The following is a 144179-nucleotide window of genomic DNA, read 5'->3' on the forward strand; positions in this document are numbered from 1 at the left end:
GAGGCTTGTTATCTCTTTATTTAGGTGCTCATTGTTTCCATCCATTGTGGCTCTAAGATCTTTGAGCATTCTAATAACCATTATTTTAAACTCTGCATCTGGTAGTTTGGTTATTTCCATCTCCCTCAGTTCTTTTTCTGGGGATTTCTCTTGTTGATTCATTTGGATTGCATTTCTGTGTCTTCCCATTTTGTCTGTGTATACATTCCTAGTTTGGGTGTGTTGTTTGTGAAGCTAGCAAAGTCTAGGGTTAATATTGTCTGCCTCCAATTTTTAGTTGTGTTATTTCTAGTTCTTCCTGGGTTGGCATTAGCTGTTGTTTGTATTAGCTGTAGGCTACTTATCTGCTATCACTGCTCTTCTGGCTGTTTGTTTCTGAGTTTTCTATGTCTTAGCTGGGTCAGGTGTGAGAAGTCCTTCCTTAAGCTTCTATTCTAACAAGGGTTGTTAGGTCCTGAACTGGTGCATATCCGGTTGCTGACTGTGCCTGCCCTGGACTTCCCTGTTCGAAGTCAGGTGCAGATCATTGGGGGTCACTGTCTATGACTAGCTCTTATCAACTTTTTTGGAACTATAGATGATCCAGCTCTTGTGGCTGCCTCTGCTGGGCCCAGGTCCTAATGTAAATATTAGCTGCACTTTTAGGCTTGCTTTTATCTACTCTTGGCCTGGGGGTATTTCCTTTAAAAGTTCAAGTTCCCCTGAGATCCACTTTCTGTTGCCTCTTATTGCTGGCTACTTGTTGGGATTTGTACTGTAATTCAGTGATTAGGTACAGTATTGGATGTGGCCAGATCCTTAGCCTCAGGTGTCATTGTAGCCAGACTTTTTATTATTTATTTATTTATTTATTTATCTTCTTTTAAGCACTCAGTAGGGTGTAGTCACAGGGGTCCAGTGGGTGTGGCCTCTGTGCTCCCATTGTGTGGTCTGTCCACTGGCATGGCGCCACTGTTGCTGCCTGTCCCATTTGGGCTCAGGTGCTGTTAGCACCAACCAGCCTGCCTCTGGGGCTGCCATGGCTTCTGCTGCCCTGAGGGGGCTGTGTACGTCCACTTGGACTGCTTCCAAGGCCTCCCTAGCTTCTGCCACTGAGGGCGGGCCTGCACCATGGGCATGTTCGCGCATGAGCTTTGTCCTCTGCAGCATCTGCCACAGCTTCCACCTCCAAGGATGGGCCCGCACACGCCTACTCAGACCTCTTCCAGGGCTGCCTCAGCCTTCATTGCTGCCAAGGGCGGTCCACATCACCAGGGTGTTTGCATGTCAGCTCAGACCTCCTCAGCAGCCACTGCGGCTCTCGCATTTGCTGACGGACTCCCGTGCGCCAGCTCGGACCACCCCTGAGGTCACTCAGCTTCCGCTGCCGCTGATTGTTTGCGTGCCAGCCCCAATCTCTGCAGCGGCTGTGGCGGCTTCTGCCCTTGCTGGCAGGGCTGCACGAGCATGCGTGGACGGCCCCCCCCCCCACTGTTGCTTGGGCCTCTGCCCCCACCAAGAATAGGTCCATGCGTTAGGACTGTGAGTGAAGTTGGACCTCTGCTGCAGCCCGCTGTGGTTTTCGCCTCCACAGGCTGGCCTGTGCATGCTCACTCGAACCACCCTGGCCTCCACAGCCTCGCTCTGCTTTCTCTGGCCCCCTTGCCCCTGGCAAGCACTCAGCAGCGTGTGGGGGGGGGGTGTAGCTTAGATCTCTGCACTCACTATTTGTGTCCTTAATATGCTGCCTGCCTCTGAGTACCTCTTGGTTCTAACTGGGGCAGGAGAGCCTCTGATGGATGGGGTAATTTCTTCCCTTTGCTGGTGATGCTGTTTCCAGAAAAAATGTTCACTTTAGATTTGTGGAATGACTCAGCCCAGGGGTTAGGGTGTCCATCCCTCAAAGTGTCTCCCCCTGTGCCTCCGAGACCACACTCTCCCCTGTCAACTCCAGTCTTCCCAGTGCTCCATGCTCCTGGAGCACCAGGAAAGTGGCTGTGAGCGAGGCTCTCCGTGCAGTCTCTTTAATACGGAGCCTGGGTCCAAGAGTTCTGCTCTGTTCTCTCAAATAGTATCTAGGCTCTACTCTCAGCCAAATATAGTCCATAAGCTCCTTCCAGGATCCAGGGCTCTAGGCTGGGATGTTGGTATTGGGGCTGAAGACCCACATCTTGCGGGGCAACCCTCCCCATCACAAGAGTTCCTCCAGGCCGCCGCTCACTCCGGGAGCAGGGCAGCCCTTTTCCTGTCTCTGCCTTTCCTACCAGTCTCAGTGTGCCTTCTTTGGTTGTCCTTGGCTATATAATCCTCTTAGTTTAGACCAAAGTTGGTCTTTCAAGATGAGTGTTTTCAGAATTAAGTTAAAATCCACCTTGGTTCTGGGAAGTGGGAGTTGGAACGCCTGCCTACTCTGTGGCCATCTTGTCTCTCTTATGAGGCCCTTTAAAAAAGCAATAACAACAATAATTTATTGAATACTTATAGGCATGGTTCTAAGAACTTTTGGCTTTTCTAATTTAATTATAACATCTCAATGAAGTATAATCCCCATTTTACAATAGTGTACACATTATTTAGCACAGAGAAATTAAATGTTTTGCCTAAGGTAATGTAACTAGCAAATGTTTCTGTAAAGGTGTACTCCATTTATTCAGGTAATATATTCATTTTTTTTTCATGGGAAAATCATGCAATTTTAGATCATTGCACTCTTTTGGTAGAGAACCCAAGTAACTCATTGCCTTCAGACAGCTGTAGTTATTCCCTTTCTTTCCTGTATGTTCTCAGTGACAACTTCCTTTCCTCTTCAATGTAGAGGTAGCAAAAGATTCCTCTGGATCTTCCCCACCCACCTCTGGGACTTCTAAAAGTGAAGGTGGGTTATGATTTGAGCAGCACAGCTGAGATTTTTTTGTTTTGCTTTTTTCCTTGATAACCACTTTTTTTTTTATGTTTGCAATACTGAGTGGTATGTTATTCTAATCTTTTCTGTTTTCTTTGTTTATTTCTTTAGATATCTTGGATACAGGGTTCTGATAAGACTTTACACTGCCATCATCAAATGAAAGATATTTGTTTCCCAAGGGAAAAACTAAAGCAAGTTTAAATACTGATGAATATGCTTTGTTACATAGCAGGAGATGAAGTCACAACTTCAGGGATACTTGTCTACAATAATAATAACAAATTATACATTTTTTCCCTATAATTGTAATAAGCAACAGGATTTTTTGGTGTTTGGTTACATAGTTAGCTTATCTTGGCGAAAACAGAAACTATCAGTGAGGGAATATTCTGGAGGTGCTGATAAAGTGGCTTATATATAAATGGCTTAATGTTTTAGGGAAAAGACAAAAAAGGGAAAACAATCAGGGTTGGTGACTAAATACACGTGCAGTAATGGCAACACCTTTGCTTAAACTATCCCATGTGAAAAATGGAAGGGAAACTATGTGATTATTGGGACCCCTTTTTCCCCACTTTCCAATTTTTTTGTCATTTTTACAGATTGACTGATGGAACCAAAGAGCCACATCCAGATGAAGGCCAGGACTGTGCATTAACTAGAAACCCTTGTCTTAGGGTTGGAGGTATTAACTGGACCATTGACTCACTGGGAAGGAAGTGTTTCCTTCATTTAGAAGAATGAAAGGGATAGACAATTGTTAATGAGAGGAGTGGATTGAGGCAGCAATATTGCTGTTTAGCAGACTGATTTTATTTTCTTCCTAGTTTCACAGCCAAACCATATTTTCATCTCTTTTCTAGTTAGATTTGGGCCATGTGACTGAGCATTAACCACCAGAACCTAAATGAAAATTGCATTATGAGTTCTAGACCTTACCATATAAGTCTCCCACATGTAATTAGCCACTTCCCACCTCTGCTAACTTCAATGAATTGTGACATAAATAGACAAAAACTTTTAGTGTGTTGAGTCATTGAGATTTCAGAATTTCTTTATGTTACATGGTTCCTATAATTAATAAATATGATCATCTAAAAATTGCCTGAACCAAGACCTAGCTCTTCATAAGTCACAAACTTATTACTTATTTCATTTAAAGTACTTTAAAATTTCTAAGATTAAAGTAGCAACAATGACATTAAAAGTTAATGCACATAAAGAGGATGGAAATTAGTTATTGGGTGTTGCCAGAAACAGAATAGTTTTTCTAACTGTTTTTAAAAAGGTGGTGTGGAATAAATGCAGAACATTTTTATTTTTGTAGAAGTCAAAGTTTAAAGCAATGGGTAAAAATCACAGGGAGCTGTGCTCTAATTTAACTAAGAAGAGGCTGGCGAAGATTATACGGGGTTTTCTCCAGGGTGATAGCCAGCTGAATCTAAATAGTTACATTCTGCTATAGACATGCATTTCCCAATCCTTGAAAATTATTTATGCAAATTATTAAAAAATTAAATAAGTGCTACATGCTTGTATAAGTATATGTTACAAATTTTTCTACAAATGAAATATTTTACATAAGGAAATAATAAGTTCTCAAAAGTTAGTGTGAAGAAATATGTTCCAATAAACATTAAGACAAAAAGCTACCAAACGTATGAATATTTAAGTGTATTTCAAAAGATAAAACTTGAACCACCTTTTAATAAATTTATATTTGATAAAAGAGTAAATTATAAGTAATTTTTTTTATTATTATTAAGTGAGAAGAAGGAAGACAGAGACAGACTCCCACATACTCCCTGACTGGGATCCACCTGGCAACCCTCATCTGAGGTCAATGCTCTGCCCATCTGGGGCCATGCTTTCAACCAAGCTATTGTTAATGCCTAAGGTAGAGGCTGTGGAAGGGGAAGTCAGAGAAAGAGAGAGAAGGGGGATTGGAAGGGATAGAGAAGCAGATGGTCACTTCTCCTGTGTGCCCTGACTGGGATTTGAACCTGGGACATCTACCCTCTGGGCCGATGCTTTAGCACTGAACCAATAGGCCAGGGCTTAATTTTTTTTTAAAGGAACATCAATGGTCATTATTAAAAATGTCAAAATTAAAACCTACCCTCAGAAACTAAAACTCAGATCTAGCAATATTATCTGATAATGGAATTAGAGTGCTTTGTCTTCAGGACTTCTGATCACTATAGGAAGTACCATAATCTACTATTATCCCAGCAAAATCAGTTTACTGCAACAGAAAGTTCTCATTCAAACGTTACTCTTTTCAATTTAATTTTGTCTTTGTATCTCCTTAAATGACTGAAGTACTTTGTGATTCAAATTTTAAAAGATGCACAAATTTAGAAGTTTCCTAAGTATAAAAATGCTCCAAAGCATACTTTTTTGATCATTGCCTGGCAAGATTCTCTAAATATGCTCTGTTCAACGTTATGAGCACTAATCACACATATTTTGAAACACATATTCTTACATTCATAAATAAATCTTGGTGATGTACTATTTAAGAGAATTAATCCTGTATTGACAACGTAATTTACATAATTTTGAGTCACCTTTAGAACTTCCCAAATTCACCATATTCCCCAGTGATCATTACTTTCATACAGGGAAATGTACTATCCTTTGAATTAAATTTGTCCACAAACAAAGGAAGGGACTGAAAAAAGGTTCCTAACTAAATATATGAGCACATAAAAATATGTTTTCACCTCTTAAGGAGAAAAGTCACCAAAAAAAAAAGGCCAGTACATGGGCACTTCAACACAGATGTAAATTTCCCCTAAAATTATTCCCAATACAGTCTTAGAAACAGAAATATGATAATGAAATAATTTTCTTGGTATATCAGATATATCTGTATTTTATAATCTTTAAAATGTAGGGCATATATAAATTATATATGTAAGATTGAACTTGGCATTTGTTACCATTTTCAGCTTTAAAAATTGAAATGGAAGGAAAATAATTTAAAATATTCCAAAGAGAAACAATGACATGGAACACAGTGATAACTACCCAAGTTATAAACAACTAATCTCTGATTACTAAGAAACAAAAAGCAACTTAAGAAAATATTAATAAATTGAAGAAAATTAATGCAAGTGGCAAAAGGGACAATTTGTTCTATAGGCTTTTGCAGAACATTTATAAAAACCCTCTGCAGCTTTAGCTAACATTATTCCATTGTATTGAATATTGATTATTCTAAGGAAAAATACTAGCTGAGAGTTATGGATGTAATATTCTGAGATAAAAATAAGGCTATATATTATTGAGCAATCTGTTTATATCAATGATTTAATGACCTCCTTCATTATTTATCCTTTTCTGCTGACTCTTCTGAACCTTGAGCTGTGCGTGTTCTCTGTAAAGTTGAATATTATATCAATATTTGCGTTTGATTGTGAAAAATAAATCCAAATCTTACCTACACTATATAGACCATGAGGAACAAAAACAAAAAGTTCTTCATTTTTTACACTCTTATTTTTTGTCTATTTTTTCCAGAACTGAATACTGGAGGAAAAAATAAATTATTACAATAAGACACCCAGAGACAACACAGGCAATTTTAGTATGTTTCTATTGTGTATGGATCACCAAGAAGTGATTTAATTTAGACAAGTCCACGCTAATTAAAACACATGTTATGAATCTAAGTTTATTCAGTAAATTAAATTTTTGACTGAAGTTATTTAATATTTGTATAATTCAAGAAATTAAAAATTATGAGGACTATAAAATATTCAGTAAGTGAATGTTTAAATGATTAATAAACAAAAATTAATGGATATTCCATAAAGAAAAGTGTTTGGGGAAATATAATGAGAAAAATGTTATATTTATAATAGCAGAAAACAGCTCAACTGATAAGAAATAAATTCATAAAGAAAGATAATAGAGTACATAAAAAAGATTGTGAGATGAAGGTGTTATTTAAATTAGTGGAGAAAAGCTATATTGCTCAATAAATATTACAACAACTGATAGAACTCTTCATTTTGGGCAAACCTCTACCTGCTTTTTTTAAACATCAATATCAATTAACAGGTAGAACGAAAGCTGATGTTAAATATAATGAACAATATAGAACTAGATGAAAATAATAGGTGAATTTTTAAAGTAGTAGTAAGGCAGCGAAGACCATTTTAAGTAAACTACCTTTATAAAACATAAAATTACAATTAATAAATTTGATCACTGCCTGACCAGGTGGTGCGCAGTGGATAGAGCATCAGTCTGGAAGGCGAGGATCCAGTTTTGTAACCATGAGGTTGCTGGTTTGAGCATGATCTCATCCGGCTTGAGCACGGGGCTCATCAGCTTGAGCCCAGGATCAGTTCATAGACGTGACCCCATAATCACTGACTGGAGCCCTAAGGTCACTGGCTTGAGCAAGGGGTCGCTGGCTCTGCTGGAGCCCCCCAGTCAAGACACATATGAGTAAGCAATCACTGAACGACTAAGGAACTGCAAAGAAGAATTGATGCTTCTCATTTCTCTCCCTTCCTGTCTGTCTGTCTCTGTCTGACCCTCTCTTTGACTCTCTCCCTGTATGTGTCAAAAAAATAAAAATAAATAAAAACAATTCAATCACTAAGTATTTTTCCAACAAGGGAGAATGTCACAAACAAGGCCTAGAACTGAATAGCAAATGTGAAAAAATGTATTTACATAATATTACAGTGAATTGACCTCTTTATTTTGTAAAGAATTATAATATTCAGTAAGATAGGAATCTATAGCTCAATACAAAAATGGACAAAGAACATACAGAAGTTTGCAGCTATTAATTTATTATTATTTCTTTCCAATAAGTAATATTACTAGGGATTAAAATCTAATGATACACAATAATAAATACTTATAAATGTATTACTATCCTTGGGCTCATGTTTACACCATACCCCACCTCCTGTTGGATACAACTTTTCTCAGTCTTTAAAATGTATTTGTTCACATAAAATGCAAGTATATAGCTTTATTTCCTTCCATCTTACACAAAATATAACATAAAATATTCAGTTTCCTGGACCATACTTTCTCTCTTTTTTTTGATGTAAAAATCAAATGTGGAGTTTTTAAAAAAAAATTTATATAGAAATTATCTCATTCTTAGAGAGCTGTACATATTCCACTATATGGACACGATACAGTTTACTCAACATCTCCTGTAGACATATGTTCAATATTTTGCTATTATAAACAAAAATGCTATGAAAAATTATGCATATAGATCATTTTTTATATTTATTTGTAAGATATATTTTCCAAAGTGAAAATCCTGAGTCCAGGAATAAGTGTAATTGCAATTGTGAAAGATACCGTCAAATTTCCCCTCATTAAAGGTTGAACTGTTTCACGGTCCTGCCAGCAATGCTTGAAAGTACCACTTTTTTAAAGCCCCGCAAATAGAGTGTTGTCAAATGATTAGCTTTCCAACAGTGGATAAATTATATATATCTTGGTACAATTCCTCTTAATATGCATGAGATTGAATATATTTCACATGTTTCAGTATCAATTTTTTTGGGGGGTGTATATAAATAGTTTTGTATTTGTTGAGAAATTTGTTTTGCTTTTGTTTTTCTTTGACTTATAGACCATTTCAATTTCTGTGAAGTTAAAGATTCAAACTTTTCTTCTGTGGTTCCAGGAAATGTTTTAGTAGCTCCCAAGGCATGGTTAGAAGGTTCTTTCTAAGTCAAAAGCAAAAAAAAAAAAAAAAATCCCCTTTCTCTCTACCCCCCTCCCATCATTTTCTTTGACTTCTTTAAAGTTTTATTATTTTTTAAAACATTTCAATTATTGACAATTTTGTGATTTATATCTATGGTTTGGTATGAGATATGGGTCTGATTTTAATCCTCTTCTAAATGAATACCCATTGGTCTATTGAGTAACAAGTTCATATTTTTCATATTTGCCCTTGCTGATTCATAGTACAAAGAACTTTCAAATAGCAATCTTAATAATACTTTTTAAAAGCATGTTAAAATAACAATAAAGTATTTTTATTTAAAATTTTGGTAATAGACTGACCTGTGGTGGTGCAATGGATAAAGCCTCAACCTGAAATGCTGAGATCGCCAGTTCAAGGCCCTGGGCTTGCCTGGTCAAGGCACATACAAGAAGCAACTACTATAAGTTGGTGTTTCTTGCTCCTTCACTCCTCCCCCTCTTCTCTCTTTTTCTCCCCTCTCTCAAAAAAAATTTTTTTGATAATAGACTGTAATAGCTAATTATCACTCTGGGACAATAGATACTTTTATACATAGTTGATGGAGGATGAAATGATGCCACTTATTGGAGAGAAATTTGGTTATCTATTAAATGATTTATTTTTTATACATTTTAATACAGAAATTTTACTTGAATCAATATAGTCACACATATGCATAACCAATATACTTTACCATTAACAAAAGAGTCATTAAATCTGTTAAGATACATTCATTCAATGCTATGCCACTACATGAATGAAATGGATCCATATGAGTCAGCATAAATAAATATTCAATAGTGTATATTTAAAATGCTGGAATTTTTGTAAACAGAAACATGTTTATAAATGCTATTAAACATATAATGTGTATAATGTTATCAATATAAATATAATTAACCATGCATCTATTTATACTTAATGCATATATAACACATTGTACTTATTGCCATATATATTTTTAGATATATTCTATATGAAGTATTATATTATATATACTGCCATACACAGGAAGGTTATGAAAGGCAACAAAGAATCTGCTTCTTATCTCTGAGAAGAGAATTGCAGAGCTGGGCCCTGCATAGGACTGGCATATACCTTTTATAAAATTAACTTTTTATTTTTAAAAATGCTTTAAATTTACTGAAAAACTGCAAAGAGAATACAGAGAACTTCTACACATCCCACAATCATTATTTTTATTATTAACATTTTTCATTAATCTAATGTATTTTTCAAAATTAATGAACTAATATTAATTCATTATTATTAAGTAGAGCCTGTGTTTTATGCAAAGTTCTTCTGTTTTGTCCTAATGCTCTTTTTTCTGTTCCAAGCTCCCATTCAGGATAACACAACACATTTAGTTGTCATGCCTCTTTAGGCTCCTCTTGACTACAGCAATTTCTCAGACTTTCCTTGACCTTGAAAATTTATGAGAAATAGTGTTCTTGTATATTGTGGGATAACCTTCCATTGGAGCTTATCTGATGGCTTTTCTGTGACTGGACCGGGATTTGGGTTTTCAAGATAGACATATATTTCCATGCCATCACACTCTGTCGCATGAAGGGTACGTGCTATAAACATGACTATCACTGTTGTATTAACCTTGATCACTTGGCACAATTAGTGTTTGTCATGTTTCTTCACTGTAAATTTATTATATCCTTCACCCTTTATACTGAGGTTTTTGGAAATAAGTCACTATGTTCAGTCTATTTATAAATAATGGAGAGTTAATAGTCCACATTATTGAGAGTAGAGTAAATATAAATATTAGTTGGAATACCTGTGTACAGGAGATTTGCCTAATCTCTCCCAGTTATTTCATTCACTACTTATTTACATCTGTATGGACTTACTATATTTACTTTGTACTTTGGATTCTAATTTAATACCTTTTAATATTTTTACTTCTCAAATTTTTATTTCAGCTTTGGCCACTGGGAACTCTTTCAGTTGGTTCTTGTGGCACGTCAACATACAGTAGTCAAAGTGGTTTAATTTTTGTTTTTGGGTTTTTATATTTTTGTGTTCTTGCTTACTTTTTGTCTCTATAAGATGCTGTAGGTTCATCTTGTGTATTTTCTACTCCAGTGTTAAAATCAGTTATTTCTCCAAGGACTCTTGATTCCTTCTAATTGAGAATAGTGTTAAAAACTAGTACCTGAATAATTAATCCTTACCACAAGGGTGGTTTTGCTTCTAGGATAATTTAGCAGACAGAACTAAGAATATATATGCGTATACTAATCTGTATATGTATACATAACCTATAAATAGTTCCATGTGTAAGCATTTGATTCTGTATTAAGCTAAATATAAATTATTATGGATATCTCCAACTTTAATTCATTATAACACAGTAGCATTTTTTTTGCTTATCTGTAACGTTTCACTCCAACAATGAGAAATCTTATTTTAATTCTCCACTAGTCATTTTCTTAACTATTCAATACAAATATATATATATGGCAGTGTCAGTATTAATTCACAACCTTATGGCAAACAACTTTATCAACTAGAATTCAGTTATCATGCACAGTTCTTTTTTGCCTTTATCGTAGACTCAACTAATATCCAGACTAAGTAAGTGAGCACTTTCCCTTCCCCCATCCTTTTAGTATTATGTTGGCTACTATAACTTTTGAAGTTTCACACAAAATCTAGAGTTAGCTAGTTGATGTCCACAAAATATCTTGCTAGCATTTTGATCAGAAATGTATTGTTACTTGTATATAGTTTTGCAATTTCCTATTTTATATTTTACTTGAGAATATATTTCTTTAAGTCAATTAACAACATCAACCAAAAAACACTAGTTCAAGGAGATTATGCCTTAGTACCATTCTCACTTTTACAAAATTGTACTATATGGTATTTAATTAGCTAAAAGTTCCCCTCAACATAAAAGAGATACCTTAGAGATAAAAAGCAAAAATAACGTCTATTAAATAATAATGATATAATAACCTATATTTAATTGAAATTCTAAATTTATATTTGATCATTTGTGTATTGTGTCTTTGTCATAGGTTTAGTAATAGAGAAGAATAAAATCCATTACCCTGTAAAATTATAATCTAGAGAAGGAATTATAAATATACAGTCCATGACAACCCAAACTTAATGAGAACAGGGATCTCACCTATATTGTTCATCTTTTAATTCTCAGGACTTACCTTTTTCCAAAATATATGATTTCTGAATGGCATATAATGTCAAAATTTCCAGGTCTTCTCTAAGATATTCCTTCTAACATGGCACAGCTTTGTATTTTATTTTCTATTATTTTAAGAGAATAAAATTCAAGATAATTTTTAAAATATATGCAGTCATTTCATAAATTTTAATGGCTATTTTCCATACCAGTTATGTAAATGCATGATTAATTTTTATCTCCTAGTGTGACATAAACAATATTGAAACAAAAGACCTCATATTGAAAAGGGTCTTCAAGAGGACTGCGAAAGCTATTGACTAAAAAAGGAGGTGGTTCCTCACACCTGTTCGATTAGCTGTTGCTAGCAAGTCAGGTAATAGCAAATGTTGGAGAGGCTGTGGAGAAAAAGGAACCCTCATACACTGTTGGTGGGAATGTAAAGTAGTACAACCATTATGGAAGAAAGTATGGTGGTTCCTCAAAAAACTGAAAATAGAACTACCTTATGACCCAGCAATCCCTCTACTGGGTATATATCCCCAAAACTCAGAAACATTGATACGTAAAGACACATCCAGCCCCATGTTTATTGCAGCATTGTTCACAGTGGCCAGGACATGGAAACAACCAAAAAGCCCATCAATAGATGACTGGATAAAGAAGATGTGGCACATATACACTATGGAATACTACTCAGCCATAAGAAATGATGACATCAGATCATTTACAGCAAAATGGTGGGATCTTGATAACATGATACGAAGCGAAATAAGTAAATCAGAAAAAAACAGGAACTGTATTATTCCATATGTAGGTGGGACATAATAGTGAAACTAAGAGACATTGATAAGAGTGTGGTGGTTACAGGGGGGAGGGGGGAATGGGAGATGGATAGGGGGTGGGGAGGGGCACAAAGAAAACAAGATAGAAGGTGACAGAGGACAATCTGACTTTGGGTGGTGGGTATGCAACATAATTGAACGACAAGATAACCTGGACTTGTTATCTTTGAATATATGTATCCTGATTTATTGATGTCACCCCATTAAAAAAAAAAAAAAAAAAAAAAAAAGGAGGTGGTTGTTGATATGTGGGATAAATTAGGAAATTCATGGTTTGGACATCAGAAAGGAGGTCTTAGTATATAAAGTATGGCAACCTGTGGAAAATCCAATAGGTATGTGAAAAGAAAAGTGAGTTTAATAGTACTATGTGGAAAATTGTTACTTTTTTAGTTTTGCACTCAAACAGAATTCTGAATTTAAGGACATGCTTTATTGTGAAAGATATGGTCAGGATTAGTAACAGTAAATAATAATAAAAAGAATAATTATAACAATATACTGTAATAAAATTTATGTAAATGTGGTAATTTCCTCTCTCTCTCTCTCTTCATTAATTTTTTTTAGTTCAAAACTATTGCTGGATCTGTGTAGCCATCCCTTACTTGCAGTACATGGCTTTGTATACTTGTTTCAGGGGGTCCCATGCTGATATCTTCTTACTGGCTCAATGCTTTCTGGCACTGCATGTTGCCATCAATCAGCATGTTTTTTTGTTCTTACCATACCCACAAATGTACTGTCTTTTCTATCTTAGCTAACACTGTGGCCTAAATTTTGCACTTTGAGGTGCAATAGCAAAACTAGCACAATTTTTTTTTCTTCACAATTTCATGAAAAGATCTTATTAAACTCAGCATAGATTTTTCTTCCCTTAAGTTGATAACTTTCATCTTTTTACTTAAGGAAGCAGTTTATGGCTTTTCTTTGGCATATGCGAGTTGATAGCATCACTATTCTTGCACTTTGGGGCCATTATTAAGTAAAAAAAAAGGTTACTCATGCCTGACCTGTGGTGGCACAGTGGATAAAGCATCGACCTGGAAATGCTGAGGTCGCCGGTTTGAAACCCTGGGCTTGCCTGGTCAAGGCACATATGGGAGTTGATGCTTCCAGCTCCTCCCCCCTCCTCTCTTTCTCCCTCTCTATCTCTCTCTCTCCCTCTCTCTCTCCTCTCTAAAAATGAATAAATAAAATAAAATTAAAAATTAAAAAAAAAAAAAAGGTTACTCTTGAACACAAGCATTGGGATAGTGCAAGTCAATCTGATAAACAAGACACTACCAAGTGAGTAATGGATGGGACAGGTGGGATTTACAGCCTGGACATGCTGGACAAAGAGACAATTCATGTCTTCGATGGGGAGGGCGGAGCAAGAAGGTGAGAGATTTCATCATGTTAATTGGAATATCATGCCATTTAAAAATTATGAATTTTCTATTTCTGGAATTTTCCATTTACTATATTTTGGACTGCAGTTAACAAAGGGTAATAAGCCACAGAAAGCAAAACCTTGGAGAAAGTGTCTACTGTATTGCTTTTCTTATTTCCCTCCTTTTTTTGTCTACATTTTCTGGAGATGGCTGTATCTCTTTTCTGCCACATGAATGATAGAACAAGATTAGATGCTGAATGGAGAAATGATGGGTAGCAAAGGGAGGAAAAGAACCTCTTAGTGGTGGTGTGGCCAAACTGGCGATTGGGTGAACGGAAAATATTTAATTAGAGATGCCTCCTAGTATATAGGACACTTAGATAAATTACAGAAAAAAAATCACCCCATCAAGAGGATATTTTCAAGAGGGTAGCTCTCTCAGGTGGTATGGTACTAACAGGCTCTTTTATTGTTCTAGACTGTTGCAGTCTCTCACCAGGACTTGGCTTGGTGAGTGGAACATGACCTACATTGTCTTTTGTGTTCTGCATGCTTACACAGCTACATCCCACTGCTTCGTGTCTAGTTGGGGTTTAATTAAATTGATTACTCTGTGGCATAAAATTTATGCCTTCTTCCCCTATATGAAATATATAACAAACACTATATTGTTCAAAAACATAATTATCTATGAGTCAATTATTTTTCCTTTGGAAGGAGCTCAAAGAGGACAATGAGGTAACAGCTAACATTTGGATTAAGTAATATTTAATTATATAAAACATTATATGAACAGCTAGGTAACCAGGATATGGAAAACAAATTTTCTTAGTGATGAATATGAACTGAAGCCTAAAGCTGTGGCTAACACTGACATTGGAAGCAGAGTTGCTGGATACTTTTCTGTATGATTCTTGTATAGACTGGGTCTGATAACATCACTGATCTTAAAGCTGTGACCAAAGAGGTGGTTTCACTTGGTATAACAAGGCCATGCAGAGTTACCTCTTTAGTAGGACCTGGAGGTGAGGCAGGGTCTAGGAGCAGAAAGGTAATCATAATAACCTCTATTCCATTTTTAAAGTAAAATTCCTGATAATCTTATTGTCTTTCCTTTTTTCTTGGTCCCTATCTCTGTTCTTTCTTTCATGAATTCTTCAAGTTACCTAAATTTAGAGCCTCATAGTGTCAGTGCTTTAGAGCAGTGGTCCCCAACCCCAGGGCTAAGGACCAGTACTGGTCATGGGCCATTTGGTACCGTTCCGCAGAAAAAGAATAAATAACTAACATTATTTTCGTTTTATTTATATTTAAGTCTGAACAATATTTTATTTTTTAAAAAATGACCAGATTCCCTCTGTTACATCCGTCTAAGATTCACTCTTGATGCTTGTCTCAGTCACATGATACATTTATCCATCCCACCCTAAAGGCCGGTCCGTGAAAATATTTTCTGACATTAAACTGGTCCGTGGCCCCAAAAAAGGCTGGGGACCACTGCTTTAGAGCACCTCTTATTCCTTCCTCATTCAGATTTAATTTCTTGCAAATATATATGGAATATCTTATGGTACATAGTTGACATTTTCCCCTTTTTTCTTTCTGGAAGTGCCCAAGTTCTAACTTGCTTTTCAGATTCAATACTGTCACATGTAAACTGAGCTTAATTTTCATATTTCTAGTCCATTTTAAATCTTTGATTAAATATAATTTTGTTTATATCAATGACATAGATTCTAAGGATGAGCCCAGACTTACCTAGTTTGATTCTCAGAAGCTGGTGTGTTTCACACAAGCTCTCTAGGTGAGTCTGATTCAGCAGCACGTGTGCTGTGATTATGCAATACTGCTGCACTGAATGAACCCCATAAATGATTCTCAGATAAATCATTCTAAATCCCATCATCCTAAATTCCAGATTCTGGACTAACCAGTATTTAGTGCATTTCTTTATGAGATAATGAAGTTCAAGTTTTAAGGCACTCCATAATCTAGTCCCAGCTCATAGATAAGGAATAATAACATTGTACTTACCCTGTGCCTCTTTCAAACAGGAATACTTGCAGCATTCAAATAATCTCCGGGAAATTCCATCTATTTTCTTTTGTATTCTCTTTTATATTTCTTATCTAAGAAAATAAATACCACCTATTTAAGCTATACTCTTAGGTGTCAATTTCTGAACTAATTCTATCCAGTAAGCCTCAATCAAAAATAAAACCATGATATAGCTTATCACTAACTTTGTAGAATGCGTATAGGTAAAGAAATTAGTATGAGAGTAAAGCTAAAAGCTGCATTTTAACTTTAGCTTGTCACTTAATGTTGAACAAGTTATTTAATTTCTTATACTTTATTTCTCTAGTCCATAAAAGGAGAAGTAACATGTACTTTGTTTACTTAAATAGAACAATCGAAGCTTTTTTTTTTTTTTTTTTTTTATGCCAAGAATCCAAAAGCTTAGATTCTAATTCCAGGTTAGTCACCTACAAGGTCTTATTTTGTAGATATTATTTAACTTTCTTAAGTTTCAACTTTTTATCTATAAAATGTGGATGATAATAACTCTTACATTGAAAAATTATACTAAACATTAGATGAGCTGATACCGGAAAAGCATATAGAACAGTGTTTGGCACTTAGCAAATGCTTGATACATTATAGTATTGTAATCCATTTTGGCATCTGACACAGTAAATACAGACTGAATAAATGTTTTCTTAAAGAAACACTGTTGAATATATATGTGAATGATTAGATAACTAATTTACTTATGATTTGTGGATGAGTAAGTATAGGAGGTCCTTGGGTAATGACAGAATTTCATTGCTATGACAGTGACGTAACCCAAATTTTGGTGTATGTTATAAAACACCCTAGCCTAACAAAAATGGAACACGTGCACTTTTTTTTTTTTTTGTATTTTTCATAAGTTGGGAACCGGGAGGCAGTCAGACAGACTCCTGCATGCGCCCGACCAGGATCCACCCGGCATGCCCACCAGGGGGTGATGTTCTGCCCATCTGGGGCGTCGCTCTGCCACAATGAGAGTCATTCTAGCGCCTGAGGCAGAGGCCATGGAGCCATCCACAGTGCCCAGGCCAACTTTGCTCCAATGGAGCCTTGGCTGTGGGAGGGGAAGAGAAAGACAGAGAGGAAGGAGAGGGGAGGAGTGGAGAAGCATATGGGCGCTTCTCCTGTGTGCCCTGGCCGGGAATCAAACCTGGTACTCCCGCACGCCAGGCTGACGCTCTACCACTGAGCCAACCGGCCAGGGCCAACACGTGCACTTTTAACAATCCAAAATGGCATAGGTAAGTCCTGGGAGATGCCAACTCCCCCATTCATATGCTGAATTACTGCATGTTCTTCCACCATGTGTACCCAAACTAGTTCGCCCACATAGTCTGCAAGTTCACTGCTAATGTCATAAGCCAAAACACTTGTGTCTTAATTTTTTAAGTTTTGATGGGAGTGAATGTCCTAAACTCGAAATGTCATATGTAGAAACTGTAGTAACCTGAGGACCCCTTGTATTTGGGCTGAATTGGAGGAAAAATAAGATTGGAAAGAGAAAGAAAGTCCAGATATGCAAAATTCTGAAAATAACACAGAGTTTGAATTTGATACAGTACACAATTAGATATCATCATGATTATTTGAGTAAGGAAGCAAGACAAATATATAAATGATACAAATATATATATATATTTAAAGATTTTATTCATTATAGAGAGGGGAGAGAGAGAGAGAGAGAGAAGGGGGGAGAAGCAGAAAGCATCAACTCCCATATGTGTCTTGACAAGGCAAGCCCAGGGTTTTGAACCAGCAACCTCAGCATTTCCAGGTTGATGCTTTATCCACTGCACCACCACAGGTCAGGCCCAAAAATATATTTTTGCAACAGAAAATTCTATGTATTATAAACAGGAAAGCATGCATATAGGAAACAAACTTTCATAGTTAATATTGACAATTTGCATATATGTCTCACAAAAAAACTTATTAAGTTCATTATCAGAAGTTACATATAATTATAATTAAGCTAATTTCTATCTTGCACTATCTTGATGAGTTGTGTTAAAAAAGAATATTTTGATGAACAGATATATTTTTTAAAAAGAAATACAAATTCCATGTTAAAGATTTATATAATATCTGAAACTATAAATTGCATAGAAGAAAACATAGGTACTAAACTCATTGACCTTATTCATAGAGAACAATTTATGAATTCAATCCCAAAGGCAAGGGAAGTAAAGGAAAAAATAATTAATGGGACTATATCAAACTAAAATGCTTCTGCGAAGCAAAAGAAACTGACAGCAAAACAAATAGGCAGCCCACTAAATGGGAGATGATATTTGCAAACAACAGCTCTGATAAGAGGTTAATATCCAAAATATACAAAGAACTCACAAAGGTCAGCAACAAACAATCAAACAATCCAATTTAAAAAAGGGGAGAGGACCTGAACAGACATTTCTCCCAAGAGGACATACAAATAGCCAACAGATATATGAAAAGACACTCATCTTCACTAGCTATTCTAGAAATGCAAATCAAAACTGCAACAAGATACCACCTCACACCTGTTAGATTGGCTATTATCAACAAGACAGATACGAACAAGTATTGGAGAGTCTGTGGAGAAAAAGGAACCCTCATTCATTTCTGATGGGAATGCAAGTTAGTACAACCATTATGGAAGAAAGTATGGTGTTTCCTCAAAAAATTAAGAATAGAACTACCATATGACCAGCAACCCCTTGACAGGATATCTACCCCCCAAACCCCAAAACATTGATACATAAAGTCACATGCACCCCCATGTTCATCGTAGCATTATTCACAGAGGCCAAGTCATGGAAACAACCAAAGTGTCTCTTAATAGAAGATAAAGAAGATATGGCACATATACACAATGGAATACTACTCAGCCATAAGAAATGATGACATAGTGCTATTTACGACAGACAACATGGATGGAACTGGAGAACATTATGCTAAGTGAAATAAATAAATCAGAAAAAGCTAAGAACTGTATGATTTCACACATAGGTGGGGTATAAAACTGAGACTCATGGACATAGATAAAAGAGAAGTGGTTACTAGGGGAAAGGGATGGGGAGGGTGGGGAAAGGGTATAAAGAAAGACAAATATAAGGTGATGGAAAATGGTTTGACTATGGGTGATGTGTATACAACATAATCAACAGTTCAAATGCAATAGAAATGTTTACCTGAAACCCATGTACTCTTATTGATCAATGTCACCCTGTTAAATTAAATTTTCTGATTAAATTATTTTTAAATTTGTATAAGATTTATATATTTTATATGCTTTAATATAGTTCTTTCTTGCTGGATCATCATAAAAGTTATAGTGTAATATATTAAAATGCCTTCTTAGTACATCTCAATAATTAGAAAATATTGATCAGTAGGTTATTTTTGAGTACAATAAAAAGAATTGCTTTATAACAAAATTATCAGAATGCTACTCTATGATATTATAAGAAAATGTAAGGAGCAAAAGGATTGTTTCACCAATGGTGGATTTATGTCACCAATATATTTTAAAGAGTTTACAATATGTATTTGATTAAGTTATTTGAGCTCATTAATTATCCTTTATTCTAATGTAATAAACTGAGTGGCACCATTACTCCCAGAGAAATTGATGTACTTTTTAAATTAAAATTTACAATTTCAGAATCACGTATTGATGAGAGAATTGTGTGCCTTCACCAGGGACAAAGTGGTAAGCTGTTTTCCACAAATCAGTTTCATAGATTCTGACACTCACACGTCCTAAAGGAAGTCTTTTCAGGTCATCAAATACTGATATGGACCAACATTTTAACTTCAAAGTAATCATTTCATTGATACTGTTAAGTCTGCAAAATAATTGTTTCACAGACATAGCTAATGTAATTTCCACAATTTTTTAGCTCTCTATTTAGACTTATGGGTATAATTTTGTCTTTATTCATGTTTTTTCCTATTTCCCTCTGTCTCTGTCTTCCCCCCCAACACACTCTATACAAATATTTCTACATAATTTGTATGATAATGCTGAAACTTTTAAATATTATTTTTAAACCACTTTTAAAATAATTTGAGTCAAATTTTTTGGAATACACTATTGCTATCCATTTAAAGTAATATTATGATCACAGATGAGATGAATAAATAATTGGTAAAAAGTTACTAATCACAGGAAGGCCTTTGTCCTTGATTATATCTTTAAGCTTCCTGTAATTTCTCTAGTATTTTGTTTGCCTCAGGAAATTTTATTTAAGATCTGGTCAGACTTCCTATTCTGCATATGTGCCTTACTTAGCTATTGAATAGAAAAGAGTTGGGAAACCTGCAATAAAATGCTAATTATTAAAATGGCTTAACCATGTCTTCCCTCTCACCCTTGGCCTATGTCTTTGCACAGAACTCCCTTGGGTTTTCTATTGGTGCACTCTATTCCAGCAGGTCCTCTATTTTGAAGTGCAATGACTCATAGAGAATATATGGATGGGTCTGAACCCTTTTAAATTGTATGTAAAATGTTGTCTTTATGCTATATTAATGGAAGGGCCTTCTTCTTAAAAAAAAATCTTTGTCATCCAAAAAAAAGTAAAGAAACAATTTGATGGAGCAGAAAACTGAGGGACACAGCCCTCCATACACCTAAATATGCTTGAAAATGTCTATTTTTTTCCTTAGAATTCATGCATATTTTTGCCTTCTATTTTATAATATTTCTGTGTTTATTTAACATAATAAATGTTTTTAACTGTAGCCTGAAAATGCTTGGGTGAGTCTTTGTTATTTATCTAAATTAAGCTGAATAATTTCTATTTCCTTCTGAGTTCTTTTAAAGAAGGTCCTGATGTTGGACCGTTTCTGGCCCGTTAGTTCCCTGCTGAGCTGTGAGAGCACACACACTTTCACCTTGTACTCCTGGGCTCCTCGATGTATGAAACAAGGTTTGCACCTTATTAATTCAGAGTTCTTGGCTTCCTTAATGTCTATTTTTGTGAACACATTACTTCCTATTATTTCTTTATCCCCACTCTCAATTAATGTGATTAAAAAATATCCAGCTAGTTCAATTATAGAAATAAAAATAAAATAATTATTTAAAAATCCAGAGTCATCATCTTTGACAAACTCACCCCTTGAAGAATAGTTAACAAATTATAGGCATGCCATGGGGAAAATAATAATTTGTATGCCATTCAGATCACTTCCAAATAATTTTACGTCAGCTTCTTATGTCACATAGTGACCACAGATACGGAAACCCAAAGTTGGATAAGACAGCTTATCACTTGAATAAACAGACTCTTTAGAAAGAGAAACAAGCATGGAACCAACTAATGATGTTACTGTGACATAGCTAGTGAACTATTCTTTTTTTTTTTAAGTCATATATTTTGAATTTATTTATTTTTTAAATTAATTTTTTGGTGACATCGATTAATAAAATTCTGTTGGCTTCAAGTATACAATTCTGCAATACATATTCTGTATATTGAATTGTGTGCTCCCCACTCCACGTCCAATCTCCCCTTCCATGGTGTAATAGTGAGCAAACTGGATACTAATGGTTCATTCTTAGTTTTTTCTGATTCTTACTTTTGCCTTAGTGGTAGTTTTGTTTTGTTTTATTTCATTTTGTTTTGTTTTGTCTAGTCAGAGTGACTCCCTTTTTTTGAAGGAGTTTTTCTCTCCTCTGTATCAACAGTGGAAAGACCCAGCCAGAAAATAAATAAATTGGAATATGTGATCTCTTCTTTCTACCCATATCGATTTGGACAAAGGTTGTACAGCTAACCCAAGCTGAATCAAAATTTTTTCTCTTGCAAGTTGTTAGAATGGTAAATTCAGAAATGGCTGTGAGTAGCTACTTATGACTGAAATAGTTCACATAAACTAGGAAGCAGTAAGTCATATACTTTTGGTTGATTGACTAGAAAAAGTCAGACACGGAGAGAGACTAGAGTATATAGACAACAAAGAAGAGCAGAGAAAGAAAGTTCTGATGGATTTTTTTTTATCACCACTGTTTATTTTCACTCTACAAAATATAGTATGACCCTAGCACCAGACCACCAGCCTTTCCATCATGTAACTCTACCTCTGTCTTTGTGACCACAGGAAGGAAACTTAAATTTTTGTGCCTCAGTTTCCTCATCTATAAAAAGGAAATGATGGTAATAGTATATTACTTCACAGTAGCAATTATACTATAATAATTATAGTACATTACTTCATTAGTAATACTATGAGGCTTTTGCAAAGGTTAAATGAGATAGTATTTGTAATGTGCTTAGAATAGATTTTGGCACCTAATAAGCATTTGATAAACTTGAGCCGATATTATTGCTCATGTCATTGAATTTCATGAGATAACTTTCAGTAATTAAAATAAGTCTATCTCTTATTTCCTTGAGTTGGTTTCTGTTACAAAAATCTCTAAAACTGTTCCTCTTTATAAAGGTTTGCCTTTATCTGGTGTTTTTACTTTAATAGGTAGCATGGGAGACAGTCCAGGTTAACGGAAAAAATTAACTTTGACAAACTACTTTGCTGAGCTTCACTTGCCTCTGTAAATGCAGGGGTTCATAACTACGGTGTAAGGGTGTTTTAAACGTTTTACAGTGTCTGTCACATGGCATATTGTGAATAAGTATCTATTATTATAATGTTATTTTTATTTATTTATTTTCATTTTTAATGCCTTTATTATTAGCTTGTTAACTTACAGATACCTAATTTGCCTGAATTTTAAGTTTTTCACTTGGAAATTGAGGCAGAGTTTGTGGCGGTTTGTGTTTGATGTTCTTTAGCTAGTGATTTTAAGACTTATAATTAAGGACTGAATAAAAGAATTAAGTAATTTTATTCTTAATGGGTATTAAATATTTATTTTCTTCCCATTTTTCAAAATGATAGTTAAAGTAGAATTTAATATTAAGTATTTAATTATTTCTTTGAAGTTCCTAATCTTAATACAGTACATTAATAATATTTGATTTGATAAGTCAATAATTGTTCTTCAAAATATACAATTTCATATTTCTTTCAGAAGAAAATTAAGATACTGTAATAATCAAATAAACATTTAAAGGGTAGTTTGTATCTTCTCTACATTTCTTATCTTCTTTTCATTCAATTTGTCACACCAGAATTCCTTCTGGTTGCATATAGTTTACATTCAGGATTATCATACATTATTTTATTAGATACTAAATCATCACCTGAATCAAAATACAGTAAAATAATTTTTCAGCAATTAATAACATGATTTATGAAGTTATTATATAAAATAAATCAAAATGATCCAATTTTATAGAGGCCCTGTAGCCACAAGTAGAAATCAGTGCTCCCAAGAACTTCTGCATAAAGTCCAAAAAGGAGATAGGTTGTAATGTTAACCATAAAATGACAACAAACAAGAGTTCCTTGAATATTAAGAAATAGAATATTAAGAAATATTAACTAATAGAATACACCTGTATAAATGAGGCATTTAAAACCAAATGACAAATCATCACACATTTAGTAAAATAAAGAATACTCCATAAGAAAACCTTTGGACTGTTTGGACTGCAATTTAAACTGCACTTAAAGAAAAATATATAACTTAAATGTGTCTATTATTTCACAACAAAGACAAGACTCAATTATTTTATTAATAAATTAGACAATCTATAATAAAATAAATTAAGAAGGAAGAAAAAATAAGCTTAAAATGAATTGATTTTAAAGAGAACACAGTAAAATGGATTTAAAACCATAATGCCTAGTCTGACCAGGTGGTGGTACAGTGGATAGAGCATTGACCTGGGACACTAACAACCCAGGTTTAAAACCCTGAGGTCACCAGCTTGAGCATAGGCTCACCTGGCTTGAGTGCAAGTCCACCAGCTTGAGTGGGGAATCATAGACATGACCCCATGGTCGCTTGAGCCCAAAGTCACTGGCTTGAAGCCCAAAGTCGCTGGCTTGAGCCCAAGGTTATTGGCTTTAGCAAGGGGTCATTGGTTTAGCTGGAACCCCTTGGTCAAGGCACATATGAGAAAGCAATCAATGAACAACTAAGGTGCCACAACTATGAGTTGATGCTTCTTATCACTCTCCCTTCCTGTCTGTCTGTTCCTGTCTATCCCTCTCTTTCTCTCCCTCTCTCTAAAAAAAAAGAAATATAAGTGCAGCTCAGTATAGTAACATAATTTATTATATCTAAACTCTTAGCTAGAAAGCATTGTATGATCTGGTCTCTCCTTGTGATCCTACACATGTGTTTAACCATATCTCTCATTCACTATTATCAAATCACATTGAGGATCTTTTAGTTCATTAAATTTGTTAAACATGTATAGGATCTTCTTCCTACCTCGAAGTCTTTGCATTAAAAACTTTGCCTTCTATAAACTCATTGGCCATGAAGTTCACAAAACAGTCATTCACCATTTGCATTGCAGTAATGAACACATTATATTATATCTTTTTTAGTTACATATACTATATGTAATATGTATACACATGTGTGTATATATATACATGTGTATATACATATCTATCTATTTAATCACATATTATTTTATATATTCCCTATGCTTATGTATTTGGATATTTTCACTTCACTGGATATTTTTAGCCCTAGAGTCTAGAAAACTGTCTGGAGTATTATAAAATCACAATAAATATTTATTGATGAAATGAAAAATTACATCAAGATTTTAATGGAAAAAAAGAATCTAAATAAACAAGTGATCAAAAAATTTTTGATGCAATTTAACAGCTATTACTCATAAAATGCACTAAGTAAAATAGAAGAAAATTGTATAAAGAATATAAAGACTATTAATACTCAAGAGTAAATATTTTAAGGTTGAAATTCAAGTAATGACCAAAAAATAGAAGTTCCAGTTAACCACATTGTCAACCTTACTATTATTATTTTTAAGGATTTCAGGTAGTCAAGAATACAAAATTCTCCTTCAGTTAAAGATGACATAATTGCATTACTAGAAAATGAAAGATGATTTATTAAAACATTAAAATGAATATGACTATTTGGGAAATTGGCTGTATACCAGATTAATATAAAAATCAGTAGCTTTCTCCATATTTAATAATCAGAAATGGAAAAGAAAAAATAATATCCCACTGAAAATAGTGACAAAGATCATAACATTATATAAAAAGCTATTTGACTATAAAACATTATGAAGAACATTTTAAAATGTCAATTAATAAGGAGATATACTCTGTTACTGAATAGGAAGATTTGATTGCATAAAATACTTTAATAAACTTTATTCAGGTATAATTTATATACAATAAAATATATATATTTCAAGATATAAAACATCATCACATGTAGGGAATTCTAATGTCAGAAAATCATTGATCTGATTGCTATCAGTATAAGATTTGCCATTTTATAACTTCCCATAAATGAAACAATACAACATGTAGTCTTTTATTTGGCTTCTTTCACTCAATGTAAATTCTTCTAAATTGATCCAAATTATTACATCAACAGGTGTATCAGTCATTCATTTCTTAATTTGCATATCTCATCATAAGAATATATAAAAGTTTGCTCCTCCATTACCTACTTATAAACATTTTGGTAACTACTAGTGTGTAGACCTTTTTAAAATGGCTATTCTGATTTTATGCTTTAATATATAATTTTTTATGGGCATATTTTATCTTTTTTCTTAAGTAACCTCCTAGGATCAAATTATTAATTTATATAGCAATGCATTTTAAAATACTTTCATCTGCTTTATTAAGAAATAAATTTACATATACAATTTGCACATTTAAAGTAGAATCCTCTCTAAGTATTCATGCAGGATTGATTTCAGGACTCCTCCCATAACCAAAATCTAAGGATACTCAAATAGGTTATATAAAATGGCATAGTATTTGCATATAATTGCACATATCCTCTCCTGTACTTCATTTTTATTTTTTAATTGAATTTATTGGGGTGACACTAGTTAACAAAATTATACAGTTTACAGGTGTTCAATTCTACAACATATCTCTGTAAACTGAATTATGTGTTCATCCCCACAGTCAAGTGATTCATCCATCACCATTTATCTCCCCTACACCCTCCTACACCTTCTCTTCCCTGCAATGGCTACACTGTTTTTTATGAATGTGATTTTTTTTTTTTTGGCTTGCTCAATCCGTCCACCCTCCTCACCCAGCCCATCACCCCACAGCTGTTAGCCTGCTCTCTATCTATAAATCTGTCTCTATTTCGCCTGTTAGTTCACTTTGTTCTACAAATGAGTGAAATCATATGGCACTTGCCTTTCTCTGACTGGCTTATTTCACTTACCATAATGCTTTCCAGATCCATTCACGCAGTCACAAAGGGTAAGATTTCCTTCTTTTTATGGCCATATAGTATTCCATTGTTTAAATGTACCACAGTTTATTTGATCTACTCATCTACTGATGGACATTTGGGCTGCTTTCAAATCTTAGCTATTGTAAATAATGCTGCAATAACCATAGGAGTGCATATATGCTTTTGAATTAGTGTTTTGTATTTCTTTGGATAAGTTCCCAGAAGTGGAATCAGGGTCATAAGGCAATTCCATTTTAGTAATCAAAGCAGCATGGTACTGGCATAAAAACAGACATACAGATCAATGAAGCAGAATTGAGAGCCCAGAAATCAACCCATGTCTATATGGTCAATTAATATTTGACAAAGGAGACAAGAATGCACAATGAAATAAAAACAGTCTATTTAATAAATAGTGTTGGGAAAATTGGACATATACATGCAAAAGAAAGAAAGAAAGAAAGAAAGAAAGAAAGAAAGAAAGAAAGAAAGAAAGAAAGAAAGAAAGAAAGAAAGAAAGAAAGAAAGAAGAAAGAAAGAAGAAAGAAAGAAAGAAAGAAAGAAAGAAAGAAAGAAAGAAAGAAAGAAAGAAAGAGAAAGAAAGAAAGGAAGAAAGGAGGGAGGGAGGGAGGGAAAGAGGGAGGGAGGAAGGAAGGAAGGAAGGAAGGAAGGAAGGAAGGAAGGAAGGAAGGAAGGAAGGAAGGAAGGAAGGAAGGAAGGAAGACAGACCAGACAATCTCTTACACCTTATAAAAGAATAAACTCAAAATGGATTAAAGATTTAATTAGACTTGAAACCATAAAAATACTAGAAGAAAATATGAGCAATAATATCTCAGACATTTCTCTTAGCAATGTTTTTTTCTGATATATCTCCTCAGTCAAGGAAACAAAATAAACAAATCGGATTACTTAAAATTAGTAAATAAGTTTTTGCACAGCATAGGGAATCTACCAATAAAATGGAAGGACCACCCACTAAATGGAAGAACATATTTGCCCATACATCTGATAAGAAATTAATATCCTCTTTTATATTTTAAATCATCTCTAGGTTACTTATAATACCTAATACAAGGTAAATACTATGTAAATAGTTGTTATACTGTATTCTTTAGGGAATAATAAGAACTATATTTTGTACATGTTCACTATCGACACAACTACATATACACATCAGCAGCAAGATAATATTTTTTTAAATGATTTCCAACTGTGGTTGGTAGAATCCACAAATGCGGAACCTCAGATACAATGCAGTCATTGTTAAGATATTTATAGGTATCTGCACTGTCACCACAGTCAATTATAGAACATTTTTATCATCTTAGAAAGAAGCCATGTATACCTTAGCTGTCATTCCATATCTCCTCATACTCCTCATCATAAGAAATCACTAGCCTCCTTTGACTCTATAGGTTTCTGTATTCTGGAGTTTCATACACATGGATTTAGGGTGCAGGAATTTTTTTTTGTGATTGCCTTCTTTCACTTAATGTAATGTTTATAAAGTTTATTTATGTTCTAGCATGCATTAGTACTTTATTTCTTTTATGAATAAACAATATTTAGTTGTATGGATTTTGGGGGCACACACTTTCAGCCTATAACAAGTGATAACATCTACAACTATGATTGTGAAGTTATTTATTATTTCTTTTTGCCTTTAAATTTCTTTCATGAAATTTGAAACTCTTATTTAGTGTACCCATGTATTAGATTGATGTGTTCCATGAATAGTTCTTTTATCACTAAAAAATTGCTTTCTTTATCTTTTGTCTTGAAATGTACTTTCTTTAATCTCAATCTAGCCATACAAGCTTTCTTTTTCCTTTGTTTCATAGGTAAATATTTTTAATCCTTTCATTCCTAATATATTTATGATGTTATTTATAAAGTGTTTCTCTGGTACACATCATGTAGTTGTTTTCAAATAATTATTTCTGCCTTTTAATTTTTACCTTTCTGCTTTTTCTCTAAAAATGCTTTATTTTACTCTCATTGTATAGGGCATTTTCATCGTACATAGAACTTTATAGACTTTATTCTTTTTGAATATGTCATTGCTTTGTGATGTGGCCTCTCTTATTTTTAATGAGAAAGCACAGTAATTTTTATCATTGTTCACTCTATTGTGAATATTGTTTCATTATAATTTCTTTTACTTTTCTATGTTTAACTATGTTGTGATAGCCATAGGTATTGTCCACTTTGAATTTATCTTGTTTGCAGTTTGCTGACCTTTGTGAATTGGAAAGTTAATATTTTTATGAAGTTTTTTTATAAGGTTGGCCTTTGTTTCTTTCACATATTTTTTCTGCTTTATTTTCACTCTATTTCTGGGATATCTGTTAATATATGTATTAGACCTGAGAAGACATTTTCAACTAACAGAGGAAGAAAATATATGTGTGTGTACCAATTTGTGTATATGCTCAGAGCTATAGTTATTCTTATATGTAATCATCTGCATATTATTGTGATGTGCAGATATTGCATTTTCATTAACATTGAGGTAAAACCCAACATCAGCAAAAATATTACGATTCACTGAAGGCTCAGGTAATAGTTAGCATTTCTTAGCAATAAAGTATTTTTAATTAAGGTATGTGCATTGCTTTTATAGACATAGTATTATTGCACATTTAATAAACTACAGTATAGTGCAAATATAGCTTTTATATGCAGTGGAATGCCAAAATAAATAGCTTTATTGTGATATTTGCTTAATTGAAGTGTTCTGGAAATTAACCCACAATATCTCCAATGTATGCCTATGTATAACAAAATTAGTTTATTAATTTATCTACTGGTGGATATTTGGGCTGTTTTTACATTTTAAAAAATGGAAGTATGATGCTGATTCTCTAACAGTTAAAAATCTCACTGGAGAGACTTATATCTGTTTTCCTGGTCTGGTCTTTTTCCCTCCTCTATCTGATAATATACAGTATATAAGCCAGATTGCTACCTAAGAGCCAAACATAATAAATTAGTGATTTTTAGGCCCTAGCCAGTTGGCTCAGTGGGAGAGCATTGGCCTGGCATGCAGGAGTCCCAGGTTCGATTCCTGGCCAGGGCACACAGGAGAAGCGCCCATCTGCTTCTCCACCCCTCCCCCTCTCCTTCCTCTCTGTCTCTCTCTTCCCTTCCCGCAGCCAAGGCTCCACTGGAGCAAAGTTGGCCCGGGTGCTGAGGATGGCTCTGTAGCCTCTGCCTCAGGCACTAGAATGGCGCTGGTTGCAACAGAGCAATGCCCCAGATGGGCAGAGCATCACCCCCTGGTGGGCATGCCGGGTGGATCCCGGTAGGGTGCATGCGGGAGTCTGTCTGACTGCTTCCCCGTTTCCAACTTCAGAAAAAAACAAAAAATAAATAAATTAAATAAATAAATAAATTAGTGATTTTTAATGGTAGTTTTATGATTACTCCATTTTAGAACTTATTCTATTAAAAAAGATGAGCATTTAAAAAAACTGACCATATTCTCCAATGACCCTATGCATACACCATTTTCATTCTTATATGTCATCAAACTATGTTTCCTTTCATCACGCCTTCAGTTGCCTTAGGTAACAGTAATTCTTGATCGGATTGAGTCCCTCATTTGTGTAGGGTATTAAAAAGAAGCTTGAGAATTGCTATTAAACCTGTAATTTTATAATCCATCTTTGAAAATGTAGGAATCTTTTACTTTTGCAGAAATAAATATATTGATTTATCTACTCAGAATTTAGTGGTGATTCAAAAAGCATTTTAACTTGAGTGAGATGAGAACATAGCATCAATAGTTTGTTGTCACTATATCAGCTTGAAGCCAGTATAAAACCACTATCACCTTTTGATATGTATTTATTGTTCAGAACACTGGATGGGAATAAAATTAAAGAGAGAGAGAGAAATGTTGTAAAAGTGGCGAAGAAGTGGTAGTTTTTTATTAGATTCTGAGTATAATAGTTGGGGAAGCCGTCTGAACTGTTTGTTTATTATCCCTAGTACACTTTGAGCTTGTGATGATAACACTAACATGAACACTGTTCAATAAAACTTAACAGATTTTTGAATTCTATTCCCACCACCAAATTTTTCAAATTTTACAATAGCAAAGTATACTTTTAAAATGTTTTTGTCAAAAAATTTGCTTTTACTCTTTTTTGTCTTTTTTTATTATTCATTGGGAGGAGGGGAGGCACAGAGACAAACTCCTGTATGCGCCCCGACCAGGATCCAGACGGCAAACCCGGAGCTCCAGTCATGCAATAGGTTAGCACGCAGTACTTATACAGACGGCAAGCCCCCTACTGGGTTTTGCTCTGCCCATCTGGGGCATTGCTCTGTTGCTCAGCAACCGAGCTCTTCTTAGAGCCTGAAGCAGAAGCCATGGAGTCATCCTCAGTGCCTGGGACCAACTTGCTCCAATCAAGTTATGGCTGCAGAAGGGGAAGAGAGAGAAAGAAAGGGAGAAGTGAGGATTGAGGGGTGGAGCAGATGGATACTTCTGTGTGCTCTGACTGGGAATCAAACCTAGGACATCCACACACTGGGCCCATGCTCTACCACTGAGCCAACCAGCCAGGGCCTCTTTTCTTCTTTTTGAATGCAAAATTTTCTTCTAAATATTTTGAAGATATGGCATCCAAGTAAATGATTTTGAACTCTCTGATGTAGTTTATATAGTCCTTGCCATTTACAAAATGCAGTATTTTTCTAAAAGGCATACTTTTAGCAATTAAGTTAAAATGCTTTTGTATAATTATTTATTGTACCAAACACATTTGAAGTTAGTTGAAATAGTGTCCTAGTCAAATGGAAAGGAATATATTTGATGAAAGGCAAAGTTTCTCATTCTAAATGTACCATTGTTTTCAATTCAAATTTTATAAGATATTTAAGAGTCTTTGGCATCTTACTATTTTTTTCTGTAATTCTTAGTATCATTTGTACACAAATAAATATGTAAAGAGATGCTCATTTATTCATTTTATTTCTATTAATTTAATAATCCTAGTAAAAAATATATCAACAATTGCCTTCAATTGCTTCCTGCTTGTGTTGGTTCCTTCCACTAACCAATCAGATTTTTCTAGGCTAAACTGACAAGCCTTTATGGCTGCCATTCTGGGTTCTACTACACATGTCTTAAAGTAGAAGTACAGAGCCTAGCCCTTGGTAGGTACTCAAGATACAGTCCCTACATGACAAATAAATGAATGATATATAGTATTATACCAAGGAGAATAAAAATTCTGATAATGAAAAGTAATCTTTATTACATCTATTAACTTGAAAAAAAATCAATTAAAGTTAAAAACACCAAGTTTAAAAGTGTGAGGTATCACTAGTCGATTTTGTTAAGACTTAAGTCTAAAACAATAGTAACATTTAAGTGTAATGTGTTATAGAAATGATACATGATGAAGACAAAGTTGGGAAACTTCAAAGAAAGACAGTGAAAATGATTACTAGGTTTAAGGAATTGATTCATGTGGGAAGAATAATAATGACCAGCTAAATATTGAATTTAAAATACCATTCTGCAATGATTTGGGCAGTGCTTGTTTTTTATTGTGTTATAATCCTCCTTCTCACTATTTTAATTGTGAAAATTTAATATTTTTTATTAAATTAGGTTACCCTTTTCCAAATAAAGTAATTATAAATTAAAAGCATGGCTCAGAGGTAGATTGAAAGAAATATAATAACCATCTATAATTATTGAAAGCATACAAGCACCAATTGAGGGCAGAGAGTGTTAGATAGAAGGATTAATTCCAGTATTAATAGAATAAAATTAGGCTTGGGAAATTTTCAATCAAGCACAAAATTCCTTTCCAAAATATTGGTTTTATTAAATTAAGTAAATGCTCATAGAATCAATTCTCCAGCAATTTAATGAAATGGTAGTACTGAAGTGATGTTATAGATGAAGCCTAAAACTCAGAAAATAAATAAAATAAAAATATTGGAAGTATAGTGCTGCTCATACTCTTTTACTTTTAAGTATGAGGTTTTTTTTTTTAAAGTATGAGTTTTTTTATTATTTTAACCTTCTGGTCATAAAAGAATCTTCACTGTATTTTAGTTAAGTTTGAAACCATCATTTTAATTTTTCACATATGAAAGCTAATGACAAAAATAAAGTTTACTCATTTTCTTAGAACATAAAAAAAATCTGTTCATTAGGAGAGATTTGTGATCTTGAGTGTGGGCATAAATGTTTCAATCTTATTTTAACATTTTATATAGGAATTTTACATTTATCAATATTTAAATATTCTTAACTCTGTCTTCACGTTCTTTTTCTCCATTAGGTTCAATTCAAAGTCTTATTGTTTTCTCTGTATGATGATACAAATAGAATCACTTTGAGACAAATAGATGAGCAAATATGCTATGGAAAGAAATGAATGTCTTTGTTCCCATTTGGGACACAGATTATCTATATTTTTCACACTTGTAGCTTAAGTGTTGTCATGTGACAAAGTCCATGACGTTTTTTTATTTCCACCTCACATTTTAAGAGGAAATCCAGAGCTCTTTTTTTTCCATGAACCAGAATGAGTGACTCACATGGCCTTAGAAGTACTCTGTGAACATAGCAGAGCTGCCCTACTGGACCCTGAGCCACCACATGAATCAGAGCTGCCCACTGACATTGAATACTTCCTTCCAAATGTTCTGTGACTGAGGAATACCCTTGGCATTTTGATGAAGCAGTTAAACATTTTACCTTAATTAATACATATGTAAGTAAAATAGAATAAAAATGTTTGAAATCTTATTAATTTGATATCAATAGTTATTATTCAAAATAACCCCAAAATACCCAAAAAGTATAATTGTATTTGGGCTTGAGTTGAGTACCAGCAGCTTGTGGAATATTTATGAGACTTCTGGAGTGATCTCTGTTTTGCTGACATTTCCAAACTTCACACTGGTATGGTGTGTTTCTTTGTTTTGTTTGTTTGTTTGTTTGTTGGAATTAATAATTGAAAAAGAAATAAAGATGTCCTTGAAATTTGATGTTTCTGCTTTGAGCTGGGCTCTTGGGGCAAGTATCTGCAGATTGCCTGAGAATGACACCAGATGGATTTTGTGATAAGAACTCTCTAATCTTGTGTCAATATGTATTAATTCTCCTGCAACAGCCCTGCGATTAAGATTGGTAATAGGACAATTTTGTGAGCGAACATACTAAAATAGTGTGTTATAAGTGCATGTCATTTAGGGTATTAAATTTGCTGACTTTAGTAGTTTCATCAGAGGTTTACTGTATCCATTCAACTCTCATTTTACCTTGAAGGAGAGAAAGAGATGTTAAATGTTCTTTTGTCTGTGTTGAATGCTTCCTTGTGCCATTTTGTGGTATTTGCAGGCCTCTCTGACATTATCAAATAGATTGACATTTTAAATATTTGCAGTGCTCAGTGGGTACTAATTCAGCAAAGGTGAACCACAAGCTTCTTTCACTGTGGCACAGCAAGTGATGTGTGTCTGTTTAATCACAGCAGCTGCAATGAGATCAAAAGGCACCAGGTTGTTAAAGTCCTAAATCAGCTGTCACAGCAGAAACACCTGGAGGGTCCTTGAAGGCAATAAGCTAAGTAGTGAAGAACCTACTTAGGCCACTGGCTTATCTGAACCCATTAACCTAGCTCAGCAGGAAAGTCTTTCCTAGCATATAGTGTTTCCATATTTCTAGCAAATTCTTTATCAATGCCACTCAATCGTTTGTGGGCCTTTCAGCAATTCTTGACTTTTTTTTATACTCTAAGTTTTACCTTCTATGTTTTTTCAGAATTGAGAATCCATATTCTAAAATAATAAAAAATATAAACCAGTTTACATTTTCAGCGTCACAGATTTTTGGGACTTGATCCAAAAAGCATTTTAGAGAGTAGGAAATACTACTAACTTTTTGGCTGCTGAATTTTCATACCTTATGTATTATTTACAGATCCTACACTGACCAATGTTAAAATGTCAGTGAATGGAATGAGTCTTTAAAATTTTATCTTAAGCCTTTTTTTTCTATAATGCATAAAGTTAATATATAATCCCCAGTGTTTGTATTTAGTCCCTTAAATAAGCATTTGTATTTTAGGTTAACTTGAACGTCTTTAGCACTCAGATCCTGCAAGCAAGAAAATGTTTGTGTTAAAATTTGTATACATATTCTTCTGGCTTACCTCAGTTCCATATATACCTCCAGAAACTAAGCATTATAACTTTCCATCCTAGTCTGCCAGAGGAAGTTTAGGGTATTGCATCAAATCAATGCAAGTGCATCAAATGTATTGGTACAGAAAATACTAAGAGCCAAGTTTCTATACTTTAACTTGCTGTATGTTTAGGCTATATGTGAGATATTCATAGGACATAAAGCTTAAAAATGTATTTAAATATAAATTGAGAAAGCCAATATGCATTTACAGTTTAGGTTTATGATAGTGGGGAGTCATTGGATAATTTAGAAGACAATTCAATAAATTTTCATATTTATATATATTCAATATATATATCCATGTTTAAATTACAGAATACAATAGTTCTTTACTGAAAAAAATATGTATATGTTGACCATTCAAATAGTTTATAATCTACTGTATTCTTACCTAGTAGTCAGACATGTCCCTTTGAGTACTCCAGAAAAGGGTAATTCTGCATCTCCTGAACCAAAACATCTTTAGATCCAAGGTTTGAATATACATTATGTTAACATCAAAAACTGTAATCTCAGATTCTACATCCTTCCTTTTATATTTTCAAAGTACCTAGCATATATTGAATTTAACACATCTGTTGAACAAATAATTTTTAAATGACTACTGTTTAAAAGAAAGTTTGTTGAATGCTATATTTATATTTTGCTTCTACATTAAGAAGTCTAAATAAAGTAAATATATAAAAATAATATGAAATAGATTAAAATCTCTAAATATTGATACAAATACTAAGGAAACTCTGAGTTTAATAATTGCACATGGTGAAGTGAACCATTCTCCACCTGAGCAAAGGCAAAGCCACTTGCAGCATAATGCAAAGCGTGTCTGCTGTCCCTCAGAGAGGACGCAGCACTTGGTTTAGTGTTTCATGTGATATAACCACTCACAAAGCTTTTCCTTCATGTAAGTAATCATTTGCAGCACAGGAAGAATGTCTTATGTAGGTAAAGAAAGAGGAAAATAAGTAAAAACACACACTAGAGAAAAATAGGAACCCCTTCTTTCAACCACTTATCAGACTTGAGAAATGTATTAATACCAACCAAAAATCAATAAAATAAAATACCTGTTTGAGGAGTAAAGATTATAAGAAAAAATGTTTTATTTGCTTATTCTAAAATATTTCTCTAAGATGACCATTTCCTCCTGCTATACTGTGTTTAAATTATACAATACAATAAGTCTTTAGTGAAAATGATAAAAAGGGTTTTTTTTAAATGTTTTCAGGCAGTGTAGATTTTTCCTGTGTACTGAAAGCCCCATCATTTATACATTCAGAAATGTAACAGAAAAAATGATGTTATGACTATATTCCATGCCAAAGAGAAAGTAATTTGACAACATTATTTTCCTTAAATTTGTACTTCCTCTGATTTATGTCAGGTTCAGAAATGACATAGTATCAAGGTTAAGAAGTCTACATAAGTGAAATTTCCCTGTGGACCATAGAAAAATGAAACTACATCTTTTCAATGCTTGTAATTCTCCAGAACTTGATGTTAACTTGAAGCTGACTATAACATCTGAAATTTGATGGTGCTCCAATTTTGTAAAATGGTAAAAGAAGAAAAAAAAAATAGTGATATTTGTCAAATTGTGTTCATTTTTCTGTACCTTTTATATCTAATGAAAATCTTTACAGGTATCATATATCCTCTCACAGTTTCTCATATTGTACAGATGACAAGACAAGATAGCTATGGAACATTAGAGGAATATTTTATATTGGAAATAATCTACTTGGAATTGTGCTGTGGGTTATAAGTTAGGTATCTTTCTGATCTGAAATTGTCAACTGTGGTTCATTCTGTTCTCCACTCCTTAGCTAGCAATTGCTGCTCTTATCCTTAAGTCTCACATCAAATATACACATTATACTAAACATACCGGCTTGAGATACTGACAGCATATTCCCTCTCTTTCCACTGTGAATTTACCATAACCTTTCAAACTACAGACACAGGCGTGGCCAACAGTTTTTGACCCCGGGGCCAGATTAGAAAGAAAACTTTTTTCACGGGCCGGACGAAATATTAAAATTAAAAAATGTTAAATACAAAAATGATTTGTTTAAGTAAACAAAATTTTATTATGTAATTTGTTTATGAATAAATAAGTAATTTAGTACAACAAATTAACAAAAAACTAATGTGACGTGTTGAGGCGCTTTGCATCACCTATTATTTTTTAATATCTGGCTCTATACTTATAGTAGCTATTCTTAACACAGCCTCCAAATGTAAGTCATTCAATCTTGATCTTGTTGTACTTTTATTTAGATTCATTAATAGAAAAAGTTTGTTCACAAATATAAGTTGAGCTGAAAATTACTGAAGATATCGTAGTTTATGAATAACAATTTAAAAGTACCACTTATTTCATTTCCACAGTGCGTCATGCAGAGAATATTAAAAATTTAATTGCGGGCCGGATCCGGCCTGCAGGCCGTATGTTGGCCATGCCTGGACTAGGACATGCCTACAGGAAGTTTGTTTTTAATTTCTTAAGATGAGATTTGTGCTTTTCTGGGCTGTAATAAGTAAAAAGTTATCATTTTTGTAGTTTTAAAATGTTTCAGTGTCTTGGCTTATAATAGTAACTTATCTTTTTCATTGCTTCCTCAAAGTTTTTAGAGTTATCAGTGATATTATAATTCAGGTAAAAATGAAAAAATCATGTTTAGTTTTCTTGCTCATACAGATGTTTATTCCTTAAGAACTTCTCAACTGCCTTTTGGTGATGACTCAGAAATTCTCCGAGGTCATGTTTTCTCTAATGGAGAAACTGAACATCATTTTCTCATATTTGAAGCTACCTTTTCTCAGAACGCTATGCAGAATTTTTCTTTTCTTTGGTATATCTGGGAAAGATATACCAAAAACGTTTTCTATCTCCTGACTAACTGCCTATAATAGTTTCAGAGAAATGGTCCTGGACTTTTACTTTTTTTTAGAGGTTTTAATGATTGTTTCAGTTTTTTCTATCAAACTAAGTAAAATAAGTCAGATAGGAAAAGTTAAGAACCATATAGTTTCATTCATATGTGAGATATAAAACTGAATGCAACAAAAGAACAAAACAAACCAAAAAAAAAAAACCCCAAAACTCATAGACACAAAAGGTAAGCTTTCTTTCTTTTTATGTCTATGTAGTATTCTAATGTGTAAATGAACCCTTGCTTTTTTATTCACTCATCTATTGATGGGCACTTAGGCTGTTTCTAGATGTTGGGTATTGTAAATAATGCTGCAATGTACATGGGGGTGCATATATTCTTTTGAATTAGTGCTCTGGATTCTTAGAATCTATTCCCAGCAGTGTGATCACTATGTCAAAAGGCAGTTTCATTTTTAATATTTTAGGTAACTCCATACTGCTTTCCACAGTGGCTGCATCAATCTGCAGTACACAACAGTACACAAAGGTTCCCTTTCACCACACTTTTACCAACATTGTTTGTTGATTTATTGTTGACAACCATTCTTAGAAGTGTGGGGTGATACTTCTTTTTTATTAAGTGGGAGGTGGGGAGACAGACAGACAGACTCCCACATGCACTCCAACCAGGATCCACCCAGCAAGCTCTCTATGGGGTGATGCTCTGCTCATTTCAGGTGTTGCTCCATTTCTTGGCAGCTGAGTTATTTTAGTGCCTGAGAAGAGGCTATGAAGTCATCCTGAGCACCGGGGCCAACTTGCTCAAACCATCTGAGCATACTGCAGGAGAGGAAGAGAGAGAATGAGAGAAAAAACGAGAGGTGGAGAAACGGATGGTTGCTTCTCTTGTGTTCCCTGAACAGAAATTGAACCTGAGACTTCCACATGCCGGGCTGATGCTCTACCACTGAGCCAACCAGCCAGGACAGGTGATATCTCATTGTAGTTTTAATTTGCATTTCTCTGATGATTAGTAACAATGAGCACCTTTTCATGTTTTTTTGGCCATCTGTGTGTCTTCTTTAGAATAATGTCTATTCAGGTCCTTTGGAAATCTACCTTTTACTACAGCATGAATGGATTTGAAAAGTATTAGGTTAAGTGAAATAAGCCAGTCAGAGAAAGACAAGTACATATGATATCACTTATATGTGGACTCCAGTGAACAAAAATGAACTAACAGGCAAAATAGGGACAGACTCATATATAGAGAGAAGGCTTACAGCTCTCATGGGGTGGGACTGGGTGAAGAAAGTGGAGGCATAGAGGAAAAAGGACAAAAAAAGAAAAAGAAAAACTTAAGGACATGGACAACAGTGTGGTGGTTGCAACGGAATAGGAGTATGGGGGGAGGTGGAGGAGAATATGGGGGATAAATGGTGATGAATGAAGACTTGACTTGGCGGTTGAACACTGTATGATATACAGAGATGTGTTGTGGAGTTGTACATGTAAAACCTCTATAATTATATTAACCAATGTCGCCACAATAAATTCAATTAAAAAGTATCCAGAAAAGGCAAATCCATAGAGATAGAAAGTAAACTAGTGGTTACCAGGTTGTAGAGGTAAGAAGGAATAGTTATGGGTTTTCTTTTCAGTGTAATGAAAATGTTCTGGAATTAAATAGTGATGATAATTGCACAATATACTAAATGGTTGTAAATATACTAAAATTACTAAATTGTATATGTTGAACTTTATATAAAGCACATCTCAATAAAGTCATTTTTATTAAAGCAAATTCATAGACACAGACAACAGTATGGTGGTTACCAAAGGGAAGGGGATATAGGTTAGCAAAGAATAAAGAGGGTCAACTATGTAATGACAAAAAAAGATTTGACCTTGGGTGGTAGACACACAAGGCACTATACAGATGATGTATCATAAAATTGCACACATAAAGCATAGATAATCTTAATGACCATCGTCAATCCAATAAATTTAATTAAAATAAAATAAAAAGATCTCAAAAAGAAAAAAATATATAAAATCATAAAAAATTTCTACTCAGAGACTAAATTATAAAGGAAATGGGATAGGATTGCACTGAACAACAACAACAACAAAAACTGGCAAGTTAAAAGAACTCATTTTAGCTTTACTTATTCAAATTACTTATGGAGATTTAAATAAAACTATACTTTTTTTTACTGATTCTTGCTTCCACTGTTATTGTAGGACATATAGGCCCCTATAATGTGTTTTTAATAATTTCTGGATGTCCAAAGAATTGTAACTCCTTTACTCACATCCGAAACCTGTTATTTTACTAATAAATTTATAATTATTTTTTTACTTTTTGATTTCCTATGTAGTTTTACAATTGGATTTGCTGCATGGGGTTTCCTCAAAAAATTAAAAATGGAACTGCTTTTTGACCCAGCTATCCCACTTTTAGGAATATATCCTAAGAATACCAAATCACTGATTCAAAAGAAGATATGGACCCCCATGTTTATTCAGCATTGTTTACAATAGCCAAGATCTGGAAACAGCCCAAGTGTCCGTCAGTGGACGAGTGGATTAAAACACAGTGGTACATATACACAATGGAATACTACCAGGCCTTAAAAAAGAAGGAAATCTTACCTTTTGTGACAGCATAAATGGACCTGGAGACTATTATGCTAAGTGAAGTAAGCCAGGCAGAGAAATAAAAATATCATATGATCTCACTTATATGTGGAAACTAATGAACAAAATGAACTGAGGAACAGAACAGAGGCAGAGGCAGGGTCACAGAGACCAGAGGGACAGCAGTCAGAGGGAAGGAGGGTGAGAGAATGGGATCAAAGAAGGTAAAGGGATTAGTGAAATTGTATATATAGTTTTATAACTTTTTTAATAACAAGTGCCAAACAAATGCTACTGCTTAGTTCTAATATAGCACACATTTTATTTAAAGGTGTTTCTTTTTTTTTTTTTATTTCCTATCGCAGACCTCATAGTCCTTTGTAGACTCAGACAGAAGTGCATGGTGAGGTGGGCCTGGAGATGATTTTGATGCTATTCTGTGCCTAGAATCATTTTGTTTTTCATCAAACTGCTGCTTATCTGAATCTGGCTTTCCTTAGAGAGGACAATCTCCAAAGGAGTCCCTGTCACTTACATATAAGCCTGCAGGAGGGAGCACTTCACCTGTTCATGGATGTGCTCCAGCATTGTGAACTATAGCAAAGGATGATAACCAGAGAAGAAACTCAATAATAAATCTTGACTACTATTACATGCAATATAAACATTGTGCTTGATGTCTTGAATCTGAACTAATCTCATCCTTCACTATGTAATAACACTGCTTACCTTAAATAAACTAAGGCTTAGAATAGTCTTGTTCAAAGTCTCAGAAAATTAGTTGTGGAAGAACAATTAAAGCCAAAATTTATATTTTTCCAAAGCTTATGTCCTTCAGTCATAAGAAATTGCTTGCTGATACTTATATCTTAGAATTACAGGTTTCTACTGACTTATGTTCAAACCAGTCAAATTTTACAAACTGGACTGCTTTAGGCAAACAGAAATGTAAGTAATTTGTCTTTAGTTTGTTTTGTTTTGCTTTTCACAGAACTAGAGCAACTAGATCTCTGCGCTGACATACGATGGCAGGACTCGCTCAGGGAACAGGTGTGCTGCTGTGCGTAGCAGCCTCTCTCTGTTGTGATAAACTGAGTGAGTTAAGTTTGTTAATTTACTGCAATGAATTGATTAAGATATGAACAGTAAAAAAATAGAAAATTTGTTTCTGTTCATTTTCCATATTTATTTTGGAATTTTTCTAGATTTATTGCACTGAATCAACACAGGTGGGGTTGGAGGGGCGTGGATATACAAGTTCTTATTTTCTAAGATTACCTGTAATTATGCACTGAAAAATCTTTCTCCCCACCCCTAAGAACATTTCAGTAAGAGCCATACTTCTTAATCACTTTCAGATAAAAACAAGGTACCCGGTTCTGTTCAGTTCTAGTCTCGTTTCCTGTTTTGGCCCCATGGCTCCTCTCCCCTCCACATCATCTTCAGCCTGGCTCTGAGATCTGTCCTGGGAAGGTGGCAATGTCTGACTCTGCTTTCCATGTTTCATAATAATTCCATGTTCCCTCATAATTCTGGTTTGTCCTGCTGTTTCTTTATTAAAAGTTTTCAGTTTGCTGAAAGGAATGACCTCTCCATAAGTACTTGTTATATGGTAAGCTTGTTTTTACCCAATTAAATAAAGTAGTTTGGCTTCTCAAAGAGAGTGTGCATAAATTATTGATAAACAGTGTTGTTACCACTGGCAAAGAGAGAAGAACAGAATAATCAGATCTTTCAAAAAAAAAATGCCTCTCATATTAATAGAGCTCTCTTTACTTCAGGAGAAAGTTAAGTATGTGTTCTTATACATCTAGATAGTTACACACAGTCTTTTATCTACTTTCCAATAAAAATATTTCTATTTTTTTTTGTAGTTTTCTGAAGTTAGAAGCGAGGAGGCAGTCAGATTTCCACATGCTCCCAACCAGGATCCACTCGGCATGCCCACTAGGGGGCAATGCTCTGCCCACCTGGGGCATTGCTCCATTGTGGCCAGAACCATTCTAGCACCTGAGGTGGAGGCCATGGAGCCGTCCTCAGTGCCCAGGCCAACTTTGCTTTAGTGGAGCCTTGGCTGTGGGAGCAGCCAAGAAAGGAAGGAGAAGGGGAAGGGTAGGGAAGCAGATGGGTGCTTCTCTTGTGTTCTCTGACCGGAAATTGAACGCAGGACTTCCACATGCTGGGCTGACATTCTACTGCTAAGCCAACCGGCCAGGGCCTCTATTTTTTAAAATATAAGATTTTCTTAGAAAGTTCTGAATATCAGGAAAAGTCAAAGCATACTTTCCTTTCCTCTGATTCCAACTGTTGTTTTGCAGGCCCTTTCTCTACCAAATTCTAAAATAATTTCCACTAATGTTTTGGCTTTTAATAGTATAAAATTAGGCCCTGGCCGGGTGGCTCAGTGGTAGAGTGTTGGCCTGGCGTGCAGGAGTCCCGGGTTCGATTCCCGGCCAGGGCACACAGAAGAAGCGCCCATCTGATTCTCCACCCCTCCCCCTCTCCTTCCTCTCTGTCTCTCTCTTCCCCTCTCCTCTCCTGCAGCCTAGCCTCCATTGGAGCAAAGATGGCCCGGGCTCTGAGGATGGCTCTGTGGCCTCTGCCTCAGGCGCTAGGATGGCTCTGGATGCAACAGAGTGACGCCCCAGATGGGCAGAGCATTGCCCCCTGGTGGGCATGCCAGGTGGATCCCGGTCAGTTTTATAATATTCTCTAATATGAGCAAATAAAGTCCCAAGTGTCTCTGTTATAGACGTACACTTTGCAAATGTGCTAAGATACCAAAGAAAGTGGTTTTTTATCCAGTTTTAATGGAATTGAGTTGCATGTATCAGGCCAGATTCTTTATCTCCACAGGGGAGCATAGTAATTTCATTACTCTGGTCTCATGTTCACTATTTTCCTAAATCTCAAAGCACGCAAGAATGGGTCAACAAGTAAAACCCACTAAATACAGTAGCACCCAAGAGCTAATAAGACAGGCAGTAAGGACAAACCTGTTTACTCTACATCTAAAGTTTAGTAAAGGAGATAAGAGACATGAAAGTCAAATTGTGTTAATTCCTCCCACCTTTTATGTAACACTCCCCCTCTACTTTGATCCATCTTTCACCACACATTCTAATGGAGTATTAGAGTTACAATACTAGACATTGACTCCATTCAACTAGTACTTAATATCTATTACACAGACATCATTAGAAGTAAAAAAAAAAAAAAAAGCCTGACCTGTGGTGGCGCAGTGGGATAAAGCGTCGATCTGGAACACTGAGGTTGCCAGTTCGAAACCCTGGGCTTGCCTGGTCAAGGCACATATGGGAGTTGATGCTTCCTGCTCCTCCCCCTTCTCTCTCTTTCTCTCTCACTCCTCTCTCTCTAAAAATCAATTAAAAAAATCATCATGTAAGGCAGTTTAAAGGAGGAGAATGAGTTTCCATCATGTAAGGCGGTTTAAAGGAGAAGAATGAGTTTCCATGTAAGGCGGTTTAAAGGAGGAGAATGAGTTTCACAAGTCAAACACAATTGTGGAATCATAATGCTATTCTTTACTCCTAAAGGAAACACTGAATCAGAGGATTTATGTTTGCCAAAGTATTATATCTTAAGACAACATAAGTCTTTATATATCAATTATTTTTATTTAGATAAAATACTTAAAGATAGAGAAAATTATCAGTGATCAATACTGTCTATCAATAAACCAAAAGTAATAAAAGAAGTCACAGATATGTCTGAAAGATAGTGACAGAGTAGGTAGATGTTTCAACTCCTACCTCCCAGGACCAAATTGAATTAAAACTTAATTTAAGAAAAATCATCTTGAAAAACCAACTTTGGACTAAACTTAGAGGAATCTATAACCAAGGATCACAGAAGAAGCCACACTGAGACTGGTAGGAAGGGCGGAAACAGGAAAAGGGTTTCCCTGCTCCCAGGAGCGAGCGGTGGACCAGAGGCACTCTCACTGAGTGGTGGGTTACCCTGAGAGATGTGGGTCCTCAGCCCCAGGCTCAGAGCCCCAGCGGCTAGAAGAGGCACCCAAACAGCATTTAGCTGTGAAAAGAGCTGGGTTTCTGTCCATGAGAAAGAGACACACCTCTATTATGCAGACTCCATTTTAAAGAACCCATGCACAAAAAACCTTGTTCACAGCCAGTTACCCAGGCCTCTGGCCAGGGAGAACTGAAAGGACTAAAGTGGCATGAGGAAAGTATAGAGTTAGAGGTCCAGAGAGAGACACTGTGAGGGACAGCCACCAGAACCCCTGTGCTGAATCATTCTCCAGTACCACAGTCACCATCTTTTATAGGTAGCACAATCCCCTCTGAGAAACATTAGCCTGGGGAAAACAGTTGCCCACCCTCTGGAGTCTCTTCTACCCCAGGGATAGTGACAGGTTGTTCTGAGAGGCCAGGAAGTAGGGGGTGTATCAGTGACTCAGTGTTCTGGAGTTGAGACCAGAGCACCCCCACACACACACTCTCTCAAGTCTATGACTGGTGCTTCCACCTCAAAAGAGACACAGTTGAAACTGTCTGGAGAGGAGGCAGACCACACCTCTTGGTCTCAGTGGCCAAACCCTACATTTGTAACAAAAGTCAGGACAGACTGACACATGGGGCCAAGAGGCAGAGCTACACCCACCACACTTCCTAATCGCTGAAGTGCCACAGGCTCTGGACTCTAGAAGAGTTTTTTTTGCAGCAGTGGGGCCCAACAAGCAGCCAGAAGACTGTAGGCTCCTACTATAGTAGGAGGAGAGACTCAGGGAAACTTGGCCATTTGAGTGGACTTTCTTCCAGGCCCAGAGTGGTTAAAAGCCAGCCTAGTTATGCAGCTGGTATTTCCATGTATACCTGGGTCCAAAAAAGGCATCCATAAACTCTGAATTGCTTGTAGCTCCATGAAGGTTGCTGAGGGCCAGTCATGGGCAGTGTCTTTCACTGGTCTGCACTGGGTTCCTCCTAGGAAGGCCAGCACTGGCACGTCCAGGGGCCAGCTGCGGAAAGCATGGGTTCAGGACCTAACAACCCTTGCTAGAGTGGTATCCTAAGAAAAAGCTCCTCAACTGGGCCCAGCTGAGGCGAATTCCACTCTCTGTGATCAGCACCAGCACAGAGGCTCATGTGCATTGGACAGGGTGGAGCTTCACAGTCAACCAGCCTGGGTGCTGGATATTCTGTCCTGCTAGGCTAGATTCCACAGGGGGAAGGAAGAGAGGCTTGGAGCATGGACATTTAAAGTATAGGACCCTGTGAGTCTATTTTTGGATTTGGTTGAGGGGCTTAGCCACCTTTGGGAGTGGCCAAGTTAGCCCTAAGAGAGAATTCTCTCAATCTTCCTCCCTGAGACCTGGGTCTCAACAGCTGAAAGAACTTCTGCAGAGGGGACTGTCGACCATACTCAGTCTGAACCTACTGCTCACCTTTTGGGGGAGAAATAAAATTTGAGTATCCAGCAGTGGCTGAGGCATCAAGCTCTGGAGTAGGGGACATATTTCCTGTATTGAGCTCCTGACCAAAAGACTCCTGAACTGAGGGTCCCACAAATATTGTCTTCACAACCTCAGCTGCCCTAATCCACCATGTGTGCAACCTGTAGAGGGGTTGGTGGGTGATGCTAATCTGAGCACAAACTACATTCTTACACTCTTACTGTGAAGACCAGGCAGCTGCAAAAGGAGTATGAGAAGCTGAAAAATGGAGACAAATCTTACAAAGGTTGGTGCTTTTATGGAACTGGTGTCATCTCTAAGCAGGAGGAAACTGAACCTTATACAAAAGTTGACACCTCCCACAGTATTCTGACACAGAAAATGCAGCCACAAAATTTATTAGCTGCAGACTGGTAGCCCATGGTGGGTTATAAACAACAGTGGACACCAACCTAAGAAAAACTAGAGCCAACACTACTGGTAGTGATTGGCAGATAGCACCAACCCTAGACTCAACTACCTACACAAGCAGCACACCCAAAGGTGGAGTGCAGGCACCAGACACTGTGGAGAATAAATACACCCAACAAAACAGACATCGTACAGAGTGTAATACACATAATCAAGGTTTACCCTTAAAGCCAGCCAGCCTAAAGGGATAAATGTACTCACAAAAAGACCAATTGCATCTAATACATACAACAAGAGGGAAAATAGTACCCACAAGAAGAATTCCTAGAACAAGAAAACAAGTGGCCCTGGAGGACAATATCACTGATCCCATCTTCTTCATAAAGACCACAGAAAAATTTCAAATTCAGACAGTGCTACCTAATACATAGACAAAATGAGCAGACAGAGAAATGTTGCCAAAATGAATCAACAAGAGAAATTTCCAGAAAAAGAACTTAATGAGATGGAAGAATTCAAAATATCAGATGCATAGTTTAAAATAATGACTTTTAAAGTGCTCAAAGATCTTAGAAAAATGATCGATGGAGATAATGAGCATCTAAATAAAGAGATAGCAAGCATCAAAAAGGACATTGAAATCATAAAATGAACCAGCCAAAAATGACAAATACAATATCAGAAATGAAGACTGCACTAGAAGGAATTAATGGCAGGCTGGATGAAGCAGAGGATCAAATCAGTAATTCAAAGGACAAGATAAATGAAAGCATGGGAGCAGAGCAGCACAAAGAAAAGAGGCCCAAAAAGTCTGAGGAAACTCAAAGAGAGTTCTGTGACAACATGAAGAGAAACACCATTTGCATCATAGGGGTTCCTGAAGGAGAAGAGAATGAACAAGGAAAAGAGAATCTGTTTGAAGAAATCATAGCTGAAAATTTCCCTAAATTGATGAAGGGAAAAATCACACAAGCTCAAGAAGGATTAGAAGAGTTCCATTAAAAAGGAACCCAAGGAGGCCTACAGCAAGATACATCATAAGTAAAGTGTCTAAGTTAAGAGACAAAGAAAGAATACTAAAAGCTACAAGAGAAAAGCAGTTAATCGCCTACAAAGGAGCTGCCATTAGGATGAAATCTTGAGGCCCAAAGGAATTGGTAAGAAGTATTCAAAGGGATGCACAGCAAGAAACTACAAACAAAACTTCTTTATCCAGCAAAGTTATCTTTCAAAATTGAAGGAGAAATAAAAAGTTTCCCACACAAAAAAGTCTATAGTCCTTACTATAGCCTTTGTTTTGAGGTCTATTTTGTCAGATACAAGTCTATTACCTCATCTTTTTTTATTTGCATTTGCATGAAAAACTTTTTTTCACCCCTTCACTTTTAGTCTATGTGTATCTGTGTTCTGAAGTGTGTCTCTTGTAGATATAGAGGCTAAAAAAACAATACAGAAGATCAGTGAAACCAAGAACTGCTTTTTTTGAAAAGGTAAATGACATTGATGAACCTTTAACCAGACTCATCAAGAAAAAAAAAGAACTCAAATAAATAAAATTAAAAATAAAACTAGAGAAGTAAAAACTGACACTATAGAAATACAACGGACTGTAAGAAAATATTATGAAGATCTGTATGCCAAAAACTTGGACAACCCAGGCAAAATGAATAAATTTCTGTAAATATAATTTTTCAAAACTTAATCTGGAAGAATCAGAAAATTTAAACAGACCGATTACAACAAATAAAATTGTAACAGTTATTAAAAAAACTCCCAGAAAACAAAACTACTAGACCAGATGGTTTCACAGGTGAATTTTACCAAATATTCAAAGAAGAACTAACACCTATCCTTCTCAAGCTATTTCAAAAACTTCAAGAGGAGGAAAGACTTCCAAGCTCCTCTTATGAGGTAAGCATTATCCTCATTCCAAAACCAGGTAAAGACACTATAAAAGAAAGAAAACTATAGGTCAATATCCCTGATGAACTTAGATGCTAAAATTCTCAACAAAATATTAGCAAACAGGATCCAGCAATACATGAAAAAAATCATACATCATGATCAAGTGTGATTTATTCTAGGGAGGCAAGGCTGGTACAATATTTGCAAATCAATAAATGTGATTCATCACATAAAAAAAGGAAGGATAAAAATTACACAAAAATATCAATAGATGCAGAAAAAACATTTGATAAAATCCAGCACCCATTTATGATCAAAACTCTCAGCAAAGTGGGAATACATGGAACATACCTCAACATAATAAAGGCCATCTATGACAAAGGGCCAGCCTCATACTCAATGGGCAAAAATTAAAAGCAATCCTCTTAAAATTAGGAGCAATGCAGGGGTTGCCCCTTTCACCACTCCTAGTCAATATAGTTCTTGAATTCCTAGCCATATCAATCAGAAATAAAAGACATCCAAATTAGAAAAGAAGAAGTAAAACTACAATTATCTGCTAATGACAATACTGTACATAGAAAACCCTGAAGTCTCAGTAAAAAAACTTCTGGACCAAATAAATGAATTTGGCAAGGTGCCAGAATATAAATTAATATTTAGAAATTAGTGGCATTTGTATACACCAAAAATAAACTGTCTGAAAGAGAAAAAAAGGAAACAATCCCCTTCATTATTGCAACAACAACAAAAAGATAAAGTTCCTAGGAGTTAATTTCTTTTCTTTTTTTCTTAACCACTTAAATGTTTTTAATTTTTTCAACCACACAAGTAATTCATGAACACTTTTCTTAATTAATTAATTTATTTTAATTTATTGTGTTCACAAGTGTCCCACCGAGTACATCCCCCAACCCCCATGTTCCCCTCAACCTCCCCCTTATCCCCCTCCTCTCCACACCTTCCCCCCTTCTCTCCAAGATTTGATTTTCTGCTCTCTATAACGCTGTGTTATGTATATATAATTTAACCAATCTCTTTCCCTTCTCTGATACCATTCTCTCATCTTCTTTCCCTGTGTCCCCTTTCCCTTTGGTCCCTTTGATCCCACCTCTGTCTCTACTCCACTCCTCAGTTCACATTGTTCATTGGATTCCTCAAATGAGTGAGGTCATATGATATTTTTCTTTCTCTGCCTGGCTTATTTCACTTTGCATAATAGTTTCCAGGTTCATCCATGTTGTCACAAAAGGTATGATTTCCTTCTTTTTCACAGCCACATAGTATTCCATTGTGTATATGTTCCACTGCTTTTTAATCCACTTGGCCACTGTTTCCAGATCATGGCTATTGTAAACAATGCTGCAATAAACATGGGGGTGCATTTCTTCTTGGAATCAGTGATTTGGTATTCTTAGGATATATTTCTAAAAGTGGGATGGCTGGGTCAAAAGGCAGTTCCATTTTTATTTTTTTTTAATTTGTTTAATTTATTTATTTTAGAGAGGAGAGAGAGGAGAGACAGAGAAAGAGAAGGGGAGGAGGAGCTGGAAGCATCAACTCCCATATGTGCCTTGACCAGGCAAGCCCAGGGTTTCGAACCGGCGACCTCAGCATTTTCAGGTCGACGCTTTATCCACTGCGCCACCACAGGTCAGGCCCGTTTTTAATTTTTTGAGGAATCTCCATAGTGTTTTCCACAATGGCTGCACCAGTCTGCATTCCCACCAGTAGTGAAGGAGTGTTTTCTTTTCTCCACAACCTCGCCAACATTTATTATGTGTTGTTTTGTTAATTAGCACCATTCTGACTGGTGTGAGGTGGTATCTCATTGTTTTATTTTGCATTTCTCTAATGATTAGTATGTTGTACATTTTTTTATCTGTCTACTGGCTATCTGTACATCCTCTTTTGAGAAGTGTCTATTCATATCTTCTGCCCATTTTTTGATTGAATTGTTTATCTTACTGGTGTTGAGTTTTACAAGTTCTTTATCAATTTTGGTTATTAGCCCCTTATTGGATGTATTATTGAATAACTTCTCCCATTGTGTGGTTTGTCTTTTTATTCAGTTCATATTGTCTTTAGCTGTGCAAAAGCTTTTTAGTTTGATATAGTTCCATTTGTTCATCCTGTCTTTTATTTCACTTGCCCATGGAGATAATTTTTCTTTTCTTTTTTTTTTTTATTAATTTTTAGAGAGGAGAGGGGAGGGAAGGAGGAGCAGGAAGCATCAACTCCCATATGGGCCTTGACCAGGAAAGCCCAGGGTTTTGAACCGGCGACCTCAGCGTTCCATGTCGACGCTTTATCCACTGCATCACCACAGGTCAGGCCCTAAAAGCCCATGGAGATAAATCAGCAAATATATTGCTGCAAGAGATGTTGGAGAGCTTACTGCCTATGTTTTCTTCTAAGATGCTTATGGTTTCACGACTTACATTTAAGTCTTTTATCCATTTTGAGTTTATTTTTGTAAATGGTGTAAGTTGGTGGTCTAGTTCCATTTTTTTCAGGTAGCTGTTCAATTTTCCCAACACTATTTGTTGAAGAAGCTGTCTTTACTCCGTTGTATGCTCTTACCTCCTTTGTCAAATATCAGTTGTCCATAAAGGTGTGGGTTTATTTCTGGGTTCTCTGTTCTGTTCCATTGATCTATATTTCTGTTCTTATGCCAGTATCAAGTTGTTTTGAGTACAATGGCCTTGTAGTATAACTTGATATCAGAAAGTGTGATATCACCCACTTTATTCTTCTTTTTCAAGATTGCTGATGCTAGCGTCGGCCTAGCGTGCGAAGGACCCAGGTTCGATTCCCGGCCAGGGCACACAGAAGAAGCGCCCATTTGCTTCTCCACCCCTCCGCCGCGCTTTCCTCTCTGTCTCTCTCTTCCCCTCCCGCAGCCAAGGCTCCATTGGAGCAAAGATGGCCCGGGCACTGGGGATGGCTCTGTGGCCTCTGCCTCAGGCGCTAGAGTGGCTCTGGTCGCAACATGGCGACGCCCAGGATGGGCAGATTATCGCCCCCTGGTGGGCAGAGTATCGCCCCATGGTGGGCAGAGCGTCGCCCCTGGTGGGCGTGCTGGGTGGATCCCGGTCAGGCGCATGCGGGAGTCTGTCTGACTGTCTCCCCGTTTCCAGCTTCAGAAAAATGAAAAAAAAAAAAAAAAAAAAAAAAAAAAAAGATTGCTGATGCTATTTGTGTTCTTTTTTTTTGGTTTCATATAAATTTTTGGAATATTTGTTTTATATCTTTTAAGTATGTCATTGGTATTTTAATAGTAATTTCACTGAATTTATAGATTGTTTTGGGTAATATAGACATTTTAATGAAGTTTATTTTTCCCATCCATGAACAGGGTATATGCTTCCACTTCTTTGTGTCTTTCTTGAGTTCTTTTATCAATGTTTTATAATTTTCTGAGTACAAGTCTTTAACCTCCTTGGTTAAATTTACTCCTAAGTATGTTTTTTTGTTGTTGTTGGAATAGTGAAGGAGATTTTTTCCTTAATTTCTCTTTCAGACAGTTCATTGTTGGTGTATATAAATGCCACTGATTTTAAATGTTGATTTTATAACCTGCCACCTTGCTGAATTTATTTATCATTTCCAGTAGTTTTTGACTGAGACTTTAGAATTTTCTATGTACATTATCAAGTCATCAGCAATTAATGAAAGTTTTATCTTTTTTCCAATTTGTATGCCTTTGATTTCTTCTTCTTGTTTGATTGTTATAGCTAGGACTAATATTAGTGGTGAAAGGGGACACCCCTGCCTTGTTCCTGATCTTAAGGGGATTGCTTTTAATTTTTGCCCATTTGAGTATGATGTTGGCTGTGGGTTTGTCATAGATGGCCTTTATCATGTTAAATTATGTTCCCTGTATTCCAACTTTGCTGAGAGTTTTGATCATAAATGGGTGCTAGATTTTATCAAATGCTTTTTCTGCATCTATTGATATTTTTGTGTGATTTTTATCCTTCCTTTTTCTTACATGATGAAGCACAGTGGTTAATTTGTGACTATTGTATCAGCCTTGCCTCCCCAGAATGAATCCCACTTGATCATGATGCATGATTTTTTACATGTATTGCTGGATTCTGTTTGATAATATTTTGTTGAGAATTTTGGCATCTAATTTCATCAGGGATATTGGTGTATAGTTTTCTTTCTTTGTATTGTATTTACCTGGTTTCAGAATAAGGATTATGCTCACCTCATAAAAGAATTTTGGAAGTTTTTCCTCCTCTTGAAGTTTTTGAAATAGCTTGAGAAGGACAGGGGTTAGTTCTTTGAATATTTGGTAGAATTCACCTGTGAATCCATCTGGCCCAGGGTTTTTGTTTGTTGGGAGTGTTTTGATAACTGTTTTGATCTCATTTGTTGTAATCAGTCTGTTCATGTTTTCTGTTTCTTCCAGATCAATTTTTGAAAGATTATATGTTTCAGGGAATTTGTCCATTTTCCCTACGTTGTCTAATATTTTGGCATACAGTTCTTTATAGTAGTGTCTTAAAGTCCTTTGAGCTTCTGCTGTGTCAGTAGCTACTTCTTCACTCTCATTTCTAATTTTATTTATTTGAATCCTTTTTCTTTTTTTCTGGGTGAGTCTGGTTAAAGGTTCATCAATCTTGTTTACCTTTTCAAAGAATCAGCTCTTGGATTCATTGATCTTCTGTAATTTTTTTTTAGCTTGTCATTTATTTCCACTTTGATCTTTATTATTTCCTTCCTTTTACTTCCTTTGGGCTTTACTTGTTCTTTTTCTAGTTCTTTTAAATGCAGGTTTAAGGTGTTTATTTGAGCTTTTTCTTGCTTCTTAAATTATGCCTGTAATGCTATGAACTTGCTTTTCTGGACTGATTTTGCTGTGTCTCAAATATTGAGTTGTTGTATGTTTATTTTAATTTATTTCATGAAAATTTTTTATTTCTTTCTTGATATTATTTTTAACCTATTTGTTATTAATAATATGCTATTTAGCCTCCAAGTGTTTGAATGTTTTTTAATTTTCTATTGTTGATTTCTAGTTTTATGCCATTTTGAACAGAGAAGATACTTGATATGATTTCAATCTTCTTAAATTTATTGAGACCCGTTTTATGCCCTAACATGTGGTTTATCCTAGAGAATGTACCATGAGCACTTGAAAAGAATGTATATTCTGCTGCTTTAGGGTGAACGATTCTGAAGATATCTATTAAATTCAGTTGATCTAGTGTGCCCTTTAAGGCTGCTGTTTCTTTGTTAATTTTCTTTCTTGCGGACCTATTCATTGATGTTATTGGGGTATAGAAATTCCATAATATTATAGTATTGCTGTTGATCTCGCCATTTATGTCCATCAAAACCTGCTTTATATATTTAGGTGCTCCTGTATTACACTCATATATATTTATAATGGTTATATTTTTCTGTGTGATTGCTTCCTTTATCATTATGTAGTGACCTTCTTTGTCCCTTACTATAACCTTTGTTTTAAAGTCTGTTTTGTCAGATATAAGTATTGCTACCCCAGCTTTTTTTTTTCATTTCCATTTGCATGAAATAGTTTCTTCTATCCTTTTACTTTCAGTCTATGTGTATCTTTTGTTTTGAGGTGGGTCTCTCATAGACAGCATAGGTACTGGTCCTGATTTCTTATCCATGCAGCTACCCTATGTCTTTTGATTGGAGCATTTAACCCATTTACATTTAAGGTTATTATTGATATGTAGTTGTTTATTGCCATTTTATTCTTTAATCTAAATTTCTTTTTTTTTTTAGATCCCCCCCCCCCCTTCTTCTGTTTACAACAAGCCCCTTAACATTTCTTGCAGCATTGGTTTGGTTGTAATGAATTCTTTTATTTTTTTTTTTTTTTGGTCCGGGAAGCTTTTTATTTTTCCTTCATTTTTAAATCATAGCCTTGCTGGATAAAGAAGTCTTGGTTGTAGGCTCTTGTTTTGCATTACTTTGAATATTTCTTGCTATTATCTTCTGGCCTGAAGTGTTTCTATTGAAAAGTCAGATGTCATCCTTATGGATGCTCCTTTGCATGTGATTAATTGCTTTTCTCTTGCAGCTTTTAGTATTATTTCTTTATCTCTCTGCTTTGATATTTTAATTATGATGTGTCTTGGTATAGGTCTCTTTGCTTTCCTCCTTAATGTGAGTCTGTGCTTCTTGAACTTGTTTGACTTTTTTCTTTACCTTTTTAGAAAATTTTTCAGCTATGATTTCTTCAATCAGGTTCTTTATCCCTTGTTTTTTTTTTCTTTTTCTTCAGGAACCCCTATGATACAAATGTTGTTTCTCTTCATGTTGTCACAGAGCTCTCTTAGAGTTTCCTCAGACTTGTTGATCCTCTTTCTTTTTTTTTTTTTTTTTTTTTTTTTTTTTGGTTTTTTGGTTCCATGCTTTCACTTATCTTGTTCTCTAAATCACTGATTTGTTCCTCTGCTTCATCCAGCTGGTTTTATTTCCTTATAGTGTAGTCTTCATTTCTAATATTGTGTTTGTCATTTCTGTGTGATTCTTTTTTATGATTCAATGTCCTTTTTTATTATTACTGTCTCTTTGTTTAGGTGCCCCTTATCTTCATCTATTGTTGCTCTAAAATATTTGAGCACCCCAACAATCATTATTCTAAACATTTCATTCTGTTTCTTGGCTATTCCTATCTCATTCAGTTCTTTTTCTGTGTATTTCTCTTGCTGATTCTTTTGAATTTCATTTCTCTGTCTTCCCATTTTATCTTTGTATAGACTGCTCCTTTGGATGTGTTGTTTTTGTAGCTAGCTGAGTGTAGGGTTGGTGTTGTCTGCATCTAGCTTTCAGTTGTGTTTTTTCTAGATCTTTTTGAGTTGTCCTCAGCTGTTATTTGTAATCTGTAGTGGGCTACTTATCTGCTGCTACAGCTCTTTTTTCTATTTGTGTCAGCATTTTTATATCTTAGCTGGGTCAGGTCTGAGGAGCCTTTCCTTAAGATACCACTCTAACTAGGGTTTTTAGGTCCTGAGCCTATGCTCTCCATATCTGGCCACTGGATGTACAGCCCTGGACCTCCCTGGCCAAAACCTGGTGCAGACTAGTAGGGGTCACTACTTATGACTGGCCCTTAGCAATGTTCTTGGAGGTATAGGTGATCCAGTGTTTGTGGCTGCCTCTGCTGGGCCGTGATGCCATTTTAAATATTAGCTGCACTTATAGGCTGACTTTTATCTACTCTTGGCCAGTGTGTGTGGCCTCTCTATTCTTGAGGTTTGTTCTTTTCACCAGACCTCCATTGCCCCTGCTTCCTCAGGCATTAGGACACTGACACTGCTGGGTGTGCAGGCTCATGGGCCACAGCTTGGGTTGTCTGGTGGGGCTGCACCATGAGCTCGAGGGACTTCTCGCCTCACAGGGTTCAGCCCCATACGCATGCAAGGGTGCTTCTCTGAGCCCCTCCCCTTGTCCTTGCCATGTGGGCCACAGGTCTCTGCATCCCATGGGTGTGTAAGATGGCTCACCCCACCAAGTTCTACCTCCTGTGGGCATGGGTGTGCAAGAGGCCTCTCCAGGCTACACCCCTTGCCTCCACCACATGGGCTTCCGAGATCTGCCTCCGGCAAGAGTGGGCACACAGGATGCCTCCCTGGGCTCTGCCCCTCACCAACATGAGGGGGCCACTGGGCTCCACCTCCTGCCACCACCACACAGGCTTAGCATCATGGCATCCACCACAGCCTGGCCCTCCCACACTTTGAAGGGTACTCAGCAGTTTGAGGGGGATGGTGTTTGCCAGACCTCAGGTCTCAAAACCTATGTCCCTCATGTGCCCCTTACTTCTAAGCATCTCTTTGTACTGACTAGAGCAGGAGAGCCTCTGGTGGGTGGGTTAATTGCTTATCTTTGATTGCATTGGTTCTCCCAGGAAAAATTGCCACTTTAGGTTTGGGAAGTGAGCCAGTACAGGGGTCAGGGTGGCTGTTCCCTATAGTCTCTTCCTGTGCCACCGAGACTACACTCTCCTCTCATAACTCCAGTCCTCTTGATGCTCCCTGCTCCTAGAGCCCTGGGTAAGTGGCTGTGAATGAGGTTTTCTGTGCAGGCCCTTTAAGATGAAACCTGGGTCTGAGAGTTCTGTCTCCCTCTTGCAAGCAGTAACTCAGCTCTTTTTTCAGCTAAATACTGTCCATATGCTTTCTCTAGTCTCTGGGGCTCCAGGTTGGGGTTCTGGTCTAGTCCTGAGACTGAGGACCCACAACTCTCTGGGCAACCTACGCCACTGTGAGAAACCCTCCAAGCCACCTCTCACCCCTGGGAGCTGGGCAGCCCCTTCCATGTCTGTGCCCTTCCTACCAGTCTTGATGTGGCTTCTTCAGTGATACTTGGTTATAGATTCCTCTTAGTTTAGTCTAAAGTTGGTTTTTTAAGATGATTGTTGCTAAATTGAGTTGTAATCCACTTTGGTTTGGGATGTGGGAGTTGTAATGTCTGCTTACATCATCGCCATTTTTCCCTAGGAGTAAATTTAACCAAGGAGGCAAAGGACTTGTACTCGGAAAATTATAAAACATTTATAAAAGAAATCAAGAAAGATTCAAACAAGAGGAAGCATATAACATATTTATGGATAGGAAGAATAAACATCATTAAAATGTCTATATTACCCAAAGCAATCTACAAATTCAATGCAATTTCTATTAAAATGCCAATGGCATACTTCAAAAATAAAGAACAAATATTACAAAAATTTATATAGAACCAAAAAAGAACAAGAATAGCCTCAGCAATCTTGAAAAAGAAGAATAAAGTGGGAGGTATCATACTTCCTGATGTCAAGTTATACTACAATGCCATTGTACTCAAAACAGCTTAATACTGGCATAAGAACAGGCATACAGATCAATGGAACAGAACAGAGAACCCAGAAATTATCCCATGCCTCTATGGTCAATTAATATTTGACAAAGGAAGTAAGAGCATACAATGGAGTAAAGACAGTCTCTTTAATAAATGGTGTTGGGAAAAGGGGACAGGTACATGTAAAAAAATAAAACTAGACCACCAACTTGCACCATTCACAAAAATAAACACAAAATGGATAAAAGACTTAAATGTAAGTCGTGAAACATAAACATCCTGGAAAAAAACCTAGGCAGTAAACTCTCCAATATCTCTTGTAGCAATATATTTGCTGATTTATCTCCACAGGCAAGTGAAATAAAGGACAGGATGAACAAATGGGACTATATCAAACTAAAAAGATTTTGCACAGCAAAAACACCATGAGCAAAATAAAAAGACAACGAACACAATTGGAGAACATACTCGTCAATATATCTGATAAGCGGTTAGTAACCAAAATATTTAAAGAACTTTTAAAACTCAACAGCAGGAAGGTAAATAATCCAATTAAAAAATAGGCAAAAGAACTGAATAGACATTTCTCCAAAGAGGACATACAGATGGCCAATAGGTATATGAAAAAATGTTCAACATCACTAATCATCAGAGAAATGCAAATTAAAACCACAATGAGATATCACCTCATACCTGTCAGAATAGCGCTCATTAATAAAACAACACAATAAATCCTGGCGAGGTTGTGAAGAAAAGGAAACTCCTGCACTGCTGGTGGTAATGCAAACTTGTGCAGCCATATAAAATGGGACTGCCTTTTGACCCAGCTATCCCACTTTTAGGAATATATTCTAAGAATACTAAATCACTGATTCAACAGAAGATATGCTCCTCCATGTTTATTGCAGCATTGTTTACAATAGCCAAGATCTGGAAACAGCCCTAGTGTCTGTCAGTGGATGAGTGGATTAAAAAGCAGTGGTGTGTGTGTGTGTGTGTGTGTGTGTATGTATATATATATATATATATATATATATATATATATATATATATATATATATATAATGAAATACTACTTCGCTGTGAAAAAGAAGACAATCTTACCTTTTGGGACAGCATGAATGAACCAGGAGATTATTATGATAAGTGAAATAAGCCAGGCAGAGAAAGAAAAATATTGTATGTGTCACATATATGTGGAATCTAATGAACAAAGTGAACTGAGGAATGGAATAGAGGCAGAGGCGGGGTCACAGGGACCAGAGGGACAGCAGTCAGAGGGAAGGAGCATGAGGGGATGGGATCAGAGAATGTAAAAGGGATTAGTGAATCTATATATACTTAACACAGAGATATAGATAACAGGACAGCGAATTCTAGAGGGAAGGGGGGATGGAGTTAGGGGAAAGCAAAAGGTATAAAAACAGACATGAGTGGGAGTGAGGGAGTTATATTAAACGGGATATTTGAATCCATGTAAACACAATAAATAAAAAGAGGCCAAGGAGCCATCCCCAGTGCCCGGGCCATCTTTGCTCCAATGGAGCCTTGGCTGCGGGAGGGGAAGAGAGAGACAGAGAGGAAGGAGAGGGGGGTGGAGAAGCAAATGGGCACTTCTCCTATGTGCCCTGGCCGGGAATCGAACCTGGGTCCCCCGCACGCCAGGCCAACGCTCTACCGCTGAGCCAACCGGCCAGGGCCGCAGTCAATAATTTTTATGAAATTTGTATGTTTGGGAAAAAATTCAGTGCTTTTTATTTCTACATTTGTAAATAGTGATTTTTAAAAATGTTTTACATAAAGCTAATTTTTGGGAATGTGGTTTAAATTCAAGATAAACAATACCTATTTAAAAACATCTTTTTTGAAATTCTTTAGCTCTGTGAAAAATTTTTATTCTGCAAATAGTTCTTTATCTCCTTAACCTTTCAACTTTTCTTAAAACAACATGTTTATAATTCAGCAACTGTTTTTTTTTTAAAAAAAAAAAAACACTGGTTTATACATTTCTTCAATCTCTAATTCCTTTCCATAAAAAAAATAGAGAGAGAGAGAGAAAAAGAGAAATACAGATGTTGCAATAACACAGTAATGTAAACTGCTTTTTCTTTTCCTTAGTATATTATTGCTTTTCTTTTTATAAATGTGTGAGTACTATTACAAAACTGTGGGCATTCTATTTCTGCAGCCATGTGAACCCCTGATAATCACCTGCACGGCTCATGGCTTTAGCACAGCCATATTGTAATGGAACATTTCAACCAGACAAACAAAGAAAAAGAAATTTTAAGAAAATGGGAGAAAGCCTTCCTAACAACACCAATATTTACCCATGTGCATAAATGATAGACAGAGTCGGTCTGGCACTTTGACAATTCAGACACTGCAGTTTTGCCTTTCTGTCTGCTTCTTTCTCAAGTCCATATATAAAACAAGAATTAAACTCATTCAGGTGGTAAATTACTCTTCCTGGAAAGAAGGCTTCAGTTTGATCAGTATATAAATGAGGTTTGAGGATAGAAATGCAGAATTTTTTTTGTTGAAAGTTTTTTTCTATGTTTAATTGACAGAGACTGACTCCTGTGGCTGTAGGGGGTATTTATTTTCTACATCTTGCAGCTCAGGAATTCTCTCTATTCTCTTAGCTTAGTAGAAACTTCCAATGGAAGTTAATGAATTTTACACAGACAGTTTTCATGTTGACTTTATAAAACTTAACAATTTTAATTTTTTTTCTGCAGAGACTGCTGAGGTCTCTCTATATAGTTTGTATAGGGAAGAGAGCCATAAAACATAACTAATGAGTAGACCCTAAGCCAGTTACCAACAATACAGTTTATCCTGACACAAACATGTATAGTTATAGAACTTAATAATTATAAACATTAGCACATAAGTTTAAAACTTGAAAATATTTGGGGAAACATTTTAAATTATATAATTTTACTTTGTAATAATGATTACTAGATCCTCTTTTTTTGTAATTATGTACACATAATCATACACATATATTATATATAGATGTATTATTATTAATACTCCTCTCATAAAACTGAATTCATATCAAACTCATTAAAGTTATGTTTTAATGTAATGACTTTTTTGTTATTAAATCTATAATAACATATAAAATTATTTTAATGTACAGTTAAAAATATTAATTTTTTAATAAGTATTGGTGACATAGTCAAATATATTTTGGATAAAGTCCTTAACCTTATCTATAAAAGAAAATACTTTAAAAGAAAATGAAATATTTGGTAATGTCCAAGAAAGTTGCTCCAGATTAGTTAAAGAAGCAAGGAAGACTTTATTCAACATATTGTAATAGGGGTGAAGATGGTTGTAATAGAGATGAGATACTGAACTCAACTTCGATGAGACAAAAGGCAGAATTTTTAAGCTCTAGTGTGAGCTAGTGTGCAGAGACTGGCGGGTGTTAGAAAAGGTATAGAAAATATGATTAGTCCATCTGTGTTTACTAATTTCTGCTTATCTTATTGAAAATAGACTATTACCTTCACACAGATATGGTAAATAGGGACACTATTTTTCTTAATAATTGCCTTTCAAAGAGTTGGTTCTCAGAAGCTTGAGAAAGATGTTCTTATATTTTAAAACTGCCAGAGGCTGGGAGAATATTTATGTCAAATGAGGCAGGCAGAGAAAGAGTTTACAATTCCAAATTTTCTAGAGTAAATGCTCTAAGATAAGGGAAGCTAGGGATCTATAGCCAGGAGAAAACCTGCCTAAGTTTAGTCAAGCTGAGGGAAATATTAAGGTCATCTTAGTTGCTAAATATACCTCTTATGTATATTTGTATAATTCATGTGTTAAACTGGTAGTATATGCATCTTTGGGGTGAATGTAGACATGCATGATGTCAAGAAGAAAAGATGCAGTCAAAGCCAATACAGCTCAAATCCAATCAATTATCAGAAAGTACTCACATTTCTACACAGAGAAAATATGTACAGTACTTTATAACATGTAAAACAAGTTAAACAGACATTCCTCCAAACATAATTTCAAAAAGACAACAGAATAGTGCTACAAGATGTTTGCTGGTTTATTGAACTTCTTTAAAGACTATTTAAAGAGAAGAAATCCACAAACACATTTATCTTTATGGGAAAGAATATTCCCATATAAGTAACCAAAACTTAACAGGAAACAAAGGGATTATGTGAATGAGGTCATAAATAAACCTTACAATTTTTATAATTCATTTAAAAGGTAGTATCTCAAATGAAGAGAATCTTGATGACATTTGAAAATTGTAAGTTAGTAAAAATGTGCAATTGTTTTCAATTCACTTTCCCTTCTTGTAAGAAACTCGATAAGACAACATCTATCATCCATATTTCTACTTCTTGTTGGTTCTAAATTGATTAATCAAAACAAATCACATTATGGATAAAATAAATCCTAAATAACATTTCCTCTGGGTCTAATTCTTTATCCAAATATTTCTCATCTCATAATTGAATTTCACTGCCTCTTGTTTTCTTAAATGGGTTGTGAAGACTCTAAGATGTGTTGAACTTGAGAATTTTAAGTTTAGATTACTTTCTTAAAAATTAGTCTTAATATCTCTCTTCCATCCCAGGCTCTGTTAATATCCTAGAAAATATATGTGTGTGTGTATATATATATATATATATATATATATATATATATATACATACACATGTTTGTGTGTGTGGTGTGTGTGTGTGTTTGTGTACAGTCATGTGCAGCTTAAGGATGGGGAAATGTTCTACGAAATGTTTTGTTATTGATTTTGACTTTTAACAACCATAATAAAGTATACTTATACAAATCTAGATGGTAGCTATATGGTATAGTCTATTGATCCTAAGGTACAAACTTGTATAGCATGTTACTTCACAAAACAACACAGGATTAAATCAAACACAGCAGAAAATAAGGCAATCAAGAGACATGGTAAACACAATATAATATATATGAGGCTACTGCCAGCATAACAAGGCCTACTGTTTTACAACAAGAGTTGTTTTTTTATCAGTAGAAAGAGTACACTCTAAAATAATGATACAATTATAGTATAGTAAATATATAAACTAGTGACACAATCATCTATTATTATTATTAAGTATTATGTATTGTACATAATTGTATGTGCTATACTTGTAAATGACTGGGAACACAGTAGGTTTGTTTGCTCTGCATCACACATAATTGCAAATCACTGGGCAATGGAAATTTATCAGCTCCATTATAATTTTATGGGACCGTTGTTTTATATATATGTAGCCCATTTTTGAGAATAGGTTGTTATGCAGCATAACGGTCATTATGACCATGTATATATATAAATATACACAAAAAATCTATATCTGTATACACACTAAAGCTATTACATAAAAATAACCATTTATTTCATGTTTTAATTCTAGCTCCCCTTTTCTTTCTGATGACAACAGAAGTAACTTCCACATACTAAAGAAAAGGTCTGTAACCTATAGGTGAGATTTGCCTATTCCTGAATTAGAGGAAGAGCAATAAAGGATAAAATGTTTCTAAGGACATAAAGGATTTTTTATTTTAAACTGTCTTAACAGTTTAAATAAAAAATTTGTGATGCCAGAAACATAATGATAGAGCCATAATCATTTTAAAATTGTTTTCATATTTTCTTCAACTGAGGATTGAAATTTCAGGTAGTCATGGAAATTAGTGTTAACCATAAGCCTAGAAGGGCACACTAGAAAAAGTTACACTGAGAACTATTAAATGTGCTAATAAATTTCATATCTAATTTCCTTAAACAAATCATCTTTTCCTGGTATTCTATACTTGCTTACTTGAGTATTCATATAACACATTAAGTATGAAAAGAATTTAGAGAAATTTATCTATTTAGTACTGTGAAAGAAACTGGTAAAGATATTAAAATGTATTGGTAAAGATATTATAATGGTAAAGATATTATAGTGCATACATATGTTCTCATTCACTGTTCCCTATAATCCATCTCTTTATACATTTTTTAAATATTGTTTAAATTTTGTTTAATACATATATATATGTATTAAATATAATACAATATAAATAATATAATATAAATAATATTAAATATAATATATAATTTAAATATTGTTTAAATACATATAAAATAACGTCTCAGCATGCTCTGGGAGAAAATACAGCTGTACCTCTGTGTAGACCCTCGAATAGCTTCTTAGACCTACTTCCGATTTTCCTCCCAAGCTTTATATCAGCATTTACTTGGAAAGACAAGCCTGGTTATTCAACTACAGTAATTAAAACTCTCCACAAGCCTCCCATAGCTTTAGAGTGAGATCAATGCTTCTTAACACAACCTGTGAGACTAGAGGCTTCTCGACCCTGATATGGTCTTCAGCTACATTTCACACCACAAACCCTATTTCTCATAATCTATGTTTTCCACATTCCAGATTTATTGAACTTTCAGTTACTCAGAGATGCCTGTTCTTTCTTTCCTTCTAGACCAGGGGTCTCAAACTCGGGCCCGCGGGCCACATGCGGCCCGCCCACCAATTTTGGCGGCCCGCAGACTAATCCACGAAGTTTGATTAGTCCGCGGGCCGCACAAAATTGGTGGGCGGGCCGCGAGTTTGAGACCCTTGTTTGTGTCTAAATCAGACCAGTGGAGACTGAACAAGATTCATAAGGCTGTAGGTGTGATGGTTTAGAAAGTGGGGGCAAGAGCCAGAATGTCAGAGTCTGTGACCTATGTATGCCTATAAATGTTGTATAAACAAGCTATCTCTCCTTCTGTAGCTGCACCTTTCATATGTGTAAAATGCACAAAATAATAGTATTCTCCCTTGCAGGTCTAGTGTTATGAGAAAGTGCATGTAGAGAAATGAGAATAGTGGTTGGTACACAGCAAGCATTCAATAATTGCTAGCTAATATTATCATTAAAATATGTCTTGTAAAAATGAAAAATGGGTGGTTTCTATTTTTACTTATTTGAGGTAGAAAGTAGTCTGTTAGTGTCTAATATAGCACTGATAGAATAAGCACAATTTTATGATATCATGGGAAAAGGGTCTTCTTTCTGAAATGCTTGAGGAAGACAAGATGGCGCTGGAGTAGGCGGATGTACCATTATCTACCTCCCAGAACCAAAGTGGATTACAAACTAATTTTAAGAACTATCATCTGGAAAAACTAACTTTGGACTAAACTAAGAGGACTCTTCAACCGAGGAACACTGAAGAAGCCACACCGAGACTGGTAGGAAAAGCGGAAATGCTGAAATGCTGAAGTTTCTCTTGTGGTTAATTTACTGATAGGAATTTAAGAAGAAACTAAGATGGTTCTAACTCTAAGCTTCATCAACATGAACATTTGGAATAAATTGTAATATCAATGTTCTATACTTTATAGGAGAAGACCAGTTTAAGACCAGCCTAGGGGTGATCAGCTCTTCTCAAACAGAGAAAATTAAAAGGTCAATGGTACTTTGACACTTCCCAGTGTTCTTTTTTTTTTCTTCTTTTTTTTTTTTGGTTAAACATGCAAATCCACAGTGCTGTCTATAGTATATATAATTTTCACAAGTGCTAGACATTTAATAAAATACCTACTTTTACCTTTCTAACACACACATTATTCCAAGCTCCCATTTAAGTCTTCCTTCATGGAAAAGAGCTAAACTCATTTTCTCATACCTGTCACTGAATCATGTTAAATATCTCTTTAATAAAAATTAACTCACTGCTAAATTTCTTTTGGCTTTTTAGGTACAAAAGGGAATGACTTTATTCACTCAAATAGTGTCTTCTAGAATAGATTATTTTTATATTCTGCAGAAGAGTATACATATTATTTTGACATAACCATCAAATCAGTTTCAATATAATATTTACAATATTTAACTTACTTGTGTCCAAGGTAACATAATGTAGACTTTGTAAATATGGTCTCATCTCAGGAATTTTTTCAAACTTTTTATTATCTCCGTCCTTATATAACTAAATATTTTAAAATTTTAAATTTTCTATCACTGTCTCTTTTTCTCTCTTTTTCCCTTTCTCTCTCTCTCTCTCTCAAAGAAAGGCAACAGACAAGCTAACTTCAATATCCTGAGTTGCATGTGAGCTCCTTGATTAATGTACTTGTGAATTCTTAATAAGGGATGCATGCATATTCATAGTGGTGTTTATTAATTCATAAGGCAGCTGCTAAAAGGCAGCTCATTAAGAGAGACATCGTGTCCTCCCATAGACGCCTCTTGGCAGTGATCCGGCCTTTTCCCTGCCTGGTTGTAGATTGTGGCCCCAGCCTCCTAAACCCATGGGCCCTTGATCTGCCCTGGGAAAGGGAGCCCTTTTGCCAGCAGGTGGCCAGAGACATAGGAGGTTGAGATTGAAATCCCCCAATGTGTGGAGGATGAAATATAAAACTTAATGAGACTAGTAGAGTCCACAGCTCATTTCAATTATTTTTAATTGTTTTCAGATGCTGCCCAGCATGCTTCATTTAGTTCCACAATAAACAGAGCATGCAGTATGTTAGTGGATCTCACTGGAGACCGTGCAGAAACATCCCAGAGGAAATGATGAAAAATAATAAGAGAGTTACAATGTATTGGGTCACCTTATCAGAAAGATGAGACGGAAAGCAGAGAGGTGGGAAGAACCAATGACTGCGCCTGGAAATCTCACTTTTAAATTCTTACCATCACTCTTGATATTAAAAACACCTTTAAAACCCCCCAAACAAACAAACAAACAAACAGAAACAGTAAGGCTCACAGTGACTCCTACTCAAGTTGACAGAGACTTACCCATTAGTAGGCTCCTCTTTCCTGAATTATTTTCTTCCTACACTCTTGGGGAAAATGCTGACGACAGTGTAGAGGATTTAGAGATGTCTATATACACAGAGTTGCAGAATCTGAGTTAATAATCTAAGAGGTTTTATCATACCACAAGTATTTCCTAACACCTTGACCTAAAATGTGAGTAGATATTTATAAGTTGCTTAAAAATGTAATTGAATTGAAAATTCTCAAAAGTTTATTGCACATTATTAAACAGCATGTCATTCATAGAAATTAAAATGTTTGATTTTAATGACTATAAAATTCTAGCATTTAGATTAGACAATTGTATAGCTAAATTGAATATGTCACCTTGGCTAGATTTTGGTTAAACATCAGTCTAGATGTTGCAGTGAGGATATTTTTTTTTATTTGATTGACATTCAAATCAAGTTCTGAGGAAAGCAGATCACCTAACAATATGGGGAAGCCACATCTAATCTTTTAAGGCTTCTTACGGAAAGACAGAGTTCTCCTGGGAGAAGGGATTCTGCCTCCAGAATGCCTTGACTTCAGACAGCAGCATCTACTCTTCCTTAAGTTTCCAGTCTACTGGCCTGGTCTTCAAGGTTTGAGTTTGCAAGCCCTCACAGTAACATGATTCAGTTTTAAAAAAAATACATCTCTCTTTCCTACTATAAACACATTCTATTAATTCTGCTTCTCTGAAGAACCTTGCTACAAAGACCAAGACAAAATCTTTGAAGCTCAGTTGAATAACGTATTTTTACATAGAGCTTATTGAAGATAATATTGAAGTTTATGGCTGTAAGTGAAAATCCTCCTTTTAGTCCATGCTCAATGATTCTTGATGGTAAGTATGAGTAAGCAACAGTAAAGACATTGAAGCATGAACAAGCCCAATCCTCACTTCCAGGCCTACTGGGATGTTTGTGGATTAGGCTAGGATATATTCTTTCTTAAAAATTTTCTAGATAATTCTTATGTTTTACCATATTTGACATCCTCTGACTCATGGATGGGGGATTAAAACATGTACAAATGTTCTACCCCCACACACACACAACAAAGCACTATACATATGTGAGAATGTATGTGAGTGTGTATGTGTAAGTTGAAACTATATGAGAGTTAGAAATAATAAATTAAGGACAGAAAAAATAACAAATTGATTATGAGCTCCACTCTCCCAAGGTACTGCTGTTCTGATGGCCATACAAACATGATGGCAACTGTAAATGACCAGTCTACGTAGCTGATTCAGAGAGGCAGCTGAAAGGCAGAAACCACTGGCCGAACCGAAAACACGAGGCTAGTGTGTTCAAAGAACAAAATTTATTTTATTTTATTTTTTTAAAGAGTTTTTTTTTAAGACTTTATTCATTATAGAGAGGAGAGAGAGAGAGAGAGAGAGAGAGAGAGAATGAGAAAGGGGGGGAGGAGCAGGAAGCATCAACTCCCATATGTGCCTTGACCAGGCAAGCCCAGTGTTTTGAACTGGCAACCTCAGTGTTTCCAGGTTGACGCTTTATCCACTGCGCCACCACAGGTCAGGCCGCAAAATTTATTTTAAAAGCAATGGGCACAAGCAGGCTGGGACCAACAAAGGGTGTCAGCCTGAGAGAAACATAGAGCATGGGTTATTTAGAATAATCAAAGAGCCTGGGGCAAAAGTGGCTGACCTTGCTGTAACTGCTGCTAAGACAGATTCCTCTGTTTGTGGATTGGAGTGGTGTCACAACTCCGCAGAATCTGTTTATGCCCTGACTCAGCCATCCCCTACCAGCACCTGGCTGCAAGGGGGGGGGGGGGGCGGGGGGGGGTTACTGAGTAAGCCAGTCCTTTCTCTTCTGGACCTGAATTGTCCTGGCAATGGTAGCTGAGGAGCCATTTTATCTATCAGCAACAGAGAGCCATCCCAGGATTTAATTGTTGAATTTTGTTTAAATATCATTTTTTTTTAAAAATAGTCTAGACATTTATTTAAAAATAGCTTAGAGGAAGATCATTGTTGGTCAAATAAGTTTGTAAACATGATATATATGCTTGCTCGCTTGTGACTTATAATGGGTGTGGGGGACAGGCTATAAGCAGGCCAGGTTGTTGTAGCCTGAGGTTTGGTTTTGGGACTAAGCTTTTCCCCACACCCTTGACTGATTGTATGATCTGGGTGGTGCACTCTCATGAGAAATCCAATTATGCCTTGGATAAGTGGCTTTGTATCAGAGACTTCCTTGTTTGTATATTGGATTAAGGGGTTTTGGTTTTCTACACTATAAAGTGGGACAGACCAGGAGCTTGGACACACAGTTCCTGCTATCACAATTGCAGGGGCTCCCCTGATCCCTTGCCCTTCATGGGAAGAGCTGGTTTTCTGCTTTTCCCTTGTCTTCTTTTGTGGTTTGCCTGTCTTGGTGAGACACCAATAAATAGGATGGCCCCCCATCCTCTGACTCCGCCATTTCTTTATCGTCTGCCCGAATCCAATGGGAACCTGCATGTGAATGGCCATGATGGCAGCTCCTGGCCTTACAATCATCCTCTATTTTTTCCTTTTTTTTTTCTTTTTTTTTCCGTATTTTTCTGAAGCCGGAAATGGGGAGAGACAGTCAGACAGACTCCCACATGCGCCCGACCGGGATCCACCCGGCACGCCCACCAGGGGGCGACGCTCTGCCCACCAAGGGGTGATACTCTGCCCCACCAGGGCCACTCTAGCGCCTGGGGCAGAGGCCTAGGAGCCATCCCCAGCGCCCGGGCCATCTTTGCTCCAGTGGAGCCTCGGCTGCGGGAGGGGAAGAGAAAGACAGAGAGGAAGGAGAGGGGGAGGGGTGGAGAAGCAGATGGGTGCCTCTCCTGTGTGCCCTGGCTGGGAATTGAACCCGGGACTTCTGCACGCCAGGCCGACGCTCTACCACTGAGCCAACCGGCCAGGGCCTATTTTTTCCTTTTTTAAATAAAATTTTCTCAATTTTCTTTAAAATTCAAGTATACTTTTAGTTTTCTGTAACATTTTATGTTAATTTTGCCTCTTTCTACCACTGTGTTTTTGAATCTTTTATTTTTAAAGCCCTTCTAAGAAACAGCCATTTAATACGAGATTTATTTAAATTCATTGCCATCTCATATACTTGAATTCAGTTATTATGTTACAGGCAAATTTTTAGTTTGCTGTTATTTGTTTAGCTTCCTCGCTAACTATTCTATTTTCTTATTTGCTAGACTTTATTCTATAACTTATTATAATAGTAAAATAACAAATAAAATAATAAATACTATATTTCACCCTGAAGGATAAAAAGTTTACTCAGTAAAGTTTTCAGGCTTTAATTTCATCTACTGTTATATACTTAATTTATTAGTACATAATTATTAATTTAATGATCTGATTCTCTTTTTGAAAAATAAATTTTGGATTATTTATCAATGAGCATAATATCAGTACCCTGACAGATATATGCAGATCCTGCAAGAACAAGCAATTTGTAAAAATAAATTGATATTAATTGTTTAAAAATGTCAGTTTCACAATTACAAATTTTATGTTTAATAATAGTGTATCAATGTTGTCTAGTAATTAAAAATTTGTGCTTTTAAATGAAAGGAATCATCTTCCAAAGAGAAAAGGGGTAATTCATTTTTACATATATTCTCATGTATTCTGCTATGAGAGTTAGTATTAAAAGCCTTTACAATATTCCTTTAGTGTGACCCAGAAATTTTACTTCCTGGAATTTCTCCAGTAAAAATAATGGTATCCATATTTAGAAACATACCAAATATAGTTACAAAATAGTCACAGGGATATAACTACAGCATAGGAAATATAGTAATATTGTGATAATTATGTATGGTTCCAGGTGGATACAAGAAATATCAGGGAACACTTTGTAAAGTATATGATTGTGTCACCACTATGCTGTCCACCTGAAACCAATACAAAACAATATTGAATGTAAACTCTAATTGAAAAAGAAGAAACATGCCAAATGAATCAAACATTATTTATAATAATAAAGAGTAGAATATATAAAAATCTAACAATAATAATATGTCATTTATCGAGGACTAACTATATGGTAAACATATAATTTTACAGGTATTACTTTCACAACAATGCAAGAAGGAATACCAATATTCCTGTTTGTAAAATTTGGAAACTGGGTCATAAAGGTAGAAATAGTTTCTGCCCAATTTGATCCCCATTTGTCTAGTGTCAGAATCCAGGCTTTAACCAATGTTACAACAGATGCTTGTCAACAAGGGAAAATATAATTTAATTTTGTTAGTCTCAGCAGTATGACATTAATTACCTAATCCATGCCTATACAATGGTATAATGTGCTTTTATTCTTGATTTCCTGAATTTGATTAGTTTACAATGTTTTTTTAAAGATTTTGTTTATTCATTTTAAAGAGGAGAGAGAGAGAGAGAGAGAGAGGAGGGGAGAAGTAGGAATTACCAACTCCCATATGTGCCTTGACCAGGTAAACCCAAGGTTTCGAACCAGTGACCTCAGCATTCCAGGTGGATGCTTTATCCACTGTGTCACCACAAGTCAGGTGATTAGCTTACAATGTTTAATCTTTGAGTATACCCTCAAAAAATATGCACAAGAGTTTTATATGTTCTGGGTCATACCTTCAAACTTTTATACATATCAAAAAAACCTGATTTGATATAAAATTCATGGGTTACATTTTCTTCTCAGTAGACGTTCCATTGTCTTCTAGAGCACTTAAAGTGGTGTTAAAAACTTGTGGACATTTTTGGATAAAAAACTTAAGTACACTTATTTTGTTTATATTCTTAAATTATTTTCAAGGATGTGTTTCTTTTTTCATCAGATGTTTTCTTGTATACTTTAATATCTCTCAAGGCTCCGATCTTGTTATCTATCTAGCTTTGTTTTTAGCCTTGAATTAAAAAGAGGTTTTGTAGAGCTCGTGTTTGCTACATATTGGAGAGGTAAAATAACCTTATTCCTTTTCAATGTCTTTTCTTAATATTTTTTCATTTTGCAATATAAAAAAGGTCAGATTAATAAGTACAGTTTCATTGCAGTGCCTAAGCATCAATGATCTATTTCAAGGCTATTGTATAAAGAGTCTTCTCTGAAGTGTAAGATAGGTTGAGTACTGATGTTTTTGGAGATCTTCAGTGCATGAAAAATTATACTCCCTACTGCATTGTTCTCAGACACTTTATGTCTCCTTCCTTGCTTTCAATTTCTCTCCTAACTAAATATCTTGGTGTTAGTATGACTTTACTTCTTTCTCCTTCTCTTTTATCTGTATTATATACTGGAAGGTTAGTTCTAGGAAGAAGAGGAAGTAGATTTTTTTTTCTAGTTCATAAAATGTCCTCAACATAGTAAGAAGCAAACATAACTTTTTTGTTCAGTGTGTTAATGTGGACTGAGGTAGTGAGAAAGAGTAGGGAATTTTCATTAAGAATACCTGCCTTACTGTGTTACAGAGGATGAAACTCAAAGACATAGCCTAGGGGAGTGCTTCACAGTTCACATTAGCTACAATGGATGCAGAATAAAGATTCCAATAATAGTTGGTGTCATTTTTTTTACTTCTGAGTGCAAATGCCAGGTTTTTGGTAATTTTTTTGAAAAATTACAGGGGTACCAGGATTATTTTGCAGCCATGTTAGCTTAAATAGACTTCCTGCGCCCTTTTTATAAGATGCCAAAAATATCAAACAAAACAAGCAATGACAGATACTTTATATCCTTTCACATGTAATCTACATATCTACTCTTTTTTTTATTTAAGCAAGAGAGAGAGAGAGAGAGAGAGAGAGAGGCAGACAGAAAGGCAGGGACAGACCAACAGGAAAGGAAAGAGATGAGAAGCATCAATTCATTGTAGCACCCTAGTTGTTTATAATTGTTTTCCCATATGTGCCTTGATTGGGAGGCTGAAGCCAAGCCAGTGACCCCCATGCTCAAGCCAACAACCTTGGACTCAAGCCAGCAACCTTGAGCTTCATGTCAGTGACCTTTGGGCTCAAGTCAGAGACCATGGGGTCATGTCTATAATCCTACACTCAAGCCGGTGACCCCACACTCAAGCTGATAAGCCTGCACTCAAGCCAATGACCTCAGTGTTTCAAACCTGGGTCCTCAGTGTTTCAGGCTGACACTCTATCCACTGCACCATCACTGGGTCAAGCTACATATCTACTCTTTCCTCATCATCTTCTTTATAATTTCCCAAGCTTTCTTGACTTCCACAAAAATATTTGTGAAAAATGCTGACAGTACATTAGGAACATATGAGAGACAGGTAGCAAGACAATTGGGCTTTCATCATTCAGTTACTTCATCAAAACCCCTCACTGAGTAGTCCTAAAACCCAGTATCTCATCTTTGCCCTTTCACAAAGCCTTCAGATTTACTGCAGTTACTTATGTTGATCTCTGATGCCAGAGAGGAGATTCAGATCTACCCAGCTTCTAAACCCAAACATGATAATAGCACTTCAAATCAAATGTTTCAAATAGAAGTCTTTTAGTTGGGGACTGAAGAGAGAGGAATCTAGGAGTTGTTGCTTGTTCAGTGGATGTAGAGTTTCAGCCATGTAAGCTAGAGACATTCTGGGGACCTGTTACACAACAATGTGCATGTGATTAACATTATTGTACTGTGCTTTTGGAAATTGTTGTGACACTGAATTTTACATTTTTTTTTTGCCACTATTAAAAAAGACTACCCAGTAAATACTTTATATTAGCCCATTGATTAATTATATCTTGTTATTCAAAATATATCCTTAAAATATAATTCTTACCCAATAATGTTAATCAAAACAATCCTTCCAAACATATAAACATTGTCTCAGGGAGATAATCTGGTGGATAAAATTGACTGCACCTTTTTACAGGTGTGGTAATTATGAATATAGCTGTATTTACTGTTTTCAGTACTGGCCAGTTCTGCCTTTACTTCAAACTCAGGTCAGTTCTTATTTCTAAAATCTTTCCAGTCCTCAAAAAGTCATAATTTTCTTTTGTTTTTACACACTTAGAATATTATTGTTTATATCAGTTGTTTAACAGTTAAGTGCCTGAGGCTTTATGATAATTTTATATTGTTACTTAAGTTGAAAGAGATCAGCAATTTAATCTTTTTTATATTTTTGCCTTAATCTGACTTTTGAAATATTCTATTAAAATATTATTTAACTTGATTACTTAATATTTTGACATTCTCTTAAATTATTTCCCCAAGACAACTGCTTTGCTTCTCTCATCCTGAGCCCAGCCTTAAGAGTTCAGTAAACACATGTCATTAACAAATCAAGATTTTGACTAATTGTGCCCTTGGCTCTCTACCCAACTGAAAAACTGAGTCTCAGATCTGATCCTGAGCCTTCAACTGATCATTTATTCTAAGATCACAGGATTGTCATCTCACTTCCTCTGGAAGTAGGTCTGTGCCTGGAGATGAGTCTCCGTGCTGCCTGACTCTCTGATGCTGAGAGTGGATCCCTGACCTGAGTTGCAACCATCTGCCTGCTCCTTGAGCACCATTTGCCATGCTGATTTTCCTATTGATGGACAGCTCCAATCATGTCCATGTGACAACTCTCTCACTGCTTAACATTCTCTCCACTGTGCACGAGCCCTCCTGGTTTTAGATCTATGTGTCCACAAAGCCTGCACCTACCTCACTGGTCATCTCTACGCTTTATTTCAAAACTCTGATTTGGGCCCATTAATTCTTAAGTGAGCATATTCTGCCAAATCTTGTTTTCACCAATAGAATGTGGGGGATTTCATGAAAATCAAAAGAAGAAAAATTTCCAAGGAGAAAGTTATGTTCAACAGTACCAAATGTTACACTAAAGTTGAAATGAGAGAAAATTCCATTAGGAGCATTATTTGATTATTTTGTGATCCCCTTAGATTTCATAGACAAAAGAATGCTATTTCATTCTATTCAGCACATATTTTTTAAAGGCTAATGTGTTAAACCCTGCTTATTTTTATTAACATAATTACAAAGTTTAAAGCAGATAGATGCTCATAAAATAAATACCATCATAGCTTTCAGCTTTCACCTATGATCTTTAACACAATTTTACTGGAGTTATTAGAAAGACCTTGATAACCTTCAAGAAAATGTTTTCCATAAAATGGTTAAGGAAGAAACTAAATTGCAAAGTGAAGAGTGAATGGTGATAAAGTGGCTTGACTGATAGATTAGTTTTTAAGAAATGTGGTCATAAGAGGAAAAAAAGCCATTGCTTTAGGAGAAAAAGTTTTACTGCTTTTAGTTTGTGCAGGGTTAGTATAGCTAAGAAAGGGATACAGCTGATAGGAGGAGCCTGGAGGATATAAGAGATAAGAAAAAAGAATTAATCAAAGTCTTAGAAGAGGGTGAACAACATATATTGTTTCTGTATAAAAGTATTCACTTCAACAAAGGTTTGGCCCATTCTTCTTCCAGGGAAGGAACAACTAAGCATGCAGAAAAGTATTTTTGTTTGTGTGTGTGTTTGTTTGAGCTTTAAGAAGGAATTGAAATGTTTATTAAAAGTCTTGAATTTTTTATAGTCACATACCATGAGTGATTTGATTTCCAAATGGTGAAAGTTTGTGGGGAGGGGCTGGGGGGGAGGCAGTAGGACTCAAAGCTCTAAACAAACAGAAATTTTGCAGCAATCTTCAGGGAATATGATAGGAAAGAGATGCATAAAATATTTGGCATGGAAAATGGAGAGCTTATTAATTCCAGGTAGCATAAAATTGTAGTAGATCCATCACTGATTTTGCTTATCAACCATAGCAGTGACATATTAGAAATAGAACAATTTGTTGAATACATTATTAGCATCTTATTATTTCATGTTTAATAACTTTTTCCTCAAACAAAATATGTTTTTTGAGTGCAGAAGTTATATTATCATATTTATTGCTTTCAAATTTTCTATGACACTTATTTCGTAGATGCATATCGTATCCACACAAATAATTCATTGATAGTGACTTCTCATAAAATTCAAACATGATGTTTTTTATCCCGAATCTTATCATGTTAGTCATCATGTAGAGATATGTGTTTAAATCTCTGGCACTATTGCATAATTTCTAATGATATTTCCATAAATTTGACAATCATTCTCAAGAATAATGTAGTAGTATTTTGAAGTGATATACTCTGAGTTAGTAAGAAGAGTTTTATATCTGAAAATAGTTAACAGATATGTAGGAGAAAGTAGCACTGCCTAAAAAGTTTACAAATTATTCATGTGGTATTTACAGCAAAAAGCCATTATAACACACCAGGAAGCACTCCAAGTTACTTTTAAAAATTATGCATTATATTGTAAAATTTTTATTAAATAATTACAGAGCTTTGGTGTCTGTGTGCAACTTTCTATGATTTGAAATAGTTACAATTGCCCCTACCTCACTTTCAGGATATCTACATCAATTTGTACAGTTGCATATTTTGGTTATTAAATATTCACTAAAAATAAGTATGTTATTTATTATATAATAAAAAATATTTATACTCCAATAAACCCCTTTAAATTGGTAATATTTTAAATGGCTTCTGACGTACATAAAGAGTAAGTAGCATTAGAATTCATTTTTATTTTTAAAATAATTTATAAAAGTTACAATTTACAGAAATTATAAGGCATTAAAGTACAAAGATTTTTGAAATTATTTTTTTTTTGTATTTTTTTTTTCTGAAGCTAGAAACGAGGAGAGACAGTCAGACAGACTCCCGCATGCGCCGGACCCCCTGCATGCCACCAGGGGGCGATGCTCTGCCCACCAGGGGGCGATGCTCTACCCCTCCGGGGCGTCGCTCTGCCGTGACCAGAGCCACTCTAGCGCCTGGGGCAGAGGCCAAGGAGCCATCCCCAACGCCCAGGCCATCTTTGCTCCAATGGAGCCTTGGCTGCGGGAGGGGAAGAGAGAGACAGAGAGGAAGGAGAGGGGGAGGGGTGGAGAAGCAGATGGGCGCTTCTCCTGTGTGCCCTGGCTGGGAATCAAACCCGGGACTCCTGCACGCCAGGCCGACGCTCTACCACTGAGCCAACCGGCCAGGGCGATTTTTGAAATTCTTAAGTTTCTATCCCACCCTCAGTGTTTCCCGGGAACCATTTTTGAAAGTTTATGTAGACATTCCTCCAGTAATCAGGTAAGAGGAGAACCACTCTGGTGGAGGGATGAGCTCAGGCTGGAGCCCCACCACTCAGGTCCACCCCAGCAGCTCCCCAGCCAGAGGAGCCCTGCAGCAGATATCCTGAAACCCCTCATGCTCCTTGGAAATACAGCAGGTTCTCCAATCATGCCCTTTTGTTCAATGTCATTACAACATTAATCAGATGTCTAGGAACTTAACTGTTGTTTATATCAATTACCCTATGGTAAAAGTGGTTTTGTTATACAATGTTGAGCTTAAAGTCACAGAACAACTGTTAAGTGAGGCCTTACTGTAAATCTAGAATTCTCCGTTTTGGAGGATGTGCAATTTGTGAATTCTTGTAGCAAAGATTTTGTGGCCTTGCTAGAGAGAACCCTATCAAGAAAACACTGTTTCTGAAATATGAAGATACTGTTATCAAATATTGGCTTATTTTTAAGGATTATACAAAGGTTCCTTTGTAAGATGATCAATAGTATTAAGGTAATAAAATTTGCTGCCATCACTTCAAGATCCCATCTACCTTGACCATGAATTGGAAACAGAATTCTTTTTTCAAGCTCTAGGTGATTAACCTTGAAAGGACTCTTCAACAAAGAATCAATGTTTCTAATCTACAACTCTGAATTTCCTCATCTTTAGCAATCCAGCAGCCTTTGCCACTTTCCCAAGCTGTGTATCACACTGAGGTCCTTAACGGGTCTCATTTTGGTTTATTGATGAGAAGTTGCTAAGAGCAATGCATTTGCTTATCATCAAGAAGTTCTTATTTCACTAGTCTTATAATGCCTGTGGCCTGGAGGTTGAAGTCCCTAAACTGTTAATAATAGAAGGTAAAATTGAACCAAATGTGTTGAGAGCTATAGTGATAGCAATTACTTTAATTATTTTTATTTTGAAGAAACATCATGCAAATTGGCTAAATTAGTCTGGATGTGACCAACTATATTTAAATTATCATCATTACATGTGTCCCACTTAACAATAACAAAAAATAATGTTTTAGCTATAATTAAACTATAATAATTTTTCTATTCATTACATTGAAAGCTGAATAATTGTGAATAAACTATTATGCAACCTATCAAATGTTAATATTTTTTTATTCTAAGTTTGATATTCAATAAATTCATAGACACAGAGAAAGTTGAAATAATATTTTGGAAATTAATAACAAAGCCTGTTCAGTGATATCTCTAGCTACTGGGAAGAAAAAAACTGATAAGATAAATTCAAATAAATTAAGTGTTTGGGGAAAAAATCACATATAAATGTGAGATTTTCTAGCCACAGCAGCTTTGAGAGCTTTAATTTTAAGTGTAGCTTTGTTGGAGAGGAATAAAAGATGGCCTTGAAGAAGAAATCCAGCTCGAGGAGCATTAACAATATTGAGGCAGCAATGAGCACAAGTGCTCTGACATGTAATAAGCCCTTAATAGATCTTTGTTCATTAAGTCATTCATTAAAGAGGTGATAACAACTTGCATCAATTTTACAGGCTGATTAGGCCTCTGTTAAGTAAAGAGGTGTTGAGGGAGCAGAAGGGAGGGAAATGGCAGGAGAGGGCCTTCCTTCCATGCAGTGAGCCGTATAAGCAAAGGCTCAGCGAATGAGAGAAGTTGGCACTCTGGGGCAGTTCGAACCCTTCAGTACAACTGCTGAACAAGTTTTCTAGGAGGAAATGATGAGAAATGGCAGGCTTTTCTTGTCATGCTGGGTTTTTAGGTTGTATCCTGAAGGCAATACAAAGTTATTGAGAGATTATAAGCAGGAAAGTCACATCTCAGTTTTTATTTCAGGAAAATCATTATGTTAAAAAGAATTAACAAGAAAGCAGAGACAGAGGTAAAGAGTTGTAGTGTAGTTGTTCTTGCAGGAAATTATCATGATGCAATGCAGATGTGAATACCAATTAGTGTTTGTTAGGGAAGCTAGAATGGAAAGATGTTGGATGGCAAAATTTGAAGATTCTGTGTTCTAATTAGATAGAAAATGCAAAAGAGCTAAAAAGGTCTAAAGTTATTTTTATAATTTTTTGCTTGGCAAATTCTAATACTTATTATTTAGATAGTGCTTACTCTGTGTCAGTCATCATCTCAAGGGATTCCATGAATTAATTTATTCATAGAATATTCCCCAAAATATTATAAAACAGATATTTTTATTATCATCATTTTATAAAAAAGAATACTGAGTCAATGAGAGGTTAAATGACTTTGCCATAGATAATAAAGTGGCAGACATTTTGGAGGGACCCATTCAATTCAAGTCCAAAGCCTACTTTTATAGTATACTGCAAATCATGATAAGATGAGTGTGCTGTATATACCATTACAAAATAAAAAAAGGGCTATCTCAAGGTAAAGGAATAAATTCATATTAAAATTTAGTTGTTGGTAAGCATTCTAATAGAAGTTAGGATGTATAGGTCTGAAACTCATGGGTAGTCTAGAAATAAAAGAGATAGATACAAAGTTATAATTTATTTTATTTTATATTTTTTATAGCCACCTTCTTCAATGTATCTATTCTTACATTATTACTCACCTTTCAAGCATTTAATGAGTGAACATTAAAGGTCTGCCATATGCACTGTCCTTGGTTCTGAGGATATAGTGGTAAAAATTACTCTTTTTAGAAAATTTAAATTCTAGTTGAGGGGAACAAAAAAATGTAAAAAATCATTTCCTATAGTTCTCAGTTCCATGAGAAAATGAAACAAACAGGCATGATTGTGACAGTGAGGCATGATAAAGACTTGATATTAATTGGTAAAAGAAGGCCTGAAAGAGAATATAATATCTGAGATATTACATGAGGGGCAAGGGAAAACCAGCCATGGAAAGACTCTAGAAAAAAAAAGCATCTTTAGAAGAAAGAAAGTGAGGGGAAGAGTGGGTTTGTGACATCTTGAAGGCAAGGCTGATATTTCACCAGTAAGGATTGCTTCAGCATTGCACATTATGACCAGTGTATCTTCTGACTGGTGAAAGCTCATTCCACACTAATTGTTTTATATTTATTTCAAATCCCTCTGCACAGAGTTAATAAGCAAAAATTTTTATATCAGTTCACCAAGAAACTACTGAAGATTTCCTGAGCAGCATTTTTAAATGTATAGTCACAAAGATCTGTCTGATTAGTGTTTGATTAATTAGATTGCATGGATGCACAAATTAGAGAAATCAGGTGCCAGTTGCAGTAGTATTAAGTAGGAGATTAATAGGGGCTTAGCAAGAGTCATAGCAACACAGATAAAAGTATGTGGATAGAATTTTAAGAAATTCTGGAACTGTCAAGTCTACTCTACTTGCTGATGGTCTGGATATGGTGTAATAAGAAGGGACAAATAAAAGATGATTATTTTTCTTGAGAGGGTAGACATTCTCATTTCCTAAAATATGGTGATAGACAAAGACTTAAATTGCCAAGGTAAACATACAAAATGGTATATAAAGATGTATTATAGAATTGGGCACCTAAAACTTGTATAATTATATTATGTAGTGTCACCCAATAAATTCAAGTTAAAAAAAAGTCTAAAAAAAAAGAACAGCATTAGAAAAAAATCAGTATCTTTGCTTTGACCATATAAAGTTTCAGATACTAATTATACAAAAAAAACCAAACAACAACAAAAACTAGAGATATAAAAGAGGCATTTGGATAGAGGAGTTTGGAATTCTGTTCAGAATTTGAAATCAGGGCTAGAAAAATACATTTAGAATTATCTTAAGTTGGGTTCCCCAGAAACAGGCTCTGCAATAAGAATTTATATGCCATAGCTCATTAGAGAGGAGGAGCTCCTAGAAAAAAAAAAATCAGTAGGAAGGTGAGAAAAGAAACAGGACATATAATTCCACTGGGATTCCAGAAGAAAACTTCTACTGTCATTCTAAAGAGTTTTTTGGGTTTTTTTTTCATTCTTAGCTAGTGCCCCTGCCTGTATGCTTAAGATCTCCTTTCTTATCACCACATTAGAGAGATTTTTTTCTTTCTCTGTTTGTAGCCTGTCTTTATTTGCTGATCCCTTCCTACTATCATTTTAAAGTACTAAGGTTACTTCCAGTTTAGGAACAAAAAAAATTTACTAAAGTAAAAAACAACAACAAATCTCTCAAACTTATCAAAAGCAAATTTTTCTTCTAGCTACTGCCCTACTTCATTTCTTTCACAGCAAATTACTTTTAGTATTGTCTAAACTTTAGTAATGTACTTTAACTCTCACTCAGCAGATCAATCACTATCCTTTGGCCCTAATGACATTATTGTCAGTAAACTATTCTTGCCAAAGTCACCAATGATATCTTTGTCTTTTAGTCAAATGGATGCTTCTTGGATGCAACCCTAGTTTACCTCTGGGTAGAATTTCAAATTTTAACCATTTCTTTCAAAAATTTATTTTTCTTATTTTCTTGGCTTTTGTGGCATTCAACATGATAGGTTTTGAGAATTCATACTCTATAATTTCTTTGTAACACAAATATGTCTCTTATCCCCTCTAGTTTGTATTGCACACTTCCCTTCCTTTGAATGTCAGCAAAGATAGAGCAAGCCTACCATAACCTATCTCCTCCATCAGTTACAACTGTATACTCTGGACAAGATAAGAAAATAAACTAACTGAAGGCATTCAAACTAAGCAAAAACAGGAAAGTTAGGGAGGTATGTCAAAACTTGAAAGAAAATTAAATCATTGGTGAGTTTCCTCAGTTTTCTTTTTCTTCTTTCAATTTTTAGCAACATGTGCTTAGTCCCTTATTTAAACTGCATGACTATGAGAAAGACATTAGTGTGGTTACCCAAAAATCCAGAGAGAAAATCAACTTCTCTGGACAGGGAAGAAAAGGGTTCCTGACGACTAAATTGTATGTTTCAGGGAACTACTATATTTTCACTCTTTTATATCTAACTTTGTTGCCTCAGAGTTGCACACAGCTACACCAGAGCACAGGAGCTAAAATCCTGAAATAAATTAATATTGCTTGCTGGACAAACTAGGAAAATAGTACTCTAGGTGATAGAGAATATAGGAAAAATAAAAAAGAGGGAAGAGCTAAAGAAGTTTTTCTACTAATAACAACCCAAGTCTTGGGTTCACAGGTACATAAAATATTGAGCAGCACATGTATGGATCAGAACCACCAAAGCACAGTGTAGGCTTTTGAGACCTGAACTATTAAATAAACTACTGAAGAAGTCCTAGATTGACCCCACAGTGGGGTCAATAGCGCATATCTAAAGAGCATATCTAAATTTAACTTGACATTGGAACCACTGCAAACATAAGGTAGGATCAAGTTTGTATTTCATATATATATATATATATATATATATATATATATATATATATATAAAATACATATAACTATTATAAAATGTTATAATGTATATAAATGTTATACATATATGTTATATATATAACAAAAAATGTTGTAACTGTTATAAAATATATAACTGGGTTTTTTTTAATTTTTATTGAAACTAGTGGGGTGACATTGGTTAATAAAATTATACAGATTTCAGGTGTACAGTTCTATAATATATAGTATGTACACTGTATAATCTGTTCACCACCCCAAGTCTAGTCTCCTTCCACCACCACTGATCTCCTCTTTACCCACTCTTACATAATTCCATCCCCTTTCCTTCTGGTAATCACCACACTGTTGTCTGTGTCTATGAATTCTTTTCTGTTCTCATTAATTTCTTCACCTTTTCACCCAGCCTCCCAACCCCCCTCTTCTCTGACAGCTGTCAGTCTGTCCATGAATCTGTTTCTATTTTGTTTGTTATCCTATTTTGTTCATTAGATTCCACATATAAGTGAAAGCACATGGTAGTTGTCTTTTTTTTTTGGATTGGTTTATTTCACTTAGCATACTTTCCAAGTCTGTGCATGCTGTCACAAAAATTAAAATTTCCTTCTTTTTTATAGCCATGTAGTAATCCATTGTATAAATATATATATATATGTTTATTGACAACACACACACATATACACATATATACACATGCACATACATGCATCAACATTCTTCAGATGATTTTAATAAGACTCAGAGTCACAAAACATATTAAAATATCCAGAACACAATCCAAAAAAAGGGAAAAAAAGTATCAATATGAAGAGAAAAGGATAGAGATACCAAAAGAAAAATTATTAAAGATTATAAAAGCAGTTATAATCATGTTTTATTAGGTAAAGATGAAGATTCTGAAAATATTTGGATATAGATAGATATAGATATAGATATTCAGCAAGAGAGACAGAAACTTTAAAAAAGAAACCAAATGAGAATTTAAAAACTGAAAATTAAAACATGTAAAAAAAATTTACTGAGATTCCAAGATGGTGGCGAAGTAAGCAGATGCACAGAATGCCACCTTCCATGACCAAACTAGATTACAAATTAATTTAAGAACAATCATCATGAAAAACCAACTTTGGACTAAAAAAACAGGACTCGAAAACCAACAATAAGAATCTATACCAATCCTGGTAGGGGATGTGGGGCACAGTGGGGGCTCCCCTGCTTCCAGGAGCAAGGGGAGGCTGAGGCTGAGGGTCCAGAAGGGCTCCCATTGCAAGGAGAGAAACTCTGAGAGGCGGGGGTCCTCAGTCCCAGGACTGGAACTCCAGCCTAGAAACTCAGGAACTGGAGGAGAAAACCTGACAGCATTGAGTAGGGAGAAGAGTGAGAGTTCTGTCTGTGGGAAGCTGCTGGCAAAAGAAAGTGCAGCCTTAAAGCGCCAGCACAGAAAATATCTCTCACAGCTACCTGCCTGGGGCTCTGGGGGTTAGGTGGCCTGAGAGGACTGGTCTTGCATGAGGAGAGTGGGGAGATTGAGACATGGAGACAAAAGCAGTGATGGGGTGAGGAGAGCCTGAGCTGACCAGAGTCATTCTTCAGTGCCAGGGTGGCCATAAGTGGGGGAGAGGTTGCTCCATCCGCCCTGCACAAGCCAAGCATGGAACAAGTTGACTCACCTCCAAAAATTCTCCAGCTCCAATAAGCATGAAAAGTTGTTCAGAAAGGAGGAAGTAAAAGGGAGGGGCAGTAGTGACTCAGGTTTCCAGGGAGACCCGAGCTATACCTCCTCCTTCATACTGAGAATGTGCTCTACCCCAGAGAGGCACTGGGCACAACACACCTTCAGAATCTCAGAGGTCACACCCACTGCATTCCTGGATAGTTTCAAATAAAAACAACAACAAAAAACCCCCAAGATACTCCCCTTTCCCCCCTTAAAGACAGAAGCCCCCTGCTGGGATTAGCAAATAAACAGCAAGGAAATTAAGACTTTTAAGTGGCTCTACTAGTTAAGAAGAATTAAAATCCAAGCAACAAGCAGAAGCTGAGGAATAAAGTCCTGGAGGAGAAGTCATATTTCATAAACTAACCTCAGACTCACAACTCTAACAAGCTTGCAAACCATACACAGAAAGAATTGGAAGAAAGAGGAATGTAAACCATATGAATCAACAAGAAATATTTCCAGAATAAGAACCAAATGGAATGGAAGTAATCAAATTACATGATCCAGAGTTTAAAATAATGATTGTTAGGATGCTTAAGGATTTAAAAGCTACAATGGATGGACTTAATGAGCGCCTAAATAATAAAATTGCAAGCATCAAAAAGGACATTGAAATTATAAAAAAGAATCAATCAGAAATTGCAATTACAATATCAGAAATGAAGACTATACTAGAAGGAATTAAAAGCAGGCTGGATGAAACTGAGGATTGAATCAAGATATTAGAGGACAAGATAAATAAAAACACAGAAACAGAGCAGCTAAAAGAAAAGAGGCTCAAAATGTCTGTGGAAACTATAAGGGAACTCTGTGACAATATGAAGAGAAATAATATCCACATCATAAGGGTTCCTGAAGGAGAAGAGAAAGAACAACGGATAGAGAACCTGTATGAAGAAATCATAGCTAAAAACTTTCCTAAATTGATACAGAAAAATGTCACACCAGTTCAAGAAGCACAGAGAGTCCTGATAAAAAGAAACCCAATGAGGCCTACATCAATACAAACCATAATTAAAATACCAAAGTTAAGAGATAAAGAAAAAGTACTAAAAGCAGCAAGAGAAAAGAAGTCAGTTACCTATAGAGGAGCCCGCATAAGGATGACATCTGACTTTTCAACAGAAACACTTGAAGCCAGAAAGAGATGGCAAGAAATATTTAAAGTAATGCAAAACAAAAGCCTACAGCCAAGATTTCTTTAGCCAGCTAGATTATTGTTTAAAATTGAAGAAGAAATAAAAAGCTTCCCAGAACAAAAAAAAAAAAAAAATAGGAATTCATTACAATCAAACCAGTACTGCAGGAAATGTTAAGGGGCTTGCTGTAAAAAGAGCAAAGGAAAGTAGAAATCAAGAAAAATAGGATTATAGATCTAAAGAATAAAATGAAAATAAACAACTACATATCAATAATAAACTATAAACTTAAATGTAAATAGATTAAATGCTCCAAGCAAAATACATAGGGTAGCTGCATGGATAAGAAAACAGGACCCATACATATGCTGCCTACAAGAGACCCACATCAGAACAAAAGATACACATAGACTGAAAGTAAAGGGATGAAAAAAATATTTCACACAAACAGAAAGAAAAAAAAACTGGGGTAGCAATACTAATATATGACAAAATAATCTTTAAAACAAAGGCTATAGTAAGAGATAAAGAAGGTCACTACATAATGATAAAAGGAGTATTACAACGGGAAGTTATAACTATTATAAATATATATGCACCTAATATAGGAGCACCTAAATATATAAAACAGATATTGATGGACAAAAAGGGCAAGATCAACAGCAATAATATAACAGTAGGGGATTTTAATACTCCACTAAAATCAATGGATAGATCCTCCAACAGAAAATTAACAAAGAAACAGTGGCCTTAAATGACACACTAGATTAACTGGATTTAATAGATATCTTCAGAACCTTTCATCCCAAAGCAGCAGAATATACATTTTTTTTCAAGTGCTCATGATACATTCTCTAGGATATGTTCTCATGTTAGAGCACAAAACAAGTCTTAATAAATTTAAGAAGGTTGAAATCATTTCAAGCACCTTCTCTGACCACAATGGCATGAAACTAGAAATATACTACAATAAGAAAACTGAATAATATTCAAATGCTTGAAGACTAAATAATATGCTATTAAATAATAAATGAATTAACAATGAGATCATGAAAGAAATAAAAAAATTCCTTAAAACGAATAAAAATAAACATACAACAACTCAAAATTTATGGGACACAGCAAAATCAGTCCTAAGAGGGAAGTTCATAGCATTACAGGTATACCTTAACAAGCAACAAAAAAAACTCAATAAACAACTTAACCCTGCATCTAAAAGAAGAAGAAAACAACAGCAAGTAAAGCCTAAAGGAAGTAGAAGGAAGGAAATAATAAAGATCAGAGTGGAAATAAATGACATAGAGGCAAAAAAAAAAAATACAGAAGATTAATGAAACAAAGAGCAAGTTCTTTGAAAAGGTAAACATGATTGATGAACCCTAACCAGATTCAGCAAGAAAAAATGAGAGGGCTCAAATAATAAAATTAGAAATGAGAGAGGAGCAGTAACAACTGACACAGCAGAAATTCAAAGTATTGTAAGAAAATACTATAAAGAACTGTATGCCCCAAAATGAGACAACTTCAATGAAATGGATAAATTACTTGAAAAATATATTCATTCAAAAATCAATATGGAAGAATCAGAAAACCTAATTACACCAAAAACGAATTACACAAAAAGAGATTGAAATAGTTATCAAAAGACTCCCAAAAAACCAAAGTCCTGAGCCCGATGACTTCCCAGGCGAATTTTACCAAATATTCAAAGAAGAACTAACTCCTATCCTTCTTAAGGTATTTCAAAAAGTTCAAGAGGAGAGAAAACTTCCAAACTCCTTTTATGAAGCGAATATAATCCTCATTACAAACCAGGTGAAGACACTACAAAGAAAGAAAACTATAGGCCAATATCCCTGATGAATTTAGATACTAAAATTCTAAACAAAATATTAGCAAATCAGATCTAACAATACATGAAAAAAATTATACATCAAGATCAAGAGGAATTTATTTTAGGGAGGCAAGGCTGGTACAATATTTGCAAATTAATCAATGTGATTTATTACATAAACAAAAGGAAGGATAAAAACCACATAATAATATCAATAGATGCAGAAAAAGCATTTGGAGAGAAAAAGATGGCAGCAGAGTAGGTGGATGCACAGACGCCCAGCTCTCACCATCAAAGTGGAATACAAATCAATTTAGGAAAAATCAGCATGAAAAACCAACTCTGAACTGCAAGAACAGCTCTCAAAAACCAAGGAGCAAAGAGGAAATCACAGAAATCCTGGTAGGGAGCCCCTGAACCTCCTCTGCTTGCCAGAACGGAGTGGGGGGTGGGGCTGAGAGCCCAGAGAGGATCTCGGAGGGAGGGGAGCAGAAACTACTGCTCACTGGCACTGGCCTGGCGACCAGGGAGCGAGGTGCATTGAAAGGACCAGCTTATCTCCCAGGTGGAGAGGACAGGGAGAGGGACAGACTGTGAGGGGATAAGGAATGCAGGAGAGGAGCTAAAAGGGCTGACTCATCATGCTGGAGGCGGCCATAGCTGGGGGAGGGACTGAACCTTTCACAAAACAGAGTTGAAGTGCTTCCGGATCAGAGACCTCCGGACATCTCTCCAGCTTCAATCAGCGCAACAAGACACAGCTGAAAACAAGAAGTGGGGAGGAGGGGCAGTAACTCAGGTCTCCATGGAGATCTGAGATACACCTCCCCCTACTGAGGCTGAGAAAACACCCTGCCCCCAGAGAGTCTAGCTGGCTAAAGAGGCCTTCAGAGTCTCAGGTTACACCCACCGCATTCCTGGATACAGTTTCAAGGAAGCCCCCTGCTGAGATCAGTAAACAAGACTATCACCTGTTAAGAAAACAAACAAATCAAGACTTCAAAGCTGCCCAAATCTGAAAGTGGATTACAGATAACAGCTGATACCAACCCAAGAAGACCTAGAAATAACACAACTGAAAACTGGAGGCAGACAACACCAAGCCTAGACTCAACCAACTCTACAAAAAAATAAACAACAAAAAAAAGAGGATGAGAAGACAAAGGAGTGCAATCCAAATGAAACCACAAGAGACACCTTTGAGAGATGAACTGAGTGATATGGAAATAATCAAACTTCCAGATGCGGAGTTCAAAATAATGATTGTAAGGATGCTTAGGGATCTTAGAACAACAATGGAGGGGCAGTTTGAAAACCTAAATAAAGAAATAGCAAGTATAAAAAAGAATCAGATGGAGATGACAAATACAATATCATAAATAAAGACCACAATTGAAGGAATTAAAAACAGGATAGATAGAGCAGAGGATCGAATCAACAAGTTAGAGGACAACTGGAATGAAGGCATGAAAGCAGAGAAGAAAAGAGAAAAAAGACTCAAAAAGTCAGAGGAAACTCTTAGAGAGCTCTGTGACAACATGAAGAGAAATAACATCCGCATCATAGGGGTTCCTGAAGAAGAAGAAAAAGAACAAGGGATAGAGACTTTGTTCAATCATATCATAGCTGAAAACTTCCCTAAATTAATGCAAGAGAAACTCTCACAAATCCAAGAAGCACAGAGGACTCCATTAAAGAGAAACCCAAAGAAACCTACACCAAGACACATCATAATTAAAATACCAAAGCTAAGTGATAAAGAGAAAATATTAAAAGCTGCAAGAGAAAAAAAAGTTATCACCTACAAAGGAGACCCTATAAGGATGACATCTGACTTCTCAACAGAAACACTTGAGGCCAGAAGGAAATGGCAAGAAATATTCAAAGTAATGCAGGACAAGAACCTACAACCAAGACTACTTTATCCAGCAAGGCTATCATTTAAAATTGAAGGAGAAATAAAAAGCTTCCCAGACAAAAAACAACTCAAGGAATTCATTACAACGAAACCAATGCTGCAGGAAATATTAAGGGGCCTGGTGTAAACAGATCAAAGTGGAAAAAGAATACAGAAAAAAAAAAAAAGAAATACACCTTTAAAGAAGAAAATGGCAATAAACAACTACATATCAATAATAACCTTAAATGTAAATGGATTAAATGATCCAATCAAAAGACATAGGGTAACTGCATGAATAAGAAAACAGGACCCATACATATGTTGTCTACAAGAGACACACCTTAGAACAAAAGACACACATAGATTGAAGGTAAAAGGATGGAAAAAAACGTTTCATGCAAATGGAAATGAAAAAAAAGCTGGGGTAGCAATACTTATATCAGACAAATTGGACTTTAAAACAAAGGATATAGTAAGCGATAAAGAAGGCCACTACATAATGATAAAGGGAGTAATCCAACAGGAAGATATAACTATTATAAATATCTATGCACCTAATATAGGAGCACCTAAATATATAAAGCAGACTTTGATGGATTTAAAGGGTGAGATCAACAGCAATACTATAATAGTAGGGGATTTCAATACCCCACTAACATCATTAGATAGATCCTCAAGAAAGAAAATTAACAAAGAAAGAGCAGACTTATTGGAAACACTAGATCAACTCGATTTAATAGATATCTTCAGAACCTTTCACCCTAAAGAAGCAGAATATACATTCTTTTCAAGTGCTCATGGTACATTCTCTAGGATAGACCACATGTTAGGGCACAAAAGTGCTCTCAACAAATTTAAGAAGACTGAAATTGTATCAAGCACTTTCTTCAATCACAACGGCATGAAACTAGAAATGAATCACAACAGAAAAGCTCAAAAATTCTCAAACACATGGAAACTAAATAGCAGGTTGTTAAATAATGAATGGATTAAGAATGAGATCAAAGAAGAAATAAAAAAATTCCTAGAAACGAATGACAATGAGCATACAACAACTCAAAATTTATGGAACACAGTGAAAGCAGTGCTGAGAGGGAAGTTCATAGCACTACAGGCACACTTTCAGAAGCTAGAAAAAGCTCAAATAAACAACTTAGCCCTGCATCTAAAAGAATTAGAAAAAGAACAGCAAGTAAAGCCCAAATGTAGTAGAAGGAAGGAAATAATAAAGATCAGAGCAGAAATAAATGACATAGAGGCTAAAGAAACAATACAGAAGATCAATGAAACTAGGAGCTGGTTCTTTGAAAAGGTAAACAAGATTGATGAACCTTTAACTAGACTCACCAAGAAAAAGAGAGAGAGGACTCAAATAAATAAAATTAGAAATGAGAGAGGAGAAATAACAACTGACATAACAGAAATACAAAATATTATAAGAAAATACTATGAAGAACTGTATGCCAAAAAACTAGACAACCTAGATGAAATGGACAAATTCCTTGAAACATACAATCTTCCAAAAATCAATCTGGAAGAATCAGAAAACCTAAACAGACCGATTACAATAAAGGAGATCGAAACAGTTATCAAAAAGCTCCCAACAAAGAAAAGTCCAGGGCCCGATGGCTTCACAACAGAATTCTACCAAATATTCAAAGAAGAACTAACTCCTATCCTTCTCAAACTATTTCAAAAAATTCAAGAGGAAGGAAGACTTCCAAGCTCCTTTTATGAGGTGAGCATAATTCTGATTCCAAAACCAGGCAAAGACAACACAAAGAAAGAAAATTATAGGCCAATATCTCTGATGAATATAGATGCTAAAATCTTCAACAAAATATTAGCAAACCGGATCCAACAATATATGGAAAAAATCATACACCATGATCAAGTGGGATTTATTCTGGGGAGGCAAGGATGGTACAATATTCGTAAATCAATCAATGTGATTCATCACATAAACAAAAAGAAAGAGAAAAACCATATGATAATTTCAATAGATGCAGAAAAAGCATTTGATAAAATCCAGCACCCATTCATGATCATAACTCTCAGCAAAGTGGGAATACAGGGAACATACCTCAAGATGATAAAAGCCATCTATGACAAACCCACAGCCAACATCATAGTCAATGGGCAAAAATTAAAAGCAATACCCTTAAGATCAGGAACAAGGCAGGGGTGCCCCTTTTCACTACTCTTATTTAACATGGTCCTGGAAGTCCTAGCCACAGCTATCAGACAAGAAGAAGAAATAAAAGGCATTCAAGTGGGAAAAGAAGAAGTAAAACTATCATTATTTGCAGATGATATGATATTGTATATAGAAAACCCTAAAGTCTCAGTCAAAAAGCTACTGGACCTGATAAATGAATTCAGCAAGGTGGCAGGATATAAAATCAATACTCAGAAATCAGAGGCATTTTTATACACCAACAATGAACAGTCAGAAAGAGAAATTAAGGAAACAATCCCCTTCACAATTACAACCAAAAAAATAAAGTACCTAGGAATAAACTTAACTAAGGAGACTAAAGACTTGTACTCGGAAAATTACAAAGCATTGATAAAAGAAATCAAGGAAGATACAAACAAGTGGAAGCATATACCGTGCTCATGGTTAGGAAGAATAAACATCATTAAAATGTCTATCTTACCCAAAGCAATCTATAAATTCAATGCAATACCAATTAAAATACCAATGACATACTTCAAAGATATAGAACACATATTCCAAAAATTTATATGGAACCAAAAGAGAACACGAATAGCCTCAGCAATCTTAAAAAAAAAGAATAAAGTGGGAGGTGTAAAGCCAGGAGCCACGGCCAGGGCCACTATCACAGCAGCCTGGCCCAAGCAGGTTCGCATTGGATTTGGACAGTTGGCAAAGAAACAACGGAGCCACAAACTGATGGGCCATAGTCTTTAATCCTAGCTTGCACTCAGTGGGCAAGCAAAAATACACACTGGGCTCCAAAACCCATTCACATTCAGTGCTCACAAAGCCACTGACTTATCCGAGTTTCCTAGAATCAAAGGTTTCTAGCTCACCAGCCTTATTCTCCTCAGTTCCCCATCTCCTTCCTTATCCCAGATACAAACTCTACACAAACTGGCATCTCACTCAGCACTCTGCCATCTTGGCTGCTTCTCCTGGCCTCCTCCACATGGCCTTTCTCTGCTCTCCTCTGCTCTCTCTTCTAATGATAATCTCAGGAACAAAGAGGTCAAGCTCCCGCTCCATCTCCATTTTATATTGTAGCTTCTCAACCTCTAATCCAATATACAAAATAGGGAAGTCTCTAATACAAAGTCACTTCTCTGAGGCATGATTGGATTGTACCACCCCACATCAAAAAGGGTAGGAAAGGCTTAATCCCAAAACCAAGCCCCAGGCCACAAGGATTCTCCCTGCCTTTAGCCCACCCCAACACACATTAATATCACCTGGGCGACGGCCTCCTCGTGTTATCTTTAACAAAGTGAGCATAATACATTTTATCTGCCCAACAGGAGGTATTGCACTTCCTGATATCAAGTTATACTACAAGGCCATTGTACTCAAAACAGTCTGGTACTGGCATAAGAACAGGCATATAGATCAATGGAACAGAACAGAGAACCCAGAAATAAATCCACAGTTCTATGGACAACTGATATTTGACAAAGGAGGAAAGGAAATACAATGGAGTAAAGACAGCCTCTTTAACAAATGGTGTTGGGAAAATTGGACAGCTACCTGCAAAAAAATGAAACTAGATCACCAGCTTACACCACTCACAAAAATAAACTCAAAATGGATAAAAGACTTAAATGTAGGCCGTGAAACCATAAGCATCTTAGAAGAAAACATAGGCAGTAAGCTCTCTGACATCTCTCGGAGCAATATATTTGATGATTTATCTCCATGGGGAAGTGAAATAAAAGACAGGATAAACAAATGGGACTATATCAAACTAAAAAGCTTTTGCACAGCTAAAGACAACAAGAACAGAATAAAAAGACAAACTTACACAATGGGAGAACATATTTGACAATACGTTCTGATAAGGGGTTAATAACCAAAATTTATAAAGAACTCGTAAATCTCAACACCAGGAAGACAAACAATCCAATCCAAAAATGGGCAAAAGAGATGAATAGACACTTCTCCAAAGAGGACATACAGATGGCCAACAGGCATATGAAAAAAATGCTCAACATCACTAATCATTAGAGAAATGCAAATTAAAACCACAATGAGATATCACCTTACACCAGTCAGAATGGTGCTCATCAACAAAACAACACAGAATAAGTGCTGGCGAGGATGTGGAGAAAAGGGAACCCTCCTGCACTGCTGGTGGGAATGCAGACTGGTGCAGCCACTGTGGAAAACAGTATGGAGATTCCTCAAAAAACTGAAAATCGAACTGCCTTTTGACCCAGCTATCCCACTTTTAGGAATATACCCCAAGGACACCATAGAACGGCTCGAAAAGGAGAAATGCACCCCCATGTTTGTGGCAGCATTGTTCACAATAGCGAAGATCTGGAAACAACCCAAGTGTCTGTCAGAGGACGAGTGGATTAAAAAGATTTGGTACATATATACTATGGAATACTACTCAGCCATAAGAAATGATGACATCGGATCATTTACAATAACATGGATGGACCTTGATAACATTATACAGAGTGAAATAAGTAAATCAGAAAAAAAAACTAAGAACAACATGAATCCATACATAGAAGGGACATAAAAATGAGACTCAGAAACATGAACAAGAATGTGATGGCAACAGGGGTGGGGGGTGGGGGTTGGGGGGAGGTGGGATGGGGTGAAGAAGGAGAGAGGGGTTGGGGGAGGGGAGGGGCACAAAGAAAACCAGATAGAAGGTGACAGAAGACAATTTAACTTTGGGGGAGGGGCATACAGCACAATCAAATGTCAAAATAATCTAGAGATGTTTTATCTCAACATATGTACCCTGATTTATCAATGTCACTGCATTAAATTTAATAAATGAATTAAAAAAAAAACCAGCCCTGGAACAGCAAAAAAAAAAAAAAAAAAAAAAAAAAAAAAAAGGAAAAAAAGAAAAGAAATATATATATATATATATATATATATATATATATATATATATATATTTTTTTTTTTTTTTTTTTTTTTTTTTTTTTTTTTGAAGCTGGAAATGGGGAGAGACAGTCAGACAGACTCCCGCATGCGCCCGACCAGGATCCACCCGGCACACCCAACAGGGGCGACGCTCTGCCCACCAGGGGGCAATGCTCTGCCCCTCCGGGGCGTCGCTCTGCCGGACCAGAGCCACCCTAGCGCCTGAGGCAGAGGCCAAGGAGCCATCCCCAGCACCTGGGCCATCTTTGCTCCAATGGAGCCCTGGCTGCGGGAGGGGAAGAGAGAGACAGAGAGGAAGGGGGGGTGGAGAAGCAAATGGGCGCTTCTCCTGTGTGCCCTGGCCGGGAATCGAACCCGGGTCCCCCGCACGCCAGGCCGACGCTCTACCACTGAGCCAACCGGCCAGGGCCTTAACAAGAATATATTTGATGCTGGCCGGATGGCTTGGTTGGCTAGAGCATTGTCCCAAAGCGGGGATTGCCGGTTCGATCCCAGGTCAGGGCACATACAGGAACAGACTCATGTTCCCATCTCTCTCTCTCTCTCTCTCTCTCTCTGTCTGTCTTTCCCTTCCTCTCTCTCTAAAATCAATAAATAAAAACTTTTTTAAAAAAAGAAAAAAAAAAGAAAAAGCATTTGATAAAATCCAGCACCCATTTATGATCAAAACTCTCAGCAAAGTGGGAATACAAGGAACATAGCTCAACATAATAAAGGCCATCTATGACAAGCCCACAGCCAACATCATACTCAATGTGCAAAAACTAAAAGCAATCCCTTTAAGAACAGAAACAAGTCAGGGTTGCCGCCTTTCACCACCCTATTCAACATAGTTTCAGAAGTCTTAGCTTCAGCAATCAGAAAGAAGAAGAAATAAAAGGCGTCCAAATTAGAAAAGAAGAGGTAAAACTTTCATTATTTGGTGATGACTTGATACTGTACATAGAAAACCCTAAAGTCTCAGTCAAAAAACTACTGGATCTGATAAATGAATTTATCAAGGGGACAGGTTATAAAATCAATACTCAGAAATCAGTGGCATTTATATACACCAATGATGAACTAAGAGAGAAATTGAGAAAACAATCCCCTTCACTATTGCAACAACAACAACAACAACAACAACAACAACAACAACAAAGTAACTAGGAGTAAATTTAACCAAGGAGGTTAAAGACCTGTACTCGGAAAATTATAAAACATTGATTAAAGAATTTAAGGAAAATACAAAAAAGTGAAAGCATATACTGTGCTCTTGGATAGGAAGAATTATCATCATTAAAATGTCTATACTACCCAAAGCAATCTATAAATTCAATGCAATTCTTATTAAAATACCAATGTCATACTTCAAAGATATAGAACAAATATTTCAAAAATTTATATTGAACCAAAAAAGAACACAAATAGCCTCACCAATCTTGAAAAAGAAAAATAAAGCCAGGGCTATCACACTTCCTGATATCAAGTTATACTACAAGGCCATTGTACTCAAAACAGCTTGGTACTGGCACAAGAACAGGCATACACATCAATGGAATGAAATAGAAAACCCAGAAATAAACTCATACCTTTATGGTCAACTGATATTTGACAAAGAAGGTAAGAGCATACAATGGAGTAAAGATAGTCTCTTTAACAAATGTTCCTGGGAGAATTGGACAAATACATGCAAAAAAAATGAAACTAGTCCACCAACTTACACCATTCACAAAAATAAACTCAAAACAGATAAATGGCTTGAATGTAAGTCATGAAACCATGATCATTTTGGAAGAAAACATAGGCAGTAAGCTCTCTGACATCTCTTGCAGCAGCAATATATTTGCTGATTTGTCTCCATGGGCAAGTGAAATAAAGGACAAGATGAACAAATGGGACTATATCAAACTAAAAAGCTTTTTCACAGCAAAAGACAATATGAACAAAATAAAAAGACAAACCACAGAATGGGAGAACATATTTGCCAACACGTCCAATAAGGGGTAAATAACCAAAATCTATAAAGAACTTGTAAAACTCAACACTAGGAAAGTAAACAATCCAATCAAAAATTGGGCAAAAGAACTGAATAGACACTTCTCTAAAGAGGACATACAGATAGCCAATGGGCATATGAAAAAATATTCATCCTCACTAATCATTAGAGAAATGCAAATTAAAATCACAATGAGATACCACCTCACACCTGTCAGATGGTGCTTATTAACAAAACAACACATAACAAGTGTTGGCGAGATTGAGGAGAAAAGAAAACCCTCTTGCACTGCTGGTGGGAATGCAGACTGGTGCAGCCACTGTGGAAAACAGTATGGAGATTCCTCAAAAAATTAAAAATAGAACTGCGTTTTGACCCAGCTATCCCACCTCTAGGAATATATCCAAAGAATAACAAATCACTAATTCAAAAGAAGACATGTACCCCCATGTTTATTGCAGCATTGTTTACAATAGCCACGATCTGGAAACAGCCCAAATGTCCATAAGTAGTAGAGTGGATCAAGAACCTGTGGTTCATATACACAATAGAATACTATGCGGTCATGAAAAAGAAGGAAATCATACCCTTTGCAGCAACATGGATGGATCTGGAGTTTATTATGCTAAGCAAAATAAGTAAGGTAGAGATAGAAAAATATTATATGACTTCACTCATATGAGGAATCCAGTGAACAATGAGAACTGAAGATTGGAAAAGAGGCAAAGAGTTCCAAGGGAAAGGGGAAGAGAGGAGGGAATCAAAGAAAGGAAAGACATTAGTGAAAGTATATAAACATAACACAGAGAGATAGAGGGCAGGATAGGAAAGTATGGAGGAAAAGGGGGAAGGCAGTGAGGGGAGGGGGCAAAGGGGATATCAAGGAGAACAAGGGGAAGGAGGGAGGGAGATATATTCCGAGATACACTTGTAACTATATAAACACAACAAATTAAAATCAATTTAAAAAACTTACTGAATGGGCTCAATAGTGTAAAGGAGATAGCACAGTAAATAATCACCAATTTTAAAGATAAATTGATAGAAATTAACTACTCTAAAAAACAGAAATACACAAAAGATAGAAAAAAATGAACTGAGAGATTCTCTTACATTCACCATCTAAAAGTTGTGCTGTAAAGGCAACAACCTCTCCACTCCCTCTCCACCATCCACTTAGCAGCAACAAAGTAGCAACCGTGCATAAGTGCATCCTCATTCATGTTGTCTAGGCTGGTGTCCAGCTTGTCAATGTCTGTCCGGAGCTCTACTGCCTGGAACATGGCATCCAGTCCAATGGCTAGATGATGTGATGACCATTTAGGGGGGAGATAACTCTTTCAATACCTTCAGTAATACATAGGCTCTGGTAAACATGTGTCAATACAATGTTTGTAGACCTGGATCCGACAGTCATTGATGACACACTGGTACCTATCAACAACACTTTCACTCTGAGCAGCTCATTATGGGTGAGAGAAATGTTGTCAATAACTATGTTGGTGGACACTCTACCATTGGCAAAAAAATCAATGACCTTGTTTTGGACTGAATTTGGTAAACTGGCTGATCAGTGCACAAATCTTTCAGGCTTCTTGGCTTTCCACAGCTTGGTGGGAGAACTGGTTCTGCATCACCTCCTGCTGATGGACTCTCTCTCTGTCAATTATGGCAAGAAGATGAAGTTGGGCCCTGGCCAGTTGGCTCACTGGTAGAGCATTGGCTTGGTTTGTAGAAGTCCCAGGTTCTATTCCCACTCAGGGCACATAGGAGAAGTGTTCATCTGCTTCTCCACCCCCTCCCTCCCTTTTTTCTCTCTTCTTCTCCCCTCCTGCAGCCATGGCTCTATTAGAGCGAGTTGGTCCTGGGCATTGGGGATGGCTCCATGGCCTCCACCACAGGTGCTAAAAATGGCTCTAGTTCCAACATAGCAAGGGCCCCAGTTGGGTAGAGCATCGCCTCCTGATGGGTTTGCCATGTGGATCCTGGTAGGGGCGCATGTGTGAGTCTATCTCTGCCTCCTCTCCAAAAATTAAAAATAATAAAAAAAATAAGTTGAAGTTGAAATTCTCTATTTACTCAGGACCCCAGGTTTACGCAGCTGTAGTTGAGCTCTACAACTCCATCCTCACTACCTACAGCACCTTAGAGCACTCCAAATGTGCGTTAATGGTTGACAACGAGGCCATCTATGATATTTGTTGAGAAACCTTGATATTGAGCACATAACCTATACTAACCTAAGTAAGTTGATAGGCCAAATTGTGTCCTCCATCACTGCTTCCCTTAGATTTTCTGGAGCCTTGAACGTTGATCTGACTAAATTTTAGACCAACCTGTTGCCTGTTTTCACATCCACTTCTCTCTGGCCATGTATGCCCCTGTCACTTCTGCTGAGAAAGCCTACCATGGATAGCTTTCTGTAGCAGAGATCACCAATGCATGCTCGAGCTACCTAACCAAATGGTGAAACATGACCCCTGCCATGGTAAATACATGTCTTGCTATCTGTTGTACTGTGGTGACATGGTTCCCAAAGCTGTCATTGCTGCCATTGCCACCATCAAGATCAAGTGTATCATCCTGTTTGTGGACTGGTGCCCCACTGGTGTCAAAGTTGGCATTTATTACCAGCCTCCTACTATGGTACCTGGTATAGACCATGCCAAAGTACAGCAAGCTATGTGCATGCTGAGCAGCACAATAGCTAGTATTGAGGCCTGTGGCCGCCTGCACAAGTTTGACCTGATGTATGCCAAGTGTACTTTTGTTCACTGATACAGGAAAGTTTACTGAAGTCCGTGAGAGTTTATAAGGAGGTTGATGTAGATTTGTTGGGGAAGAGGAATACTAAAGTTAAAATGTCACAATATTGCTGCTTTTATAGAAAAGCTTATTCTCTTATAAACATTGAAAAGTCGTGGTCTGATCAGTTAATTTATATGTAGCAGTGTATACTATCTTATACAATTACTGCCCTATATTTTAGAACAGGATGCTTTGTTGCAAAACCAATCTGTCTATTTCTCTGATAGGTTTTAAATAAAGTATTCCTTGTTATAAAAAAAAATGAAGAAAAAAATGAACTGAGACTCATAGAACTGTGGAACAAAACAAACATTTTAATATTTGACTCATTAAGAAAAATACAAAGAGATAGCTGCAAAACATATTTAGAGAAATGATGAGTGAAAACTTAATTTGGTAAAAGGTATCTACATGTACAGATTCAAAAGCTTAGCTAGTCCTCAAAAAAACTCAATGAATATCATGCTGAGGATTATCAAACTAAAACTGCCAAAAACAAAATATAAAAAATGAATTTTGAAATGAGGTAGGAAAAAATGACCCACTACCTATAGAGGAGCTGCGATTTGAATGTATTCTGCTTTCCTCCTAGAAGAAATGAAGAAGACAGCAGGACACCATTCTTCAAGGACTGGAAAAAATAATGTCAGTGTAGAATTCTGAATTTTTTGAAAATATCTTTCAGGAAAAAGTAAAATAAATATTTTCAGCTGAAGGAAAACTAAGAGAACTTGATGCCAACAGAACTGCTCTAAAGGAAATGCTAAAATTCCCCAAACTGATGGGAAACTTAGGAGAAAACTTGCAATGTAAAAAAAGGAAGGAAAAGCTACCAAAGTATATTTCTGGGTAGTTAGAATAGATTTTTTTTCTCCTAAGTTCTTTAAAATATAAATGATGTTCAAAAGCAAAAAAATATATGATATTTTCTGGTGATATGTTTAATGTATGTAGATCTAATACATATGATATACAAGGTGGGTGGAGTAAAAGTTTTACAGTTGTTTATGAAAAATAATGCTGTAATTAATAAATAATAATATGAGTAAATTCTGTGTTTCATATTCTAGATTTTTGTAAACCTACATTTGCCCCACCCTGTATGTATAACATTTACATGATGTTAAAATTACAGTAGTAAGATTTTTGCATTTAAATTACTATTTAGAGTTCCTATAAAAGAAATGTATATTGCATTTTTTAGAGAAAATGTTGCAAACAATAGAAAGAGAAAAAGACAAAACACAAATAGATGAGTTAACATTACATTCTGAAAACCATTCAAATAATCCAAAAGAAGAAAAATAATTAGAAAAAGAAAAACAAAAAGCGAGAGACAAGACAACAAAAACACAAAGTAAAGTAGAAAACTGAAATCCAATCCTATTAGTAACTTCACTAAAAATAGTCTAAACACACTAATTAAAGACAAAAATTGTCACACTATGTAAAATAATAAGACCCAATGATACACTGCCTTTTAATAAAAGACAAATTATAGTTTCATAAATAAATTTAAGGTAAAATCATGGGAAAAGATCATTGAACATTATTCAAAAGAAGATTGTGGTAGCTTATGTCAGCTACAGAAAAAGTAATTTTCCAAACAAAGAATCTCATCAGGAATTAACAGGGAGATTTCATAATGATGAAGAAGTAAATTTACTAAAAAGAACTAATTCTAAATGCTTTGCAGAGAAGTTCAAAAGTCTTTAAACAAAAACAGATAAAGCTAAAATAAAAAGTACATTTATTCACATTACAACATGGAAACTTCAACATTCTTTTCTTCATAATTATTATTTCAATACAAAAAATAAATAAATTATAGAAGAGCTGAATAACATAAATTCAATTTACCTAATTGATGTATAGCGCTAAACCCAACAGCAGCAGAATACATTTCATTTCAAGTGTACATGGAATTTACATCAAGGTGGATCATAAGTTACAAGGCAAGCCTTAACAAATTTTAAAAGAATTAAAATTATACAAACTTTAGTTGTAGACTATAATGAATTGATTTTGAAATTAATAACAAAAAATATGAAAAATATCCAAATATTGATAAGTAAACCACATTCTTTCATTTATCTAAAGCTGTCATTCCTGTCCCTTCACATATCTTCTGAGTGAAACACCCATCTCTGCTACTTTACTTGTCTGGCTAATTATTATTTACACAAGAGACATCAGTGTAAACTCCACTTTCTGAAGACATATTTTCTGGTTGCCATGAAATGAAGGATAAACCCCTGCATTATGTTTTATTTCATTTCTATTTTCCCTTCTATATTTCTTCACAATGTTTTATGCAATAAAATCCTATGAACCTTGTTGGACCATCCTGCTCCAATCTCAAGGCCAATTCCAGTGTGACATCACAAAAGTAAGAGAAAAATAAAATATTAATCACCAAAATCCGATACCAATAACTATTTTCCAAACTCACAAAAATCTTTTTTTTTTAGAAACTGGAATAGATACTTAATGGTTTATTATGATTTTATTTCCATGTTACTACTTAATTTCTTTACAACACACTAAGCTGTATGAAGGAAAAGACAGTACCCCTTTAATGTTTCACCTGACCTGCTGCCTGGTTCCCACCATGAGTTATTGCCACTTGATGCTTCTTTGTCAGTGATCTGGGCTGGGCCACTAAGGGTCTGGGGTAACTTAAAAGAACAAAGAGAACTCTAGCTTATAGAATCTTTGAAGAGAATTTCTTCATCCTTTAACACCAAAGAAACTGTTTACTAAAATGACCCACCTAAATCTAAAATAGTCCTATCCTAATCTTGTCTGCAAAGCCACTTTCTCCTTTCAAACCCCTAGCATCTTGTACCATTCCAGTCAGCACTTTAGTATTTGCATCTCATCTCTTTGTTCAGTATTAATAAAGGATTTCCAGAAGGCAAAGTATGCATTACTTCATATATATATATATATATATATATATATATATATATCCACACTCAATAAGAATATAACTGGCCCCTAGCAAAGAAATGTCCAGCTGAGAACAAAATGCATCAGGAAAGGCATTACATGAGCAAAGACATTTCACCTGAAGGGATAAGAAAGGGAGCGGATTTATATTGCTCAACCTTATCAACCAGAATGCCTACATGCTTTCATTAATGATGACTTCATAACCAGGGCGTCCCCTTCCCAATGTAGTTTTGAAAAATTAGTACCATCAATAAAAAATTTAAGTGAATAAAATAAGATTTTTCTTTGAATCACTTTAAAAGACTTAGAGACTGAGACACAGGAAACATATACTGATAGTCAATAGCAGAACTAGAAACAAAAAGGAGGAAAAATGATCTATCTAATATGATGCAACTATGCTGCATCATTTTCATGAAGCGATATAAATCACTTTTCTGGAGCATTAATAAATTTATTCAATTGAGGAATTATAAAATTTTATATAAACTTTAAATATTACTTAAAATATGTAAATATTGTCTCCTCTCTCCTGCCCATCACCTTCATATACTTATAAACCATATTTTTATGATGAGGGTTTAAAAATACTCTGAAATAACAGATAAATATTCAATAAATTTGTGACTATGTTACATTAATACCTGTTAAAACATGGTTCTGATTAATATTGCTTAAGAACTTCAGACAATATATTGAGCTTCATGCTGATTACAATTGGTGATACTTCCCTTCTATATAGATATTGATTTGATAGATAAAGTGGCAGTAATTTTTCTTGTGGAATGGTGACATTAATGGCCTTTGGATTCTCACTGACAACAGTAATGAACAATATTTCTTGGAAATCCAGTAGTTGTTTTATTTTTTTTTCCTTTTCTCTTGTTCCCCTCCCTCTCTTTCTTCTCCTCTGACTTTAAGGGTGATAGAAAACCTAGGATTTCAGCCCTTCTTTGAAAGAAAAGATTAATTTTAAGAAGGAGAGGAAAATAAGACACCTTTTCTGGGTCCTATCATATTAAAATCTTGGTTACATCTGCCTTTGTAATTGTTTCTCTAGTGTTTGAAATTGCTACCTTATTGAAATCATTTCTCTATTTTTCACCAGGTCCCACACCAAGGTTTATAATAACAACCAAACAGTATCAATATGAGTTTAGCTATCAGTGTTATCTTGGATGAGGGTAAACAGGATAGAGTTGTACACACCCCAGCTTCTTATCCTGTGGTGACAAACATCAGGGCATCCGCTAGATGAGGCATTTCAGTGCAGAGATCATACTTCCCATGAGTTTCCCATCTTATAGGGAAAGTATGAGAAATCATTCCTGTTCTTGAAAAAATAAACAAGCTGCCAAGAAGCTTAGAAGAGTGGTGTCGGCTGTTTACAGGAGACTTACGGAAATGTCAGTTGTGCAGCCCCTGTAAACATTTTAGTCCAAAGGATGTTGTGGCTATCTCTGTCAAGAAAAAATTCCAGTTCTTAGAGAACCTGAACCTGAGAACATCACCGAGAGAAGGAGAGGACCCCGGGTAGCCCAATATCTAGACAACCTAGAATGAGTGCCTAGGGTCATTTTCAAATAATTTTATTCACTGCTTTAACATCCTGCCTGTCACAAGAAAATAAAAACAGAGGAAATTATGTGTAATGTGTCACAATTCTATAGATATGATATAGCTATAATATGTTTATCATATATCATATAATGTATGAATACAATATATGTGCTTATAGATTTCATGAGCATAATATATGTGTAATATAATTGTTTGTACACTTGTGTGCATGTGTATATTACATGTTACAGACAGTTTACTAAAAGGAAATTTTACCTGGGAAGTTCATTAAAGGTTTTATATTATAGTAGATGTAATGTAAATTGGGGAAGTAAATGGGTGCAAAAGTGAATACTGATTCTGCCTCTAAAGGTGAGACCTTGGGAGACTTTTTATTTCTCTAAGCCTCAACTTGATGACATATTAATGATAATCATGACTTCTCTGCAGAGTAGTTTGAGGTTTTAAAATATTATTTGTAAGACACATAGTATTATATTTTGTACAGTAGATGACAGGTTATTATTGAAACATTTCTCAAGAGATTATTAATTCAATGGAGAATTAACTCAGTCATTTAGTCAAGAATCATTTACTATAATCTATAGTATTGCAAGTTTCCTGGAGATACAGTGATGAATAAGCCACTGTGCTTATGTTCTGGGGAAGGTACCACAACAAAGAAGGACATAATTTTATAACAGGTAAACAGTGGTATATTTTACTGGTTGAAATCTACCAGAGGTTTTTGGTCTTTCTTGCTTTCCTAGTTGAAAATATGTTCAATCATTGTGTATTGGAGGATGGCACAACTTGATTCTTTAAGATAATTATTTTATGAAATTATTAGATTGAGAAGATGATTTCATAAATAAAGTGTACAACTCAAAGAGAGAAAAGAGGGCTTGAAATGGTATGATTACAAGTATGTATGAGAAAAATTATAATAATTTTATTCTGATAACACCAATGAATTCAGCTTGCTAAGTGAGAGTTATATTTACAACACCCTGAAGTAAGTATGGGATAGTCATACATAGGGAGTGTCGCTACAGAATCATGGAATCAGGGGTAGATATTATACAGTCAATTCTGGCTTGGGAGAATTTTATAGATTGTTTTTGGAAGAAATGAACTAAAAACTGAGGCAAGAAACAGAATATGACAAATTGCATTGTGTATTTCTCTATATTATTCATGATATGTTTTCTGTTTATCTCAGTAAAAACAGATAAAAAATATTAAACTATTTCTTACCCACCCATAAATAAGAAAGACTTATTTTCCCCCATATGGAATGAAGCACTTTGTAGTCATTTTTTCATTGCTGTTGAAATAAAGTAAAATAGTAATATTGCTCCAATCTTTTTTATAACAGGAGGGCCATTGGGTAGCTGTCGAATTGGAATGGACAGCTGAACCCTTGTCTAAATGTTTTATGTATACTTCTTTTATTTAGATTGTGTGATGATTTTGTGGGGATAGGAGAGGTGTATTCTTGCGTAGAACACCAATTGAAATAGGAAAGTTAATATGCTTACTCCTAACATTGAGAACAAGTTTTTTGTCAAACTATTTTTTAATACATTGCATATGAGCCCAATGGATATAGGAGTAATGACACTTTGTTTTAAAGATGTATTACCTGGCCCAAAATTTTTCAATAAATTAATTTTTTCAAGAATAATTATTAGAATGTTTCAAAGTCATGGCAATAATTCTTGCTAGTATAAAGCCAAACAAGGTAGATATTACCCTTGTCGAAAAAAGAGTTGACACTTGTAGTCTATTTGATTTCTCTTGGAAGAGGAGTGAAATACTTTCATTTTTCTTTAGAACCTTTCTCAAACATCACAACCCATCCCTCCTCCAAAACTGTGATATTTCGACTGATGCAAAATAACATATGACCTGCCTGCCATTGAGAAAGAGTGTGGAGAAATGAAAATGTCTGCTTCCAGTTTGCATGTTGATAGGGAGGCTATACAATGTGCTAATAATTGTGCAGTACTGAGGGTTCTTTCAGACTTTAAATTCTTCTATTATTTTCACTAGCAAAGAGAATTGTAATATATGGTCCACTATCATAGGCACTTTGATACCTGTGACTTAGTTGTGTTCAACACAAGTGTGAAGTTTCCTTAGAGAGCCATATATATACATCACAATTTTGTACCTGTAAATATATGATTAGTTAAATGGAATAAAGCAATGATAAATAATGTCTATGATTGCTACAGAAAAAAAAACTTACTTTGACAAATTATTCCAGTTTTTCAGAAATATTGTTTAATAAAATATTGAAACGGAGAAGGGAAGGAAGGAAGGAAGGAAGGAAGGAAGGAAGGAAGGAAGGAAGGAAGGGAGGGAGGGAGGGAGGGAGGGAGGGAGGGAGGGAGGGAGGGAGGGAGGGAGGAAGGAAGGAAGGAAGGAAGGAAGGAAGGAAGGAAGGAAGGAAGGAAGGAAGGAAGGAAGGGAGGAAGGAAAAGAAAAAGAAGGAGGGAGGGAGAGAGGGAAAAAGGAAAAAATCTTTCATTGGAGTTTCTTTATTGTAACTCAAAATAATTGAATTCAATATAATTCACAGCAGCCTCTATCTTTGTTAAAGTAGTATAACACCACCCCTAAAACTAATACTAGCATATAAATAAACACTGATGACAAGAGAGACAATTTATTATTTGTGAATGAGGCATAAAAAGATTTTACTATTTTGGCTAAATGTTCAGAGTAGGAACCCACACTATCCATACAGCTGCCGTGTTAAAAATCAGTGATATTTTTCTAAAGTTGACAATTTTCCCATCACCAAGTTGCTCTCAAAAGGTAAAATATATAATAAAAAATAATAATAGTATAAAATTCTGGGAAAATGGCTTTTGTCCCAACTATATTAGTGGCATAAAAACATGTCTATACTTTTGAGAACAAGCGTATTTATTTGTCCAAAAGAGACTGAAGTAGAGAGATAAAGTAGTGTTTCCTTTGCATCTTTATGAAAGAAAAGGGATTCTTCAATATATATTAGAATGTTCTTATTTCTGTTAGAAACACAACAAACTCAGAATGTTGAAAACATTACTAGAATTCTGCAATCACCTCATTAATTGAAGCTTGATCTTATGGTTGCAGGAGACAAGAAGGAGTAAAAGAGCATGCTGAGGTCCTCAACTTGAGTCACTTGAACTGAGATATTCAGGGAGCATTCTTTGAAATGCTCTTGGAAATTAATGCAGTTCTTGGGAATGCCAATGCCTATACTTCAAGAATTAAAGTATTGTTGCAGTTGGAACTATCCTTTTGAAGGTACAGAAACAAGTTTAAAATTGACAGACAAAGGCAGAACTATGGTTTCAAAAGAAAAGTATGCTCTTATTGAAGTACAATTATCTTCCAGGGAAAGCAGAGGAGATCTAGAATTTGAGGTGTTAAGCGGTGGGAACGAACATAGGAATAAACAAATACTATTAAAAGACTTACTTTTTAAATTTTTAATTGATTTTGGATAGATGGAGTAAAGAAGGAAGGAGGAGAGAGAGAGAAACATTCATTTGTTGTCCCACTCAGTTGTGCATTCATTGGTTGCTTCCTGTATATGCTGTGACAAGAAATTAAACTGCAACCTTAGTGTATCAGGACAACTCTCTAACTAATTGAGCTAACCAGCCAAGGCCTAAGACTTCTTTTGAATGAAAAAAAAAATCAAGTAAAATTTAAGAATGTGTTGCATGTTAAACATTTAACTTTTGAAGTTAGCCTCAAACAGTGGCTGATTTGCAGGGCTTCTACCAGCACATGCATTTATAACTAACTTGCAAATCAAGTTCAGAGCATAGAAACACCAATGAGATCTTCTTTGAGAGGCTTCTGAATACTGTTGCAGGTTTTCTGCTCAGTCATTACAGCTGTACTGTCAGAAATTCTATATTTGAGGCAGGCACAAAAAAGAACTCAGCCTTCCTACAGTACCACTTATTAAATGGCAAAAATAGTTGGAAACTTATGATGATAAATGTAAAACTTTGCTTAAATTTTCACCTGTTTTCACTGTTGTAAATGTGTTAACTTCATGCAGTTACAAACGACCTTCTGAATCACATGGCATGTGGTGTGCATTTCTAATCAGGCATGTGGCCATGATCCCTACATGAGTGTGTACTAGGAAGCCTAATGCAGGCATACCTCCTTTTAGTTTAGAAGTTATGCCTTGCTTACATGAAGAAAAGATTTGAGTAGGTGGGGGAAAAATAGAACACAATAGAAAACAAAAACACACTCACAAGTTCAAATAAACAGCAAAGCCAATATGACATAAATATTCCTATTCATCTGGTATTACTGAATCACTGTAAGAATCACAGGAAGACACACATAAGCACCAGAGCGTTTTGTGCTGTGTCTTGAGGAAAAATTCAGAAAGTCTTTTCTATTCTCTTAGCTTTTCTGATCATCTAGTATGCCTAATTCTGAAGTATTCTAAGAAATAATCCCCCTGTGAAGTGAAGGTAACTAGCCAATTAGAAGAGATAGCTGAGAATTTGGGGTCCTTGTTTGAGGTTTTATGTTTTGTTGATGTTTATATCATGAATAAAGTAAAACATAACCCCATTTATATAATTTCTAACAATAGTCAATTTATTTGGTTTAGTCACTGCATTTGAGGGTTTTAAAGTTTATCTAGAGTCTGTACTTATGTCAATAATGGTTTAATGGGATATATCAGAGGGGATTTATAGAGTATTTAGCTGGGTCAAAGAGAAAAAAAATAGGAGGAAGTATATGCTAGTGACAGAGTTTTGAGGCTGTCGATAAAATAGATCATTTTTAACTAAGAGAATAGTTGAATAGACAGTTTCTAGCTGTTATTACAAAAATGTTACAATTGCTAATACAAGAATCAATGACAAAATATAAATTAACAATGTTATTGGGCAAAAATAGATTTCAACTGAATTTGAATAGGCCAAGGGTGCATCTGCTCATTCACCACTGTATTGCAACTTTCTTCTGAAAATCCATACAAGGAAGATCAAATAAATGTTTATAATTCTCATAATTGGAGCTATGAAAGACTACAGGTTGGCAAGGTGGATCAAATGGGCAAAAGAATAGTTGGAAAAGTGTAATTTTAACAAGTTGGTTATAAAGTTTTGGTTTGGAAGAGAGGCAAGTGATGCCTGAATTAGGAGGTAAAGCACAATGTGCTTCAACTAGAGAGCTTCAGCTTGGTAAAGATAAAGATCTTGTTTATGGATGTTTGGAAGTGAATAATATAAAACATTATAAACATTAGGAGGCACAGTTAGAGTGATATTTGAGTAAGCCATCCTAACAAATTGCAAGTGGTAATGAAATCAATCTATACTTCATATGTGGGTGATACAAATGATTAGTATGGGGGTTAGTGTTCCCAAAAAGTGGAAGATATTGAGACCAGAGTAAAAAGAATACCAAATAGTCAAAGAAAAAAAATACACTGCATATATTATTTGAGCAGCACCAAGAAATTTCTCATGTTATTTTTAGTGCTGAGTGACAAAAGTTAAGTAACTAATTTATTTCCCCAAACTTTTGATTAATTTCCTGACTGGATGCTATCAGAAAGAAAAATGACAATTTTAGAATTAGAGGTGAAGGTCAATCATATATTAAATGTCACTTCTGAGACAAGAGACAGTGTCTTGATACGTAGAATAGATTTAGGAAGAACCATCAACTTTGCCACCTGCTTCACGATGGGTTTCTAAAACCCACACTTAAATTAATTCTTAGCAACACTAATTATTTGAAATAAGCAAACAGAAATAGATCCTTCTCCCGGAAATTGTTAAAGTTGTTCTGAAATTAAATAGAAAGTGTGTGTGTGTGTGTGTGTGTGTGCGTGCGCACAACTTCAGGTAATTTTGGCCTGACTGGATATTAGAATGTCAATTGTAGGCAGAGAAATATAAATAAATCATAGGAATGTGCAATAATGTTGATGCCTTTTTCAAATATCGTCTAAAGAGAGATGTTAGGGAAATGCACACTTGATATAAACACATCTAACATTTACAAAAGCCTCTATACAAAGAATAAATTAAACAAGGGTTGGTTATTTGTTTTGTAAAATATTTATAATAGCATTTTTTAAATGTCAAACTTCTTCATTAAGTTGTAATAATTAGATACCTTTTGCAGAGCTCAATTATTTTGTAAATCAAAATATCAACACATGCTAACAAAATAAACTTAAATAAAAGTAAACTGGCAGAACATAATAAAGTTCTTTCAAAGAAATAAATAAGAACTTCATAACTAGAAAAGCAGAAATACTAAAAAAGAACCCATATACTGAAAAAAGTACTATGTAAGTTTGGAAATCTAGAATTAGCATATACATTCTCAATATGGAAGTTTGTAGGAGAAATGTAATTTAATAAAAAATTATAAAAAATTACTGTTGAAAAATATTCTATGATAATGATATATATTCACATAAAGCATGAGTTCTATCATACTTAATATATATGTTAAAATATGGAATACTATTTAAAATAATATTTATAATGTTTTTTATGAATAATAGAGAGATATTAAAAACTAGCAAATATGTTATTCCCAGGCTTCTCTATGTATGAAAAAAAAACTGACAGCTAAAGAGAAAGAAAAAATCTTTTTGCAATTTAGTATAGGCATTCTTAGACAATTTCTAGTTAATATGTCATTGTTAAAGTATATTTAAAAGTGGAAGATGTGGGAGCCTTTTAGCTCTCTCTTTCTCTCAGGGGTCTGCAGGTACTATCAGCAGAACTCTGACAGCCTTTGGTCTATTCTATTCAGTCTAATGTGTAAACGTGTGTTTAGAGCAGTTGTTGGAAACTGGAGGCTTTCAAAACACATTTGATATGCAGAATACTTTCTGTGGGCCTACAGAGAGTTTAAATTGGGTAAACATTTAAAAATAAATTTTATATGAAAACAATATTTTTCACTTCGTTTGAAAAAGAATATTTGGCAACACTGAGAATTATGTAGCAACTGGCCCCTTTCACACTGGCCTTGCACTCACTTCTCAGGCCCTTTCACTTACCTGTGTCCCTACGCCTGCCACATCAGTTACTATTTTGGCACATATAGGCATTTGATTTTGAGATGCTCTGTTCAGACTGTGGGTACTGAATATTAAGCAATTTCTGCAAATCCCACGTGTTGGGCAAATGAGTTTGTAAAATTTGTATTTTTTGAGTTTGCTCACTTTTATTATTAAAAAAAATGGTGCTGGGTAACCACGTGTGTGCTTGTTCTCAGAGCAGGGTGGTTGATTATAAATTGCGGGTTGCATTCCTGATTGAGAGGTGCCATTGTTTCGCTAATGTTTTCTGGAGGAGGAGTCTTTGCGGGCCCCAGCCAGTTTTGCAGGGAGAGCAGAGAGAATGCAAAATGCTTAGGAAGAAGCCAGTTTTGCAGAGAGAGAGAAGGTGTGCAGATGGGCAACCAGAGCTGAGGGTTTTTGCGAGCTCTGCTGAGACTGGTGGGGCCTTTGATTCTAGGAGGAACCGGAAAAGATTCTCCTGGTTGTGGAACTGGAGAATATGTCAGGGCTTTGGTTCCCTGAATAAAAGGGAAGTGTTTTCCCTGCCTGTTTGCTCATCGGCCTGTGTGAGACTTTAATAAAGAAATGACCCACCATTTTTTGGCCCCACTGTTTCTTTACCGTCTGTCTGAATTCAGTGAGAACCTGCAGGGCCACGACGGCAGCAGCCGCTGGCCATACACCATGGTTTAATATGATGTAAAACCAATTTTGCCAATATGTAAAATGGCGGTATGAGGAGTCATAAAACCCAGAAGTCATAAAGCTCAGAATAACTGTTGTTTTGCTTGTGTTTGTGAGACTACAGAAGGAGAACAGACATTTTTAACCTTATGTGTTTGTATCAAACAAGAGTAAAGTGCACATAGCAAAAGTAAATAAAATAGTTAAAAAGAAGAATGAGATAATGTAAGGAGAAGAATTGTACAAAATGATCAGTTGATTGTGGAAATAAATTTCATACTCCTTTTGTTATTTCCCATTTTAATTTTCCCATTAAATTAATTCAGTAATGAGAATTTTTTCATTTTCTTAATCCCTTGCCAATTAACTAATGCAGTAAATGAATGAGAAGTAAAATTTAAGAGAAAATTTTTATAGTGAATTAGGTACACAAAAAAAGATTATGGGTAGAATTTTAAAAAGTAAATTATATTTGTAAAAAATGATCAAATGCACTTCATTGTACTTTATGCATTATTATTATTATTATTATTATTATTATTTAGTGAGAGGAGTAGAGCAAAGACAGATTCACACATGCACCCCCACCAGGATCCCCCCGGAAGGCCCACTAATGTTCAATACTTTGCCTATCTGGGGCCCTTACTCCATTGCAACCAGAGCCATTTTATTAGCATGTGAGGTGGAGGCCATGGAGCCATCCTCAGCAATGGGGCCAACTCACTCTAAGTGAGCCTTGGCTGTGGGAGAAGAGGAGAAGAGAGAGATACAGAAAGGAAGAGAGAGAGAGAGAGAGGCAAGAGGGGGAGGAGTGGAGAAGCAGATTGGTTCTTCTCTTGTATGCCTTGATGGGGAATCAAATCTGGGACATTCACAAGCTGGGAAGATGCTCTAATGCTGAGCCAACTGGCCAGGGCTGTATTTTGAGCATTTAGAAAAAATTTTTGGGCCCTGGCCGGTTGGCTCAGTGGTAGAGCATCGGCCTGGTGTGCAGGAGTCCGGGTTCGATTCCCAGCCAGGGCACATGTGAGAGGTGCCCATCTGCTTCTCCACCCCTCCCCCTCTCCTTCCTCTCTGTCTCTCTCTTCCCCTCCCACAGCCGAGGCTCCATTGGAGCAAAGTTTTCCCGGGCGCTGAAGATGGCTCTGTGGCCTCTGCCTCAGGCGCTAGAATGGCTCTAATTGTGGCGGAGCGACGCCCCAGATGGGCAGAGCATCGCCCCCTGGTGGGCATGCCAGGTGGATCCCGGTCAGGCGCATCCCAGCTTCCAACTTAAGCAAAAAAATACAAAACATTAAAAAAATTTTTTTTTGAATAAATATTATTCTCTTACCATTGTTTAATGTGCATATAATTTTAACTTTGCAAGATAAAAAGAATTCTGAAAATGGATGGTACTGATAAATGCACAACAATATAAATGTACTTAAGATTACTGTACTAAGAACTGTACACTTCAAATAGTTAAAATAGTAGAGTTTATGTTGCTTGTTTTACAAAAAAAATTAAACACAGGTGAAGAATTTTGATGGAATCACAAGTAAAAAAAAGAAGTACAGTCTTATTTTTTAGTTAAAATGATAAAAGCAAGACAAAGGAATATGAGTGATTAAAAGCCAGGAGTTTCCTCACAAATGTTAATTGATTAAATGGAGGGAAACAATTTAAAAGTGCAAAGTTATACAAAAGGAAAGTCTTTTCTACTCACTAACAATGGTTGATATGCTTGTTTACACTTTTTGAGAACCACTTTCAAGAAGTTTTTAAACTACTCTGTCTCAGATTCCTTCAATTAATCATTAGGAAAATTTGAAGTATCTTTAAATGTACTTTTTTTTTCCTTTTTCTTTTATACCTTGTTGATGCAACCTCTACTACATTTTTTCTTGATTTTTTTTATTTTATTTATTTTTTATTTTATTTATTCATATTTAGAGAGGAGAGAGAAAGAGAGAGACAGAGAGAAAGAAGGGGGAGGAGCTGGAAGCATCAACTCCCATATGTGCCTTGACCAGGCAAGCCCAGGGTTTTGAACCGGCGACCTCAGCATTTCCAGGTCGACGCTTTATCCACTGCGCCACTACAGGTCAGACATTTTTTCTTGATTTAAGCTGTATTTCTGACAACTTCTAGTCCTTACTTTAAATTACAAAAAGATGTTTGTTGCCATTAACATACGGTGGCGAGAGAGGGTAGTCAAAAGTAGGTTTACAGTGTTCATATAGAAAAAATATGTAATACAAGAGTGATGTGTTTTGCATACTCTCAACTGTAAACCTACTTTTGCCAATTCCTGTATAAATGAGTCTTCACCAAAGAGGTCCATTAAAGAAAAAAGAATAAAAAAAAATGAGAGCAGGAGAGAGAGAGAAATAGGCAGAGTAGATCCAGATGGAGTTATACCCTTAAAGTTTAGTGAAAACCACAAATAGTCAGCTGTGAAAAAAAAAGAAAAAAGGAGAAAAAGGAAATGCTGAGCTGCACCTAGTTTATATCAGTCAAGTTTTCTTTTCACAATAACTATTGACGTTTTGGACCAGACCATTCTTGGTTGTGGGGGGACTGAGAGGTGCATTGAAAGATGTTTAGCAACCTCCCTAGTCTCCACTCACTAGATGCCAGTAATGCTTCCTTTTCCAGAAGTGACTTCCAAAAATGTCTCCTAGGGGACAAAAGTGCCCCCTGACAAAATAAAATTTTATATTTTCAATCTCTTTGAGGTGAATTTTTACCATTATTACTTTCGTGTTGAGTGAATGAAACTAAAGCCTATCTAACTTTTTTATATCTTCAGGGGTCTCTGTTGGAATGTATTTACTATCCAGTTAAAATAAGTTAAACTATACCTCATTTAAAAAAATTAATTCTTGGTCTTTAAAGTAAATGTTTAAATTCAAATGATTATTACTATAGCAACTAAAATGTTTTCAGATGAGGCATGCATTCTTGGCTAGAGCTAATCACAAAAATAAAGCTTTAGTACATATAACATTTCCTTTAACTATATTTTTATTTTAAGTATTTTGTATTCACATCTTTATTTTATATTTCCTTTTTGCTGACTATATTAAAATGTCTTTGAGCTGGAACAGAAAGCAAAAATGTATCCAGAAGGGTAAAAGGTTCAGATCAACCAATCTATGATGTCAGGTGACTTTGTGATGTGCCCATACATGCATAATATTTGTTTGCCTGATGTTTTTTGTTTTCTTTAACAAAGTATTTTTCATTAAAAAATAAATAATGTTGGTAAATATTGATTTATAGTTATGGTATGACTCAAAATATTCATCACTATATTTCCCTTATTTTTATTCTTATATTTAAAAAATCACTTTGTAACAGAAATTTTTTATAATTATTAAATACTTGCTGAGAAAAAATATTATATAGAAAGTATATTCTTTGTCACTGTGAAAGATTCCAAGAATTAAACATGTTGACATAATCATTTTGAAATGCTTCTTAGAATTATAATTTTTAGTCACTAAGTACACATTGAACACAGGAAAATGTTATTTCTTTTTAATCATTGTCGTGAACCAGTGCAGCTAGCAATTCCAGGTCCTGAGTGGGAATGGCATGGAATTAAGAAAATACGCTTAAAGAAATAAAAGGATGAGCCTGACCTGTGGTGGCACAGTGGATAAAGTGTTGACCTGGAAACACTGAGGTCGCCAGTTCAAAACCCTGGGCTTGCCTGGTCAGGGCACATATGGGAGTTGATGCTTTCTGTTCCTCCTCCCTTCTCTCTCTCTTTCTTTCTCTCTATCCCTTTCTCTCTCCTCTCTAAAATGAATAAATAAATTAAAAAAAAATTAGAAATAAAAGGATGGGTTTGGGAGGGCTCTGCAAAGCTGCTAGCAAGAACAGAGCATGCTCAAAACTGCTTCCTCCTTTATTTATAGAGAAAATGGGCCATTAGCTAATCAATGAGATCTCTGATCATGTCTCCAAGGCAACTCAAGAATTTTACCAAGTGCAGAAACGTCCACCATACACAACATCTTAACTTCACACAAAACAAAGGATAGAAGAAAAACTTGCCTCCAGTATTTCCAGGGAACATGGGGGTAGGATGAGTATAAACAATCCAGCACCACAGCTTAACAGCCTTTAGTAACTTCACAGAACCAGTGAGGTGGTGGGTTGGACAGACTGTCAGTTTACAGCCAGTTCCCCACACCTCTGTCCCCAAAAAATCTAAACTGCAAAAACCCTGTTGGCTTTTTGGTTCCTAACATATTCCCCTTTTCTACCTTTTTTTTTTTTTTTTGTATTTTTCTGAAGCTGGAAACAGGGAGGCAGTCAGATAGACTCCCGCATGCGCCTGACCGGATCCACCCGGCACGCCCACCAGGGGGCTATGCTCTGCCCATCCGGGGCATCGCTCTGTTGCTCTGTCGCGACCAGAGCCACTCCAGCGCCTGGGGCAGAGGCCAAGGAGCCATCCCCAGTGCCCGGGCCATCTTTGCTCCAATGGAGCTTCGGCTGCGGGAGCGGAAGAGAGAGACAGAGAGGAAGGAGAAGGGGAGGGGTGGAGAAGCAGATGGGCGCCTCTCCTGTGTGCCCTCGCTGGGAATCAAACCTGGGACTTCTGCACGCCAGGCCAACGCTCTACCACTGAGCCAACCGGCCAGGGCCTCCCCTTTTCTATTTTTTAACTTCAATTTGTGTGCTGTGATTCATACTCATCTGATTTCCCATGTTCTGGTTTGGAGGTAGACTAAAAAAATAGAAAATAAACACAAAATTAAAATAGCCCATGCTAACAGATACTAAAACAAGTGTCTTAATACAATGAAGGGATTAAAGCCTTTTAGATTATCAAGCAAATTCTTAGCTAATACAGCAGGATCTAAAATAAAATGTTTGCAGTTTTGAATGTCCTTAACATGTTAATATAATTTCACCAAGTCTATGTTGACACCATCACTGCTTCACATTATCTGTGAATGCAACCCAACTTCACTTCAGTCTGAGAACTGTCCCAAGGAACAGGAGTCACACACATTCAGGAAAAGTCTGCAAGGCCCTGGAACTGTAGTCACATTTCCACACCCTGTAGTTAATGCCCAACTCCCAATGACCACTGCTTCTAGCATATTAAGCTTTTGTCTCAAGCTTAATGTCAATACTGGATTTCTGGCAATGATTCAGGTAGACTGGAAGGGCCATCTGCAGCATATATGGAGATGGAGCTTTTGTTTTCTTTAACCTGGAGAGATGAAACCAGGGGGCCTTTCTGTGGAGCTTTGCAGCTGTGGAGTGGTAAAGGTAAATTTGTAACAGAAGTAGGCAAAAAGGAGAGAGAGAGGCTCTGAATTTGGAGAGTAAGTCCCAGCCTAAAATAGGCATGGGACATTGAAGCAGGAGGAGAAAAGAGTGTGTAAAGGAGACACTATGTATTAAACAAGGCAGCAGATTCATAGCAAACCGGGAGGAAAATAAGACCATCAACACCCACAACAGAGAACTTCCAGGGATGAACAGAACCTGAATATTCAGGCAAGACAGAGTAAGTGGCCCTCGTGTCTATAAGAAATGAGATAGGCTTACCTGCTACTTGGATGATCACACTAGGCTCATCCATGGTGATGTTAGATGGGGCTAATGACCCTGGGCACCTTCAGTCTTCAGTGGCAAGTCCCAGCAGGCTGACAAGGTTAGGTCAGTGGTGGCTGGGGTAGGGCTGGAAGAGACTGAACCCTCCCTTGGAGGAGCAAGGGGGCTGCCTACCTTCCAGTATCCCTTTTTCCCACAGCAAGGGCATGGCCCTGGTGAAGGCTGAGAAGCCAGGTAGGCTTTGGCCCAATGACCTTTCTTTCCACTCTTGAAGCAGGGCCCTGATGGAGGCTTATGATGCCCCTCAGGGGCATTTGAACATTAAAGGGCATAAGCCAAAAGCTGGTATTTTGCCTGATCTCTTTGGGCTATGTCTGCCTTTTCCTGTTCCTCTCAGTCATTGTAGACCTTAAAAACCATGCTCAGAAGGTCTCCTTGAGAAGTTTGAAGATCCTCCTTTGCCTATTTAAACTTTTCTGTATATCTGGAGCTGATTGGAAAAAAGAACAGCATTATCAGCTGGATCAAATGAAAGAGGGTAGAAATTTGCAGGAGCAAGAGGTTTGGAGTGTGCTAAGAGGATTTGATAGATGGAACAGGTTTAGCAGAGAAAGGGGTGAGAGCATAGTAAAACAAGCCTTATACAATTGCTCTTGTGAATTGAGTCTCTGATGCTGGCTCATGGTGTCTCATCAAGCGTTCAGAAATCCACTGAAGAGCTTCAGCAGACCAAGGAAAAACACACACATACCCTCAGCCCTATAGGAGAACAGGGTCTGGCCCTTGCCAGATTCCTGTGAGTGGGTTCCTCCATAGCACTTCAGGGAAGGCTTTCCTTGTAGGATTGCAGAGTCTCTCAGCTGCTGAATGGCCCTGTATATCAGTATTCAAAAAATTTAAAGTAAAAAGAGCATAATAAAGAAGATTTTCAGGAGTTCCAGGATATGACTCCTCCTTTTTTATTTTTTATAATTGACCTTTACCCATTTGGTGGGCATGCTTTACAATGCCTTGCCTCTGAGGATTGTAAAGAAATACCTGTTCTCAGGTTAATTCCAAAAGTCTGAAAAAATACAGTAAATGCTTTTCCAAGTAACACTCCCATATTTTTCAAAACATTTTTATCCCATTAATTAACAGGCAATTTGAAGACCACATAAGGCTGAAAAAAATCTGGTATGATTTTCATTATCTTCCCATTGTAAAAAAACCCACAAACCTATACTTTTGTTATACAAATCTACTCTGTCCCAAGCCTTGTAGCTTGCAGCTCAGCAACTGTTTTTGAGTGAGTAACCAATGTTGTTTACCAATAACAGATGTATTAGCTCGACCAAATTAGTAAGTCTTTAGGATTCACATTCCATTCTATTTAAATTTAAATGAGCGTGCCTTACAAGTTCCAATTTAAAAAAATGTAGGGATGAAATCGTTTTATTTTTTTAATATTAGAGCCAGCGTTTCCAATTTTTGCATGCAAAAACTTAATTCAGGCCTTAAAAACAGACACATTTTAGGCAACTTTAAACAAGTCTAAAAAGAAACAAGAGTCAGAGAAACCAGAGAGAAACCAGGGATTTCAGAGCAAAACCAGATTAGAAAGATGCCTGCCTGATTTTAGGGCATTTTTTTTTTTGACAGACGGACTAAACAATGCCTGATCTGTATCAGACTAATCAAAAAGTTCTTGAGAAAAACCTCAGGTGGCTGTATGAAAATTTTGTATAGTCAGATCCAACAGGCATCCCCAGCCCTAATTTCCAGGCAGAGAATAAGAAATAAAATGATAGTTCAGAGGATTGTAGCTAAACTATTAAAGAAAATTAGACAATAATAAGAAAAGCTGTAACTTTCCTAACACCTGAGTCTCCTATCCATTCTCATATTCCAATAGCTGCTGCAACTGGCAGTTCAGATTGATTATGCTGAGATTTCTCTATCTCAATTTTAGCTGAGTGGTAAACTTAGTTGACGGGGCAGGGAAGCCTCCGTTGTCCATTTCCTGAATCACTTGCCCATTGGCAGTAAACTTAGATTTACAATAATTCGTCCAATGTTTCCCTCTCCTACAGAGTGGGCAGACGTCCGGAGCTTTAGGAGCTGGCTGCCCTTGAGGAGTGGTCGAGATTGATATCCAGGGGGAGAAGGTCAATTTCTAGCAAAATGTACCAAACTCCCACATTGGAAACAAGATCTACAAGCAGAAGTACTTCCCTGACCTTCCTTCTTTCATTTGTTCTGCCCTTTATCAAAATATTGTCCTGGAAGCCTCTTCTAAACACTGAGGCAATAACCAGACCTTGCATATATGAAGCCCCAATATCAGCACATATTCTGATGTAATCCCCTGTATCTCGAGCCTGATCTAGAACTTGTTGGGGCAGGAATTTCCAAAGGTCTGAGACAAAGACCTTGGGAGCAACCCAATATGCATTAGAAAGAGCAGAGGGCTGTGGAGGCTCAAAGGTTAAAACAGCCATAGCCGTGATATTCTCATCTCCCAAGTCATCCTCAGACTCCAAGGTGTTCTCATATTCACATCCGTCTGTTTCTACCTCACTCTGACCAAACAACATCTTCTCCTCACATAAAAACATTCGTACAAAAAGAAAAAGATCCCTCACTTTTGACCCTAACTGTCCCATAATTTACAACTCCTAATTATACTCTCCCCAAAAACTCTACTCAAAAATTTTACTTACTGAACACACCTGGGGAGTTTTATCACCTGCCTTTAGTTTACTTTTTCCTTTCTCAGGTGCCTATTCGAGCACCACTTGTCGCAAACCAGCATGGCTAGTCATTCCAGGTCCTGAGTGGAAATGGCATGGAATTAAGAAAATACACTTAAAGAAATAAAAGGATGTGTTTGGGAGGGCTCAGCAAAGCTGCTAGCAAGAACAGAGCATGCTCAAAAACCACTTTCTCTTTTATTTATAGGGCAAAGTGGGTCATTAGCTAATCAATAAGACCTCTGATCATATCTCCAAGGCAACCCAAGAATTTTACCAAGTGCAGAACTCTCCCCCCCCCCCATACACAACATCTTAACTTCACACAAAACAAAGGATAGAAGAAACTTGCCTCCAGTCTTTTGGGGAACATGGGGGTAGGATGAGTATAAATAATCCAGCACCACAGCTTAACAGCCTTTAGTAACTTCACCTTTAGAACCAGTGAGGTGGTGGGTTGGGCAGACTGTCAGCTTACAGCCAGTTCCCCATACCTCTGTCTCCCAAAAATCTAAACTGCAAAAACTCTGTTGGCCTTTTGGTCCCCAACAAATCATCACGGTGAGCAATGGTTCCAATATATATTTTATATTCAGATTAACCTACTTTTAGTTTACTACTTAACAATTTAATTGAATACTTAATTGTACAGAAATATAATACCCAATTATGTACAAGCTGAATTAAATGACTATCCTTTTAAGTTAGAAATATAAAAATTCTGTTGTGAGCCCTGGTCAGCTGGCTCAGTGGTAGAGCACTGGCCCATGTGTGAAAGTCCTGGGTTCAATTCCTGGCCCAGACACAAAGGAGAAGCGCCTGTCTCCTTCTCCACCCTTCCCATCTTTTTTCTCTCTGGCTCTTTCTCTTCCCCTCCTGCAGCCAATGATAATGGCTCCACGGCCTCTGCCTCAGGTGCTAGAATGGCTCTGGTTGCAAGAGAGTAACACCCCAGATGGGCAGAGTATCACCCCCTGGTGGGGTTGCCAGGAGGATCCTGGTATGGGGCATGTGGGAATCTGTCTCTCTGCCTTCTGGATTCTCACTTCAGAAAAAAAAATCTGTTGTGGATCACACCTTTAAGTTCTTGGAGTACTATTTCTCTGTGGCTTTTTCTCCAACCCTAATCCTACCACCATACTTCAGAAAGAACTTTGCATTATTTAAATATAAATACATTTCTATTGTTGCTCAATTTACATTGTATTGTCACCTTTTTTTTTTTGTTAACCAAAATGACTTCTAGCCACTGTTTTGATGTCAAGGACAGAGACTTATAATTGCAAGACTGTGATGTTCATTAGAATTTCTGAATGTTAAGTAGACTTCTGAAGGTTCTGAAATTCAATAACTTTTTAATTTAAAAATAGTAAAACTAAAGCTCAGAGTGTAAATACGTTTTATAACAATACATAATGATGGAGACTACACTCTAATCAGAATCTTTATTTCCATATTCTTGTACTGAACACTAAGAGGATGCTTCTGAGTCTAGAAGTGTCTTAGTCATTTCACATTATTTCCAATAGATTGTACTGGAGCTGCAGTTCCCTGACAAGTTTCAGTAAATACAGAAAATTTCATATCTCCTTGGCACACAAGAGTTTTGGGGCTATGGTTCTATTGGCAGAGATTAAGAAATTTCTCATTACTTGTAGAACATAAATCCTGACTGATACACAACAAGGGAGTTGGATAGCTACGTGGAGCAACTACATAACTTGAGCCTCATAAGATTTTCCAAAACACTGTGCAAATCTTATCTTTATAAGTAAAGGAATTCAGGAAGTACTTAATTCCAAGTTGATTTACTGTTCAGGTAAAATAGTGATGGTAATGTTCACAGTTTTGGTTTCAAATGAGAACTCACTGATATCTCTTACAGAGACTAAAGTCAAATTAAGCTGATTTACATTGTAGATAAAAGAATTTTGAAAATGACCTTTGAAATCTCTTTTTAAGGATTTGGCCCAAGCTTTATGAAAAAAAATATGCATTGACATTATACACTGTCACCACCACTACACTCTTTTCTAGGTTTTGACACTATTTCATCAAAAGGAAGTAGTGCTGTATGCTGAGTCAGCTCCACTGGACGTCAGTTTGTCTTCTTTTCTCTGGTGAGATTTCAAAGTACATTCCTAAAGTTCAGATTCTCATTTGGAGAGCATTCTTTGAAGTAAAAGTAAAAGCAGGCAAGGCAGTTTTCTGATCTTCATGACACTGTTTGGTATACAGGTTAGAAGAGTCTGTTAACATCCATTGTTATTACAAAAACAGCATATCTTTTATCTCATGCTTGTGGTATTTGACCCAGTACTTTGTAAGCTCTTTGTCATTAGGAAAGATACATCATGCTTTCCTATTCCTTGTCTTAAAATGTCAAGCCTAGCATTGTGCATGTTTTCACAAAACTAAGAAAAAAAAATTCTAAACCACTCCTAAATAATGTCAAAACAAATTTTAGTATATTTATCCTTATTTATATTGGTGGCAAAAGCTATATTTTTTTAGTATTTAAAGATAAAGGAGATGATCCTTTTGTGTCACCTCAAAAGTAAAAGTCCAAAATATTATTATGCATGCATGGTTACTGTTCTGATTTAAATCAAACAAAACAACCCATATCCCATAAAATAAAGTGGATTCTACTCTTAATTATCACACATAGCATTCCCCAGGTCAATGCATAGACACACAATGCAGAATTTTTAAGGCTGTTTAAGCTTATTTGAATTTTAAAAATATATATGTTCAGGTAAATAAAAAACTGTTGTCTGTCCAAGAGAGTTCAGTAAAATACAGTGTTTTTAAAGTAATACATTGAGATGGTTGTTACTCTCAAGCTTGAGAAATTCATCTTCACTAGTGAGGCCATTTTTTTGCTGCTCACAAAAATGAGGGGATCAAGGAACGTGCAGCTCTTCCAGCACTTTCAGCCTGTTGTATAGTACATTTTCACCAGTGAAATAAAAGTTGGATTGGCATCTCATTTGCATAATTTAACAACTGTCTTTGACTTTTATGTTGGTCAAATAAGTTTTTAAATATGATATATATGTTTGCTCGCTTATAGTTTGTATTGGGTTTGGGGGACAGGCTGTAAGCAGGCTGGGTCATTATAGCATAAGGCTGAGTTTTAAGACTAAGCTTTTCCTCACACCCTTGACTGATTGCATGATGTAGAGTGGTGCACTCTCATGAGGAATCCCATTATGCCTCAAATAAGTGACTTTGTATCAGAGACTTCCTTATTTGTATATTGGATTAAAGGTTTTGATTTCTACACTATAAAATGGGGGCAGACCGGAAGCTTGCTCTCTCTCAGTTCCTGAGATTAGCGTTAGAGAGGAGAGCAGAGAAAGACCACATGTGAATCAAATGTGAATGTAAGGCCAGTAGCCGCGGCCACTGTCACAGCCACCTGGCCCTTGTAGGTTCTCATTTGATTTGGACAGACGGTAATAAAACAATGGAGCCAAGAACTAGTAGGCCATTAGCTTTAATTCTAGCTTGCACCCGGTGGGCAAGAAATACACACAGTGGGAAAACATTTCCCTTTCTATTTAGGGCTCCCAAAGCCACTGACTTATTCGAGTTTCCTAGAATCAAAGGTTTCTACCTCACCAGCATCATTCTTACACTGTTACCCATCTCCTTCTCTCTGCATAAACTCTGCACAAACTGGCTTCTCCTTCAACAGTTCGCCATCTTGGCTGCTTCTCCTTCCTTCATGTGGCCTTTCTCTGCTCTCCTCCAGCATGGGTTCCTCTGCCCCATTATATAGTATAGAAATAAAAACCTTTAATCCAATATACAAACAAGGAAGTCTCTGATACAAAGCCACTTATCTGAGGCATAATGAGATTCCTCATGAGAGTGCACCAACCCACATCATGCAACAGTCAAGGGTGTGGGAAAAGCTTAGTTTTGAAAAGATCTTAGTATTAAAAGGGCAGAAAAGGCTTAGTCTTAAAACTAAGCCTAAGGCTATAACAATCCTGCCAGCTTACAGCCTGTACCCCACTCTCAATGCAAACTATAAGCAAGCAAACATATATTTCATATTTACAAACTTATTTGCTTTTATTTTATCTTCACCTTCAGTGACCCCACTCATACATAATGTCAGAATTTTTCTCATCTACTCTATGTTCAGGTCCTTGTAAAAATTGAGGAAAACATTCTCACTATTAACGGACCATAGTTGTTTACATGTGCTTCATATTGCCTATTTTTGTTTTTCATACCTTTATGTTTTCTTTAAAATTTTGAGAGTGTTTATTAGTTCCAGGAAGTAAGTAGAGTGTTTAGTAAGTTTTGTTTTTCTTGTACATCAACATTATTACTAAACTTAACTGATTTTATTTTAAATAAGTATGGTCTAAGAAGCCCAGAGATTCATGTGGGTGAGCTGAATTTTAGTTTACTGATAGGTACTTTATTCTCAATGACTTGAGATCCAAACTGTCTAACCTTTATTCCCAGGGGCCATCTGGACTGTCCTTTCCCCTATCTGTAAGAAATATTTTTTCTAGAATTGCCCGAGTCTAAGCAGAGACTAGCAGCTCTGTGGACCCCTAGGACCTTAACTGCAGTATAGGTGCTTTTTTATATTAAATTCTTTGTCTACTATGAAACTCTCCAAAAGCTAGAAGTTCTGCTAAACTCCTATGGTTAATGGTGCAGGGTGGTGGAATATCTAAATCACTGTATTAGGCTGACTTGAAATTTGAATATATGTTAAAATTCAGAATGTTCATTCATCGATGACAAAAAGTTCCTTAAAACATAGAAGCTCTTATAAAGAGAATTCCATACCATAGTCTTTGATTCACATTTTTATGAATGTTTTGGTCCCACTTGTAGCTTTGTTCAAATATTCAGATAATATATTTAATTCTTCATCAAAGCCTTGATCATTTGAAATTCTTATGAGTTCTGTAGAGATCTTCAAAGTCTTCTATGGAAAACTTGCAGTGCATATCCTTATATTCTAATTTTCACCATTTGGACATAAAGATAATAACCATTGCAGTAGTGAATGTGTGCATAATGCAAAATACAACTGCTTGCTGTTAGATAACATAATTATTAGAAACAGTTAGCAGGAAATATTCATTTTTCAAGACGGCATGATTATTTTTTTATGCTAATAAAACCTTAATCCACATTTAATATTCTTCAGATGTATTCTAGGTATTCCCGTCTTGCTTGCTCTTCTTACTGGCTGTTTATTTTGCAGGATTGTCACATTACCATGGCTTTCCAATTCTTCACAGTTTATGGATGATTTTTATGCTTATTACAGACAGTCTGCATTTTACATACAAAGTTATAAGTTTACACAATGTTTTTAACTGTCTTACTTTCAATCTGCATTTTGGGCCTCTGTTAATCTTCTCTAAAATGCTTTACATTTCTTGTAGTATTGGAATTTGCTGAACCAACCATACTTGCTCTAGAGTAACATTCTGAAGAAATTCAGGTGCTGTAGAACTGCTAGAAACTGTCACTCATATCCAGCTAATCATGGTCACAGTTTGATGAACTATTTACCTTGTTACCTGCAGGGATGTGCTGTCAGTTCTCTCATCTTGATGGTACTTGGAAATATCTCACAGGAATGAAACTATGATGTTACTTTACACTGAAAAAGAGAAACAAAATCTTTCTTTGAAAAGCTGTGTAGGTGTATACAGGGTCTATAACTGTGTAAGAAAATAATGGCTCAGTTTTTATCCACTAAATACTTTTCATTTTTTTCATACTGTAACGGTAGATGAAAATAGTTTGAATTTATAAAGTGAAAGTTTTTCAGTATACTTAGAGACTATTCTGGGTGGTATTAACAAATGTCCAGAACAAAGAGACTATTCTGGGTGGTATTAACTACATTTTCAGAACAAAGTCTACCTAATGTGCATATTTTAGCAAATGATAAATAAAGATAACCACTAGGATATTAAATTTCAGGATGAAGTTTTCTAACAATTAAATGTTAAAGTCTGGTTAACTAGAATCATGTAGTAGGTTCAGGAATGATAGTGTGTTATTTTTTTTTTTTTTTTAAATCTTGATTTTTCCGGAAGCTTTTGCTCTGAAACAACCATATGTAGCATCCTCTAATGAATTCCCTGACATGTTTCCAAATAACCTAGCAATGAATTGTTGGTCAGTTGTAAATAAATTAGTCAAACTGTACTTAGTTTTGAATATTTGCATCTGTGATATACTTTTTCAACTTTGCTTAATTATAATAATCATTCTTAAAAAAAATTGAATATGAATCCATAAAATTGAAATGACCATTGGCAAATGATTATTCTGTACCAGATGTTGGATTTTTCAGTATAAAATGGAGAAAAGATGTTTAAAATATGAATTCTACAGTAAGAAATATAGGGAAAGAATTTAGAATATCATTGGAACAAATATTACTTTGTTTTCAAAATTGTTATCCTGCAAAAAAGTCATTTGTAGGAAAGAAGAGCCTCAAAACTATGTTTATTACACATAATTCAGAATAGCTCAGTTAAGAAAATGTAGGGGCTGCACACATTCCCTCTTTGGGACATGCCCACACCTTTCCTTTCCTCCTTTCTCCTCTAGGCACCTTACCTTTGCCTTTCTTTATCCTAAGCTCCACGAGCCCTCCTCCTGCCTCTGTAACTTGATTTCTGAGCTTACACAGCTCAGCTGGTTCACTTCTACTACATCAATAACTTTGTAAATAGACCTTTGCTCTGGCTGGATAGCTCAGTTGGTTAGAGCATCGTCCTGCAGCACAGAGGTTGGTGGTTTGATTCTTGGTCAGAGCACATACAGGAACAGATGAATGTTTCTCTTTCTCTCTCTTCTTTCCTCTCTTACTAAAGTCAATAAATAAAATTTAAAGAAGAAAAAAAAATACATAAATAAATTTTATCTTATAATTTGAAAAAAGAAAAGGCTACAGACTTTGAAACTACCTTGTTTTATATTTCAATTAAGCTCAAAGCATACATTTCAAATAAGGAAAAAGTTTTAGTGACATGTTTATTAGCCTCAAAATAGCCCTGGCCGGTTGGCTCAGCGGTAGAGTGTCGGCCTGGCATGCGGGGAACCCGGGTTCAATTCCTGGCCAGGGCACATAGGAGAAGCACCCATTTGCTTCTCCATCCCCCCCCTTCCTCTCTGTCTCTCTCTTCCCCTCCCGCAGCCAAGGCTCCATTGGAGCAAAGATGGCCCAGGTGTTGGGGATGGCTCCTTGGCCTCTGCCCCAGGCGCTAGAGTGGCTCTGGTCAAGGCAGAGCGACGCCCCGGAGGGGCAGAGCATTCCCCCTTGGTGGGTAGAGCATCGCCCCCTGGTGGGAATGCCTGGTGGATCCTGGTCCGGCGCATGCGGGAGTATGTCTGACTCTCTCTCCCCATTTCCAGCTTCAGAAAAATACAAAAAAAAAAAAAAAATTGATATAACTAATGTAGAAATTTTGTTAAACTTATTTTATCATATACAAGATACAGGAAAATCATTGTTCACTCATTTTCAATTATATGTATATATTCATATTTATTTTTCTTTAAGACTACTGAAAATAAAAGTAGGATTATTTCTATTGCAAAGTTGCATAGTTCTTGAAATAGTCTTAGTAACAGCCAAACATCTGGGTTCTAAAAAGATTTTAAAATAAAAGAAAATGTAGAAAAACACTCAAAAATAAGACAACTGTGGGTATGCTTAAATATTGATTTATATTCACTCAAATTTCATGCCTTTCAATTATTTTCTTATTTTTCATAATATCTACAGTCTCTCTTTTTCTCAATAGTGTAAAAATGCCAAAAAACTCAATGAAGCATGATGTATTTTGAAGTAGTTTCATCCTGGATTTGAAAATTTAAGCTTTATGTTCACTTTTCTTCTTCCTCTGAAAGCTCTGGATACTCTTAAAGAATGACACCTCCCAAACAATTGGGTTTCCTCTACAGATTTTGAAAGTCTTATATCCAGGACTGTTTCATCTGGCATAAAGCTACATGTTTGCAGAGGTGAGTAACCAACCATGGCCTAATACAGCTGGTGATGTAATTTGAAATGGAATTTGATTTTTCCTTTTTTGAAAAAAGAATCTTATTTGAAAATGAAAATCATAGTCCTTTTGTGTGACTGTTTCACCATAACATAAAATTGTACTTTAGTTTTTTTAGAAAGGCTAGAGAATATAAGAAAATTTTTTGTTTCATGGAAGAACATCAGTTGAATGTTATATAAAGAATAACTCTATTTTGTTAGGTAATATTAAGCAACCGATGAAACTAGAAATATCACTCTCCTGATAGAAGTAAAAATAAGTTATAATATTTCTAAGTAATGATTATATTAAATAAAGGGTAAATGTACATTTAACATCTCATCTGAAGTAATAAAATCTATAAATATATTATTATTCCTACTCTGAGTATTTGATGCTTAAAAAGTCATAAAAACACTTACTGTGATGTTATCATGTTACATAAAGTTTCTAGCTATATTTTTTTATAAATACAAAATATTAGCTTTATAAGCTAAACATATGTATGTATCAAAGTGACAATAATTTATGATGGCTTCTTTCAATCAGTAATTGGGCCTGTGCAAAAAATTGTCATTATTAGATTATGGATAAATGACAAGTTTGTTTATGGACTCTCATCTGGACCTTCACATTGAGTGACCTACATTTCCAAAGATTACCTTAGAGCTAAAGTTTGTGGCTCTGGAACTACAATAACTAGACCATGGACATTTTGGATTGCTATATTTTACTCTTGTCAGACACCAGCTAAGTCTGAAATAATACACCACAGAGATCTAAGCAGCAGGGCAAGTAGCCGGGGCATGTTTGACTGCTTGTGACCAAAGCGGCTGTAAGAACTCCAGATAAAACTGCAGAAAAGGGACTTTTAAATTATATTTATAGCTAGAAGAAGAAATACTTTGGTCCAAAGCAGATATTATAATGCTTATAACTATTTGGGAGGAAGCTGTCTATTGAGCTCTTGCTTTTATCATCTATATTAAGGACAATGATGCTCTGCCGACTGGTGGGAGTAGAGCCAGTGAAGCCAGCATGACTTAGAAGAAATGTATTGGGTGTGGCAACTGTACCAAAAGTCACTCAGTCAGGATCTGTGTGAACAGGTGGTGATGCTGTTTGACCTCTGCGACTCCCCAGTAGTCTTTCATGCCTAATGGAACACTGCATAAATTAATTTGGTCATTTATTCATTTAGTCATTTTCTCCACAAATATTAAGCTTACACTCTGGAGTGTGGAAGCAACTGTATTTATAAGCATCTGTATTTATGAGAATCTCCCAAAGTGACGAATGCTTTAGAAAGATCCAGGAGGGAGGAATAATCAATGAGAAGACTTACAGAAGTCATTTTCTTCTGTTTTGATCACTTCCCACTGACTCCAAATGTCCATCTGTTTTCCTCCTCATGCTTTCTTCACATACTATTTTCTCTGCCTCAGATGCTTTTTCTGTTCTCTGCTTAGAAAACCTGAAATTATATTTTGGGGTCCAATAAAAATAACACATGCCCTGTGAAGCTCTCTCCTCACTCAATTGCTTGATAAAGAAGGTACTTGAGGGATTAGTGTGTTCTAACTAGTCATTCTAGTCACACTTCATAGATGTCTTTCTAACAGCATTTTTTATATTACTAATTGTATTTATTTTTCCTTCTCTTGCCCTATTAGTTTATGAGCTATTTGAAGAAAGGAATAATGTATAAATATTCATTACTATGGACCTTGGGTTGGCAAAACTTTTCTGTGGATTGTAATATTTACAAAATATTACCAGATTGCAAATAATTTAGGCTTAGTAGGCCTTACAATCTTTGTTGCAACTACTCATTTTAGCAACTGAAGCATGAAAACAGGCATATCATCATCTAAATAAATGGAGTGACTATGTTCCAATAAAAATGTATTTTAAAAAGCAGATGGCATGCCAGATTTGGCCAATGGGAGGTAGTTTGCTGACTTCTATATTTATATGTTTTTACCTTTCCTATTCCTATCTCTCATTTGGAATAACTTTCTTGGATTTTTATAGTTTGTTACATAAAAACATGTAAAATCAAAATATAGTTTTCTACTGATTTGGAAGACATATATTATGTTTTATATGTTAATTACATTAGATTTTTTCAATGTACACTTGAATGGATAATCTGTAAATAATTATGGTAAAATTATAGAGTATATATATTGAATGCCCTCAGGAAGATGAGAAATTAACACAAAGCTTCTTTCTCTATCTCCTTTTCATTTCTAATTTCTATTGTTGAATGATAATTTCTACACAAGTTTATTATTTTTAAATTATTGTAATATGAGATATACCTTCTATTATAGTTTATTATTATATTTAAATTATTTTATAACCATATATGTATTATTAATAGTCAAAGCTATTTATTTTTTAAATTATTTCATATTTTTATTGGATAAGTTTGAAATGAAACATTGTATAACTTTAAGGTGTCTGATGTTACTTTGATATATTTATGAAATGTATTTTAAAAATGATTGCTGGCCTGGCTGAATAGCTCAATTGGTTAGAGCATTGGGCCAAAGCACAGAGGTTGCTGGTTCCATCTCCGATCAGGGCACATATAGAAACAGATTGATGTTCCTGTCTTTCTCTCTCTATAAAAATCAGTAAACATTAAAAAAAAAAAAAAGGAACTGCTTATTTATTTATTTATTTTGAAGTTGGAAACAGGGAGGCAGTCAGACAGACTCCCGCATGTGCCTGACCAGGATTCACCCGGCATGCCCACCAGGGGGCGCTGCTCTGTTGCGATCAGAGCCATTCTAGTGCCTGAGGCAGAGGCCATGGAGCCATCCCCGGCGCCCAGGCCAACTTTGCTCCAGTGGAGCCTTGCTTGCGGGAGGGGAAAAGAGAGACAGAGAGGAAGGAGGGGGGGGGGGGAGAAGCAGATGGGCGCCTCTCCTGCGTGCCCTGGCCGGGAACCGAACCTGGGACTCCTGCATGCCAGGCCGATGCTCCACCACTGAGCCAACCGGCCAGGGCCAGGAACTGCTTATTTAAAAAATGATTGCTAATATAGTGATATCATGTTACATAATTACAGTCCAATATTGTCTATATTCGTGAAAATGTGACTTAGATTTCTGTGGCTGTTTTACTACTTTTTGTAAGTATGTATCCTTAAAACTATCATTTTTATTTTCCAGTCCCAGAGCCAATTCTACTTAAAAGCATTCAATGAACTAATAAACACCTTTCTTTCATTATTAAGTTCCTTCTTTTTATTTATCTCCCAGTTGGCTAAATTATATTCTCAACTAATTTGTTTTTATGGGAAGAAAGTTTATGTGGCTGGTATATATTCTAAGCCTTTGAATGTTGTGAGTCATGTTCTTATTCAGAGGTCAGGAACCTTTTTGGCTGAGAGAGCCATGAATGCAACATATTTTAAAATGTAATTCCATGAAGGCCATACAATATATTTAACACTAAATACAAGTAAATGCGTATATTTTATGTAAGACCAACACTTTTAAAGTACAATAAGTCTCTGAATTATTTTAATAACCTTGTTATGCTGTTGCTAACCAATGATGAATAAAGTACTTCTTACCATTAATGCGACTTCTGGTGCTGCATGGTTTTGCTGATGGCTTTGTAGTCTGGTTGATACATGGTGAGGTTAAGCTTCATGCAGGCGTTGAGACTTCCATCCCGTAAATGTGATCGTAGGTTGGTCTTAACGTTCTCTAGATGTGAGAAAGACTGCTCACGTGCATACATAGAGCCAAATATTGTCAGTACAGCAATACTCACATGCTGCAGTGTGTGGTATGTGACGGGAAGCATATTCCCAGCTTTGACAATCAGCTGGTCTGTGGGTTGAAGTTTTTTCATTTCTCCCCACTTGTGTTTGCTCGCCAACTCTGCTTGCTGTCATGCAAGTCTTTCTGTCTTCATTCAGTGACTTGAACTTATTCACCCACATGTCTGAGGCCTTCGGGTCAGCAGCTTGTAGCTCAAAATCTCTGACAGAGACACCAGGGATGTAACTCAGATTGGCGCTGTCCACTGCACACTCGTGTGGATGGGTGATGAACTTAAAAACATGAGTGCGCTCATGAAATTCTCCAAAGCATGCTTTGAATGACTGCAGGAGATTAGATGTGAAGCCCGCTAGCTGTCGGAGATCAAGATGTTGAGCAGGGTCACTTGTTGTGCATGCATCTTTAAACTCTCCCAGTTTTTCAAAGTGTAGTAAATGACTTGTTTTAATTTCAGCTATGAAGCATTCCAGCTTGTTTTCAAATGCAAACACTGCTTGTTCAAGGGATAAGACTGTATTTCCAATGCTTTGCATTTTCACATTGAGCTGGTTCAGAGGTTCAGTCATGTCCATGAGATAGTAGAACTTCAGGAGCCACTCAGTGTTAGCTAACTCGGGATGCTCGATGTTTTTCATTTCAAGAAAATTCTGAATATTGCTAGACAAGCCACAGAATGGCTTAGCACCTTCCCTCTTGATAATCAACTCATGTTGCTGTGCAGAAGCAGACCAGGGTAGTTATTCCCAACTTTATCCAGCAGTGTTTTAAACTGGTGATCATTTAAAGCTCAGGCAATAATAAAGTTGACCACCCAAATGACCAGCGACATCACCTCACCAAGCTGCTCATCACACATCTGAGCACAAAGTGCCTCCTGATGTAGGATGCAGTGAAAACTTAGCATGGGTCTCCTTTTATGTTCACGAAGAAGCACTACAAATCCTCTGTTTTTCCCCACCATGCACGAAGCACCATCAGTACACACCAAAATAAGTTTATCCATCAGTAGATTTTTTTTTAGTGAACTCAGTGAAAGACTTGAATAAATCCTCCCCTCTTATTGTCTCTTTCATAGGCAAAACAGCAAGATTTTCCTCACATAATGTGTCACTGACAGCATACCTTGCAATCATGCTGAACTGGGATAAGTGGCTTATGTCTGTTGACTCATCCAAAGTGAGAGAAAAGAATGGTGCTGCATTTATGTCCTTCACTTGTGTTGCCTCAATTTGATTTGCCATCATGATGGTACGATCGTGAACAGTTCTTGCCGACAGAGGCATGTCTTTTATTCATTTGATTATCTTGTCTTTATCTGAAAAGTCTTCAAAAAGTTCACTGGCAACATCAAGCATGAATGTTTTGGCATACTCCTCATCTGTGAATGGCTCTCCATTTCTTAAAATTGCTAAAGCACCAGCAAAGCTAGCCAAATTCCAGCCACTTTGTTGGGTCCAAACATGGAGTTGCTGATGACTAGCTTGCACACTGCTTTTTTCCTACTGTCATGCTTGACATGCTTTCTTCCTACTGTCCCTCGCTGGATATTTCGATGCAAATGTAGTATGGCATGTGTCGAAGTGCCGCTTTATATTTGACTGTTTCATCGATGCAATTTTATCATTGCATATTAGACACATTGCAGAACCTGCTCTCTTCACAAAGGCGAATTCCTCTGCTCATTCCTGCTGAAAAGTATGATACTACTCATCTTTTTTTCTTTTAGCCATCTTCTTCGTCAAAAGGGTTTCTGCAATTAGCTAGCTGAATACTTGATTAAAAGGAGGGAAGTTTACTTCCTGACCTCACAATGACTCATGTATTTTATGCATTATCCCATGAAAATGTGGTGTTGTCCTGGAAGACAGCTGTGATTGGTTCCAGCCACCCACAACCATAAACATGAGTGGTAAGAAATGAATGTATTGTAATGCATGAGAGTGTTTTATATTTTTAACCTTATTATTTTTTTGTTAAAGGCTTGTCTGTGAGCCAGATGCAGCCATCAAAAGAGCCACATCTGGCTCATGAGCCATAGGTTCCCAACCCCTGTGCTAATGACTTAGCACATAAAAAATAATTTTCTTAATATTCAAATGTTTTTCTTATAATGGAATCCCCATTAAATATTCTTTTGACTTCTTTTTGAGGTAATCATTGAAAAAAATAAACATTAAATTTTATTACATCTTTGAAATACTTGCTTTCTATTTTTGAAGATTTAAAACATCTGCATCTGCTTTTCCTAACAATCATTCCTGTATAACAAGTACTAATCGCTGCCTCCTGAAATATATCAATTTCAAGGATACTAAATAGCAGTTAGCATGGTTTCATGACAAGCATATTGTACTATATGAATTTAATTTAATTTTCTGCCAGAGAGAATGCTAGTTAGGAGAGGGGGAACCCCTGCCCACCAAAAACAAAACCTTAGACCTTACACAGCCATATACATTAAGCTTTTTTATTTGGCTTGACCTGAGAATTTCACCAGCTATGTAGAAAAGATTGATTTTGAATACATTTATTTTAGGTGGACTGTAGGGAAAACAGCTGTGGTTAGGCTTGCTTTCTTGTTTTCTGGCTACAAGCACTTAGCATGACTAATGTGTGAGCTCGTGGCAGAAAGCTACACGTGTGTATAGCCTATATAAGGCTACAGGTATTTTGTTTTGGTGTGGCTGGCTTGCTTGCCACGGTCAAGGGCAGTTTTCCTGTTTACTTGCCCCCCTGCTGTGACAATTGGGTTTCCTCTGCCTGGTCACTCCCACTGTTTCGAGAATCCAATAAACAGGAATGCCAAAGGCCTTTCAGCTTCATGGTTCTTCTGTGGTCTGCTCAAATCCAATGTGAACCTGCCTGGCCTCAACCATCAGCATTATAGTCAACCAAAATATGACCTAAAGATATAATTCAAAGGAGAAAAGTTATGATGGCATGGGGGGAACATGGATTTAGTGTCAATAGAGATTATCTTGATTTTTTTTTTTTTTGTATTTTTCTGAAGCTGGAAACGGGGAGAGACAGTCAGACAGACTCCCGCATGCGCCTGACCGGGATCCACCCGGCACGCCCACCAGGGGCGACGCTCTGCCCACCAGGGGGCGATGCTCTGCCCCTCCGGGGTGTCGCTCTGTTGCGACCAGAGCCACTCTAGCGCCTGGGGCAGAGGCCAAGGAGCCATCCCCAGTGCCCGGGCCATCTTTGCTCCAATGGAGCTTTGGCTGCGGGAGGGGAAGAGAGAGACAGAGAGGAAGGAGGGTGGGGGGGAGTGGAGAAGCAAATGGGTGCTTCTCCTATGTGCCCTGGCCGGGAATTGAACCCGGGCCCCCCCGCATGCCAGGCCGACGCTCTACCGCTGAGCCAACCGGCAAGGGCCTTGATATTTTTTTAACCATATAATATTATTGCTATGGACCTTGGGAAAATTTTACCATTCATTTATTAATATATAAAAATATATAATGACTGTTCTTAATTACTTGATGAAGCTATATTTGAAGGTAATGAGAAAATTTAAATGTAAGTTTTTCATAGCAGTAGAATCTATATTTTAGTATTATTTTCTATTTTATTAAAATAATTCATGCAACCTGGTCAGTCAAGTACATAAATGCAATCCATATTAGATTCTTCTGGGATACAATTAAAAATACCTGAAATTTTGGGTAAATGCCTCAATATCAAAACATTTGGGTCCTGGTGCCAGAATTGTCACTAATTATGGGCCTCTGGGTTTGTGTTTCTCACCTAGCCCTACTAAATACATGAAAGTATTAATAAAATTCCATCTGGGAAAGCATTAAGAATTCTTAGATAAGAAAGAAGACATTATTTAGAATAAAAACAAGACTAAATAAGTTCTTGAAAGTGCCATTTTCTTTTTTTTATAAATAAATTTTTATTAATGTTAATGGGTGACATCAATAAATCAGGGTACATATATTCAAAGAAAACATGTCCAGGTTATCTTGTCATTCAGTTATGTTACATACCCATCACCCAAAGTCAGATTGTCCTCCATCACCTTCTATCTAGTTTTCTCTGTGCCTCTCCCTCTTCCCCTCCCCCTCTCCCTCCTTCCCTCCACCCCCCAGTAACCATCACACTCTTGTCCATGTTTCTTAGTCTCGTTTTTATGTTCCACCAATGTATAGAATCATGTAGTTCTTGTTTTTTTCTGATTTACTTATTTCACTCCGTATAATGTTATCAAGATCCCACCATTTTGTTGTAAATGATCCGATGTCATCATTTCTTATGGCTGAGTAGTATTCCATAGTGTATATGTGCCATTTTCAACTTAGAGGCAACAATCTTCAGAAGGAGAGAATGGAAAATCAAATGGAATGGAAAAATCTCATCAGAAGAAGGGAATGGAAAATTGAACCAGCAATTTGCAGAAAAGCAAGAGTAAAATTTCTGCATCAGCAGAGAAGATACCTCTGACCTACCACAGAAAAATGTTAATTCCTCCCTCAATAAGATGGGGGAAGTCACTTCTGCTAAGTCATGGAGCAATTGACAGAAAAAAAAAAGGACAAACATAAAGTTGCTGGAAAAAGAGACTAGATGAAATGGAGAACAAGTATCCCAGCCACCTGAGAAAAATCTCATTAGTAAAAATGAAAATACCTTTAGATAAGGTTGAAATTAAAACAATGATTTCTAAAATTTACAACCATGATTTTTTGAAGACTGGAGATTAGTTACCCTATAAAACTAGCTATTTTAGCTCTCTGGGGAGAAAAAGAAAAGAAAAGAAAAAGACAGAATGCATTCCATTGTAGGAGAGTATGGAGTTTGTAGGGAAACTCAAGGAAATGTATGTAAAAAAAAGTGTTTGAGACTAGTAAATTATGGTAGGAATAAAAGAAAACTTGCATCTGACATTATATTACCAGAGTGAGAAGCCATCTCTTGCTAGAGTCCTCTAAGCTTGCCTTGTCATATCATATCTCAATTTAAGGAGTACCATACACCTGAGATTATTTGTAGAATTTCAAAGAATGCACACTCATATCGATTATAAAAATTCCACAGTATCCTTAGGTTATTTGCATTGTTTCTAAAAACATTAGACAACTAATTCTCCAACTTTGCTACCAGTAATGACAAGTTGGGTTTATGTGAGTATTATGGTTATGCGTGGATCTCTATTAATGTAGTTGTAAGCTCTTCTCTTATACAATTGATACTCTGTAAAATTGTTAGTGTATGGCAGAAATAATATTTTTAAAGTTTGTCTTCTGTTTGTTTTTAAACCATAAACAAAAACTGCTGGCTCCTTTTTTATTCTTTCTTCTTTTTTTAATTTTGAAGAAGAAACATGCTGTAAGTATTTAATTGCCTTGCTGACAAGTTGTTGCATGCTGGTAGTTCTATACTTTTGACACAACATAGTTTTATAATGTGCATCAATGCTATGTGATAATATACCCTGATATCTTAGTGCTAAAGTTTAACTAAATGTATATATCACTAGAAACTCATATATTTATGATCATTTTAAAAATAATGCTTTAAGGAAATTGCTCATTATTTATGTTGTTTTTCAGGCGTTTTACTTTATTAACTGGTAGATAGAAGGTCAGTTTTGTACTTGAGTCTAAGGCATATTCTAACAAAACAGAAGCAATATATTCAAGTTTCAATATAAATATTTAACTTATAATACATATGTTATTTATCACATTGTATTTTCATCATATTAAGAAACTACATTAGATACTTTAAAGAGTTTTAGATACAAAGAAAAATTTTCTCAAAATTATTTTTCTTAATTCAGAAATCCAGAGCTCCAGAGTTCTCAAGAGTTTAAATTTTATTTTCTGGCCTGACCAGGAGGTGCAATGGATAGAGCATCAGCCTGGGATGCTGAGGATTTAGGTTTTAAACCCAATGTCAATGGCTTAAGAACAGGTTTACCAGCTTAAGCATCAGATTGCAGGCTTGAGTGTGGGATCATAAACATGATCCCATGGTTGCTAGCTTGAGCACAAAGTCATTGGCTTGAGCCCAAGGTCTCTGGCTTGAGCAAGGGGTCACTGGCTTGGCTGTAGCTCCTCCCCCTACATCAAGGTACATATGAGAAAGCAATCAATGAAGAACAAGGTGCTGTAAGGAAGAATAGATGCTTCTCATCTCTCTCCCTTCCTGTCTGGTCTGTCCCTGTCTGTTCCTCTCTCTCTCCCTCTCTCTCTCCCTCTCTTATATATATTCTGCATTGTCATTCATTGTTTTAGTGGTTTAGTTTCACTGTCATTTTAAATTTTATTTAAAAATTGCTATGCAATTACACAATATTCATTTAACAGTAAAAATGGACTAGGCACTTTTTCAGATAAGTAAGGTAATAACAAAAGGCAGTGAACATATTGTGAGATTCTAAGTACATAAAAAACTGTCTTTTCCTCAGAGTAGATATGGAAGAATTATTCATATTCATTACATTTGTATAAGTGTGCTCTGGGAGTGTTTAGACAACTTAAATGCAATATATATAGTAGTCCTAAAAGAACTGAACTAAATCTATACCTTAAAGAAGGTACTTTTATAAGGAATGATGCCATTTGTCATTATAACAATAATACTATTTTTACATTTATATTCTAGAACAAAAATGGTATTTCCTTCTTTCATTAACTATTCAAACTTTATAATAAAGTAAAAGAAATTAATAATAAAAATATCATTTTTTGTGTGTTAGCCCTTAAATATAGTCTATACATATATTTATTTCAGAAAGAAATTTCTCCTTTATTCTGTCCTAGTTGTATGCTAACATATACCCTTCTAGGTGGATATATAAATATAAACATAGAGATAGTGATACAAAAGAAATTCTAATAATCTACATATAATATTGTAGAAAGAAAGAACAACCTTGACACTCTGAGAATTTAATATTCAACATCGCCCTTGAAGATGCTCAAGTAGCAGATATGTCTGCTCATGTGCTCTGAGACCTAATATTCTCAGATTTTACAAAGGTTTGCACAGAATAATTTCTAGAGATAAAAGTTCTTCAACTAAAAGTTTCTTGCTGCTTACTTCCAATTGGACACACATTTATTAACCTTAAAATTTGTCCAAAATATTTCATAGCTAACCTCAAAGCCAAAAATGTATTAGTAGCTGTTCAAAAAATTCTTAAGTTAATGACAGAAAGAGATGAGTGGTATTTATTGTTTTTGTTATTTTCCCTATGGATTATTTATTTTAACTGGTAAGTAAAAATTTTTTCTGAGGTCAGAAATGAACATTTTTTATCCCTCTGGTCTACTCTCCTTTCTTTCATTCTTAAAATAGCAACAAGAAAAAATACTAAGGCCAGCACTCCAATCAAAAACTATGGGCGATCCTCTGCCAGATGCTGGAAAACATTCCTAAACCAAGGAGGAAACTGCAAGGTGACCAAAAGCCTGCTCACGCCCGGTTGGAAGCAATTTCCTTTAATATTATGAGATGCAGTTAGGAAAAAATGTCTTTAATGATCCCTTGATTAGAATGAGAAAACTGAGATTGAGTGAGCCAAGGCAGAAGTACAAGTTTTTTCACTAGTGACTCAGTGTGACAAGTGAGAACAGCAATGAGAGTGGAGTTAAAAAATTAAATTGTGCTTTCAAGCCACTTATTTTACTATAATATAGCCCCTTAGCCAAAGGAAGTTACCAGGAGAGAGTGTCATAGGAGAAGGCCAAGCAGATAGTGAACATGATGAAGAGAAACTTCAAATGAAAGCATTTAGTCATGAGCCATGCTGACACCTGAGTGCTGGAAGCTTTGGAAGAGACTCTCTCCCTGGGTTAAAAAAAGATGGATTTGGTAAAAGGCATCAAGCTGAGTCAATACTGCAGATTACTAGAGTTCTATTTATCTCCTTTCCATACCCTGTTTTTTTCAAACGTATACCTGACATCTTCAGCAAATGAGAATAATGTGAAAAAGAAAGCTAGCATTAGACATTGATAATTTATCACCAAAAAAGAAGAGAAAGAAAAAAAGCACATGAAATGCATACTTCACAAGAAAACTTACCTACGAGTACTGTGGAAAAATGTTGATAATTATTTTGTCATAGAATCAAAGAAGTTGGCAACAATATGATATTTCCAGAAACAGACTCAGAAAAGAAATTATAAGTTACAGAAGGAGATAAATAACACAATGGCAGAAATCAAGAAGGTAAGAAAAAATAAAAATGAACCACTGTCAACATGGAAGGCACATCAGAAGCAACAAAAAATACTAGGACATAGTTGGCAGAGTGAGATGAAATATAAATGCATTAATGTTCTCATTTTCTCAGTATTTTTCAAAATTCCATTTTGAGTATATGAAATTAAGAAGGAATACATGGTATAAAATAATCATTCCAACATTAAAATGTTGTTTATAATGTTTTTCTTATCTTAATAAAGCTAATGAATTCCTTGATTCAACATCTATTTTTATACTATTAAATTTAAGTAAGTTAAATTTAATGCTTCTGATTAAAAACACTATGCAGGAGCTTCAAGTTTCTTACATAGGAAAGACCTTGGATATCATTGTTCCCATTCTTACAATAAGAAGCACTTGACAAATGAAAACTCAATGACTTCTCTTGGGATCTTTGTAAACCAGTGCTAGTCTTCTTAACAAAAAGGGACATTTTGCCACAACACAATTTCAAAACCTTATCCAGCAGGGGTAAACAATTCCTTCTCACCCCAGTTCTTCCAGCTTTTCTCTCCTAAAAGTTAGGAAAATAATCAATGTGGACAGGGCTTCAGGGAAGTAGAATAGGAAGGCTGAAGCCAAGTAGGCAGCAGGGAGAAAATCTTACACCAATAGAGGTCGATCTGAAACACTTGTGAAGACCATAGCCCCAATACACAGACCAACTTAATTTAAAGGCTTAATTGGAAGATCACAGAATGTGCCTTCCCTCTCCACCTCCATAGTAAGGCAGCCCCAGGATAACAGCAGTGAACTACAGCTGCAGGACTTTATGAGAGTGAAGCAGATTCTCCTTGCACAGCAGTACCAGAGGAAGAGAGCCCTGGAGTTAGGAGGGGGAAAAAAAACAAGGACACGGCGCCTATAGCTACAATAAATATTAAATATAGCCCACTCCTAGCAACATAAATTGTTATACTAAAGGTCTATTTCCATGTTCCTGTCCCCCAATACAACCTGCCTTTTGGCTTTCAACAAACATTACAAAGCTTGCCAAAAGGCAAGAAAAGACAAAGGCTGAATAACAGGCTTAAGATACGACACTAACTTTCTTTTAAGGAAAGTACACTTTAATAAATGTCAGACAAGCATTGCTGCCAATAAACGTATGCCATTTCTATCCATAGAAGAGAAAAGCAGAAAAAATTGAGATTTTATTTGGAGTTCAAGGAACAGATGTGAAGAAATAAAGACAGAATGGGGAAACTTCTTTCTTGCATTTATCTTCAACTTAAATTTCTTCATATCTGTTTTAATTGCTGCTTTTCTAAAAAAAATCAGGTTTGTGAGTTGTCAGATTCTAAAACAATAAAATTTTCTTTCTCAGTTGGCTTTTAAAAAGCAAATCTTGTTATTCAAATACAATTTACCAAATTCAAAAATGGCTATGCTTTTTCCACCTATCATGTATCTGTACTTTTAAAAAGCAAATTTATGTCACACAATAATTCAGTATGATTATTTGAATGGTACATTTAAGGGTTTTTAAAAATTGAAACAATAATTATGAATATTAAAATATGTTTTAAAACACACAAAATCCCATATCCCACATATAAAAACTATTTTAATTTTATAGCTATCTTTCAGCCTTTGTTTATAAGAGCAATTAATTGATGGTGTTGAAATTTTAGTTTCCATATCACTTGATTATTTCCTAGTTTAATACGCTATATTCAAAACTTATAACCTTCTTTATTATTTTAATTTCTAAAGAAGCCTTATTAATCAGAGGAAGAATTCAAACAACTAAGTCAAATTGCTCAAGAGGAGGAACAGGAATTAAGTTTAGACAGTAGATATAAATGAATTTAACACAGCAAATTCAGAGCAAACTATTCCAGATCAGCCAGACCTTACAAGTCTAGAGTACACAGAACCATTAAATGGTGGCCATGCTTTTAAACTTTAAAATGAAAGAAGCCCAAAACATCTTAGACTCTTTAGAAAATCAGAATCCACTTCTGAAAGTAATGGCCGCATGAGAGATACTCCTGATCTCTCTCCTTGAAATTTGAACAAATTGGACAACTATAATGCAGCAAAAGAACCACAGCTGGACTTGCAGGTGTGCCTGAAAGATCCAAGCACTGAATGGACTAAAGATGGGATGAGGTGAAAAGAGGGGCAGAAGATAAAACGCATTCTCGGTGTGCTTTGGAGAGGAGAGGAGATAAACCTGGAGTGACATTTTTCTCCCTGCTGGACTACAGGGAGGAGAAAAGCTTGGGCTCTCTGGGTTTTGTCTAAGGAGTGCAGAGTGGGAAACCCAAAGTGACTGGGTCTCCTTCTGCTGGGAGGAGCAGTAAGACAGAGGGGCAGAGGGGGTGATAAACCAAAGTGGCCAAAGTGTGAGGTAGCGACCAGAGTTTCTGCAGTCGGCCTGCAGCCCGCACTCGGCAGAGACAGAGAAAGCTCAAGAATGGCTCCAGCCTCCCAGATCTTGCCTCCCTCACCTCACAGTACTGAGAGGGGCAAATACAAACCCCACAGCTCAGCTAGCTTTCCGGAACCACTCTCTTCCTTGAAGAACAGAGGTGCTCCTCATCTGGTCCCCAGGTCTGTTGAGACATGGGAAGAAATGCTCAGAAGCCTGAGATCACCACTGCTAGAACTGTAAAGCCCTCAAAACATACCCCATCCATCAACATCCTGCAGCCCCTGACTACATCAATGTGACAGCAACATCTCAGCAGACGGCCCAGGAACTTCACAGAGCTAAAAGTTATAATACAGCAACATCTACTGAAAGAAACCTCTCAAAACCAAAATTTATATTTCATTTTTTTCCTTCTTAATCTTTTTTCCTTTTCATTTTTAAATTTTGTTTCTTTAAATTTTAATATTTTTATTCTTCTTTTTGTTGGTATTGTTTTGTTTTTTTCCTTTGCTGTTGATCTTTTTTTCCAGTGGTTTTTCTTCTTGTCATAATTTTTTAAATTTTTACATTTTTTATTGTATTTTTTAATTTTTCAATTTTTTTAGTTGTTTTTTTTTTTGTTAGGGTTCTTAATAATACTACTCCCAAATCCCATCAAGGTAGAAGAAAGCGAATACCCTGGCTACACAAGGCAGAGACGTATTTCAGAAAGAAAATAAAAAATTTCCAGAAAAATATCTCAATTATATGGAAGTCTTGGAGTTAAGTGACAGAGAATTCAAAACTGAAGTTCTGAAAACACTCAAAAATATGCAAGAAGACACCAATAGGCAACTTAATGAGCTCAAAAAACAAATTAGTGAACAAAATGAATACCTTACCAAGGAGATTGAAACTTTAAAAACAGAGATGAAGAACTCAATACATGAATTGACTTAGGTAGCAAGTTTAGCTAATAGAACAAGCCAGATAGAGGAAAGAATCAGTGACATGAAAGACAGGCAACAACAGATGCTACAGAGAGAAGAGGAGACTCATGAATTAAAAAAACTGGAAGAGTTTTCACATATAAGTGAAATCACATGGTATTTGTCTTTCTTTGGCTGACTCATGTCACTTAGCATATATCCTCTGGATCCATCCATGTTGTCACAAAGTGTATAATTTTATTCCTTTTTTAAAAGATTTTATTTATTTATTCTAGAGAGGAGAGAGAGAAGTTGGGGGAGGAGCAGGAAGCATCAACTCCCATATGTGCCTTGAACAGGCAAGCCCAGGGTTTCAAACCGGCAATCTCAGCATTCTAGGTCAACACTTTATTCACTGTGCCACCACAAGTTAGGCTAATTTCATTCATTTTTATAGCCGAATAACATTCCATTGTATATACATACCACACACCATAATCTTTTAAAGTTGTATATATAATAAACACATATTTTTCTCTTCTCTCTTTTTTTAACCTCAATTCTTTTGTCCCTCTATCTCTCTTAGTTAATTTTCTCATGTGGAAGCAGTAGTAGCTTACTAAAATGAAAACATAGTCAACTTAACAATTGATTCTTTGAGTTCTTCCCCCAAAAACTCCTTGAACTTTTCTGAACAAATTAATTATTACCAGAGATTATAAATGAGTCAGCAAGTGTTCAGGGTCAATAATATAAAAAGGTTTTGATAGTGGATAAATGTTTATATAATTTTTATTAATATGAATTTCAACAGTCATCTCACATAGATTGTATGTCGGAGGTGCCTCCTATATTAACTTGATTTCACTGATATTCTTGTGATTTTAAGTAAAGAATAGTGAAATGTAAGGAACAAGTAATGTTAAGAGGTCAGGAAAATATGGAAGGATGTATGCACCAGCTATTCACTGCAGCAGCACTGTTTATAATATCTAAAGACAGAAATTACCCACATATCCATCCATAGAAGACCAGTATGATAAACAACAGAACAATGTTCAGCTTGGCATCTGTAATGCCAGTCGTGGCCAAGCAGGTTCACACTGTATTTGGGCAGAAGGTAGAAAAACTGCAGAGCTGGAAAGCATTGGGCTATTCTGTTTATTAGATTCTCTCAATGGTAGGCAGGCAAACAGGAAAGGGAAAATCTCTTCTCCTGGCAGTGGGCAAGTGACCTGCCCTGAGGGAAAGTACCTGTATCCTTAAATAGGCTACACACACACGTGGCTTTGCCATGGGCTCACACATTAGTCATGCAAAGTGCAAGCAAACAAGCCTAACACAGCTGTTTTCTCTACAGCATCTATTTTAAAGAAATAAAGATTTTGTCCATAAACTAATATAGAATGTTCTCCCAAAGTGTTAAGTAGAAAGCCAAGGTAGAATAAAGTGTATAGTATCATCTATAATAAACAGATACAAATATATCTCTCTATCCCTCCAGAGATACACACACATGCACACACACACACACACACCTACACATATATTGCTTATATAACAATTGAATTATAAATTAAAACATTTTTAAAAGGTTGTACTTGGGAATGGAGGAAACTAGGTTGATAATACAAGAATAGAAAATTTCTCTGAATACACCTTGCTTCAAAGATTTAACACTGGAATTATAAAAAAAATACTTTTTTTAACTGTGTTTTATTTTGGGTAGTTTATATTGCATATCTTCAATTTATTAACTTTTTCTCATGCAGTATCTAATCTGCTGTTAATCCTAGTTTAGAGTGTTTTTAATCTCAGCATCTTTGCTTTTATCTTTAAAAGTTCCACTTGAGTGTTTTTTATATCTTCCAACATTCTTTATCATAATCTTGCTTTCTCCTATCTTTTGAAATAGAGTATATTCATAATAATGATTTTATATCCTTTTCAATTAATTCTGGCATCTGTATCATTTCTAGGTCTGTTTTTATTGATTGATTGTTTTCCTTGTTATAAATTATATATATTTCCAATTCTTTGTTAGATACCAGACATTGTGAGTTTTAGATTATTGGGTTTTGTATTTATTATTATTATTAATTATTATTATTATTTCCTAAAATTTTGGGGCTTATTCCTGAGATATAATTAAGTGATTTAGAATAAAAAGTTTAATTCTTCTAAGTCTTGGTTTTAAATGACTTTATAAAGTCAAAAATAGCCTTTATTGTAGGACAAATGCAATGCCTTTGAAGACTATACTTATGAATCCATGTAAGGAGTGCTCTTAATTGTAATTTCTGATATATTTCAAGCACTATCATATGCCTGCCATTGAATAGATGCAAAATTAATATTTATTGACTGAAAGAAAAAGTAAAATTTAAAGAAATTTATGCCACTGTGTATGTAGTTAGTATTATACAAAACTAAATATTGTATTAACAAATATTATAATATCTGAAATGCTGGTAAAGAAAGGTAGGAAAAGGTATGTCATGGTGAATGTAAGATGCCATGCTATGTATGGAGTGTGGTTTTTCTCATACAGGTAATGTAATTATCTGCCAAAATATTTTTTAAAAGAGAGATGCATGGTCTGATTTGCATCTTTATTAGACCATTCTGGTGGTTGTATGGAGGGAGATTTGAAGAAGTCAGGAATGATTACAAGGTCATTTCAATTGATATGTTAAAGATGATGAAGGGCTGACTA

General features: G+C 35.9%; 1 pseudogene; it reads left to right on the plus strand.

Moving 5' to 3' along the window:
* Window positions 1-13926: 13926 nt before the first annotated feature.
* Window positions 13927-97491, plus strand: LOC136316442 (tubulin alpha-1A chain-like; annotated as a pseudogene).
* The last annotated feature ends 46688 nt before the right edge of the window (window positions 97492-144179 follow it).

Source organism: Saccopteryx bilineata, chromosome 12 (genome assembly GCF_036850765.1).
Source record: "Saccopteryx bilineata isolate mSacBil1 chromosome 12, mSacBil1_pri_phased_curated, whole genome shotgun sequence".
NCBI lineage: Eukaryota > Metazoa > Chordata > Mammalia > Chiroptera > Emballonuridae > Saccopteryx > Saccopteryx bilineata.